The sequence below is a fragment of the Lepidochelys kempii genome, chromosome 14, assembly GCF_965140265.1.
Source record: "Lepidochelys kempii isolate rLepKem1 chromosome 14, rLepKem1.hap2, whole genome shotgun sequence".
In the NCBI taxonomy this organism is placed as follows: Eukaryota; Metazoa; Chordata; order Testudines; family Cheloniidae; genus Lepidochelys; species Lepidochelys kempii.
In genome coordinates this window covers 6,737,336-6,881,514 of record NC_133269.1, presented here as the reverse complement: position 1 = coordinate 6,881,514, position 144,179 = coordinate 6,737,336, and the positions used below count along the sequence as shown (strand labels likewise).

At 45.7% G+C, this 144,179-nt stretch overlaps 2 protein-coding genes across 7 annotated transcripts; one reads left to right on the top strand and one right to left on the bottom strand.

The window, feature by feature from the left end:
* Positions 1–26,791: 26,791 nt before the first annotated feature.
* RGS9 (regulator of G protein signaling 9) lies at positions 26,792–99,601 on the bottom strand. 5 transcript variants are annotated; one of them, XM_073310533.1, is made up of 21 exons: positions 99,492–99,601; positions 98,169–98,228; positions 95,335–95,439; positions 82,955–83,051; positions 75,125–75,175; positions 74,858–74,964; positions 73,331–73,382; positions 72,304–72,362; positions 70,948–71,024; positions 68,668–68,749; positions 66,868–66,930; positions 52,734–52,763; positions 51,982–52,043; positions 47,908–48,021; positions 45,481–45,596; positions 44,867–44,954; positions 43,999–44,137; positions 42,400–42,485; positions 38,663–38,780; positions 31,783–32,285; positions 26,792–28,136 (listed from the first exon to the last, which is right to left on the bottom strand). In XM_073310533.1, exons 3-21 carry the CDS (start codon positions 95,395–95,397, stop codon positions 27,980–27,982), a joined length of 2,064 nt encoding a protein of 687 aa, XP_073166634.1. In that variant the 5' UTR covers positions 95,398–95,439; positions 98,169–98,228; positions 99,492–99,601; the 3' UTR covers positions 26,792–27,979. The 5 variants fall into 5 exon arrangements, with proteins under 5 accessions (XP_073166634.1, XP_073166635.1, XP_073166636.1 ...); XM_073310534.1 differs by lacking the exon at positions 95,335–95,439; XM_073310535.1 differs by lacking the exons at positions 95,335–95,439; positions 98,169–98,228; positions 99,492–99,601 and adding an exon at positions 83,597–83,765.
* Positions 99,602–105,707: 6,106 nt separating this feature from the next.
* Positions 105,708–143,941, top strand: GNA13 (G protein subunit alpha 13). Of its 2 annotated transcripts, XM_073310538.1 has the most exons (4): positions 105,708–106,099; positions 110,736–110,962; positions 135,073–135,123; positions 142,312–143,941. In XM_073310538.1, the coding sequence occupies exons 1-4, from the start codon at positions 105,817–105,819 to the stop codon at positions 142,882–142,884; spliced, it is 1,134 nt and encodes a 377-aa protein (XP_073166639.1). In that variant the 5' UTR covers positions 105,708–105,816; the 3' UTR covers positions 142,885–143,941. The 2 variants fall into 2 exon arrangements, with proteins under 2 accessions (XP_073166639.1, XP_073166640.1); XM_073310539.1 differs by lacking the exon at positions 135,073–135,123.
* The last annotated feature ends 238 nt before the right edge of the window (positions 143,942–144,179 follow it).

Here is a 144,179-nt window from a genome sequence, read left to right as displayed (position 1 = left end):
CCACCCACACAGTAGTAGGATTCTCTGCTCTGGCTGCTGAAGCAGGGTTATGCTACTGGGTGAGAGGCAAAGCTGGTAGCTGATGAAATGCGAGGGGACAGCACGCTGAAGTTTATTACAGTCCCAGAGCCCGATCCTGAAGCCCAGTGACTAGTCCCGCTGGTTTCAGCATAAGGGCTGCAAGACGGGGCCCCTAACCATTAATCCTTGCCAGGTGCACAGCCAGCAGCTCCACACATGTGTGCCAGCAAAGACCTTCAGGGCTCAAAACAAAAGAAAAGGCAATTAAGTGGAGTTCACAGTGGAATTAGCCAGGAAAACTGTAAGTAACTGGGGGAAACACTGCATATCTGACCATGAGATCATTATATCACAGAAGCTTTCAACACTAGTTCATAAGGAGACACAGAAAAAGACCTGAACCTATTTCTAATAAAAGGCCTGGAAAAAAAGCAAACAAACCATACCTCTTAGCATGCTGTACTTTTAACCAAAAGGCTGAGCCTGCGTAGAGAACAGAGCTTTTCCTACTTAAATCCAGTCAGTGTTCTGCAAGATAGAAGGAAATATATCCAGGGTTTGAAGTCCAGCTGAGGGAACAAGAGGGGACAAAATAGGAACCCCATGTATCAGAGTATGGGGTATACCCGTTGTGCACACTAAGTCATGCTACCAGCTTTAAGTACAGCTACTGTTAGAGAAAAAGAGTAAGACACGGTCTCTAGACTTATTCACTGAAGGATTCCCAGAATTTGCTCACCTAGGGATAGATTGTGCCATAAGGCAAAAGCCCAAAGCAGTGGGCAAATGCATAGCTGCGCTGTTGCAGACACATCCTAGGGAAGGAATTGTGGCTCACGAATCACGATTTCTGCCCTGCTTGTAGAGGGTAGTTATTTAGTACTCTTCTAGACCAGCTGTATAGAAGAGCCCTTAGGGGTTCTGCTGTGTTGCCCAGTTTGCCCATTCTCCACCCACTCTCCGTCCACCCAAGGTCCTGGTATATCCCTAAGGGGGCTAAAGGGAGTTCTTAGTTCCCTGTAGAGATGTGTAGCCCAAGTCAAACTCTAGCCATCTAACAGTTACAAGGCCACATGATTTTTCCAATGGCCTGTGCCACCCGGGATCCGAAAAAAAATCAAGCCATGTTCTTTTCGCTTCTTTATTTACATCATCATTGCTGGTAATGAAGATTCTGCCTTGTGACTTTGATAGCCATCCGGTCCTTCACAGGGGCCTGCAACCCACTCCTGCATTATCACAATAAAACCTCTCTCTCTGGCAGTGAGATGACGAGAGGTCATTCAGAAACACCCGGGGAGCAGGCTTTTTGGGAGAATCATCAAGTCAGTTCCTAATAATGGTTGCAGACCTGGCAGTTAGAAGCATGTCACCCCTCTGGCCCAAGCGGTTAGCAGGGTTGTTTCCCTTAGGAGAAAGAATTGGTGACCTAAGATAGGTATATTCTTAGTGAAACCTTGCTTCATTACCCCAAAAATTGTACACAAAGTCCTGTTTTCTTAACCACAGTAGAAACACCCCTCCAGCACTTTCCTTTTTCTTTTCCTTGCTCAGAAACCCCCAAGGATTTCACTCGAGTAAGCTCTGTGCCCAAGAAGGGCGATCCTGGAAGGCTGGCATTCTAGCCTCAGCGGGGTTACCACCATTGAACTGCAAAAAAAAACAAAAAAAACAAAACAGCATGCACTCCACCCACAAGGCAACTCCACAACCCCCTCCCCCAACAGCCACTTATAGTATCTAGGGAGATGATAACATATAGATAAGATTGATAACATTGCATGTCTCTTCACCCTTGCATGACTCAAGCCTTCTCTCTCTCACAGAACACACAGTGCGCTTGCGTGTTGGTGGGCAGACAGCTGCTGTATTGTCAACAGTTTTGATCTGTGATTGCTTACATAAGTGGGAACACTGCCGCATCTTTAGCTGGACACAGAAACTTTTACCATTAGCTATCCCAGTGTACTGTGATAATAATGCAAATCTTTAGACCCATATTAAAACAAAAAACAAAAACACAGCAGACTAAATTATTTTTCTTGCAACCAGCAAGTCCATAAAAAAACCCAGACAGGCCAGTCAGACACCGGCCAGGTGGTAACCCTAAGTCTCAGGGGTGGAATTCCTGCCAAGCCTCCAAAATCTGTGCAGAACCCAGATGTGGCACCCTGTAGGCCTCAGAAGCCCCAGTCCTCTGTGGCCACATTGCATTCTCCCTGAACCTCTGGTATCGTATGTGGCCTCATAAGCCCATTCCCCCTCCAAACATTAGGGACAAAAATATCTAAGTCCAGCCTAAAGGAGGATCTGAACTTTGCAGGAGCCTTCCCCCTTGCCCATGAATGCTTTGGGTGTTTTAATTTGGAGTCTGGGACTCCCATGTTTCCATGGCAGGAAGGGGGCTGGGGCAGAAGGGTCTCATCTTTTAAGAAAAAATTAGTTTTAGCATTTCTGAATTTGGAACCAGGATTCAGAACATTATCCTCAGATAGCTAGAATATCAACTTGATAAATGATGGAGATAGCTATTATAGAGATGGGGCGTGCATGCACATGGGAAAATATAGAGAAACCAGTTTGTGACAGATGTGGCACTGCTGTGTAATAATCTAAGACTATGGAGATGAAGTAGTTTTATGAACACTGCAGTTTCCTGGTCAGTGAGGTGAAGTTATGGTAGAGCGGGTTATAAGACCTGCATGAATGTATTAGTGATGGGGTCTGCTCTACTCACCGCTCGGCAGCACTTCCTTGTGGCTCATCTGGGGAATTAGCTCTGCCAGCGGGTCTGAGGCCCCTCCCTGAAGTGACTCAGTCCATCATTCTACTCGCTTACTCCATGGCCTCTCCTTTGCCAGCAGCTGCCAGTTTACTCTTCATGGCTTAGCCCTCTGGCTAAGTCACATTAAGGTTCTCCTCCCATCCGGTTATCATCAAAGTCTGCTTCCAGCCATCCCCAAATGGGCTATCCCTAGTCTGTCACTCCAGCAGGGACTGGTATGGGAACCCAGCCCACCATCTGTGCTGGGTTCCAGTCCAGGGACCCTCTGCCCAGCAGTTCTGGGTTTTCACTCTCCTAACCCTGACTGCTCCCTATGCTGCCTTTACAGCATTCTGTTCTTCCCCCTGGGGGGTATGACTTCGGGTTTTACTCCCTGCAGCCTACCAGCTTCCTCTCTTTACAGAGCCTGCTCAGCTTCTCCCCCAGCCAGACTTCATCAGCAATTAGGTCCTAGCACGCCCTGGGTTTCCTCCAGGTGCAGCCTAAGGTTAATTGGCCTAATTCACGTCTTCAGGCCTTGTGTGGGGTGGCCAGCCCATCACAGTATTGATCTAGCTTTATAGGCTGTGGGAAAAATAAGCAGAAAAGCAAGACAGTGGCTCTAGAGAAGTAACCTCTGAAGCACTTGGGGAGAAATTACAGGACATTGGCCTGCTTCCAGGCTCCAGCCTGAAGTGACAGGGCTGTTTTGTCAATGCTGGGAACTAGCAAATCCAAGGACTCTTAAAAGGACCCACTCACTCCAAGTGCTGATACCTCTGGGAAGGAGGGTGACCAAACAGATGGAGCAGCTTTTAAAGGAGACTTTCCCTGAAGCAGGGGGAGAGAAATGGTTTGTGAAATAAAGGAACAGATTATGCCCCACTGGTCCTGTGGGAGTGTCTGAAGAAATTTAGACCTCCCCTGGCTCCTAGGGATGGCAAGCCTTACAGAGAGGCAGATATATGTGCGGTGTTTATTGTTTTGGGATCTGTTTACTATGAAATGCTTTTGTTCTAAGTAAATAATGCCTTGCATTGCGGAGGCTATCTGCCCACTGGTTCCCACCGTCATTGCTCCAGTATGGGACAGAACTGCCAGCACAGTACTGGAGATAAGTCAGGCCTGTTGAGGCAATCACAGCTGATGACAGAGGACTGCTGTGCAGGCTGGATCTGAGAGTGGGAGCATTGCGTGATTCCACCACAAGAGACATATGCCGGCTCGTGACCTGATAGCTGGGTGGGGGGCACTTAAAGAGACCAGGAGTCAGAGGTGAAGTTAGCTCAGTAAGTGTGCCACACAGTGGGCAAATATGTGGAAGGCATCAGCAGAGAGATGGCTGCACAGACTTCCCAACGGGTAGAGGAGAAGAACTGACACTCCATATCCAGAAAAAGAACCACATTTCTTTCTTCTTGCCTGCCTGTGTATCAACCCTCTGAATGGAAAGCACTGAGATACCTTTATCTTTGGGGCCTGCTACCAACCCCAGCGCCACACTGGGACTTGAGGGAATCACTCCCTGCTCCTGAGGGAGTGCCTATACAGTAGCGGTATCCACGGTAGGAAAATTAACAGGCTGTGTCTAGTTAGGGGTCCTCTACTATGAAACTCAACTATAATTCCTCTCAATAAAACGTCAACATTCCTAACAAAGCTAAAGCCGCTGCAACTTAATGAGACGGGGAAAGTACATCAAGCTCATAAAGTAATTATGAGGGAAAATCCCTGAAGCAGATGCCTGTGTTGCCTGAAGTGTAGCTTACTTTGAACTGGCAACTTTGAAAAGGATTCTGCTAGTAAAGCATTATTTGGTCCAAAACTCGCAGCAAACTCTTTCATTTGCTTTACCAGTGGGAGCTAGATGGGCAAACAGTGTGGACATGGGGGCTATTTCTTAGTGGTACAGATAAAAGAGAAGACTTGACCAGGAAACTGTGGCTGAAGTCCTGGCTCTGTGGAAGTCAATGGCAATATTCCCATAGACTTCAGTAAGATCAAGTTTTCACCCAATGTTCAGTGAGCTGCTATGATCTCAAGAATCAAACAAAGAATACCTTTGGAGAGGTCTGTATGTGTGTGAGAGATACTACAGACCCTTAAAAAAACAAGGAGTCCTGTGGCACCTTAAAGACTAGCAGATTTATTTGGGCATAAGCTTTGGTGGGTAAAAAAACCCCCTTCTTCAGATGCATGGAGTGAAAATTACAGCTGCAGGCATAAATATACTGACCCATGAAGAGAAGGGAGTTACCTTGCAGACCCTTGGAAGAAGGAACATGCTACACCTGTCCAGTATATTTCTTCTACCAATCCCATAGAAATGCTGTTCCTAGAGGCACAGGGCACTAGATGAGCCACATTCTCTTTCTTTCAATTTTTAAAATTAATTTTCATCTAATGCAAGGTCCTAGATGTGACCTGTGGAGAATGAAAAGCAACATAGGCCATGGAAGCGCAGACTCCCTTCTGCTCCCTGACCCCACTGCCCTCAACTAAATGTGCACCCCCCTTGGCCTAGAGGTATCAGCACTTGGAATGGGTGGGTCCTTCAAGGTCCACATCTTGCTCAGTACTTATCCTTGGTGCTGAGGCTGCCAGCAAAAGTCAGCTGTAATAGGGACTGGGGGGTGGTTAAGTCATAGTTACTTGTCCACTGGAAGCTGGGCTGAGATCATTAGCTTATTTCTTACAGCTAACTGAACAGTCATGGGATGGTACCAGGTGTCGGCCACCAACCAGTCTTAGCGATGACCTAGGGCTGAAAGCTTCATTCCCAGGTACCAGTTCTATGAGGCATCCAGCCCCCAGGTGCATGTGTTTTGTTCTTTCACACAACTCTGGCACACTTTGATCTAGTGTCTTTGGTCAAGCCAGGCTTTAGAAATTCATCCAGGGACAGGCAGATTTAATCAGTGGCAAGGCTGCCAAAGACTTCATGATCTCTGTGCCCATTGGGTACACAAAGGTTTGCAACTCATCCTTATCAGCCAACTGGGCCTTTCATTGGCTGTCTGGGCCTTTATTCTGAAATGACAGCCCCGCGCAGAGTGGTTCAATTGGTCGGAAGTATGATATTACCATTTGCTGACAAATTGAATTGAGCAGAAACATACTTTGCTATGCAGAAATATTTGCAAGAGCTGGGCTCACTTCAGTGAATACCAATTATATCTTCCTTCTCTAATTGCTGGCAACTGGCACTCAATCAGAAATAACACATGCAATGCGCCTTTGCTTTTCAGCTGTGGCCTCATGTTCAGGGAAGCAGAAAAGGAAACTGTCCATCAGAAAACCATGCCAGCATCAGGACAACTATTTATCAGTGACACCTAGGGATATGCCCAACACCCACCCACAAGATTCAGGGAGTGGTTCTGCCATCCTTTCTCGTGTTCGGTTGGACTTTCCTCCAGAAGGAGTCCTGTTAATTTCAATTGGATTCCTTGTGCATCCAATGGTATGACTCAGTGAGAGTAAAGGTGGCAAAAATTGACCTAAAATGTTTTATTTTAGTGATGGATGAACCTCAAATGGGTTGGACCAGGGATGGGCCAAGAAGGGGCTGTGTTTAGGGTTTTTTCCCCGCAAAAGTCATCATCCTTATGTTTAAAATGCCCAAAAGCATGCCAGGTGCCTCACAATAGACATAAAGAGACATAATCTTTGCTTTGAAGATCTTACAGACTAATTTTTCCAATATGATGCCATAAAGCAGTAGGGTAGGTATTAGGGAGGAGAGGCAGGGATAACACTAATAAAGATAGGGGGGTTACTCAGCAAGGACTACTGCATGCCATGCAGGATAAAGAACGTGTAGGTAAAAATTGAAAAAAAATAAGTCTCTTTCCAGGGAGAAGTTTTGCATTAGGACCACAGTGCAATGTCTTGGCAAAAAGGCCTAACGTGATCCTTAGCTGTATAAACAGGGGATCACGCGTAGGGAAGTGATATTGCCTCTGTATGTGGTACCGTTATTGGAAGAGCGTGTCCACTTGTGGCACCCTCACTTGAAAACAACGCTGAAAACTTGGAGAGGCTTCTGTGAAGAGCCACAAAAATGATGAGAACTTTGCAAGTGGACCCTCAGTTTATAATGGCCCATCTGAAACCAATCACCCTTGAAACTATGGAGTGACTGAGTCATATATTGCCACCTGAGCCCATCTTTACCATGCAGTAGTGTCTGTAGTAGGGGATATGTTACTGTAGCTACAAAGGACAATTGTTCAGACATCTTTGCTCCCAAATGGTCTAGGGAAATTTCTAAGTAAAATACCCCGTGTTTTCCATCCTCCTTCTACCTCAGCACGTCTCTAACCATGGGATCTTTGCTGTCCTGTGACTTCAGCATGGTAAAATTCAGAGGCAAATGCTGTTTGCTCAACAAACCTGTCGTTAGCTATTTTTTACAGCAATTCATGTTGTTGTTTTCCTTTTCATAGGTAGTTTGTGGAATTGCATGGTCAAGAAACCTCAGCTATTTTAAGGTCTTGTGAAACCCACACCCTTTGCTAGCTAGCTATCCCTCCACTTATTAGTAACATTATCAATAAGGAAGGTCATAAATCGCTCACTGAACAGGAACTCAAAGACCAAAGTCATGTAACTCAAAGAGGCTCAAAGCAAAGGGGTCCCTTTAGTGTCAGGGTGGTCTGTGTAAAGTTAGGAGACACCTGCTAGCAAGTCCTGAGACACTAGCATCTGTGTAAACTTGCCCCCTCCCTATACCCGCAATCCTTATAAGGTGTTGAATGAATCAGTTTCATGAAAAAGGCACTGTTTAGTGTAGGTCTAAAGCTTACATATACCTAAGTAAAACAGAGCCAGTGCTGTGCAGTCCTGGGATGAATTACCAGGGACCACAGGGAGGCCTATTAATTATTGTGACAGACTGATCTGCTCGCTGACTGGTGGATTGAGTTCCAGGGATGGTGTATTTTTTTTTTTTTTAATAACAGACCCCTCTGTGCAAAGTTTCAAGAAAGCGCAATACAGTTGAAAGGATTTGAGAAAACACAAGCACAAGATAAGAGTCCAAAACTAAATAATTCTTGACAAAATCCCAAGCTGAAAACTAACAAGATCAGCGCCATCTTAGCATTTCCCCAAATCTCATTGTCCAGTTTGATCTCATTCATGCTGGTGGGGGGGAGGGGGAGCTAATCTTGCATTTTAGGAAATTGGGTGCAGATTCTCTCCCATGTTGCAGAACTTTGCTGGAGGCAGATGGAGTGGGGGAGGGAAACAAAACTGCATCAGGTACTTTCGTTTGGTGGGCTAATCTGCCCGGCCCAAGCATCAGTTGGGGCAGCCTAGAATTAAAGCAGCAGAGATCCACCCCCACACTCTCATTGTTTCCCTCCTGACACACAGCCTGTGCTAGGTAGGGGTTGGAGCTACAGCCAACTATGCCAGTTTTATGCCCTGAGAGCTAAGGGAATTCTCAGCTGGCCAGCAATAGCCAAATCCTGGCTTCGTTGCACCACCACAAAGGAGCCAGATTGCCAAAGATGATCTGGTCCTTAAAGTTATCTAGGACCTGATCCTTCTCCCACTGAAATCAGTGGCAAGTGGGATTTGAGCTCTGAAAAGAGGCACCTGAAACCATAACAATCCTAGGCATGGGTCCTCAAATGTGTCTAATGAATTAAGCAGTAGAAGTATCCTGTGCATTAGCCCGGTGATGAGAATAAGAGCTGAAACCTGCAAACAGCAATTTTTCACCAAAGAATTTTTTTAAGAGACAAAAAAACGATGTATGTGATGCTAAAGCCTCTAGCTGTAGGTGAAAGCTTCTCATCACGGACTCTCGCTATAGCATACACTTCTCTTGGATATAGCATTCACTTTCTCCATTACTGACACTAGTCAGATTGTCAAACGACACTTTGTTGGAAACATTCAGACATGGAGGTCAGAGAGAACCCGGGCTTGAAAGTGGGAACACACATTCTTTTGTCTGAACAAAAGTGCACATTTGGAATTTCAAATGCAAATTCTTCGGGGGAAGAATCACTTTTCTGGCAGACAAGTGCAGACAGAGCATCTGAAAGCAGGTTTGGCTTTAATTTTTTGACAAGTGTTATGAATAGACACTATTCGCCACTATTAGAGGAAAGGGATTGAACTTTCTGAGCTGCTCCCCTGTAGTAGTAGAGGGAAGATAGCAGCACATGGGGCAGCCCCCAAAGGGGAGAAGAGGTTCTGGGAAGTACAAGTGAGAGTCCATCATTCCCATGCTGATCTGTTACATGTTTACGGAAAAATTCTCCCCTCACATCCACCTTGCAGATCGCTGTGGGCCACGGTCTAATGGCTAGGACACTGCTGTGGGAAACAGGAGACCTGGTTTCTATTCCTGGCACTGCCAGTGACCAGGTGGGTGACCTTGGCAAGCCAGTGCACCACTCTGTGCATCAGTTTCCCCTCCTCACCCCCCACCCCTTTAAAGTCTGTATGGTCTCTTTAGACTGTGAGCGCTTCTGGTCAGGGATTGTCTCTTGGTATGTGTTTGCTCAGCTCCTACCACACTGGGGACCCAAACTCAGTTGGACCCTCTCATTTGCAATGCAAACAATAACAATCATACTCTGTGCACAGGATTTACATTGATGTCAATGGAAGAAATAAGGGCACACTAGGCAATGGGGCTGGCTGGGTGCTTTGGTACCATGATGACAGACACCTTCGAAATGCCTTAGATGTAGAGCATTCATCTCTGGGTCACCAGTTCAACTCCAGCCCAGGTTGATAGTGACCAGATGGTGGCTTTTTAGTGGCCTACATGGAGTTTCATAGTCTCAAGCCCTTTCCCAGTGGGCAAAGGGGGCCGCATCATGAAACAAACCCACCGATTCAGCTGGCAGCACCAGAGAGCGGGGCACTGACAGCCATCAAAGGAAAGCAAAGAGGCACCTGCACCCCTTTCTTGTCTGAAACACAAAGCAGCTGCACTATTGGTCCTCTCCAAGCTTAGGAGGAGCTAGGCTGGGAGAGTATTTGCACTCTGACCCTTGTCAGCCCAGCCCACCCATGTGCCCACTGGAGATAGCTGGAGTTATCAGCCATCTGAGGGACAGAGGCCACAGGTAGGGCCACCACACGCCTTTTCCCCCCCCAAGGAATAAACAAGACCCAATGAACAAAAGAACACCTCTCGCTGAAATGAACTGGGCTAGCTCAGTAACTATGAATGAGGCTAAACTTCAACAGGGTTCCTAGCCTTTTCAACTGTCCACACTCAGAGCTTCGCTACATCTGTGGAAACCCAGTGGCTTGCATGAAAACAAATCAGGCAATGGCTGGTGCATACAATCTAGCTTCCATAATGCTCTCCACACTTCGCTTCTGGCGGGTCAGGCTCATCTCATTCTTCTGATTCATGTTTCCTCTTTAAGGGTGCCCAGGGCAAAGAGAGAAGTGGGGGTGGCGGGGAAAGAGGCTCAAAAATCTCTCTGACTCCGTTAGCTGAAACTACCAGATTCCACAGTGCGTGCTGGGATGATTTATTCAGGCAGCCTCGCACCCGAGGATGCACCCCCTTTTCCCTCCGCTGAGATGTTGTTGTGGGACATGCCCAGTTTTCCAACTGTGCCAAAAATTTCAGCAACACTTGATAAGCCAGAGGACTTTAAAGAGGATAGGAAGGAACCTTTCCTAGGTCCTGTGCCAGCTCAGTCCCTCCGAAGGTGTGTTAGATTACAGTCCAGTGTGCTACCCCTGCCTCAACAAGGCACACAGGTGCAAGTGAGAGCCTTGGGGCTACACAATACAGCATTTTCCCAAAGTATCACTGTTACAGGAAACTCTGTGCTGGGGCTGCTCCCGTTCATACTGTATTGTGCTGGGGGAAGCTACCTGACTAGCTACAGTGGGGACACTTCAAACGTTGCTTCCAGCTGGAAAGATTCTCCTGGTCTGAGGAAACTGGTGGAAGCAACAACATGCAGGAAGGGGACTTTCCAAGTGCCCCCCCCCCCGGTGCCCCTACATTACTCACCTGTGTAACAAACTGAACCAAACACAAATCACTTTGCTGCATGCTGACTTGAGTGTGGCCTTCCTCCATTACACTGATACTAAGCACTCGCCTGGTGTTATGTCATTTCAAAGCACTGTACAGATATTCCCCCATTTAATCCTTACAAGACATGAGGTAGGTACGTGTTATTGTTCCCATTTTACAGATGGGGAAATGGAGAAATGAAGAGATTGCCCAAGATCACACAGGTCCATCAGGGCAGAGCAAGCCACAGAACTCAGGAGTCCAGACTGGGTTTAGAATTTAGCTCAAGGTCCAAACGTGCCACCCAGTAGGCCGCACTGCCTCTCAGCATACAGGTGTACATAGAAGACACTCATTATGCAGGATAGTACCCATTGCTGTTTTTGGATCTCCTAGAAAAATTGAGAATGGCAGAATGTCCAGGGTCCCGCAGACATTCTCACTGGCAGAGACATGTTCTGGTCACCTAAGGTGTGATCAGGTGGACCATTGGTTTGGAGGGTATACTTCGAGGAAGAACATTATCTCCAAAGGCTAGACTCTGCAAGAGCACACCTAGCCAAATATCTCCCTCCCCTTTAGCTGGCAGGGGCCAGCATGTATGTGGTGCTGAAGATATGAAGACCTCATAGAACATCTCTGCTGATGTAATGAGGCAGTAGGTATAAAGGGGGAATGGTTCCTTTGAGAAGCAGGTGCACATTAGTAATAACACTTCATGCTTCTATAGTAACTTCCACCCAAGTCTCTCAAAGCCTCCCGCCATACGTGTAGGGGAGCTCAGTATTTTTATCCCTCACTGTGCAGGCAGGGAGAGTTTAAACTGAGGCACAGAGAGGTCACAGCCCATATCTCTAGTTTTCAGATGCCCAACTTGGGCTGCGATACTCGAGTGTTGGTTCCCAAAGGGAGGCACCTAAATCAAGGTTTTCAAAAATGACTGGCGCTTGGGGGGAGGGAGGGGAGGGCCTCAGTTATAGGTTGCTTGGCTTGAAACACCCTGAAAGGGCCCTCATTTTCAGAAAGTGCTGAGAACCTGCCCCCTGAAATTCAGGCCCCTCTCAGGTGGGCCCCCAAAATCCGAGTGACTTTTGAAGATATAAGTGACTTGCCCAGTGACAGAGACGGGAGCAGAACTCCAGTCACATCCTTTCCGTCTTCATCACAAGGCTGAGAAACAAGACCTGAGTTAAATAAGGCATATGCTGCAACTTAGCATCATCCCAAGTCCTGAAAACTCAGTCATATCATCTGCCAGTTTCACAATCAAAGGCTATTCCTCAAGCCCCTTTTTATAGCACCCTCCTCCTGGAGAGCTCCTCAGTGGGGATTTGAAAGTCGGGTGCAGCGTTGTTTTTATTTATAAATGGCATTATGACAAATGATGAGGGATGAAATTACACTTCAATCAAATCAAACCAAATCCAGCCGGGATCTAGGTCCCAATGGACAATATACACAGAGTTCCTTAGCTTCCTGATTTGAATCACTTTGTTCTTCCAGAGAGTGGTGGGGGTGGGGGGAAAGGGGGGGAGAGAAATGTGGCCTAAAATGAAACATTTTCCTTTTAAGTTGAACACTGGAAAATAGCTTGGAAGAAAGAGCTGAAATATTGTAACTGAGGAACAGCCCCGGACTTTGGTGTTTGAAACCAGAAGCCAGGGAGCGAGCGACGGTGTGAAAAAGGGTGTCCTACACAGGGCGAGTGTTTGCCGCCTCCCGTCTCTGGCAGTAACTGAAAACCCACTGCAAGGCACTCACTTAATTAGCTCTGCCAGGAGCTCCACTGTTACAAGGCAGTGGCCCTATTTATGGCTTTAGTAAAGACTACTGAGAGGCTCACTGTGTCTTGCACTACAATGACCATCAACAAAGTCGCTTCACTTTCTTTTGCCAGATCTTGCCACTGCTGGTACAAGAACCTTGTTCTCTGAAGCTCCCTCCAGTTATCCTCCTTTGCAGCTCATTGACTCTCCAGCACTTTCCAGCTCTCCTCTGAATACATCTCTGATCTGCACTGGCTGTACCTCTAATTGCTCTTCTTATTAACCTCATGACTCTCAGTGGCGCCATTATCTATCTATCTATCTTACACCACTGTGTTCTTCAAGTTGCGTCATGTGCCAATCGCTCTCTTGCAGAGCTAGTTTCTGTACACGTATTTGAGATGCCGTTCCCAAAACACCCCAGGGATGAAAGCCCAGTACCGTCAGTGGTGTTATATAAGGGATTGATTTGGCCCATGGGGTGTATGAAAGACGCTGTATAAAATCACGCTGTCTTGTATCATTCAGGATGGTGGAAATTTCATGAGACCAGGCGATTGCAAGACATTTCTGCTATAGGGGGCCAACATTTTCCAAACTGACAAGACTTGGGTGCTGTTAAAAAGGAACCCAAGTCCTAGCCCAGGTTTGGCTTTGAACTCAGACCCCCAAACTACAGTGTGCTGTGCTCCAAGCACTACCTCCTCAGCCCACCATTTCTAGTATTAAAACATTGGGTGTTTCATCGGCATGTTTTAAATAATCTTCTCACCCCCGCCGAATGCCTAGGTGCACATGCATGCGTGCACACAACCACACACACAGGATCATGCACACACGTATATGCCATCACATGCTCCCACATGCTATCAAGGGACATGCCCACACTTACAAACCTGCACATGTGAACACACAATCATCTGATTCCTATTTACACTAAGGCCAGTTTACACAACTCTGGCTGTCAGTTACATTTGCGCTCCCCTTATATCCTCTTTACACTTCCATGGTGAAATTCTGGCCCCACGGAAGCCAAAAGCAAAACTCTGATTGACTTCAGTAGGCCAGGGGTTCACCCTCAGCGTGGTGTAAAGTGGCCTTAGTGTAAATGCGAATGAGGCACACACACATAAATGGGCACACAACACACATACTCACAATCTAGCAATCAAGCGCTCATCCATTTCTGAAAATCTATTTGCTACAAGTTTCATCCCCAAAGCAATAGGCTTTGCAAAGTATTTTAAAGAATAATTTGAGCAATAATTCCCAGGAAAGCATTTGTTACCCACAGTTAATGTCCAATCCGTTCACATTACATCTCCACTTTCTGACACAGAAATCAAGGAGAACATTTACAAAAATCAGGGGCATTAGATCCAAATTGGTTCCGCCTCTGAGGATAATAAAGACTTAGAAAGATGTATAAATTTAAGTGGTTTTGAATAAAGACGGCATTTCAAAAGGCAGCAGAATTGTTACTTTGAAAGAAGCCATTATTTTCCACTTTTTAAACGCTAGCCTTTAATGGGGGATGAGGTCCAGACTGCAGAGAACCAAGGAGAATGTCTGATGCAAATGAAAGTTCAGGATTTGAGAGGCAGAGGTATATACCATAATGGGCACACACCGACTGTCGACCTGGGGGAGCAGGGGCTCAGAGCACTGCCTCACACATCTGCAGGGAGGGGGCAGGGGCAGAGATTAAAGTCCCCTCCCCGCCAAGCACTTTCTTCATGGGTTTTCACCTTGCGCTAGCAATGCTGACCTCAAACTACAACCCCAGTCTGAATGTCCCTGAGATCTGGGGGGTACCAATCTGAATTCAGATCCAGACCCACCCCAAGTGTAAATAAATCCACCAAGATGGCTGTTTTTGTTATCTGACTGCCCAGTGCCTCATGACTTGGGGTGGGATCCTGAGGGACCTGTGAGATTCCCTCATCCTCATGAGATCCCACTGCCCATACGTAATCTGCAGCTCACCGTCATGGTGCAGTGCTTGGTGGAGAGCTGCGTGGAGCCAAAGTGTCAGTGGTGTGGACCTGAGGGCTTCAGACCCCATTAGTCATATTTAGAGTCTTCACTCCAAAGCTTGCCCGTGGGTCACTCAGGCCTGGCACCAGCCAAATAGTTGCAAACCCTCAAGGCGGGGTAGAGAGCCACTCTAGGCTGGGATCTTCCCTGCTCCAGAGCAACCAGGGGGTGGGGCACCAGGTCCAAGCCTCTTTTCTCCTTCCTCTCTGACTCAAAGGGAGTAGAAAGTGGTCGTGGTATCCTTCTCCCACCCCCTGCCCTCATGTGAGCCAGGGCCTGTTTCTAGTTGCCGTGTTGTGAGTGTTTTATGGCTACCCAGGGTTTGGCCGAAGACAGCACGTTGCTACTGAGTATGAGAAGAAAGTGTTTTGCGGTGGTGGGGAATAATATATCCCATTACAGCCCACGCCTGGTCCGTAAAGGTGCTACATGAATATGTATTCTGCGGGGGCCAGGCCATGGAACAGCACTGCAACAGCACGGGGGATTCTCCTGAGCTAGGGAAGATAGTCTAAAGGTTGCACTTGTCTCCGTGACAGCTGTGCCCCCTTCACCCACTACAGCAGAACTTGATGGGTGGCTCTGCAACCATGGATCTGCAGCCATCATGGATCTTGCCCCAGCCCATCCCTTATCTCCCCCTCCCCCCGTGCATTAACAGTGGATGAAAGTGGCCCACAGTGCACTGCTTCTTGCCCTGCAGGGAACAATGACCCCGATGTACATGGGGCTCCCTGCATCCTGCCCCATTCCTTCACCCTCCCTAGGGGAGTGGAACTAACATAAGCGAATAGAAGCACATAGCAATACACACAGAAAACAGGAAGAACAGCAAATCCACGGGCCAGATGTTAGTCACATTGCACAGTGCACAACAGGAAGGTTGTCAGATACCAGGGTGATAAGGAGATGGAACAACCCCTGGAAAATGGAACCAAGTAAGTGTGATAGCATGGGGAAAAAACATAAAGCAGCCATTAAAAAAAAGGAGACAAAGACCTTTATCCAAAGAAAAAGGATAGTTAAAAATAAGAGAGGCTCTTTATAAGGGCCAGAACTAGGAGTGAAGGGCTTAGCCTAATTCATATACACCCACTTAACAAGAAAACTCATTGATAAGCAAACCACCTGATGCCTGTACAGCAGAAAAGAAAACACCTGGTTCTGCCTATGGGTTGATAAGCCAATATCTTTAATCTTGGTTTTTTTCCCTTGATGACTGAAGTACACACTCTGTGAGGCCTTATGCTCCAGCCACATTGGTAATAGTGACAAAGCTTTGATGTCCCCCTCATTCAACAGAATGTTGTTTAGTTCAAAGCGAAGAACAGAGGCGATTCTTTGCTTTTAAATTATTAGCTCCCTAAGTCTTCTGTAATGATATCGTTTGACTGAAGTGTACAGTTTATTAACTACATAAAGACGATATTATTAGAGCGGAGAAAGGCAGCAGAAAGTTTTGCCTTTCAGCTCAGCAGCAGGGGTTTTTGATACTTTGATCTCAATCAATGCTCAATGTCTTTGCAAGATAGAGGGAGCAGCAGAAGTTACCTTTGGCACCATGGCTACATCAATTATTTAGCGCTTTTTCGTATAAATTAAAGTCTTCTTCAACTTTTACCCCAATTTCTGCGTTTGTTTTTTTCCCAGTTGATGGCGGGGGGAGGAGGGGGAGGCTGACTAAAATGTCTGGCTGCGGACGCGAATAACAATCATACGGAGCTTTCCTACATCCCAGTCCTGAGCTCCCGTCTTAGATGAGCTTCTTCAGAGTTGGGGTAATGGGTTCTTGACTACAACAACGAAAGGGCGGTGCTGGTTGATTTGGTGTTTAACCACATGGTTCTGGGGGTTGTCAATTTCTTCCTGGGAATGTCCCAGTGCTGTTGATGGAGCTGATGTAGACCTTGGTAAACAGGCCAGCCCCTTGTCTCTGTGACAGCTCCAACCAGAGACACATAATGCAACAGCGGGGAATTTTCAGAACCAGGGTGACAGCTACCATCTTGGCTGACAAACTGAGGGTTGAACCAAGGACCTGTAGAAGTGAAAGCAGGAGCTGCTACTCCTTAAGCTAAAGAAGCAAGCTTCCTTAACGGGGGCTGTCACAGACTCAAACCTAAACCCAGGCAAAATGTTTCAGCCTCAGCTTCTCTTTTTCCTGAAAAATGCACATTTGGGTCAACCGAAAATTTTGCAAAGTCATGTCAAATTTACCGAATTGTAGAAAAAAAAAAAACCCAAACAGTGTCGAAATGAAACGTTTTGACTTTGAAGCAACTTTTAGTTTCAATTCTTACTTCAATTTTATTTTTCAAAACCATTTTAAACAATCAACGCTGAAATTAAACATTTTGGTTCAAACCAAATGTTCTGTCTGAACTGAAATAATTCCCCTTCCCCAACTCACACACACACACACACTTTCCCGGCTTGCCCAAAAACTCAACATATTTTTGTTTCTGGTCAAACTGAAACTAAAGATTGTTTTGATTTTGTGGGTTGGCCAATGAATAAAAAAATCAGTTATTTGCTGAGTGGACTAGCCATAGAGAGGACCTATAATAGGTCACACAAGCTAAGTAGACACAGCCCCTGTGTGCATTAGAGAAGCTGGGGAAATAGAACAGAATTATGTTGCCGAGTGATACTGTTCCCTTTCGCTTGCATTAATAATACTTTGCATTTCTGTACCCCCCTTTCATCCAAAGATCTGAAAATCCCTTAAATTGAACCCTCACTAGACCACACAAATTATTCTCTCCATTTAGGGGTTGAGCCAATGCCCGATGCATACAACAGGAAGCCTCCCACTGGCTTCAGTAGGCATTGAATTAGGTCTTTACACAGTTGCATGCTGAGGGATACAGTGACTAAGGGCAATTTTTCCAAATACACCTAAGTGATTTAGGAACCTAAGTCCCATTTTCCAAAGTCACTGAGATGTCAAATCCTATTGACTTTCAAGGAGACTTGGTTCCTAAGAGCCAGATTTGCAAAGGTATTTAGGCTCCTACAGATGCATAAAGGCACCTAGTGGGATTTTCAAAAGAGCATAAGCAGTTTAGGAGCCTAACACCCATTGGCAGTCAACAGGAGTTTGGCACCTAACTCCTCTGAGGCTTCTGCAAATCCAGGATGGGAACACAGTAAGAAATAGACATGAATAGCCATTTTTACTTCTGGTGCAGCATGGAGGAACTACATTGATTTCAGTGGGGAAGAATGAATATGGCCAGTTCCAGAGAATTGGCACTCTGATGGGTCTCCATAAATGATGCCATTGTAATGGGGGTGGGGCATGGGGCAGGGTGAGGGGTGTATCTCTGCTTGCCCTGGTTTGCAGACTAATCCAGAGAAGTTTTATCAATTGAAAATCTTGAAAGTGCAGCAGGTGAAAATGCAGATAAATTCTGGCCCCAAAACTGAACTTGGAAGAGGCAGTGTGGGGTAGCAAACTATGCAATGGACTTGGAGCCAGGGACTGCCGATCTCAGCCCTGCCACTGTCTCACTGTGTGGCCTTGGGAAAGTTACTTCACCTCTCTTTATGCCTCCGTTTTCTCAGTTGTGAAATAGGGGAGTGATACCAGTTTCTCCCCTCACAGGGGGGTTGGAAGAATATCAGGCATCGGTGCTGGATGTTGTTATGGGTAATCAAATGATTCAATTTATTTATTTTTTGCATCATTTAGTTTCTTATACGTCCAGGGAAGGATGCGGTTGGAGACTCCAAAATGGAGAATATACACACCAGTCCAGTGAGCCTTTTAAGCTGTGAGATACAGGGGACTGCATAGGAGGATGGGAGTTAGTGAGCCAGCTGCTAGTGTTGTGGATGCAAAATGTGAGAAAGGAAATTACACACATGCTCGTGTTCTGGATTGCTGAGATTCTTTTTCCTTCTATGCCCCGTTTCCCCCCGGAGGCTCCCCGCTTTGTACCGTCAAAGCCCTTCCTGTGACGGGGCTCTGGAAAAGATTCACCTCTCAAGCCCTTGGGTTTTCTATGTCTGAAAAGTCCGATGCACTCATCCCTTGGCCCCTGGGAACAGAGCCCGTCCGGGGTCGTGTGACATTCCACAATCTGTCAGGAAACACCTGGAACCAGATCCTCAGCTGGTGTAAATCAGAAGTCAGTGGCATCAATGGAACTACTCCGATTTACACCAACTGAGAATCTGGCCCTGATCCTTCAGACTGTACCCTGCAGCATTTTGGGGGGGTTGAAATTCTATCCCTCTGACTGTGACCTTTTTCTGAGGAGGAGATAACAGATCTTTGTGGAGAGCAAAAGCATGAACTCTGGGAGATTTAATACACACACACACAGAGCACTATGGAGAGAAACATAATTCTGTTTTCATGGTGATCAAAGTTTTGCAAGAATGAGAACATGAGGCACTGTACCAAGCTGCTATGGCAACATGAATTTTAAAAAGTAAATCGAATTACAAGAGCTTCCCTTTCCCTTTTTAGCGTGGCACGGAACAGCTCTGGGAACCAGGATTACTAGGAGGATCCCATCTAGCAATCACAGCTACTTCTGAGCCAGGCATCTTGCAAAATGCATAAACCATGTCACCAGGGAGCAAGGAGGAGATTCCACCAGTGACTGGATTCCCTGCCCTCTCCCCCCAGTCACACCCCTAATCTAGGCTCTATCCCTCCTTCAGGGTATCTTCACAATGTATTGGTCCTAATTCTAACTGGGTGGAATTCACCCCTGTGCAGAGGGCCAAAACAAGACCTATCCACCACTTAAGTCCCACGTATGCCCTATTTTGAGGGCATGAGTGGGGGTTAAGTGCTGCACATGCGTCTACACCAAAGTGAATTCCACCCAGAGAGCATGATTTCCAAGAGCATCATTAACCAGAGAGCTGCGCATGGGGGCTCTGTTTACTCTCCGCTTCCAAGCTGCAAAGGCAGCAGTGACAGGAAAGTTACTGATGGGATGCTGCAAGCAGCCAGCATGCTCTGCGTCAGCTAGTCTTCCTATTCTGGTCCTATTCTATACGGGTCCTTTTCCTGCAATCATCACTGTAGTTTGCAGATAGGAAGAGCTTGCACGCTGGCCAGAACTACTCAAACCAAATAGGTTGGCAAAACTGGGCCGGAAATCTCATGTGAGATATCTGGTACTTCCTGCTTCTGAGGTGCCAAGTGCTCTCTGCTCCTTTCAAAGTCAGTGGGCCTCGAGAGCAGAGCGCTCAGCAATGCCAAGCACCAGGCTTCTGACTAACAGGCTCACTTCCTGTATTTGGGCACTTTGGCTGCCGGTCCCAGCTGGAGAGAATGGGGTAAAAACAGCAATGGGAGGTGTCTAAAGATGTAGGTGCCCAGCGTCAGACACCCAGTATCCCAGTCGTGCCACATTGACGCGGCATGAGGCAAGCTTGCCCAGATGCTGCCTCTACCTTCTGGGCCAATCATGGATTTCAGCCTCCAGCGGTGTCAGGCTGGCCCCTTTCACCAGCATAATGCCCATGCACGTGAACTCCAGAAAACTTGGTTGTGTCTCAGCTCTGAGCCCATGTTTGGGTCCGTTTTTATTTTAGTCAGAACTAAATAAACCCAACCCGAGAACTTGACCCCCCACCTCCCCACTGCTCTGTGTGTGCCCCCGTCTGTCAGCTGGGAGTAGGTTGGGACTCACATTGTGAATCGAGTATCTTTCTCCTCCTGGCCACCCCCCAAAGGAATTCTTGTAAGTCCTTCCATTACCACCCCTGCCATGTAATGTCCGACAGCAAGAACCAGGAGCACAAGAGCCGAAATTCCCTGTGCCTACAAGTCAGAAGCAGCGCAGTAGCAGTAAACACTGCCTGTGGGAAAGGCACAGATGTCTGCTTTGCGGGGCTGAGGCGAACGGTAATAGGATCTGAGCGGCTGAGGCCACTTTATGGGCCTGTGCTGAACCGGGGATAAAATATCTTCCTCCCCCGCCACACACCCACCCCGTCAGCGGGGAGGCAGGTGCAGCAGAGACCTACTCGCACTAGGGCAAAGGTTCTCCTCTGCTGCCGCTGGATTCTTCTTTCTTCTGTCAGCCAAGCAGCAGGGAACTTTTGGAGACGCTGCCCACAGGGAGCGATCGCTTTTCCCAGTCATTAACCGTACACATCCTTCACGTTATCAGAATACTTCGGATGCCTACGTTGCTGCAGCGAGCTAATTCCTTCTCCAGGTGACTTCAGCCAGCTTTAAATGGGCCACCGCACAGCAAGGGGGACTTGAACAACCAGAGCCAAAAGCACGCCAGTCTCCCGCACGTCAGGCCTCCCACGCGGGGATGGGAGGGAGCATCGCCGGACGCCATTGTGCTAGCCGAGAGTAGTGACGCCGGCACGTCTCGGAGCTGTCTAGGGATCTGAGGCCTCCAGAGGCATAACTGACAAGGTCCCACCACCGGGTTGACCTCTCAAAGGTCTCACTATTACTACTGACTGTGGACACTGAAGACCCCTCTCTGGGTGCCCACTGAAATCCTGCCTACGCCCCATTTTGTGGGATTCAGTGGTGCAGAGAGCTGGCCCTTGGCACAGAGGCCAATTTCACCCTCTGTGCACAAAGCAGGGCCAGCAGGGGCAGCAGGCCAAGCTTCTCCTGTGCCACCTCCAGTTTGCCTTGACCCAAATCTGGAGGCCCCATTAGAACTGTACCGTCTCCAGCCCCATTCAGCCCCGGGCCTTGCCGCTGATATTACCAATAGCAGGGAAGATTGTTGCGTATCCACTAGGGACTGGAAGGAGTGTCCATGGGCCACTTAACGGTCACCACATGGCCGTAGCTTTTGGTCACGTCTGTGGGCATTATTGGAAAGCCGGTGCTGATCAGTGATCAGTCTATTGTCTGTCACACTCTTGGAAAAAAATCAAGTCAATTCTTTGTTCAACATACCTAGAAATAAGATGCTGATGTTGTCCATCAAAATTCACAGAAAGCAAAAATCTAGGCTGGGGATCCCAGTGCAAAGCCCTATTCCCCTTAGGAACTCTGAGCCTAGTTAGAACCCAAGAATTATTAGTTATTTGTATTGCCGTAGTACCTAGGAGCCTGGGTTATGGAGCAGGACTCCACTGTGCTAGGTGCTGTACAAACAATTCCACCCTGAAGGGGTCAGTGTTTGCAGAACCCACGGCTGCAATGAGGGATTTCCGGTCTTCTCTGGATTTGTTTGACCATAAGCCCTTTGGGGCAGGGATTGCCATGATTACTGTGTACGGTACAGCAATGAGCACACTGTTGGTGATACAAAAAAAAAAGAGAACAAGCTGTCAGGGATGGCCATGGAGAATCAATGCACCAACCAGTTGATCGCAACATGGTAAGCTCCTGGGGACAGGCCGCATGCCTTCCTCACGAAGCTCAGAGGATAATGTCAGAGCTCAACACATAATCAAATCCCTGTTCAGATACGGTGCAGGGAGAAACCCACTAAAGGTGGTTGCTGTCAGAGGTCATTGCTGGTGTGTCTAAGCACTCTGCACAGCCTTACGGATAGGAGGAAACCACACGGATACGGCTGGCTTCTAAATAACCATGATTACGAGTGACATACAAACCTACATATCCTAGCTACATGTATACACTGCTACTCCGTTAGGTTCTGGTAGCTTCTGCAATAGAAGAGGAAGGTGGCCCATTAGAGCGGGGGTTCTCAACCTTTTCCTTTCTGAGGGGCCCCCAACATGCGATAAAACCCCACGGCCCACCTGTGCCACAACAACTGGTTTTCTGCATATAAAAGCCAGGCCCGGGGTTAGGGGGTAGCAAGCAGGGCAGTTGCCTGGGGCCCCATGCCACAAGGGTTGCCACAAAGCAACATTGTTCAGGCTGCAGCTTCAGCCCCAGGTGGAGGGGTTCAGGGATCTGGGCTTCAGCCCCACACGACGGGGCTTTGGCTTTCTGCCCTGGGCCCCAGCGAGTCTAATGTGGGCCCTGCTTGGAGGCCCCCCGAAACCTGCTCGAGGCCCCCTAAGGGCCCAGGACCCCTGGTTGAGAACTGCTGCATTAGAGGGTTCCCCAACTATTTAAAGGGACACTCCCCAAACCCACTACACCACAAAGTTGCCCTAAAATTGTAAGTATTGGGTTCTAGATTACCACTGCGCAAAGCAAGTACAGCAGAGTAACTTGTAACACACACAGTGTTAATGATGGCAAATGACACCACATTTGTCACACTGAGATCAGAGATGACCATTGTCTGGAACTAAGAGCAGTGGAAGCAGAATCCTTCCAGTAAATAGAAGAGAATCAGGGAGAGAACATGTTTTCATTTCTCTTTTTAAATCTGGTGGTCTTGGAATATTTTCGTTTAAGGGGAAAGCTTAATCGCGAGGGGCTAATTTTCTCTGTTCAAAGTCTGGGCCAAATCCAAATCAAAACTCCCAAGGCAGGCAATGGGACTTTTGACTGCAAGGTCTGGCCTTTGTTATGTTATACTGAAGATATTTTTTCCAGGATAAAATAAATGTTGGATCATATTGCCAGTGGCTTGACACTTTGAACAGAAGGGATTGTCAATATGCTCAGCCTCTGGGAGAAGGGAATGAGAGGTGGGGTCAGACCAGGACATAACTCAGTGTTATAAACCTGCAGTTCTTCTTTGTAGATGAGTTTTGCACAATATTTTTTATCTCGTAATTAAAGGGTAAATGATGAAAGTTTTGCACAGGTCAGCAAGACGCCAGGTGTAAGCTGTGTTGCTGTTGGCTTAGGCTATTCGTTGCAACAATGATTGTGCTAACCTGAGTTTCAGACTGCAGGCAGAGTGGTACAAAACAGCTAAGAGCGGCTTCTGAACAGAGACGTGTGCCCAGCCGCTGACCAGACACTGCTGCACAATTCCCCTCTTCCCTTGGTGAAACTGTCTATACCTAAGAATAGCTAGAAAAGCCAAGTAGGTGTTTGTGGCTTTCCACTACCTAGCAGGGCACATGAGGAGTTGCTGATTGGCTCTGAACAAAGCCCTGTCCCTTTCCGGTACTCTTCAGTCACAGGGATAGTGGCCTTGAATGTAGGAGGCAGTTAAAGTAGGTCAAAATCTTGGAGGGTTCCAGACTCCAGCAGGGGTCTAGCTCCCCTCCTCACAAAGGGGTGAAAGAGAGGAGAAGTGGGAATGGGAGTTGCCAGAAGGATTCAGTATCACAGTGGGAGTCACCATAAATGATCGCAGCTGATTAAAAGGCAACACATCTAAAGCAGACAGAAGGGAATACATTTATATGCAATGTACCACAAACTTGCGGAACTCTCTGCTGTAGGATGTTGGGGAGGAAAACAGCTGTGGAAGTACTTCAAAAAGGTATATGAACATGAACATCTGCAGTGACACTTGCCAGGATAAAATGGTGTGGGAGTCATCAGCCATCACGCTTCAAGGCATAAACTCATGAACAATCAGTTTCAGCTAGAAAATTGGCACAGCGTTACTCATTGGGCACTGCCTGTTGTCGCAGGCCCCAGTTCAGGAAAGCACTTAACTTTAAGCATGTGCTTAAATCCTACTGAGACCACATGATTAAGTGCTTTGCTTAATTGGGGCCCAAGACCAGGATTCCAGAGTAGATGGACTATTGCTCAGCTCCTGTGTAACAATTCCTTTTTGGAAGGTTTCCTTCTCAAAGAAGCTATTTCGCAGCTAGTGCTAGGAAAGGTAGGGAGGGATGCTGCACCTCTGGGCTCCTGTCTGATTCCCTTCTGGTCTTTGGGACCCCTGAGCTGGACAAGGGTGTTTCTCTGCCAAAGCAGCTCCAACTCTAACAGGGCAGGGCCAGTTCAGAAACATCTCCAGCTGTGTCTGACCAATTGCCTAGGTCACCTCGTCCCCAAAACAGGTTGGGGAAGCTGGCCTCAGGATTCACAACATGACTCAGTGAGTATCAAACAGGCCAGGCCAGTAGCCTTGTGGGCTGTACTGCCAGGCAGGAGACCTGGTATCATTCTAACTCCCTCCTCCTGCTCCCTGGGCTGGCAGCAAGTATGCTCAGCCCTGGAGTTGGAGGAAGGTGTCTTGTTCTATCACGCCTTCCCTGGCTGATGAAGGAGCTGCATTGATGGGCTCCTCACCTCTCTCCTCAGCCAGAAGTGCGGCCCCCATCTTTGCCATACGCTGCTGTCTGTCAGGGTCCATAATTATACAGGGACATGAATACCCAGTACAGGAAGCTTCCCCCTCCTCTCTCCCCCCCCCCAGCTCTATTTCATACCTAAATTAAACATTGGAATTGGAACTGTCCCAATGAAATAGGGGCCAGGTGGCAAAGCCCAGCTGGAAGGCGGGCCACAGCAGCATGGTGCATGGGGGTGGAAAATTAAAGTGCAACAGCAAACAGGCCACATCGACGTGGTGTAAACTCAGATCAAGAGATCAGAATTAGCTGGGGGGGGGGGTGCGTGTGACATTAGCACTTTCAATATCCCTCTACATCTGACTAGCAAAGTGGGGCCTCCACAGCCCTTTGCCTCACAGAAAAGCTGAACAGGACCATACAGACTGGGACCTGGAGGACAAATTTTAAGGCTGAAGCCAATATATTACATAGGTACTCTCTGCTGTGCCCCATCTCTCTCTCTCTTTCTCACCCCCCCCCCCCACACACACTCATCTCTCTCTCACACACACACACACACAGACACACCTGTCAGTCTCTCCCTCACAGACCCATCTCTCCCTCACTCACACATACACACACACCCCCCTACCTCTCTCTCTCCTCCTCAAATATCAGTTTAAATTCAACAGTGAGCCTTGTAAGGCCCCATCATCTCAGAAGCTGGATGCGGTGAACCAAAGTCCCCAGCAGAGGGCAGCAACTCTTTAACAAAACCGGCCGGGACAGCGACTGGCCTGAGAGTCTTGGCCTGGCTGGAGCGAGTTTCTGTTTGTCACCCCGAGTTCTCTTAAAAAACGGGCGAACCCCCTGTGCAGACAGTGCCGCTTGCTCAGATTGTTCAGACCTCAGATAAGCGGAAACAAAAGTCAAAAGAAAAGGAGTACTTGTGGCACCTTAGAGACTAACCAATTTATTTGAGCATAAGCTTTCGTGAGCTACCGCTCACTTCATCGGATGCATCAAGTGAGCTGTAGCTCACGAAAGCTTATGCTCAAATAAATCTATAAGTCTCTAAGGTGCCACAAGTCCTCCTTTTCTTTTTGCGGATACATACTAACACGGCTGCTACTCTGGAAACAAAAGTGTCATTGCCGTACCTGTGCCCTGATGGGGAGAATTGGACTAGAACACTGGAGATAACCCCTGCACCCTCCCACCCAAAGGTGTATCCCCTCTGAAGCTCCTAACACGTCTTGTGACCCCATGAGAAGCTGTGGGAGCCCTTCTCATCCAGTTGTAAAGACAGGGAGGATCCTAGTGAGGCCCAGGCCGGGACCCCTGCATTAGAAAACTCCCTGCATATAATGCTGGGCAGCAGGTGCGTGGTTTGAGACCAGGCATGTTCGAAATCTGACAGAATTGCCCCGATGGGCCACGGTTTAGCCCATGCACAGGAAAGGGTGAGAGGGTGGTGCTGGGGGACTACGATTTAAATGAGGGGCCCAGTTCTCCTCCCACTTACACCAGTTTTGCACGGTGCCAACTTCAGCAAGGTCCCTCCTGGTTTTTACTGAGGTTATTGACAGGAGAATCTGTCTCTTTTTGTGGGCAGCCTGGCAACTCCCAAGACGGGGAGGGGAGTATCTCACATCTTACCTGACACAGGAGCAGGGTGGAAAAAGCCCTGGGAGAGCCACATCTAGCAAAGAGTGTGGGTCGCTATGACAGGACCATGCCAGGTGGGGGGGCACTGGGAGAGCTCCAGAGACACTCCCCCCTCCGTCTTCCCCTACCACCCTTAAAAACAAGCTCCCTAAGAGAAGATTAAAGAAGAGAGGTTGTCCTATTACAGCCTTGCCAAGCTGGGCTCCATTCAATGATTCTACTGGTGTCCCTCTGACGCACCCCAGCTTTCATATCTGTGTTAATCAAAAGCAAGTGGAGATGGGCCTGAGCCAGAACCATGAATCTGAACAGCCTGAGCTTTGTGCTGGGGGATGGGGAAGGAGGAATTCACACACCACACTTGCCTGTTGGAGCTTGGCCCCCCACTAAAGAGAAGGACTCGAAAGCAGATCTTCAGCTGAAACAGCCAATATAGTGAACTGTGTTGAGCTCAAACAAGTACAATGCGTTAAACAGCAGCTTTACTTCCAGCCACGGAAATCAGGTCCCTGTTATCACAGGCAGGAGAGGTTAAGACTTTAAATGCTGCAGTAGGAATCAGCGTGTTGAACCATTTCAAATCAACATGGACACGTCTCCACATACCATTAGAAAATACAAAATAACGCCAACACCTACAGTCGCAGGCCACGTGGCCTATTTACCAAACAACACCCAAGGTTAGTCATGTTGAGGGACTGCCACTGTACATGGACTGATTGGTAGAAACTGAAAAGAAGAGGACTCTCTTGATGTACTGACACCATACAAGGAAGGTGATGTTCTAACAGTCTTGGCAGAGATGCAGTTAAGGCGTGGGACCACATATCAATTTAATATTCAGATGGGCCCCATCTATCGAGTTTGGATCCAGAGCCAATCCCGATCTTCCCAAACTTTCAGAAGGGTGGTGGGATCCAGGGTGTCAAGGCCTGTCTTGGAGGTAAGTGGGAGATAAGAAGTCCTTTGTTCTTTGTTTTCTGTGGGGTTCACTTTTGTTGTCATGTAGTGGGTTATGCCAATCCATCTACCTTACTACTGCCCCATGAGGATGTCTGATCTTAGAATTCCCCCGCACCCCCAGCCATCAGACGCTTCCAAGTTACATTGCTTTAAAATTCAAAGCTGCTAATAATTAGAGATGGGCCTGAACTCAAACCCAGATTCCAAAGACTCCCAAACTTTGGAGATGCTTGAAGACTGAATTCCAGTCTTAGAGAGGCCTTCAAGACAGCTACGTTTCACCAGCACAGCACTTCGCGTGCAGGGCACCAACACCTCAGGCCCAAGAAACTACTTACATGTGAGAGAGTATCTCCTAGGACATATTTCTATCAGCTATAAGGCAGCAAATAAGGTTCATTTATCAAGAAGTCAGTAACAGATGAGTCTGACTTTCTAAAGATACGAATGAAAATAGGTCAGGAGACACTTAGAGTTCCCGAATTACACACAGATGTGCGCATCTGGGTCTATTACTCATAATCAGGGTGGTTTGCGCCTCCTTGACACTGAAGCATGACTCTAATGCACTTCTTTAGCAGTATGGTTCATATATTGATCTGTACTTGGTGAACCTTGCAGAGTCAGGGCCTGGAAAGAAAACATCCATTTATAAGTAGGTCACATCCTGTCTGCCTTAAAAGCTGCTTGTTATCCAGCTTTTCCTTGTTCTGTAAAGTTCTCCCAAGGGCAGATAACTTCCTTCACAGAGTCCTTACAGGCCCGGGGGCAGTCCTCCTCTTCCTCCTCAGAGTCTATTGGGTAGATTCTGCTCTCCAGAGGAATATCCACTTTTATCTGGAAGAAGCTGTGTTGCAAAATGAAAACGTGTCACACACAAGGCACTTTCTGACACAACGCGCAGCACAGAGTTTGGCTTTGAGTTTTTCTATTTCTCAGAGCATACTTTATGGACACAAGCCCACGTGACTTGAAGAGGGGAGAATATGCATACCAACCCCACTGAAGCAAAAGTGCTGAGTGCCACAGTTCCACAGCCAAGTGAATTAAGAGGTCTTGAATTTGTGGGTCTGTTTTTGCATTTTAGGCTCAGTTACCTGGTCAGGAGCAGAGATGGACCCAAAAGTGGGGGCGGGGGGAGGGTTTCCCATCTGGATTAATTTTAGGCTGGTGGAGAAACCAGGGCTAAGGCGGGAGGGTGATGGAATCTCCAGGCCAACACCTCTTGGGTCATCAGCTGGTGTTGTACTATTTTAACCCCAAATGGTGGGACTCTTGAGATCACCTCACGAGGTTCCCCCCATCTTGTTGTTTGTGCTTCCACCTCCGTGGGCCACATCTGAACCAGACCTGGGGAAAGACCCCTTCTGGGGTTGGAACCAAAGCCATAGGAGTGCATTTGGAAATTCAGTGGAGTCTGAGAAGCCGGATATGGGAGGCCTGCTTGCTAGACTTCTCTGACATTACCCACTAATGTGTTTTGAGGGCAACAACCAGTGCTGGATCTTTCCAGCAATGCTGCCACCCTCTCTGCCTATTATCAAGGTGGCCATTCAGCACAGGAACACAGCGCTCACACCAGGAAAGAGAGGCAGCATTTGAAGATCGACTGTGACTGGAGACAGGCAGCACAAAACCAAATAAGCTCTCCTGAGCTGTGGTTTTCAATTAGAGTGTAAAAAAATCCCTGTGGGGGCCTGAGTCCCAGTTCTTCTTGCAGGAAAACACATTAACTCAGAGAGATCTGCATGAGGTAAGATGACCGGGAAGGATACAGACTCCGAGGAGGCTCAGTGTGTGTCTGTCAGCAGCCTCCCGCCCTCAGCATCAGTCCCTGCGGCTCTATCTTACTTGTATCTGTGCATCTCACACTCTTTAATGTTTTGCTCTGTTGGAAGATTCTAATAGCTGCCACCAGTCACAGATCTGGGTGAAGTCTAAGCACCCATGTCCCTGATTAATGAAGGAGAAATTAAGTGTCCTTTGTTTAATGATAGCTGACACAGTAGAAGCCACCGCACAAGGCACAGACAAGCATGGCAAGGCTAAACCATGGGGGCTGAGGTGTTTCCCTGGAGACAGACTGCAAACACGGGGGCTGGAGCTATTAGTGGTTGGCAGCTGTGTGTGGGTGACAGGAACCCGAAAGCCAGGAGACAGTGTGAAAAGCAGTCATGAATGCAGCCCTGAGAGGGACCAGAGACAGAGCTTGGAAACTGTGAGCCAGGAAACTGCCCGCTGCTGTTTGTTTCTACTGTGTCCAGGGAAACAGGGCTGTGTAAATAAACAGGATTGCACCAAATACCTGACTCATAATCAATTTCTTCTCCTAATAGAAACAGCCCAATGGGCTACCCATTTGGGCCATGGGGAAACAGGATTTATCCTCACACAGGAAAGGAGGCAATATTATCCTGGTTTTACAGAGGGGGACAGATGTTAAGTGACTTGCCCAAGGTCATACAGGGAGTCTGTAGCGGAGCAGGGAATTGAAGCCAGATCTCCTAAATCCTAGGCTAAAGCCCTAACCACTGAGCCTGAGCCAAACTCCCCATCTCTTGTGCAGGCCCGGGCCGAGCAGAGGGTTAGAAGCTCCCCAGATACAGCTGTGTCCGAGGGAGGTGTGGAGGAGGAAAGATGAGGACACTGAAGTAGCAGTAGGGTATGTCATGCATGCTCAGGCACTGGGGTGCAGGGAGCCTCAGGATCACAATAACCCAGGCAGCTCGTTCCCACGGAGCATGGTGGACACAAATCCTGCCAAACCGAACTCCCACGTACTCCCTGCTGAATCCACGGGCAGGGCCGCCAGGGGGCAAAAGGAACCTTTTGACAGGGCCCCAAACCAAGTGGGCTTGAGACCTGCCAGGCGGGGACACAGCGCCCCTCACTAACATTTGCCCCAGAAGGACCTCTGTCACGACGGAGGGCAGTTGGCCCGAACCTGAATCGTGGCTCTGCGAGCCAGGTCTCAACACCCAGGGCAGGAGATGAGCCCAGCCCCACGGGACAGGAGCCAAAGCACCGCTACAGACACAGACTTACTCTCCAATACCCCCACTCCCCCAGGCCTCCCCTCAGTGGTAATTCTTTTCGAAGAGGCTGGTCTCCATTTCAGATTTGGTCCCTGCACCCCTACACACAAAAAAACCCCTCTGTGAAGCCCTGTCAACAGGGCACCCCAGGAGCATTGCAAGCAGCAGGCTGACACGGGGATTCATAGTCAGTGGGCACCGCAGCCCACGTAATGCGGGACAGGAGGGCACAGGGCAGTGAAAGTGAGCGACATTGCTGAGTTGGCCCCCTCCCTTGTGGAGCTAGAGGCCCCGGGCATTGGCTTACCGTGGGGCTGCTTCCCTGCAGGGATAGCTCTGAATCCAGACAGCTCCAGGGGAAGACAGCAGGGCCTGCAGGCGAGGCTCATCTGTAGCCTCCCGCACCAGCAGGCGGTGGCAGAAATGCTGTCCTGCAGACTCCCCATCCCTGGGCTGAAAGGGAAACTGGGGCTGCTCTGTTAACTAATGTGTGTTTTGTTTCTCTGGCTTACTGGCTGGTTCCTAGCTTGTCTCTACAGGGTTGGGGGGTGGCGGTGGTCGTCCCCATGCCCACCCCATCCACAAACTTCCTGCTGGCCCCAAGAGCAGAGGAGATGAATGGTTTCATGCACACAGTGGACTGGTGGAAAGGTAGAGGCACTAGCTGGCTGGGAGCAGGTATGAAACTGGTTTGGGCACAGCAGGCCAGGCCTGGCTATAGATGCTAAGCAAGAGCTGGGGGCTTGGGAGACACTGGGAGAGATCTCTGCCCTTCCTCCCACCGCCGAGCTTGGGGGTCTGCCACCCGCGGCTCAGCAGCTGCAGCCTCTGGTGATCGTCATCGCTGAGAGCCTGCCCCAAAGGCTGGTGGTGTTGTGGGAGGGAGCCTTTGCCTGCTGGGTATTTCCCTCTTTCCCTTCCCCTGTCTCCTAATTTGAAAATTCTGAAAAGTTGAAGAGCTTTTCAGAAGTTGTACGCATCTTGGCAAGACCCTCTGACTTCTCAGGGCTCTTCCACTTGTCGGTGAGAGACGGAGAGCACCCATCTCAGTGACTCTGCCCCTGCATTGAGGGCGGTGACGGAGGGGGTGGGTGGGGTGGTAAGCCACCTTTGCATGCCCCATATTCTGAACCTGTTCAATGCCCCTAGTGTAAGTTAGAGCCATCTCAGAGCTGTGCTTATACCCTACTTCTCGCAGTTCTCTGAGAGCAGAGCCGTAGCACTGTGAGCTCTGTCCGTGTCCCTCTCTGCACCTGGCCCATCCAGGCATTCTCAGGGGGCTGTGTCTTCCCCATGGGAGGCCCCTTCATGCTGCCAGAGTGCAACATATAATTAGGCGGAGAGACCATGGCTAGTGACGTAGAGACACCACTGCCTGGGAGTCCCTCTCATTCAGGCTGGCCGCGTGTAATCACTCAGAGCTGAGTTCCTTCACATACCACAGACAGGTGTACTTACTTGGTCATTTTTTTGGACTTCTGCTGCAGTTGTTGTTCCAGGTCATCCAGTGGCTGGACCTTTCCGTGGGTGATAGCCGGGCACTTTGGCGAGAGAGTGGCAAACATCGGTGAGTTTAAACATCCCCGTTTCAAGAACCTGCTGAAGGACAAGGTCGTCCGGGATTTGGGAGGCACCTTGGCTTCCATGTTCCCCGGCACCTGACTGTTGCAAGTGCCCGATTCAGAGTCCATGGAGATCTCAGTGCTCTCAGTGATAGAAGGAAAGTGGTTAGAGTTGGACCCATTGCCTTCCCACTTGCTCTCAAAGCAGGAGGTGCTGTCTAGGGCTATGCTAATGGGTGAGGGGCAGACAGTGCTGTTTGGCAGAGTGATGTGTCCAGGGGATTGGAAAGGCAGGTTGTTTGAGATGTGGCAGGAGGGGTGCGAGGTTGATGGAGATGAAGGAACAGAGGTACCGGTGTACACAGCCAGGTGAGGGACTGGAGCAGTGAACTGACACAACTGCAGAGAAGAAAAGGAGACATTTTAGAGCAGGAAAAGCTGCCTGCTAGTCACAGGATACACAACACCAAGCCCCAAAACTCTCCCTCTAGCTACCAATTGGAAATAATGCCCTTGGAGTAGGCAAGTGAAAGATTACGACCACTTTGGGGGATATATAGTTTACTGGAGCTCATAGATTTCAGCAATGTAGGGCAGGTAAATACCTCGATAGGTAGGTAGACAGACTATGTATATTAGAGACTGTGTGATGGTGCCCTCTAGTGACTGGCCCTGAGCTAGGCTAAGGGACCTACTACTGCTAGCTGCTGGAAGAGCTCTCTCTTAGCTCAGATGATAGAGCTTGTGTTCTTGGATCTCCAGGACCTGGCATCCCAGCAGGATGTACATAGTAATGGTTTCAGAGTAACAGTTGTCAGATCCATAACAAAAGGAACCTCTTTATCTGTCTGGCACGGAATTACCCCTGGCACATCTACCGTGCCATAGAAATGCTGAGGATTATTAATAACAACGCTCCAGAGAGCAAACACTCAGATGGTGAATCAGGTTGACAGCTTTTGGGCCATACTGTAGGTGAGGCTGATGAAAACTTAGGCTAGAATTTCCCAACATGGAGGGCCTCTGACTAGGCCATGGGTGAAGAGGAGAAGTGCTACCTGACCCCAGATGTGTCCCCTCAAAGAAAAGAGAGTCCTGTCTGCTCGTTCAAGCTGCTGTCTGCTCCTACAGCCACCAAGGGGCATCCCTAGCTGAGCAGCATGGAGCCCTGGGGCCGTGAGGGAACTGAGAAAGGGAGCAGCTAGAGGGCAGAGCAAAGGAAAGGAAAAATACAGGGAACAAAAGAGAGAGACTAGACAGAAAATTAAAAGGAGGGGAAATTACCCAGGAGAAAAGAAGGGAAGGGAGACGGGCAGAACAAAAGAGATGGTGGCAGCTGGGTCAAACCATCATGGTAGCTCCACCAAACCAACGCTGGAAACTGCTTCCACAGGAATGGCCCAAGCTCATTGCAACCCCAATGCATCCTGGAGGAATTTGGACCTGGATCAGAGCCTGCATTTCACAGGCCATTAATAATGGTCTGAGCCAAAATCCCACCAAGAACACACCGAACTTGGGGGAAGGTAGGAGGAATCCAGACCCAGACTTTGGAGCTTGAGCTCACCTCTAACAAGATGGGCCCAGACAGCAAGAAACGTATTCACATGTGGGTCTAAACACTCCAGTGCTGAGCTGGGAGATTTGCCTTGAGACCCATCTCTCATGGCCTTTTGCGGGGCTTTAGGGCAGCTAACTCAGCTCTGTTCTATCACTTTTCACCCCAAGATCACAAAGGGCTTCATGAAGGTAAGTGGGTATCATTATCCCCTTTATAGAACTGGGTAAAATGAGTCATAGAGATGTGACTTGCCCAGGATCAGAGCCTACATCTCCTGATTCCTAGTCACCTGTCCTACCCCTGGACCAGACCCCTAGATCGTTGCAATATTGTTGATACAAGTTGCCTTTGCTTGTCCTGTCAGCTTAGCCAAATCTTAGCTGCACAGGAGAGCTGCCAGCTCTTCTTCACTACAAACTCTGATTCCCCTCTCCAAAGGATACAATTTGGTGTTATCTTCAGGGCATCCTCCCGCAAAGCACTGTGCATTGGGGATAGGACAATCCCCGCCTGTCTGCCCCTGCATCAAAGAACCAGAGGGAAGCCAGATGCAGAGTTTTGTTCTGGCTTGTTGCCTGTGGTGGGCTTCCACACAATCAGATCAACTCTTTTTATTACCTTTTTTTAGGTTTGTAATATAAGAAAGAGCTGGCGAGAGAGAATAGGGATTGAACCTCCTTGAAGAACAAAGGACAGAGGCGCTCAAAAGAAAAGATACAATTCCCTGACTGCTTCCCTGCCACCGAATGCAGCACTTTTCAAACCTGATTGTCATGGGGAAACCTGACACATGAGACCCGGAGATGCGAGGGATTCTCCTCCTGTATTTGTGGCTGAGGTCGGTGGAATGCTTTGAGGGCTTTCTGACAAGCAGGAGCTGTCCCCTCCATGACCTCTCTCCTTCTGGCTCAGCCAGACTTTGGGGAACTCTAAACTTGTTGCTTTGAGCTGCGCTAAGAAGAGCTAGCACTATCCTAGCTATGCAGATGCTTCCATCCACCAAACTCCCTCCCATTGGCCTTGAAGATGGCAGATCTCCCGGGGAATGAGGCACTGAAGAATTTATCTCTTCTTTGTTTCTTTCCCTTACACGCTGATGTGGCCAACTGTAAGCATAGCTGGGATTGCACAGAATGGCCTGTGGCTGCACTTATAAGGACAATGCTCAGGCCGGAACGAGAATGAATGTTGGATTCATTTCATGCCACAGGACGGGCCTTAGGGACGGTGAGGCGTGGAGGTGCTCAGAGAATAAGAGCAGCAATAGGAAGTTCAGTGAGGGTGTAAAGGTCTGTCTCCATGAGCTAGCAGGAAGAATGGATGGGCCAGATGCTGGGGCTCCAGATCCCAATCTGCCTTTGGGAAATCATCGCTTTCCAGAGTCGGAATATCTCAGCATTTCTGCGACTTGGACAGAGTTACTCTGAAGCATGTACAGTGATGAACCAAAAGGGGGAGATAAAGGGCACCTGAGGCCTGATCGAACATCCACTGAAGTCACTGGAAAGATTCCTACTGGCTTCAGCAACCGCTGGATTGGGCCATGGTTACCAGGCGGATTGTTATAAGGGTGCTCATCTTACCTAATTCATTAAAGAGAGATTAGTTGTAAGCAGGAAGTTCAGGGAGACTATAAGGCTCTGCTAGTTACAACTGGGGAGCGTATCTAGTGACAACCCAGTTAGCCCCCGAATCTGTTACAACATGGTTAAAGCATGTAGCGAGGGCGGGACTTTGGTTATGGATGGCATAACCAGGATAAGATCTGACTTGAAGGTGTGTGTGTGACGGACGCCATCTTGGCTGACTCCTCAAGGACTGACCCAGGGACCTCTGGAACTAACAAGCACAAGCCTCAAGGCTGTCTAGCTGTGGCTGTAACAGTCTCGTGACCTCCTTGGGAGACCTAGTGCACACCCTCATCCGTGGGTTACACAAGCTCAGAGGGAGAATCTGCCAATGATCTAATCTTCGATTACGCATTTCAGGCTTCTCCAAGGCATGGCTTTTCCATAAGGTTCTAAATAAGTCTCTACCAACCGAAATAAAAATATGCTCAACTTTTTAAACAAAAATGTTAAAAGCAGCAGCACAAAAAATAAATACACACATGCAAAGAGACAACACAATGAAGGTCCAACACAATGGTCTTTTCCATTTTCTACATACACTTTTATTAGACAGGTGAGCTAACGCAAATAAAGCATGGACATGATGGATAAAAGTCAATGGAGATCCATTGGAATACAATGAAATCCAATGGACACGAAATCCAGTGGACGCAAACTATTTCTTGGCAGATACGGAGTGAAGTTCAATTCATAGCATGCTGAGGGGGATGGCCAATAAATAGTCCTACTCAGAGAAGATGAAGAGCAAGGGGTGAACACAGCCAGCTACAAATGGAATACACTGTGAGATAGGGCACCAAAAATGAGCTTCCTTCTAAGAGCGCTGGTATTTGGTCATGATCTTGCCAGTCCTGGGTAGATGTTTAACACTCATAGGGTCTGCCAACACTGCTTCTGAGGTGTGGCTGCACCACATATAGACGCAGTAAAGCTGCAGCAGCATGGGCTGGTCAGGCCCACCCAGGACCCTGGGTACATAATATGCAAGCAGCTAGCCCATGCTCCTGCGGCTTCCCTGCTGCTGTTGTCGGAGCTATCCGGGCTGCAGTCACGCCTCTGACTGCCGTACCAAACTGATGGCTGGGCAGCGTTGGGACTGAGATAAAATCTGGGGAAACCTATCAATGGAGATGAGACCTAAAATCGCATCATTAAGCCAACTGACTGGAACCTATTTTATTACTTGTGTTACGACAGCATCTACGAGCCCCAATCTGGCACAAGTGGGACTCTCGAGCTAGGATTTTTAAAGGAGCCTAATGGAGTCCTGTCATTAATAATGGGATTTGTGTGTCTAATTCCCCTAGGCTGATTGGAAAATCCCAGCCTAGAGTTGCAGCCTGGCTTTTCCTGGGAAGGTCAATGAGGTGCCTCCAAGGACAGGGTTTTCTATGCCCACTCAGACAACTGTTAGCCCCTGACTGCCGATGGGATTCCAGCCTCATTGGAGGCCTTCGTTTTTCTAACTCACTGGTGAGGGTATCTCTGTGGGCGGGAGAGTAATAGTAAAAGAAAGAAGCAGCCCAGAATAGAAGCAATGTGTGTGAGAGATGGAAGGACTTCCCTTCACCTCCTCCCTCCCCACACTGCCCAGGACATTAGGACTGGCTGCTGTTTTGGAGACATAAAGCCCTGGGTGGAACAAAGGTGCACCCGCTCCCATCAACTTGCAAGAGTTTACCCTGAGAAGGGACCGCATGAAGTGGCCCAAGGTGACAGCAGGGAATGTTGGAGGCTCCCCAGCTCCAAACCCTGACATGGTACGGATGGTGTCTCTCTGAAAAGCACCACCACACTGCATGGCGAGAGCCTGATGTGGATGCAGCGTGGAGCTCCTGAGCATCGGCTGCTGAGCCTGTGACCTTGACAAATGCTGTGGGAGCTGAACTGCACTGGCTACTGAACAACTGTGCAGCTGCAAGGCACTGGCTGTAGCTGGCATGGCTCTGCCCCCAGAGCAGAAAGGCCCTCGGGCTGAAACTCATGTCCAGATAAAGAGGAGAAACTACTTCTGAGATTCGACACCTCCACAGCACCTTAGCCCTGTTGCCAGCCACATCCTGCTCTCGCTGCCTCCAGTAAAATCATCCCAGCGAGAGCAGTGGATGAGCAAGACCAAAAGGATTAAAACATTTTCTGAGCCTCAACATTTGCCCATCCCCCAGCATCCCCTAAATTCTGAAGGAGGAGGAAGCTTCTTTACATTCCACCCCTGGGTTTTTCACAAATCCCATCGTGTCCTAGTGACCTTGGCTGGTCCAGCCCCGGGGGCTTCCCAGGCAGGTTTGGTATCTCCCTGAAATGTGCTTTGTACCTAACTGGAGGGTTTAGGTTTCAGGAAGTAATTTCCACTCCCCATTCCCTCCAAAAAGGAACAAGAGAGTATTCTATTACAATAGGGGCTGAATCAGCCCTTCGGACCTCTCCTGAACACAGCGGCTTCTGGGATACTGGGCTACAAGCCGGGATGACCACTGGAAGCCGAGGTTTGTTCATTTTTAACAAGGGGAAAGAGCATTGCAGGGCAAAGACAAGACAAGAGCGAGACAGGGTTTGCTAAAGGAAACCCATCCGGAGCGAGGCATTGCTCTTCTACCCATCTGTACTAGCAGGAGGCTGCTCTTCCCTCCAGGCCCGTGCATAACTCATTACATGGGTGAGTTCCTGAGGGACAAGGGGAAATCCCTTTCACTGACTGGAGGTCTCAGCTAATCACCTCTAGGCTGAGATCTTCAAAGCTGCCTAAGGAATATGGGGGCCCAATTACTTAAAATGACTCAGGCATCCAAACCACCTAGGTGCCTTTGGAAATGTTAACCTTGTTGCTCCCACCAGGAATTCCCCCCCTCCCCATCCTTCTGCACAGCTGCCGAGCACAACTGCAGCCTCCATGTGCTCCCTCCTATTGCCACATTGGTGCGAGACACCCGAAGTGGAGCCCTGGCAGAGCTGGCCAGCTGCCTAGAGCGGTGCTTGGGGTACTAGCAGTGGGCACGCTCCCACCACATGACTGAGAGTGCCAAGAGGTGATGGACCTTCTTGTGCTCCCGCTGGGGTGGGGTGGCTCTGCGCCACCTGACGCAGAGGACGGGGACAGGCGAAGGAGCTGCGTTCTATGCTGCCTTGTGCATCATAACTGAATCACTGTCCGAGTTCTCTGGGTCGCGGGCAGGGATTTAAGAGGCAGAGAGACCCAGATGGAGTTTTGGATCCTCCTGGGCAGGGTTTGGGGCAGTTACAAAACATCCCTTCCCTGACTTGTAAAAAGAGCCCATTGCACGGGACCCACAATGAGATTCGGACACAGCCGGCTTTCGGACTCTAGCAGCATTTCCGTGCTGTGACGTGACATCTGCTGCTTCAGATGCCATGGCAACCTGCAGGAACCAGGCTGCAGGGAGAACGGGGGCTGGAAAGGTAAAGCACCACTGACACCTGCAGGTGGGGGGCAGGAATCTCAGCACCAGCCTTGCCAGCAGCCCCTTGTCTTGTCTTTCCCCTGCTTTGTGCCCTAGACAAGGATCTGGAGCCTACTTAAGAGGCTCCTGCTTGAGCTGGCTCCTACGATCCAGCCTGCTCATAACCTGGGTAATGTCCACGTTTGTTGCTGCTTCTTTAGCCTTGGCCTCTTCTTCCTGCTGCCTCAGGATGACGGGGCTGGGGCTGGAGCGGAGGTGACGGCGTGCGAATGGGAAACTGGAACTAAGCAGAGAGAGATGCAGGGAGTTACTGGGGGACAGAGAGAGGCAAAACTGACCAGAAAATGGGTCCTTGTCACCAAAAGCCCAAGGAACCTGCTTGGAGGGAGGGGCGTTGTTAGTGTCCTCCATTTGGAGCAAACAACCTGCTTAACCAGGGTACAGAACATGCAGACTCACATTCCAGACATCTCAGCAGAACCCAGCCCAAAAGCCCGGCCCTGCCACAATTAATATCAATATCAGAACTCCCCAGAGCTTCTTCAGGAGCCAGACTGGGCCCCAGACTCAGTCCTCGATGCTGCAAATGTTTATGTCTGCATGTGACTATCGTCCCACTGCAGTTCAGCAGCAGGATGCACTGAGCAGACTTTTCCCATGGCATTTCCTGCAGATTCATCCTCCCAACCCATTTGCACACCACCCAGACGTTCCTTTGTTATGGGATTTCATACAAGCAGAAACTTGATGGTAAGACTGTGCAGGATTAAGACACTCTATATAAACCACTTAGCTGGGAAAGGCTCTACAGTGGCATGAAGACGTCATGAAAATGGGACCAGGTTTGAATCGGCCAAACTGCTCAAATGTCACGGATTTCAAATTGTGCTGGGAATATTTTGTCCATCTCTAGTCAATGAGGGCCCAGTTCTGCCACCCACAATCACTCTGAGTTCACACTGAAATCAGTGGAACTATCTGCATAGGAAGGTACGACTTATCATGAATAAAGGTGGCAGAATCTGGCCCTAACCAGGGAAAATAGCTGTAAAATAGTAGCAAGCCCCCTCTCCTGTCTCACTTAGAATCTCTTAGATAGGACATTGGATATAGAAACATCGAAATTCTGACACCACCCCAAATCCAACAATAACCCCCAAATTTCCCTTGGCTGGTGCCAATTATTCCAAAGTAAGAGACGGTTGTTTTCGACAGACAGCAAATAACACAGCAATTCGTTGAGCAAGAAGTGCCTGGCCTGAAATCTCTGAGCATCCAGATGGCCTCAGGTAGAGAAGAAATACCAATTACAGAAACAGCCTATTCAATTAAATCCCTGAGGCTCTGAGTGAGGTGTGCGTGTGGTCTCCTGTCACAGCGTCTGAACAAAGGCAGTGCATTATGAGATAACATATGATGCTGATCCTTGACACTTTGATCACATCTTTCAGCTAGAGATCTCAGGGCGCTTTCAAACAACAGCTGGTTATGAATTCCACCAGCCCTGGGAGACAGGTGACATAATACCCATTTCACAGGAGGATATGTTGAGATACAGAGAGACGGAGAGCCTGATTTGTAAACGTGCATTAGTGCACACGTCATTTCCACCACTGTGCCAATTAGGAAAATGCATGTGCAAAGTAAGAGGTTTATGGAGCATGCACATTTTAAAAGCAAACATGGTCTCAGTGAATGGACTGAAGCCACACAAATCAGTTGCAGAGCTGTCAGCAGAACAAAAGGGTCCTTGCTCCTAGTCCCAGATATGGGAGTAGCAAACTACCCCTCCATTATACACATTGGCAGGCAACTAACACTGAGCCTGAACCATTGAAGTCAATGGGAGTTGTGCCATTGACCTCAATGGGATTAGGATCGGGGCCGTTTTGTCCTTAATCATCAAACGTGCTAGAAGGGATGGGAATGATGGGTGAGATTTTTACAAGTGCTCCCTACATTGGCCTAACTGCTAGTGACGTCAACGGGCACTTTACCATTGACTTCAATGGGGCAATTAGACCAGTGTTTCTCAACAATCGGTCCGTGGACCGGCACTGGTCCCTGAGATCTCCCTGACACAGTTTAGGAAGGCAGCAAGCCAGCCCTAGTCTCAAGAAGGTTGAGAAACATCGTTAGACCAGTGCTCAAACCCTGCCCAAAACGCTTTCTTTAGTGAAATGCGCTGCCTGCTTGACTGCAAATTACTTCCCTCCCTTCATGAGGAGTTTCACCTTACACTATCCTGAGTGGACCTAGAGCAAGGCTCTTCTATAACCTCTACTTGCAAGGCATATCGTGCTGTGATGCCCCTCTCTGGCTGTTTAAACAGGAGCTTTCATGTCCTCTGTGACGTACAGATCTCTCTCTCTCTCTCTCCACTTCCTTTGCTTTTCCACGATGGAATCATTATCAACAACAATGAAAACAAGTATCAAATAGGCAGCCTTTGATGTGTTTTTCTCTCTCAGCATCTGCTGGATGCTGTCTGAAGTGTGAATATTACATCCCGGGAGCAGCTATCTGCAAACATTAATGCATATGCCGGGATTACAAGCGGCCTCTCCAGGATGTGCGGTAGGGCGGCAAGACCGTGGCGGCAGCTGAGGGTGTTACTGAGCTGCACATTGCATCTGCTGGGGGCAGGGGAGGGAGGAATCCTAATCAGTTATCATCTTCTATTGCAGTAGTGCCTGGAAGAGCCCTGGACCAGGGTTCCGCACCGCTTGGGAAGGAACAAGAACAAATCAAGAGCCGGTGGGGTCTCTGCAGAGGAGACACAATCTCCTGATAGGGATCCCAACGTGCCTGAAGCATGGGGTAAGTTGGCATCTGTAACTCCTCCTCAATGACCTTAACTCGACCGGCCATTGGAGTGGTGGCCCCCAGTAAGAACCTGATCCAAAGCCCACTGAAGTTAGCTGGAGTCTTTCCATTAACTTCAATGGGCTTTGGATCCGGCCCTATGAGAGCAGAGTTTGTGAGACCCTTACTCCTTACTTGCTGGGTTATGGGCTGTCAGGGGCACAGAGAAAGAGGAGCTCCCTGTCCCAGAGGCAGCAAGCCACCCCTTTTGGCTCTGACATGGCAAGTTCGGCCTGATGAGATGGCTGTACTTAAACCAGGCTGCCTGAAGTCACAGAATCATAGAAGATCAGGGTTGGAAGGGACATCAGGAGGGCATCTAGTCCAACCCCCTGCTTAAAGCAGGGCCAATCCCCAATTTTTTTTTGCTCCAGATCCCTAAGTGGCCCCCTCCAGGATTGAGCTCACAACCCTGCGTTTAGCAGGCCAATGCTCAAACCACTGAGCTAACCCTCCCCCCACAAAAGTCCCTGAAACTGCTGTGACAGCTGATGTGAGAAGCCAGCATTTGATCTGGAAACAGTCTTGTGGAGCCTGATTTTCCAGTGCCTTGCACCTTGTGCCCGCATTCCCACCAGCGCAAAAGGGAGTGTCAGACACTATTACTCTGCTCTGCTTTGCACTGGTGTAAATAGCTACCTGAGCGCAGGGCTGCGAGTGCTCACACCACACAAATGCCACGTGCCATGGAGGAGAACAGAGTTACCCCATCTTGTCTTAAAACCCAGAGGGCTTTGGATGGGATCACTTTAACCCTGCGTAGGTTCTCTCAGGCCTGATGTACAGCACCCTTCTGGGGGCGGGTAATGATTAGCTCAGCAGTCACAAAAAGGATTTAGCACTTGCCAGATAGGCTCTGACTGCACACAAGCCATTTCCACGGGGTTCACAAACAAACAGGGTAATCAGCAAGACTTAAATCCACTGTAATTAAACAAATGTCTAAATCACAGTCATTTTGCTGAAACTCAGGCTCTTTGTAGCCCCAGCACAATAAAAAAAGCACATAACCCACAATCACACCGCAATTTACTTGCCTTTTTTTCACTGTCTCTTGGGGCACAATGGCCTTGGCCAACATCTCCTTGTATATTGGAGACTTTAAATAGCGACCATAAGAGTCCTACTGGGGGGAAAAGGGAAACCAGTAGTTACGAATTGCAAACAGCCTAATTAAAATCATCTTGGAGTACAGTGCTCAGGAGCCAATGAGGCTGAGAAATTGGAAATCTCGCCCAACAGATCTCATTCATTAAAACTAACAGCTTCTCATGGGACGGGAAAGTCCCTGATGTAGAATTCAGAATGAAAAGGGGACTGATGAGCCTAGCTCAAGACTAAGGTCTTTTAGGCTACGTCTACACTGCAATAAAAAACCCACTCCCCAAGTCTCAGAGCCCAGGTCCACTGACGCAGGCTCACAGGGCTCGGGCTGCGGGGCTAAAAATAGACGTTCAGGCTTGGTCTGGAGCTGGGCTCTGAGTCCCACCCCTCTCGTGGTGTTTCAGAGACCAGGCTCCAACCCAAGCCCGAACGTCTACACTGCCATTTTTAGCCCTCCAGCCTGAACCCCGCCAGCCTGAGTCAGCTGAACCAGGCCAGCCAGGGGTCTTTTACTGTAGTGTAGATGGACCCTCACTGTCATCGCAGTCTGCGTCAAAATCTAGTGCTGGGCCATGTCCTCAGCTGGTGCAAAACAGCACAGCTCCGCTGACGGCAATGCCAATTCCCCCCAGATGCAGGTCTGGCCCCCAGTGCCCCTCTTTTCTAAGTGTCCTGTCTAGATCATACGTGAGGGGAGGTCCCAGCTGGGCCGTTATTTCTTGTTACCGTAGTCTAATGGACTACACTGCCTTGATCTAGCTGAGAGTCAACACAGCTCCAAACATCACATCTACAATAGGGTGCCTGCCTACGGACCAGGGGAAAGTGCATGTAAACACAGGACAAAAAGCTTACTTTTCAGGAGCAGCACCACAGCATATGTTCTTGGCACAAAAGTCACCTATTTGTACCCCAGTGTTATGAACCTTCCCTCAATTATCGCTGGAACACACTCTGCTAAAATGTGCATCCTACCACATGTTGACTTGATCTGGGATGCAAAATGATAGATGCCGAATAGGGTGGGCATCTATAACTCCACAAAACAATAATGACAATCAATGCTCATATAGCACCATAAAGTGCTGTACAAACATTGATTAATATAGCCTCACAACCCTAATTAATTCAGGGAAATTCTGTGGCCTGTGTTATACCAGAGATCAGACTAGATGATCATAATGGTCACTCCTAGCCTTATAATCTAGGACAGTTTTTTCATCCCCACTTGACAGATAGGAAAAATGAACCGTAGAGGAGCTAAGTGATTTGTCCAAGGCTCGGTGTGAGTCAGTGGCAGAGTTAAGGTTTGAAGTTGGAATTTCCTAGCTCACAGCCCTGAGTTCTATCTACTAACTAGAGCATGTTGCCTTACAATGGGATGGCATGAACCACTTCTTTCCCACTGCAGGGCAGCAAGTGGTCTCCTTTCAAATAGGGATCACTTGGGAGCAATGGCAGCTAGCATGCAGAGACACGGAAAGGCACAGACAAGCTGGGATGCCATCTGGATTTGTACGCAAATGACAAACCTTTTTCATGAGCATATAAATATGAGTCTGAGCAGCATCTAAAACGTAGCGATGAGGGTGCTTGAGACCTTTGACTGTGATGCCCATCGTTGTGCCATCAATGTTAATCCAGCGCCTTGCCCCTGGAGCGAGGAAGAGTCTGAAACCAGAAACAGTCAATTTCATGAGGTGAGAACTAACAGAGACTGTTCTGCTTCCACTAATGGAACGAAAAGTGCTTTCAACTGCGAGCCAGAATTCACCCCTGGTTCTTTTTCATACCGTAGGGTAGTAAACCTCCCTTTCGCCAGAATGACCACCTCATGCACCACCTACAATCACATGCTTTGATGCCACAATTTACAGTATTAACAATATTTTGCACTCAGGACCTACTCCAAAACCCAATGTGGGTCTTTCCAAAGACTTCCATGGGCTTTGGGTTAGCCCCTCATCCAGAAAGCTCCAAGCGCTTTCTTGAATATTAATTAATGAAGCCTCATAACACTAATGAGAAGTACGGACATAATACCATCCCCATTCTCCAGACTGGATAGAGGAGGCTGAACCTCACAGAATAAGACTTAGGCAGAACCCAGAGCTTTTGTCTCCCAGAAAGACTAACCCTCTCCCTTGTATGAATCGTGTAGGTGGAAAGGGGAGGGGGGAAAATTGCTTTATAATAAAACAACGTTTGTTTTCTTTATTTAAAGGGACTTCCTTCCTACAGTGGGACTATCCCACATGCATGCTTCATGCCGGCTCCCAAAGGAAATCCCGGCAGATACTCAGCAATACACTTTTCCTAGAGGAGAGCAACACAAGACAAGGATAGGGATGGCAACACATCAGGAAGGTGGACTGAAAACCAAGGCATCCTAACACTCACTTGTAAATTTCTTCTGCTTTTTCTTTGACCTTGGATTGGTCTCCATACTTCAGGTCCTCACAGGCTTCCCAGAACCCCAGGTTCTCTCCTGAACAATGAGGGATCAGTGACAAGGGTGGGAGAGGGACAAAGAAAATGATGGCTGAGTGAAATAAAAATCCACAACTGAATTCACTTGATTCAATATTTGTTGGCCAAGCTCCTGAAATTATGTCTCCGATTATGACAGTCACCCTGAGGCTTTCTGTTTGGCATAGGCTTTTTGATGGCTCTCTGCACAAGGATGAATTTCACCTTAAGTGCATATAAAATTGACATATGCAATTTCTTATTAGCATCAGTTGATTTGTAGGTGGTCTGGCAACAAACCAGCTCACTTTGCAGAGTGAGTTCTTTGCTATTGAATTTTATGTCCTCTGCCACTAGATGGCATTGCATGCACTGACTCTACAGCCTGTCTCCGCAAACGTCAACGTCACTTCTTAAGACTTCCCATTAATGTCTCAGATCACTGCCCCTATTATAATGGCTTTCTAAAAATACCACTTTGTGTTGTAAATATGCTGTAGTGATGCTGAGAGGGTGATGGGGGAGGGACAGGAACACAGACCCACCACTGAATTCTTTCTTCAGGAACAGCTGGAAGTTCTGGCGGCCTTTCGGGTCCCTCATCAGCTCGTTAAAATTAAAGGCCCATCGCTCCACGCGCATCTTGGTAGGGATTTCCACTCTGCAAAGGTTTCATAGAATCATAGAATATCAGGGTTGGAAGGGACCTCAGGAAGTCATCTAGTCCAACCCCCTGCTCAAAGCAGGAACAATCCCCAACTCAATCATCCCAGCTAGGGGTTTCTCAAGCCTGACCTTAAAAACTTCTAAGGAAGGAGATTCCACCACCTCCCTAGGTAACGCATTCCAGTGCTTCACTATCTTCCTAGTGAAAAAGTTTTTCCTAATATCCAACCTAAACCTCCCCCACTGCAACTTGAGACCATTACTCCTCGTTCTGTCATCTGCTACCACGGAGAACAGTCTAGATCCATCCTCTTTGGAACCCCCTTTCAGGTAGCTGAAAGAAGCTATCAAATCCCCCCTCATTCCGCAGACTAAAAATCCCAGTTCCCTCAGCCTCTCCTCATAAGTCATGTGTTCCAGTCCCCTAATCATTTTTGTTGCCCTCCGCTAGACGTTTTCCAATTTTTCCACCTCCTTCTTGTAGTGTGGGGCCCCAAACTGGACACAGTACTCCAGATGAGGCCTCACCAATGTCGAATAGAGGGGAACGATCACATCCCTCAATCTGCTGGCAATGCCCCTACTTATACAGCCCAAAATGCCATTGGCCTTCTTGGCAACAAGGGCACACTATTGATTCATATCTAGCTTCTCGTCCACTGTAACCCCTGGGTCCTTTTCTGCAGAACTGCTGCCTAGCTATTCGGTCCCTAGTCTATAGCGGCGCATGGGATTCTTCTGTCCTAAGTGCAGGACTCTGCACTTGTCCTTGTTGAACCTCATCAGATTTCTTTTAGCCCAATCCTTTAATTTGTCTAGGTCCCTCTGTATCTTATCCCTACCCTCCAGCGTATCTACGTCTCCTCCCAGTTTAGTGTCATCTGCAAACTTGCTGAGGGTGTAATCCACGCCATCCTCCAGATCATTAATGAAGATATTGAACAAAACCGGCCCCAGGACCGACCCTTGGGACACTCCACTTGATACTGGCTGCCAGCTGGACATGGAGCCATTGATCACTACCCGTTGAGCCCGACAATCTAGCCAGCTTTCTATCCACCTTATAGTCCATTCATCCAGCCCATACTTCTTTAACTTGCTGGCAAGAATACTGTGGGGGACGGTGTCAAAAATTTGCTAAAGTCAAGGAATAACAGTCCACTGCTTTCCCCTCATCCACAGAGCCAGTTATCTTGTCACAGAAGGCAATTATATTAGTCAGGCATGACTTGCCCTTGGTGAATCCATGCTGACTGTTCCTGATCACTTTCCTCTCCTCTAAGTGCTTCAGAATTGATTCCTTGAGGACCTGCTCCATGATTTTTCCAGGGACTGAGGTGAGGCTGACTGGCCTGTAGTTCCCCAGATCCTCATCCTTCCCTTTTTTAAAGATGGGCACTACATTGAGCACAAACACCACCGTTTCCCTCTGGAGTCAGGTCACTGCTCGCTGCGGGATTTGGCATATTAATTAAAAACAGAACGCCCTTCACTGGAGTGCAAAGAGATTTCCCAGCGCCGTCTGCTTTCCAGTCTGCTGTAATGAGCTCCTGAGGTCAGCCCACTAGGTAAGTGGTAATTAAACAACCTTCTGCACAGTGAGATCAGGAATGAGGGGCTGATTCTGCTCTGATTTACACCAGTTCTATACTGGTGCCACACCATTGGCTTGCTACTGCTGATTTACACTGGCGTGAGATTAGAATCCAACATAAAATATCTGTCTGGAGGCTGCAATGTGTGGGGGCATTGCATCCCTTCAGCATCACAACACAGCGGTGTACCCAGTTTAATTGACCAGTTCATGTGTGCACTTGCAATGGAATAGATCCCTTAGGGGACACACTGTATGGGTCTGATGCTTCAGTCCTTAGGCAGGGAAATCTCTTGGTGAAGTTTTGCCTGCCTAGGACCTCAGGACTGGGGTCCACACCTATAACTTAGGTAAGTAGGCTCCCTTGTTCATAATTGGCCACATTCTGCTCTCGGGTGAATGGGAACCCTTCACACTCATCCACGAGCAGAATTAGGTCTAGAGGCATGCTATGAATTTATGAACTCCCACACCATTAAGGAAGACTACACTTAAAGAGAAGGCAGATGATACTGCAAGTACAGGTATCAACACTGCCCAAGGACCACTGGCCTTTTCGCTGTTAAGCTACTTCACATGCTAAGAATAGGAAAGCATCGCCACTTATCACAGGAGAGTGGATATCATGATTAGGTCAATGCTGCTTTTTTTCCAATATCCTGCAATATAAAGGCTTTGTAAGCCACGAGTTGGTGGGAGAACAAATACATACAGCTTTGCATTGAGCTCCCAGAACTCAGAGTCATCAGTTATCCAGGGGTTGCTGGGGAGGCATCCAGACATGATGGGATCATTGGAGAGGAACTGTTCACAGTATTTCACAAGCCTGAAAATAATTGAGAATAAACCAAGATGATCGGCTGCAGGCAGCACTTCAACCAGTATGTTTATAAACCTAAGAAAATTATTACACAGAGCTTGGACCTCTTCCTAAGTGCATGCATAACGGGGCCTGGATCCTGAATGGGACCTCTGCAGTATGAATAATAATTAATAAGAACAATTAATCTTTTCCCATACAGCCACAACACGCAACAAAAACACCCACCAAATGTGGGCCTGTATGTTGTCTTTCAAAAGTGGCCAGTGATCTTGGGGGTGGTCCCAGTGTTTGGGAGCTGAACTTAAGACACACACCCACAGTGACTTGAGAAGCAGAGCGAGGAATAGAACCCAGGAATCGGGAGCTCAGATTCCCTCACAGAATGGTTTGCTGCTTTGATATGAAAGGAAGGGAGCAGACAGAAAGGAAAACGGATGTTGCAGGAACCTGAACTAGGATCCAGACAACCTGACTGATGGACGACGGGAACAACTTCTAGAAGGACCTTGAGCAGCTTCCTTACAAAAACAGCATCTTTTAAATTTTGCTGCAATGGGCTCCCTCCCAGGGGCTGTCCTGCCCAGCATCCTGTCTCAGGGAACCCTGGGTAGATGGGAGCTGGCTGAGCATGCCCCAGCTGGCTATCACATTCCTCTCCACAGCTTCTGTATAGCTCATTACTCTGCAGAGCACTTTGAGCTGCTTTACGAATGAAGCCAAAGTCTCTTCTGTTCTCGTTAGAGAAAAGCAGAGAAATATTTAACATCCCACCTCCAGGTGCTGGCCAGACTTGTAATTACACCCAATTTCATTAACACGCTGTGAAAGTTTTTTTCCCCTTCTTCACTTTTGAAAAATTTGTCTGGTTTCTGTGTTTAAAATTCAACCCAGGCTAAGCTGCTGTCACGGGTTCCCAGCTGGGTGCGTGCTGTCCACCGCAGTGATGCTAATAGATATTTTGGCACAGATCCTATAACTATACCCAAAGCATATTGGGGTTTGACACCAGCACACTTGATACTATCTTCTCAGTGGAAATGCCAAGGCATTCAGTGCTCGCATCATTCAGACCAATCCATATATTCTAATCGAGCTGCAAATCTAAACCCATCAGCCCAGGTTACATTGCACTGTCCCTCTAATGATCCAGGCTTTCCAGCTCCTCCTGGATCAATAAAGCACTCTGCTGTGTGCATACTGTCTGGAGACTGACCCTGCCCTAACAAATAAGGCCTGATCTCTGAGATTGGCTCAAGGGCTACATTTCCTCAAAGCTGAGGGAAGCTTAGCTCTAGAGACTGGGTTTGACCCAGTATAGAGACAGGGCTAGTCACTCTTGTGTGAAGTGTTTCATCAGCAACTGTTAGCTAATTAAGCATCACGGCACCCCTGGGAGGTAGGCAAGTGTCCTCAGCTCCAGTTCACAGACTGGAAAACTGAGGCACAGAGAGGTGTATGTGACCTGCCCAAGGCCACAGAGGGGAGACAGAAGCAGAGACAGGCACAGAACAAGAACTCCTGATTCCTTTTCCCCCGCTATAACCACTAGCCCACACTGCCTTCCTCCCAGGCCTTCCTCAATACTGTGACCATTTCACACCCACCTGGGGAAATCCGTTCCCAGGTACCATGGCTCAGTACCAGGTAGATTGCAGGGCCTGGGGGAAGGAATCCTCCCCAGGGGGCATGGAGCAGCAGCCCCACCAATGCATGGAGACTGCTTCAGCCGAAAGATAGGAATGGTGGCCTCCCCGTGTGATGGAGTTGGGGATAGGGCTCGGGGACCCTGCTGTCCTTCCCCGCCCTTTCTCCATAGCCACACAGTGCTGGGTAAGAGGTGCACAGCCTCCCAAATCCTCAGGGCTGTACCAGTCCCGTGACCTGAACGCTCTCTACACTCCCAGGAGAAGGCAGGGCTTGTCTGTGTGCAATTCCAAATATTATCCCACTATGACACATCACAGTCCCCTCGCACTTTCGGTTGATTGATTCTCTGGCCTGTGTTAGGCAGGAGGTCAGACTAGATGATCATAAATGGTCTCTTCTCCTTAAAAATCTATGAATCTCCCAGGCCCACAACTGCCCCTGTCCCAGCATTGCCAATCCCAAGCACTCAAAATTCCTGAGTGACGAGCCCCTGCCCCACATCATGAGATTGGTTTAAACTCATGAATGTTTAAATATCCTGTAATACACTTTGGGGGAAAGGGAGTTGCCTTCTGGGTTTTGAGTCTCTAGAGGTCACATTCTCAGGTTTTCCTCCACAATCACGAGGGACAGAAACTTGTGGGGGGGTTTTAAATGAAAACTGGGATCGTCTGATGTCATCACATGACTCCAAGAGCTGGGGCTTTAAGACAAAACACCAAATTTCATGAGACTTGCAGTAAAATCGCAAGAGAGGGTGGCACTATATGCAAAACAGCTGGCGGGGCTTGATGTGCCTGGACTGGACTCCAACGTAACTGCCCAGCACATGCAAACCTCTGCAAGAAAATAAGTGACCTATGTCTGAGGTTGGGCATTAATTTCATGGCAAATGCCAAAGGGATGTAACCTCTTTTTGCCAATCGAGCATTACCACATCAAATCTTGCTAGGTCCTTATGACGGTATGGCTGGATGTTCAGTCAGTGTCCATCACTGGCAATCTTCTGCCATCTAAGTTTCCAGCGCCCAGGTCACATAGCTGCAGTCCTTGGTAAACATGCTTTGTAATTCGTTAGTCTCCCATCCCAAGAGCCTTTCTGTTCTGAGAGCATGGCAGGTAATTGGCATGATATGAGATCTGTTTGGGAAAGACCCCAATGGGGAGTAGGGACAGGGGAGGAAGGGCAGCCCGTCACTCGGACTATCCTTCAGACACCACTTTGAACAACGTGGGACAACCAGGATATGTTTACACTGTCTGCGGCACCGAGCCACCCACCCCGAGTCAACAGGCTCTCGGGGCTCATGCTACCACGCCGAAAGAAGCCGTGTAGCCGTCGCGGCTCAGGCTCTGAAGCTCATTCCCCTCCTTAGGCTTCAAAGCCCGACCTCCAGCCTCAGCCTCTAAGTGCTGTCCACACAACTATTTTCAGAGAGCCAGTACAGGTCTGTGGGCCCGGGCTGGGAGGCTGGCTGCCACGGGCAGTGTAGACACGCCCCTCCGCCTCTCCCCCCCCAAGTGACTTCATTCACCGCATTCCGCAGAACACCCACATCAGGAACTAAAACACGGACACCCAGCGGATGGCGGCAAAGCGGGTTGTGGAGGGTGGGGAGGGGAAGTGTCCATCTCCATTGGTCACTCAGCCCACCACAGCCAACGGATGGGAGACAGAGACACAGCTGAATCACAGCAAAGCAGTTTGTGAAAAGCAGCTGTTGCATTCTGATACTGTACAGCTGGATTCCACCGCCCAGATACGTTATCTGTCTAACAAACTGGTAGATCAGGTGCTTTCCACTGCTGGAACCAGAAAGTTTTCTTTATTGATGGTGCTTTGTTCCACCCTGTTTTCCCAAATAATCTTTTTCTTTTAACCCAGAACCTGGGTTACATTCACAGCCCTTCAGGATACTGACTTTCTGTCAAAACAATGGTGGTGCTGATGAATATGATAGGGTACCTATACTCAGTCCCTGCTTAGTCAAAGTTCCTATTGGTTATAACCGGAATCTTAATGAAAGACCTGATCCTGTTTCCATTTCAGTTTATGGCTAAGCAGAACTGAGCCTTCATGCCAGGACTGGGACTCAGAGCCTTCTCTGCTTTATGGGTGATCTTGGTTTTACCACCACTTTCCAATCCAGTTATTACACAGCCTTGAGACACTGTGTGTAAAGAACACAGTGTGAGACCATGCAATGGATTGCCCTAGTCAGTCACCAGCTGCCAGAGTAAATAGGTTAATCATCTCATTAACGGAAGAGAATTTAAGACTAATTAATGTAGGGGCATAAGGGAATGAGAGCTTACCCTCCAAGGGAGACGGAAGACTTCACTGTGGACTTCATGAGGACCTGCTGATAGTACATGATCTAAGAGGCACAGATATGGTTTGTAGTTAGTAGAATTGCAGTCATGTGAGTGAAAGCTGGTCATCTACTTCTGCATCCCTTCTGCAAGATAGCGGGACAGTTACAATAGTTTCTGCATCACCCCTAACAAGTGGGTGTCCATGGAGTCCAGAATCCCTGAATGATTTTATCACCATGGTTATTTTCATGAGGGTTTTTCAAATGTCACGAGAATGTTCTATAATGTGCAAGTAATTAGCCGGAGTTCCCCATACTCTATCAGAATGGAATAATAGCTGCAACGGCACTTCTGTCTGCACAATGAGTCTGATCACCTCCAGATGCTCTGGAGCATTTAGGTGTGCAATTATCATTGCTACTTGGTTGTCTCTATGCTGGCAACTTTGGAGATATTTCCTATCATGGCTCTACCACAGGTGCAGCTCCATCAGCATTCAGCGATGGGGGGAGTGTTTTTACCACCACATTGTTTAATCCCACTCTGAGCTTTCCCACCATTGCTAGAAATGAGGGCAGTGCAATGCGGAGAGATTTCCTGAAAATGCATTAGACTGAAAGCTTTTGGAGGCAGGAACAACGTTGATCCGTGTGTATGAGAAGCACCTATCTTTGGGCACTAATGCAACACAAATTCCAACAATAATAATAGAAAAACACCTAATATTTGCGAAGAAGTGAAGGTCACATTACCTCTCTTCTGTAAACATCAATGGTTTTTTTCTGTAAAACAAAGAAGCAAAAGCATTAAAGTTGGGTGGGTACTCAAAACTACTCTTTAAAAGAAGAAAAAGATTCCCTATTGGGCACCTTTCTCCCGTTTAACCCTCATTACAATTGAAAACAAATACAGGTTAGCATCCAAGCAGCTCATCTAATCATAGTAACATCAATTCTTATTTAGTTTGCAGAAGAGTGAGGGGGGGATTTGATAGAAGCCTTCAACCACCTGCAGGGGGGTTCCAAAGTGGATGGATCTCGGCTGTTCTCAGTGGTGAGAGATGACAGAACAAGGAGCAATGGTCTCAAGTTGCAGTGGGGAAGGTTTAGGTTGGATATTAGGAAACACTGTTTCACTAGGAGGGTGGTGAAACACTGGAATGGTTACATGGGGAGGTGGTGGAATCTCCATCCTTAGTGGTTTTTAAGACCCGGCTTGACAAAGCCCTGGCTGGGATGATTTAGTTGGGGATTGGTCCTGCTTTGAGCAGGAGGTTGGACTAGATGACCTCCTGAGGTCTCTGCCAACCCCCATCTTGTATGATTCTAATGCTAAGTGCATCTACAGACCATATGTGGTTCCATTAAATGTATATATTGTACAGTGCTGCCTACTCCATTACAGCCCATGTGCATTCAATTACAGGGTTATTCTAATAGAGCTAAAATAGATGCATTTAGCAGACACAGATTAGATCATTCAATATTAGTTAAAGGAGACAGGAATCAACACGTTGCAAAATATAAACACCACAATTAAAAAGCCTCAGAAACAATATCTGCTGTGGAAAGGTGCTTAAATTGTGGTTGGAACAGCTCACACTATGTTATCTGTCATCCACAAATGAACAAGCATTGAAGGCAAGAAATTAACTGCAGGGTATTTATTCACACAGCTTCCTTTGAAGTGCAGCACAGTTATTTTGTCTTGAATAAACTGAAGGAGAGAGAAGGAAAGGTAGGTAAAGCCAGGGATCTTGCAGGCAAGCCTCTAAAACCTTGTGGAGGCTTTTTAGCCCCGTGTGTCCCATTAAAGTCATGCAGCTAATCTGCCATGTGTAATCTTTGGAGCTGCAGCCCAGAATTATCCCATCTAATTAACACTGTGGAAGAATCAGGGACATGGATTGCTTTGTGGGAGGCTAGCGCTTGTGAAAAGTGCTGGCTTGGCAGCCCTAGAGACCCAAGTCCTTTGTCCACTGAGCTAGTACAGGGTGGACAACAAGACCAGCAAATGTTACACTTACACACACACACACACACACACACACACACACACAGAGTCTCGCCAGTGAACCTCAGCCTTTACCTTGGCAGCTGCATCTGTATTGAGGCAAAACTCCCACTGCAGTTCACAGGAGTTTTGCCTGGAAAAGGGCTGAAGAATTGGGCCCTTAATTTAAAAATTTGGCAGCAATGTTGATGGGCTGCAGTAATACCATTTGGAAAGTTAAATTTGCAGACATGAGGGAGAGATGCTTCTCTTTAAAACAAAAGCTTAGATTATTCAGAATCTGTACATGCCATGTGGGTAGCAGAAATATGTCCAGCACATCAGATCCAGTCCCGGGACCAGGTGCTGGACACCTCTGACCCACCCCCCAAAAATAATTCATTACTTCTGCTTTCTCCCAATTGCTGCCTACTCCCCTCAGACCACCAGTGCCACGTTTGCTTGCTATGATCAGAGAGCTACCACTCTACAGCTTCACACACGCACCCCGTTACACATACGGAGGGAGAAAATGTGCATGCCCGGCTGTTTCTGACAGGATATACTCACCACCTCAGTGACAAGAGCAGGATATGCAGCAGAGCATCCAGTATGCACCATGCAAACACAAATCCAACCTGTGTGATGCTAACACAACCTATCCTGTGTGGTACTAACACAGATCTAACCTACATGACATAAGCAGGAGAAGGTCTTTTTCAGAGACGTCCATTGGAAAGATCATGAATAGCTCTGACCTGCTGCAGTGAAAGTGAGCTCAGCTGAAACAAACAAGCTAATAGGAAAAGCAAAAACAATTTCTGCACCAATGAGAGTGGTTCTCCACTAGATACATGCAGGACCTGATGTGAATGAGAGTGAGGCTTACACAAGAAGGGAAAAATGCAACCCCTCGGAGTACAATAAGATCTTTACACATGTGGGATCCAATGGCCTTAGTCTGCCTTTGGAGGACTTTGCATTTGATGGAGGACACAACTGACTTGCTTAGATGGAAGGGACTGATAAGTAGCAAGTGCTGGTGAAAGACAGGGAACGAGAGAGCTTATTAACAACAGGGGCATTGCTCCTGTTGCCTGTGTAGTGGCAGAACTCCTGTGGGTGTCTGTAGGATGCAAGGAATCAGGCTCGGAATGTAAATGGTACTGGAATACTTCAAGACAATGACAGGTTTCAGAGTAGCAGCCGTGTTAGTCTGCATTCGCAAAAAGAAAAGGAGGACTTGTGGCACCTTAGAGACTAATAAGTTGGTTAGTCTCTAAGGTGTCACAAGTCCTCCTTTTCTTTTTGAAGACAATGGGAATTCTGCTTGAGTCTGGGCTGCAGGCTCATTATTTGCAACAAGCCTGTTATTCTGCACATAGTTAAATTGGTAGTAGAAATTTGCACCCACTGTGTCTGTGACATTGGGCCAGATTCTGGGACCAGTGAAGTCAATGGGAAAACTTTTGTTTCTTTCAATGCAGCATCAGGTCCATTGTAAGTACTGTGAGAGCTGATAGCATACTACATACAGGGACTAAAGATCAGCCTGTGTTTGCACACATTTCCTGGTCTGAGTTGGTGCCGCTGGCTAACTAGCACCTATTATAGCCGTATAAAGATTCCTCACATTTCTACATGCGTTGTCTTTATTTCAGATCCAATTGCTGTAGCCATGGAGGGCAGAAAATCATCTGTTTCTACCCATTCCCATAGGACAGACTGAAACCCACTGCACTTCTACTACCTTAGAAAGCATCTTCTCTGGAGAACTACAGTTCTATTCCAACCAAGCTATTTCATGTATAATGGGAGTTCACTATCTTCCTGAGGAGCCCTGAGACATAATCAGAACCCTTCAGATTTACCAAGTGCTGGCTAAACTATTCTACTTGCTGAGGCATGAGGGTGGCTGGTGCGGTTAATTTTAGGAGACATCAATGGGTTAACTCCATTAGATCAGAAAGAAAAATTTTCTAAATGAAATAAAAGGCCCCCGCACCATGGGTGGTGGGTATCGTAGGCAGGCGTAGGCTGTGCCTCCCCAAACAGCCTCGTGTTGCCCCGTCCATGCTGCGCCCCCAGGCCAGGCCCTGTTCTGCAGTTCCCAGAGCTCTGCCCTAGCTGGCCCGGGCTGGCTGGCCTGCCTCCCGCAGGGACTCAGGGTGACCGGTGCTGGGGCCGTGCTGCTCGGAGCACTGGAACTGAGGGCACTGGGGCCGTGCCGCCTGGAGCACTGGGGCTGGGAACAGCCCGGCTGGCTCCCAAGCACCAGGGCTGGGGGCCTGCCACTCGGCGCACCTGGGCTGGCCATGCCGTCTGGAGCACCGGGGCCGACTGTGCCACCCGGCTGCCCAGAGCGCTGCTGCCCGGAGCACCAGGGATCGGGTGCTGCCGCCCAGTGCTCTGGGGCCGGCTGCCCGGAGCACCAGGACTGGAGCCTCGCCACCCAGTGCCAGAGGTGCTCTGGACTCCTGCAGGGGAGGGGCGCAAAAGTGGAGGGGGAGGGTAGAAGGGGAGGGGAGGGGCTTTGGGCACAAGGGGCGGGGCCGGGGCTAGCCTCCTCCAATGGCCGCCTATGCCCCCCCGCTGATCTTTATTATCCTGGATGGATATTTCTGACAGACACAGTGCAGCTGGATGAGGAGAGAGGAAAGGAGGATGCCCAGCAGAATGGGTGGAGACGGTTTTCATGGAAGTTAAGATGCTCTAGTCTTCTACAGCGCAACAGATCAAGGGCCTCAGAGGCCGGCAGACAGCCATGCCACACGCAGGAGAAACAAGTAACTGGTGGGAAAGAGAAAAAGGGGGAGGGGGGAGAGTAAATTAAATGTTACTTAGAACAATAAATCCGTGAATGAAATTGACATTGTTGCTCTTCAGAAAAAAATCAAAGCTCTTCTCCAAGCTGTCTGTGTTGTAATACCACTCATGTCCTACCTAAGCACCTGGCGGCATTCGTTTGGAAAGTATTCCTGAGTATTCAGTTTACATTCAGGGCTGGAACCTCCCCTCCCTGCATGCCCTTTGTATTGACTTCAGTGAGAGCTTTGGGTGTGCCAGGGATGCAGGAGAGCCAGCTTTTGACAAGACAAATGGGTTTGTTTCTGAAGCAGGAGGAGTGAGCTTACTTTGGAAATGAAGGCCCTGCAGCAAAAGGTAATGTGTCACCGCAATGAAGAGGCTGGCACAGTGAGCCCTCTGCGGGAGAGGTCAAAGTGCAGCCATCTACTCCATTCCCAATTTGAGGGTCACAAGCAGGTGTCAGGGGTCATGGCCCCTCCCCTTCCATATTGCTAAACTGGAAGGTGGTCCCAGCTAGATAGGAGGAGGCAGGGTCCAAATTAGATGGGTGGGGGTGCCAGGGGCATCACAGATCGGGGGGTCATGGCATGGTAGCTGAGCACACTGAATCTGGGATGAATTGAAAGATGAGCACAGTATGGAATACGTGATTCCCCATTCCCTCCCAAAGGCTGGTGGGAGTTTTGCTGGGTTTGCAGGATAATGCCCACTGTGCCCCTCTCTAGACGGTTGTTTTCTCCCCTTGCTTTCCCGAGTACTAAATTCACACAACCCTACACACAGGGATGGGAGCTGTGATTTAAACATACAGATTCTGAAACAGCAACTGGATCCCCCCAAAGGCATGAAACCATTAGGAAGTAACTTCCTTCTTGGTCACTTGGCTTTTTCCTGGAGTGGGGCCCCAAACATATCCCCCAAATCCACAACCTCTCCCGCCTGTTTTGTAGAAATGAATTGCTGATTCTCAGTCCAGTGTCCAAGCCTTCCTCCACGTCACCAGTCAACAGCATAATTACCCCCCTGGTTCAGAGTTTCAGGAGAAAGCGGTGGACTGGGCGGGCCATTGGGACTGGTCTCCCCTCTCACCACTAGAAATAACAGTGGAACATCGCTGGAGCAGGGAGATGAAACGTGCACTGCCAGGATCCGTGCTGCACCTGTCATGTGGGAGAGGGCTTCAGCCTCCAGAACTGTCAATCTGGCCGCGTTTTACAATCCTTAACTCCACACTGCGCATTTTAAGACAACAAAAGAAGGAATCCCAGCAGCCTCGCACCCACAGCTGCACTTAGCTCCCCTTAGCTTCCTCCCACAACATTCCCCGCCCCAGCATCTCTACTTTCACTGCTTCTGTCTCTGCTAGAAACCCATCCCAGCGACTGTAAACGCTCTAGGTTTAGGTTGGATATGAGGAAAAAACTTTTTCACTCGGAGGATGGCGAAGCACGGGAATGAGTTATCTAGGGAGGTGGTGGAATCTCCTTTCTTAGAGGTTTTTAAGGTCAGGCTTGACAAAGCCCTGGCTGGGGTGATTTAGTTGGGGATAGGTCCTGCTTTGAGCAGGGGGTTGGACTAGATGACCTCCTGAGGTCCCTTCCAACCCTGATCTTCTATGATTCTGTGCATCCTGGCTCTCCTCTGCCACCTACAGCTTGTCTACATGGCGATTTAGTGCCTGGCAAGCCAGAGTGTGAATCTACTGTGCATTCGCTTGCCATGCACTCACTGGCCACGTGGATCCTGCTGCCACACATTGAAAGTTTCCTCGTGTGCTCTGACGTACTGCTCCTTGGAACTGGAGTACGACAAAGTGCAGGAGGGAATTTTTAGTAAGTGGGCGCAGGGTCCACGTGGCCAATTACTGTGCAGCAGCTAATGCGTCATATCGATTCACACACCCCGACTTGCCGTGTGTGAACTCACCGCATAGGCAAGCCTTTAGGTTGAATTCAGAGACCCACTAAACATACCGCCACTTTTTCCCAACCCACTACACATTCATCCCCCCTTCCAACGCAAAATCACCCTCCCGACCTGCCGTGCACTATCTCCGACAAAGAGATAAATCCTACACTCGGATTTATACAGGAATATCATTCAGCGGCCAAGAGCCATTTACCATTTTCCCTTAATGAGTGTAAAACAGATTAAATTGAGTAATACCCATCAACCAGTGAATTATCACAATTATCCAGTGCAGAAGCTTAATGTCCCCCTAGGCTTAAATCAAAATGCCAATTAGTGAAAGGCTTCAGCCAGTCTCATCTGACCGTCACATGCTCTACAAAACGTTTTGCGTTGTGGGGTTTGTATCAGCATTCAAGGAGCATGCACGCAGCCCTGTCACTTGCGACAAAGTTCCAAAGGCAGCATGCTATGGGGCTGGTCATACCATACAGATACACAGCAACTGAAAGAGGAAAAGATGAGATGTACCAAAGCGTCTCCTAATCAAGAATCCTTTGTCTGGTCCAAACCTGGCGGGAGGAAGGGAGGAGCTCCTGGCACAACGCTGTGCCCTGGCTCTGAATACAAGCTGCCGAGGATTAACCCCTTTTGCTGGTGAATATCCTGGATTGTTGGGGCAAAATGCCCCCCGGGGGCTGTCCACGTGCTGCAGGTAGATCAGTTCCAAGTGGCACACAGAACATACCTGGGTGCACCAATAATCAGTGCAGAGCATATAAAGGACTAGTTTCTACAGCAACAGAGATGGGCCCAGGTGGTATTTGGATCTGGAGTTCTGGGTCAGGCCCACCTCTTCCTCTGCTACTCCACCATGGGAGTAAGTGGGGGTTGTAAGAGACATTTGAGGGTACTGTTGCCTGTTTTCACTGTGATACTGATTCCGAGTCGCTGCTGCCTGAAGGTAAAAGGCCAGATCCTCAGCGCAGCTGATCTGAGGATCTGGCCCCACTGGGGAGAAGATGCCACTGTTCAGCATACTGGCATGATTATAAAGTCTCATGGCATGTGTGTGTCACTTGTTACTACAGCACTAGTGATCCATTCAGGCATTCCACCGAAGATGCTTCTCGCAACCACTCCTTAAGGAGCCACTACACAGGACCAGCCATTGGTCATTCAGCTCCCTACAGAAAAGGGCAATGGGGGGTTAATATTCACCCGCAGCTCCCATGGGTGCAGCCAATTTCTGGAGCCTGCTTGCCCACCCTGCAGACTGGCCTGCATAGGGAGACGTGGCCTAGGCTTTAGGCATAAGTCAAGAGGCAGCATAAATCAAGAGGCCCTTGTTGGGGCCTCGCTCGACCAAGCCTTCTTCCCAGCACTGCTTGCCCCTTTCTGCTGTGCTCTGTCACCATCACCTTGAAAAAGAACAAGAGGGACCCAAGCCCCAACGTCTCCACAAAGACAAATGACCACACAGAAACGCAAAGCGCCTCCTCCTGTCTCTGAAATGCACCTTGTGGGTTACTGATGTCCATCTGGACCTCCACAAAACTTACTTCATGCAAGGTCATAGCCCAGACCCAAGCAGTCTGGGCTATGCAGTCTGGGCTCCTCTTTGCAGCCAGCTGTATCTCCTCAGAGTCGGAAGGTAAGAGCAGAAAATGTTTTCCATTCATGTAATTGTTGAGTCCCTTTCTGAGGATATGTAGGTGCTCAGGCAAACCCTGTTCCGTGTTTCCAACTGCAGGAGCATTCCTGCCCCCTGGGTTTCACTCTGAATTTCACGTAGTGCGAAGCCAAAACCTTCAGGTTTCATATCTAAACCATACGGAGCTGTGCGTTGAGCATGATTTTGATGTCAACACATAAATCATCCCAAGCACAGTTAAACATGGCCTAGGCACGCTCAGATCCTTTCAGTGACAGCAGTCCCGAGTTTCAAGTCTGCAACACACCCTGAAACCAGGGGGGTAGCGAGCATGCCCTGATTTCACTGCAAATGTTTTCTGCAGCTCTAGTGCTGACCTAAATATGTCAATCAACAACTAAGTCCCACCGGCTCACTCCTGAGTGGCTAAGAGATGTGTCCCTCTCCATGAGGTGGCCAATCACAGAGCAGAATGTTTAACTAGCACTTGCCTTTCCCACATCTCCTGGGCTGACCAAAGTACAAAGGAACACTGCCATGGGAGGAAGAGGAGCAGGAGTCTCAGAGTAAAGAAAGTGCTGTTCCTATGTAGTGCACTGAAGTGTCTTTAGGGTGACCAGATGACAAGAACAAAATATCAGGACATGGTGTTGGGGGGGGGGGGCAGCCACAGGCTCACACACACACCCCCCCTGCTAGGGCCGGCTCTAGGGTTTTTGCCGCCCCAAGCAAAAAAAAAAAAAAAAAAAAAAGCCGGAGTACCACCAAAGGAAAATATCAGGACAAATGGCGTCCCGACCATACATTGGTCAGGACAAGGGGGGCAAACAACTAAATATCAGGACAGTCCCGATTTTACCTGGACGTCTGGTCACCCTAAGTGCCTTTGATGTACAAAGCCCCACTGGCAAGGGCAAAGGAGAAGCACTGAAATGACAGGTGATTATTTCCAAGGCAGTGGGATTACTGTAACTATGCTTCTACTTGTGATAGCACTAGCTAGAAGCTGGGAGTGAGCAACGGGATGGATCACTTGACGATTCCCTGTTCTGGTCATTCCCTCTGGGGCACCTGGCATTGGCCGCTGTCGGAAGCCAGGATACTGGGCTAGATGGACCTTTGGTCTGACCCAATCTGGCCATTCTTATGTTCTGGTGTTTACAGGGTCTGGAAACAGGCAGATTACACCGACTTCTTCATGCACTCCAGGACGGCACTTGAAATTAAGAACCAGCCCATGAAATGAAGTGCCCACCCTGCGCCAATGCACTGAGCTCCACCTCTGGAAACTGCAGCCTCATTATCGAGCACTGTTAACAGCTCTCCTCTCTGCTGGGAGCTGCGCAGGGGGTTGTGAGACTGGAGCTGAGCGAGAGACGTGACCTGGGGGATCCTGGGCATGAAAAATGCCAGATTCCAGCTACGCATCCCGGACTCGCATCGCTGTGGCCACACAGCCCAGATCTCGCTTCCCTTCTCAGCCAGAACCATTCACTGGCAGAGTTGGATCTCAGGAAGAACCAACCGGGGAACCACAGGGTGGAGCACCTCTGCCATGCCCTGAAAAAGGTGGACTGCACAGTCCAGATCCTGTGGGCTTTGAGACCATCCTTGGCTTTAGAAGCCCAAAACCATAAGGGAAAATTTGAAGTCTCAGATAAGGCCCCTTTTGAAGATGCATCTCTTTGAAATGCATTGGTCACTCCATACCTACAAATCGGGTTTTGAATCCTTCCTACCACCGGCCTCTTTCACGGTTATGTATCTCAGTTAGTGCCTACAATATGCTCCTCCCCACTCCTTAACACTGGCCTTTGTATTACAGCGTTGCCATTCACTGCTTCTAAATATGAAGTAATTGCTCGTGTTGTCCCTGCTTGGGGAAAATCCCTCTCATAACCTTATAGCTGACTTCCTTGGCTATCTTAACCTAAACTGAAAAGTATTACCTTTCTCCAATTATTTTTACCCTTAATTTGCAGGATTTTCCAGTTTCTCTATCTTGCTTATTTGCTTTATTGTCCCATCTCCAAGACACTCATGAAAGGTGCAATAGAAACCGCGGAAGTTATATTAATATTAGTAACAAACGCTATCATTTCAATTAGCAATTGTGACTAACACGACATCTTTATCAGTAAGCTCTACTGCTATTCACAGATTTTAAGACCAGAAGGGCCTATTATGACCATCTAGTTGGACATGCTGCATAACACAGGCCTGAGAATTTTACCCTTTAATCCCTGCCTCAAACCCAGTAACCTGTGGTTGAAATACAGCCCCTCTTTTAGAGAGGTATCCATTCTTATTTTAAAAGAATGAAAGTGATGGAGAATCTATCACATGCCTTGGTAAGTTGTTCCAGCGGATGACTATGCCTTATTGCTGAAAATCTGCATCTCATTGGACTTCATCCAACCACAACCCACTAGGTAGCACTAAAAGCCACCTCAAAAGTGCCATGACTCAGCTGCTATTTATTCCAAAAAGACTCTAAAAAACATCTAGACAGTGAGCAGCTTGTATAGCAGCTAACTATCCCAGGCAAGAAGCAAGCACTTTGATACTGCTCATTCCAAAATCAGCTTCGAAGAAGTAATTTTGATATCTGAAATGAACTATCAATGAGAATATTTTCTCTTCAGCTAGTGATATAAAGGAAAACTAATTAGCAGACGAAGATGCAATAGCCTGGGCCCAAGCAGAGTCATGAATAAAGCAAACTGCAGTTGGATTAGTGCACATGTTTCTCCTGTTCTCATTGTTCCACATGTATTATAGCTAGATCTAGGTCCTATTGCAAACATTAGTAAAACTGCCATTGGCTTCAGTAGGAGCAGGATTTGACCATCAGGGCAAGATCCCCCAAAGAGCTGAGTGCTTGGTGAGAAGACTAAAAGTATCATTGTTCTGCTCAGTTCCTTGCAGATTGAGCCTCAGGAGTTTGGGAAAGCCACCAGTCTAGAGGGGCCAGAAAGTCTGGCATTTTTCAAGAAATGCAAGAAAAGCTGCTAGTCAGATGCTGGAAAAGTCTTGTGTTCCAGCCGATTATTTTAGTGCATTAGTTCCAATCAAACTTTGAAATGTAAAAAAAGAAACAGGAAGCATCCTATCCACTTTGCATGGAGAAGATTAACTTCCAGAGACAACCACCCAGAGGCGCAGCTTAGAGCCCCAAACCGCTAGAGCTGCTCAAAACAGTTTCATCCATGTTGGATTGATGGAAAATGGATTTTTAACTAAATAGAAATCTTCACTCAAAAACTTCCATTTGCATCTAAAATGTTTGGGTCTTTGTTGAAAAATTGAGACTGTGAAAAATTGAAAACGTTTGCTTTTTAGCAAAACCCCCCAAAATTGCAAAGATATCCCTCCCCCAGACACCCACTGCTCTGCGTAGCCACTTTTCTCTTTCCTATTCCCTCTCTCTTTCTGCCCCTTTTTCTTGTTTCACTCTTCTCTTCTTGCCTTCTCCTTTCTTTGTGCTGCTCTCAGTTACTAACAGCAACCTACCAAATCGTACTAATTTTCATTTATTTCTGTATTTACCTTCTTTAGATTTAGAATAAATAAAAAGAGCCCACAGACGCTGTTAACTATATAAAAATTACAAAAATTGAAAAGAACGAGGAGTACTTGTGGCACCTTAGAGACTAACACATTTATTTGGGCATAAGTTTTCGTGAGCTAAAGCCCACTTCATCAGATGCATGCAGTGGAAAATACAGTAGGATGGCTTTAGCCCACGAAAGCTTATGCTCAAATAAATTGGTTAGTCTCTAAGGTGCCACAAGTTCTCCTCATTCCTTCTGCTGATACAGACTAACACGGCTACCACTCTAAAAACTGAAAAGCAATACAATGAGTTCAACCCATCTACGAACACAAACACTATACTGCCCCCAGACATTGGTCTCTACTGCAATCCACCCGCCTCTTTCCAAAGGCCAGGGGAAATAAACAAGCCCTGCAGAGTGCTCTGAAAGCCAGCAGTCTGGACTAGATGTGGGAGGCCTTTACAGAGAATGCCTGCTGACCGCCCCCTCCCTATTATATCTAGGGGAATCTAACAGCAGTGCTTCCACTAACTTCAGCTACAGCAGTATATCCCAGGGAGAGAGGGAACACAAAGGGTCTGATTCTGATCTCCCACTGGTGTTAATCGGGAGTAACTCCACTAAACACAATGGTGTTACACTGGCATGAAGGAAAAGAATGGAGAATCCAGCTCGTAATGTGAACAGTGAGAGGCACAGTCCCCTTGCCCCTTGCACTAGCGTTCATTATTTGTCGCTTGTGTCCATGACATTCTCTAGGATTGCAGTATGCTAAAAGTGAATTTTGGATTTCTTTGTAGTTGCCTGTTATTACTGCCCCTGGGGCTTATTTTCTATCCCTAAACTAAAGTGTAAAATCTTTCCTGATAATCTGCAGATTTTGCAGTACAGAACGTGGGAACACTGGGTTGGGGTTTCAATCATAGACTTAATGTATCCGTGTGCGTTGGTGGAAAGGGCCCCCTGACGATCCAGAAGCCTGCAGTCCTCGTTTATCTACAGAGCAGGCACAGCAGGGGCACTAGGAGTATACTCTTCCCATCACCCTACCAATATACTTCAGCCTTCAGCCCAAAAGCTGAGAGGGTGTTAAGGTTCACATGGCCCATGCAGGGCCCAATCAAAGCCCATTGAAATCAATGGAAACTCTCACACTGACTTCAGTGGGCATGGCATCAGGCCTTCACTCCTTTGGCTCTCTGCTGAGATGCTAACAAGGGAGTCAACTGTGCTAGTGATTTGTTTCTTTTGTTGTGGGGGCTTTCTTCCGTCCAGTAGGAACTGAACTGAGAACCATTAACTCGTTTCACGTAAGCCACTGAATAGCCATCAGATGATTAATGACTTTTGAAAACATTTGCAAACCTAAAGACCTCTTTCCAGGATGCTAGCTATAATATTGTGCGGGGGAGTCTATCTTATTACTCTTTTCAGTCTCTGTTTGGATCCTCCAGCCCAACAGCAGCTCACATTTTTATTTCCTTTTAAAGCACATTTCAGTAGCTCCCACTTAGAGCAAAAAGAGAAAATACTAAACCCTAGCATTTTACTCTGCTTTTCAGTCGCCATGGCAACAGAACCCACTTGCCCAAAGCAATTATCTCCCTCTGACATTTAAGGGCTGCTATGAAAATGAAAAGTTTACTGGAGATAGGATAAGTTTCGTCAAAGCAACCATCGCCTTTGATCAATGAGAAATGTTCTGCCTTCGTTCACCAAGCACAGGCCAAGCATGTGCTGTCAGCTGCGGCCCTAGGTATGTAAATATGGGACCACTTGAAATAACTGACTCACGGTCTCCACTATTCACCTTCAGCAGAGCCATGGGTGAAAGATAAGGACAGTTCTAACTACCACCGCATACACTTAATCCTATAGATCAGTGGTTCTCAACCTTTCTAGACTACTGTACCCCTTTCCAGAGTCCGATTTGTCTTAATTACCCCAACTTTCACCTCACTTTAAAACTACTTGCTTACAAAATCAAACATAAAAATATAAAAGTGACAGAGCACACTATTACCGACAAAACTGCTTACTTTCTCATTTTTATGATATCGTTATAAAATAAACCAATTGGAATATAAATATTGTAGTCACGTTTCACTGTATAGTATATAGAGCAGTATAAACAAGTCATTGTATGAAAGTTTAGTTTGTCCTGACTTCACTAGTGCTTTATATGTAGCCTGTTGTAAAACTAGGCCAATATCTAGAGGATGATGTACCCCCCAGGGGTACTCATAGTCCTGCTTGAGAACCAGTGCTATAGACAAGTCTACGCCAGGGCTAGTCACTTACATTATTTACATTCTCAGATCAATAGCACTATTCTGTTTGATTTAACTAATGTGGCAAGAAACCACTGAAAAATTGATGAGCGAAGTGAAGCTGCCAGATTGTATTCCTAGGGCCAAATTCAGTTCTCTCTCACACCATACCAGCACAAATCCAGAGAAACTCCACTGCGCTCAGCAGAAGTGAAAATCAAATGGGTTTGACTTGACAGTTCTGGTATATTTCTACATGCCTATCAGTTGCTATTTGGCTTGATATGGCTCATTCAGACAGTTGCTATGCAACACTGGAGATTCATGGAGCGCCATTCACACACAATGAGTAGGTCTGCACTGCAATCAGAGATGTGACTGCAGCCAGCGTACGTATGCCCAAGGTACCTTTGATATAGTTACCTTGAGTATTAATAGCAGCGAAGCTGCAGCAACATGGACTGGATGGGTATGTACTCGGGCAACTAGCCCATGCTACCATGGCTTCACCGCTATTGTAATTTGAACAACCTAGATCAATGCTAGTTCAAGTATGTCTACACATACTGCAGAGGTGCAGTCCACACTTCTGATTACACTCAGAGGGTATATCTATGTGCTGCAATGTAGATCTACCTGCTGTCTATGTCCTCGTACAATCAGTAAGTTTGAAATCAAGCAGCCTTACCTAGTTTACCTTATTTTCATTTGGATCGGTTACTCGGTCTAGTCCATAGTCTAGGATGTCTTGCATGCCCGGCTGTTAGAAATGAGAAACAACAATACAGTTGTGTCTGCTTTTTCAAAACCATCTTAAGTTACATGAAGAAATCTGCTGTTAATGAATAATTCCTCCAGTTGGTGGAAAAAGGTAAAACATTGATTGATCTTCCCTGAGATGGCCGTAGGACTTCGCTGGGAGTGCATGGGAATGTATTTGGGACACTCAACAGAGCAAGAGACAGCTACAGAATGGATAACCAAGAAGCATCCAAGCAAAGGTGACACCAGGAGACAATCCAGGAGAGATTTAACAGGAGAGATCCAGAGACATCCAGTCATTGGAGAGCAAGGGTGATACAAGGGGCACATATATAGGGAAAACCATGCTCAATCCAGCAATAAATCTATATAGAAAGAAAAGGAGTACTTGTGGCACCTTAGAGACTAACCAGTTTATTTGAGCATGAGCTTTCGTGAGCTACAGCTCACTTCATCGGATGCATACTGTGGAAACTGCAGAAGACATTATATATACACAGAGACCATAAAACAATACCTCCTCCCACCCCACTCTCCTGCTGGTAATAGCTTATCCAAAGTGATCATCAAGTTGGGCCATTTCCAGCACAAATCCAGGAGATATATAGGGAAAACCAAAATCCAGGAGATTTGTGCTGGAAATGGCCCAACTTGATGATCACTTTGGATAAGCTATTACCAGCAGGAGAGTGGGGTGGGAGGAGGTATTGTTTTATGGTCTCTGTGTATATATAATGTCTTCTGCAGTTTCCACAGTATGCATCCGATGAAGTGAGCTGTAGCTCACGAAAGCTCATGCTCAAATAAACTGGTTAGTCTCTAAGGTGCCACAAGTACTCCTTTTCTTTTTGCGAATACAGACTAACTCGGCTGTTACTCTGAAACCAATCTATATAGAGGAGACAAACCTTGATATAGGCAATGAGAAGGGATAGGATGGCACCACTGTGATGTCTGCCTTGGGCACAAGTGACTTTTGAGTAGTTACCTGAGCTCCACCATAGTTAGATAATAGTCAATAATTAGATCTCGGTAGTGAGCTCTTATGGGGAAAATGGAGAAACAGACCAGGAAAAGAAGTACTTAGTCTAAGTCTAAAAGAACCAAATTCAGCCCTGGTTCATCGGGGATGCACTGGGGCCAAAGTATTTGAGTGGTGCAAAGAGTCTCCCACCAACCGCTTTATCTGTGAGCAAAGCTCTAATTACAGGCTGACATTTGCCTCAGGCTTGACGCACCCCTGTATGTTAATAGCTGGGTTCTCAACTGGCCACTTACTCAGCATACACAGTTAAGATGGCTCTTTGATTATGACTGGGATGAGGGAGTGTGGCTCCTGGGTACATGTCAGAGTCTGACAGCACACTGGGACCAGCCTGGCTTCATTCAGGAAACACCCTGGTGACATGTGCCTCCAAAATAACAGCCCCCGCAGGGGCAAAGGCAGTTAGGATTCTCTGTTCGCAGCATGGATGATGTGGTGAGTGGTTCCTTACTTCATCTTTAAAAAGCAAATCTCAGGGGTTCGGGAATTTGGTAGGCAGAGTGGATTAAAGTCTCTTTTCTGCATCTAAGTGCACCTCTGCATCTCTGGCAGCTGGCCAAGCACAACCTTGGAGGCAGTGCCCCCAAAGTTGCCTTCTTAAAGGTGCAGTAAGTTGCTCCTGGCTGAGCTCTCTGGACCCTATACCTCCAATATAGACTTTACAGCTGTGGAGGACGGTATTCTACTTACAGGTGCTCGATGCACTAGCCAATAGGCTTTCTCCTGACAATCCAGCGCGTACCTGTCTGCCTTTTTCCGTTCCTTTCCTGTCCTGCAAAGCAAAGAATAGGTTTGAATCCCATCAGAAGAATATGTGGGTTATTTCTCCCTTTTGATGACATTTTCTTGCATGTTAGCCACAGCTGCAGCTGATGGGGACAGCACCAAAGGAATTTGCACTGTTTTCCGTTAAAACTAGCAAGAGCGAGAACATGATGCTGTTCTGATCTTTCCTCAGCCTCCTGACCTACAGGCTCACAAGGTTAAATTCAGGTTTGAATGTGTGTTGCTTCTTCAAGCCACAACTGACCTTGCTCTTTCCTGACTGCACGTCATGCTGTCCTAACTTACAACTGATGATTGGTTGAACCCTACTGATATAAATGAGGGGTGCTCGCTTTTGAGTAATCAACCTCTTCCTGAGCTCAGCTGAGATTAGATGTATCCTCTTCTGTTTGGCCTGACAACAATTTGTTAGAATTCCTCCCTTTTACCTGCACTCAATTCTGACACCTCATGTATGTCTATTCCCTGTAACACTTCAGGTGCATACAGTGTCTGTGATGTCTCTGACACCCATTTGTTTGGGGAACGGGTGATTTTGATGGGAACTACCGTACACAGAAGTAACATAGCGCACACCATGTAGGCCTGGAAGGTAGGCAGTCCTAGGTCTAAACCTCTGACTTGGGGTCCTGGTTCCCAATGCATTCGCTGCATAGCGATGAACAAGTCACTTCCCCATCACTGTTTCAGTTGCCCCGTGTGAAATTTCACAGAGATGTTGGGAGGATCAGTGTTGGCTTTAAAAACCGCACTTTGGATCTCTTAGGCTATGTTCACACTGCAATCATGGAGTGTGACTGTCCGAGCTAGCTTCATAGAATCATAGAATATCAGGGCTGGAAGGGACCTCAGGAGATCATCTAGTCCAACCCCCTGCTCAAAGCAGGACCAATCCCCAATTTTTTTTGCCCCAGATCCCTAAATGGCCCCCTCAAGGATTGAACTCACACTCCTGGGTTTAGTAGGCCAATGCTCAAACCACTGAGCTATCCCTCCCCCACCTTAAATCTAGCTAGCTCGGGTCTTGGAGCACTGATGCCACGGTAGCATGCGTTTCAGCATGGGCTCTACAAGCCCGCCCAGAACCTGGGTAATTACCAGGGTGACTAGACCGCACTGAAGTCAACACTGCCCCAGAGCTCGACTGCTCCAGCACACTAACTAGCAAGATTAAAGCAAGCTCGGGTATGTCTCCATCAGCTGCAATCACACGCTGGGACTGCAGTGTCGACATCCCCTTAGCGTGAACCAGATCTGTTCCAAACAGTGTTAATTTGCAGCAACAAACAGGAATTGATGGCATGTTTCTATGAGGCAATCTGATACTTTCTGTTCTGACTTGCCTGATGCAATTGTAATGCGGTGCTGGGGTACCAGGGCAACATATTATATGCAAGGGCCTGGATGCCGAAAGGTTGAGACAGGAATCCAGGGTTAAGCCCCTAAATAAAAGTGGCCTGATTCAAAGTTCAAAGGGGCTGAGCACACACAACAGAGAAGATGGCACCACAGACCTCATGCTGGCTGTCAGCCAGGCCATTCAGATTGTGATTCAAAGAGAACCTTTTACAACTCCAAAGGGTCAAGGGCCTGATTTGGAAATCCCTACTCCAGCAAAACTGGTACTGAAGTTGCTGGAAGCTTTGCCTGAGTGAGGTCTTTTGTGCGGCAGGATCAGGCCCCTCATTTTCAACAGAAGTTGTAACAGATGTAAGTGCAAAAACCTACTTTTGCATGTGCAATGAAGCAATTGCAAAGAGGTATTTGTACACGCAAGGAGGGTATATGCACATCCACACATGTGCTTCTTTGCATATGTAAACCACACTGCAACTCCACATTGTGTATAAGCAAATTTAGTTATGCTTGTTTACAAGAGCAAATGCAGGTGCAATAGGAGAGTGTGAATTTGTGTAGGCCACTGCCCACTCCCTTGAAAACTTGGGCTAAAATTTCTCATTTGATAAGTGTCAAACGAATAGCAGGTCGTGTGTGGAGGAATACAGTTCATATGGAAACAGTTTTCCCCTTCACGTTCCCAAGGGACTGTTAATAAGCTGCTGTAAAATTGTAATTTAATATTTTTAATTTAACTCTATTATTTGATTGCACATCAAGTCAACACCCCATAGTCCCTCATGCCACCAAATAAAGAAACAGGTAACAGAACTGGAGAGAGCTCACCTATACTGCTCTTTGGCCTGCATAACAACAAAATCCCATTTGTAGTTTATTTTTTTATTTAACAAGTTGTAATGTTCCTGAAATTAAAAGAAACAAACCTGTTAGTACAAAATTATGAACAATTGTGACAGACCTGGCAATTTCCTGCAATATGATTGGAAGACTAAGTTTATGTATTATTGCAGGCCAGGATTGTATGTAACCTCTCTAGAGGACAGATGTGACAAATGTGAGACCTGGGAGTTCAAAAGACGATCCAGAAAATGTAGCAGACAAGTATGGGCTTCTGGGACAATTAGAGTGAAGTGTATTTCCTGAGGAATCCCAAGGGAGAAGTTAATGTGAATTCCCCAGCTCTGGTTATGCAAAAACCAGCCTTCTGAAACTGTGCCCTGAAGAGAAGGCCATCGTCTGCTGATTACCTGTTACAGAAGGCCAAGATCAAAGGTCCAAGTTGAATAAAAAAAATGGCTGTTCTGCGCAGACTTGGGGTCTCGTTTTGGGTCAAAGATGGATGAATTTGTGACCACAGGGAAAACAGCTGTACGTTTGGAAGGACTAAAACCTACCAGAGCCAAAGACTAGAATCAGGGGGTGATCTCTGGTAAGCTTTCTAGCATGCGTATAGGGTTTTTAAAAATTATTTTAGTAAGTTTTCTCTGTAATGCTTAAATGTGCTTGCTCAGAAGGAGCTGGGTGGTGACTTATAGCTGCAGGCAATACCCGGGTCATACCCCTCGGACAGGAAGCAAAACGCAGGCACAGGCCGTTTAGACAGTCTGGCTTGCTGGGGATATCACAGTGTAGGCAGGGACCTATGCAGCCTTAAAATCCCCAGTCAGGAGGGAGGGAGATGTGGGTCTCTGCCCAAGAGAGGAGACAGCTGGGAGCCAGAAGTCTAAAGTGGTGAACCAAAGAGGGTGAATACAGGTGCAATTGCTCTGAAACTGTGACAACAATATCATTCAGTCCAGAGCTTTTGGTTCTCAACATGAAGAACATGATAAAAAACATGCCCTCCTCTCTGAACTAAACAAGGGATAGGTTGGCAATTTGAGCTAGAAAAAATGGGTGGTTCTGAAATGAATTACTATGAACTCCGTTCACTCTGAATACTTCATTCCAGCATTCTGGAGAGGGTAACGGCCCTACTAATATGATCATTTACTTTAAACACTTTTGTACATCAGCAGCTATTTCACAAAACAGAGGTGCCCCTGGGGCGTGGTGCAAACAAAGTGGGGAGTGCATTGAAGGCTTTTTGTCACTTTCCACCCTCCAATCTCAAGAGCAGCTGGCTCAAGCTAAAACAGCCTCGGAGCTGGCAAAGGCACAAACAATAGAACGTCTTCCTACCTTTTCATACTCTTCCAGAATCCCTTTCCTCTTAATATTTTTCTTGGCTAGGTAGATTGCTGGGAGAAAAGCAAAAAGGTTCAGTCACTAGGCAGATCAATAAAGCTAATCCCTATAATTGGCACGCTGACCCCATGACAAAGGAGTGGACCATTGTCCATTGTGACATCTTTCCCAGACACAAGTTCCAATCTCACAGAAGCCCACTCAAGGAAGACGTCCTTAGTGGCTGCATTCTGTCAAGGATCCTCCATGCGTCGATTCAGAAGTGCAAGAATGGCTATCCTCCCTCACTCTTGAGCTTGATGTGGTTGATTATGCAGTTATAGGCCAACAAATTGTGCCTTCCTGAAAGCCTGGGCCAAAGTACATTGGAGTCAATGGAAGGGTTTCAATTTGTCTTCAGTGGGCACTGGATCAAACTCTTAAAAGGTTAGGAACGTTTTTTTTCCCAATTTGGGGGCAATTTTTTTTGTTTTTGTTCTAAAGCTTTTAAAAATATATTCTTTTAATGTTTAAAACCAAACTGGGTTATTTTCAGAAGGCGAGGCCTTCAGATTTCAGGACAAATATATAGGATAGCTCAGTGGTTTGAGCACTGGCCTGCTAAACCCAGGGTTGTGAGTTCAATCCTTGAGGGGGCCATTTAGGGATTTGGGGCAAAAATTGGGGATTGGTCCTGCTTTGAGCAGGGGGTTGGACTAGATGACCTCCTAAGGTCCCTTCCAATCCTGATATTCTATGAAGGTACAAAAGTATCAGGTAAATAAAAGCTGGTGACCCAGACGTCAGGAGTAACCCTGCAATGAACAAAGTAGTGTGTACCCTAAAGCCCATGAGCAGCCCTATAATAATAAACCAAGATGATCAGCCCAGTCTTCGTAAGTAGCCCTACATAGCCAGAACAGCAGCACCTGGAGAAAGCACTCAAGAGTATCATCAGCATCCACCTGATTATATGGGAGTGTGCTGTACATCCTCACGCTCCATTCAGCTTTCACAGAAAAGCTATAATGTTAACACTTACCATAGTCGGTATCATCTGCTGCCCACTGCTGGGTGGGCCAGAAATAGGGTGTCTGCAGAAAGAAGCCAAAAACAAGACCTCAGTTTTCATGTAGCCACCATCAGCTGCATCTGGCTCTTTACAATCATTACATTTTGTTGGTATCATACTGTATTGTTGTATTTTTGGGTAAACAGAAGAAGGAGGGAGTCACCTGCTTTGCAAATATGCTACAAAAAGAAGCTTATCATTTCCATACTTCTACCATTTAAAGGGCTGAATCAACACACCCACAAAATATCCATCTTCTTAGCTCAGCATAAGCAGTTAGGAGGATAAGACAAGGTTATTTTTGTTGTTGTTATTAAATCAGGTTTAATGGAGTCAATTACATATCCACTTCCTCTGCTTTGACAATCAGTTATTGTTAACAAGGTGAGACTTTCAAAACCATGCAAGCTTTCAGAACAGCAAAGTACATGCTTATCATTCCAATGTTCTCCTTGATATTGTAAAGATGTTGGAGCATGGATTGGGGAACATGAAGGGAACCAGACGACTGGTATTAATAACCTCATTTGAAAACTATATGATAGTGCCCTAATCCGGGGTGGGCAAACTTTTTGGCCCGAGGGCCACATCGGGTTTCCAAAACTGTATGGAAGGCCAGGTAGGGAAGGTTGTGCTTCCTCAAACAGCCTGGCCCCCACCCCCTATCTGCCCCCTCTCACTTCCTGCCCTGACTGCCCCCCTCAAAACCCTCCACCCATCCAACCTCCCCGCTCCCTGTCCCCTGACTGCCCCGAGCCCTATCCACACCCCCACCCCCTGACAGGCCCCCCAGGACTCCCACACCTATCCAACCCCCCCTGTTCCCCATCCCCTGACCGCCCCCCCCAGAACCTCCACCCCATCCAACCGCCCCCTGCTCCCTGTCCCCTGACTGCACCCCAGGATCCCCTGCCCCTTATTCAACCCCTCCGCTCCCCGCCCCCTTACCATGCCGCTCAGAGCAGCAGGAATGGCAGCCCTGCCGCCCGGCCGGAGCCAACCATGCCGCTGCGCTGCCCGCAGCGCAGCCCCGCCGCCCAGAGCACGGGTGGCACAGCAAGCTGAGGCTGCAGGGGAGGGGGAGCAGCAAGGGAGGGGCCGGGGGCTAGTCTCCCCGGCCGAGTGCTCAAGGGTCAGGCAGGATGGTCCTGCAGGCCAGACATGGCCCACGGGCTGTAGTTTGCCCACCTCTGCCCTAATCTTTTCTTGTATGTGGAGGCAATTCCAGCCATGAACCATGATCCCAATTTCTTATCACATCCTGTTACTACAGTGTATTCTATTTGCTCATTATACTGTCTCCTGAAATTGTTCCAATGATTTTATTTGCTAGTGTACAAGCTGCAAGGGAAAATACATTCAGAAGGAACCACTGGCATTTCAAAGCTACAAGGAAAAGTAATTTAATTAAACAGAAGCACAGAAGCCTCCGATTCTAAGCCAAGATGTAGAATACATTATGTCCAGCCTGTGTTCTGTGTCTAAGATATAACTTGCCTGAAATCTGTAGAGGCTGCTATCTGTTTTGAGGGTGAGGTTTTTTGGCTCCTGCAGAGGGTAGATGTATCCATACTTGACAATTAGATTCCCCAAGTTGAGTGCCTCTAAAAAAAGAGAAGTCAGATATATTGATGATACAAAGAGACTGCAGCAGAATTCAGAAGCAACCCACTACCCAGGAGAAAAGAATTTAGGTTGCATCTAACAATTAATTATAGTCTCACGATTCAAAGCTATAAAAGCATTAGATGGTTACACTCCTACCTTCCTCAGTGATTTTCAGATGCTGGATAATCCACTGCAGTATATCACTACCTACAAGGCAAAGAAAATACCAGACACTATAAATCAGAAGTGGTGTACAGCCCACAGAGTCCTGCAATGGGGACCAGTACACTCATTATGTCCAGTATGGAGATGGAGCCTGTGAGGACTATAGGTCCCAGCATGCCAAGCCCTATTTTAAGCCAGGCAACCCGCACATATTAAAAATTAAGGCAACTACACTGCACTCCCATTTATTCAAAGCAGGTGTGACCCACAGGCTTCTGGTTAATTGCCAGTCCAGCTCTTGGTCGGGCAGTAAACATACAGTCAAACCCATGCGGTAAAGAGGGATCCTCCAGACTACAGCAGGCCCTTCTCAGTTATCACACTGTCCCTGGATGATGGTACTTGATCTGATGTTTCCCCCTTGTCAGACAGGTCTCACCCATTGGCTTCTCAGCATTTCCTGTGTCACGCAACTAATTCGGAAGGACCTCACAGCTAACTGGAAAGCACAGCACACTCTGAAATGACTGAGCACAGCGCCACTGGAAAGTAAATTTGCCATGCTTGGGGCAGTGGAGGAGACTAGTGCAGAGGAGCCCAGTGACTGTATCTCCTCTGCTCTACGCTCCTACAGCCCCGCAGAGATGGAAACTCATGAAGCCACCAAAGAGGGGCTGCTGCAACTCAGAGGCACCAGAACGGGGAGGGGAGGGCCAGAGGGCCATGGCCCCCCACTTTTAATCGTCCCAAAGGACAAGTGACGGGGGGAAGGGAGTGGGGTCTTAGGGAGAAGAGGCTGTGTGGGTACAGGGTCTCGGGGGAAATGAAGGGGCAGAGGTTCAGGGGGAAGGGGCAGAACAAGGGCTGGGACCACAGTTCAGGCACCGGTGGCCCCCCCACTGTTAGGAACCTTCTGCCACCCCTGCTGCAAGTGGGGTAAGAGCCACCCCTCTGAAAAGGGATGACGCCAGGGCTATGCACTATTTAAGCCCTCAAAGTAGAGATTTAGTGGGACTTCAGCGATCCATAGGCCTCTTGCGCTGGGCCTCTGAATAGGAATGAATTTCACCCAAGGGAGAGCATGCCACAGAGGCAAAATACCCACAGCCTTCTGTAGGTCTAGCCTTTTCTGCTCATGTATGCAGAGAGGAACATGAGGCCCCTAATCTCCCTGTGGCGTAGTTGCTCCATGTGTACATGACCGATACGCACCGGTTTCCTTCATTCATGGAGCGGTGAAATTCACCCCAGTGCAGAAGGCCAATGAAAGGCAAGCACAGTAAAGTCCCACTTAAACCCTAAATGGTGCATTATGACAGGGTGTACCAGGCCTCCTCTACCCCGATGAAGGCATCGCCACTGTGACACACCCGCCCAATGGAAGAACGTCACTTGGGAAAGAGGGGCAGTGAGTTTAGTCCTCCAAGCACTGCCTAGAGATGCCACTCAGGCTCTAGTACCAGCAGAACCAACAAGATGTGATTCCCTCCCCAGCAGCTAGACGGGAGAGACAGAGGCAGCAGCCAATCAGGACCCATCAGGCGAGATAAGAAGGCTTGCCTGCTTCTTCACTGGGTGGGTGTTGGTTGAATTCGGGGCAGAAGAGGAGCTCCCTGGTTCTAACCCAAAACTCCCATGCCTGGGTCAGGGCCTAGCAATCCGACTGCACCTTCAGCTGAAGCGGGCAATGAACTGTTTATTTTCTGTCATGGAGTTGACTTGCCCGGATGGTCATTTTCAGCTGAATTTCAATTCACTGCTAGACTAGCAAGGGGCTTGCTGTTTGGGAGGCCTTGCTCCTAGACAGCTTTGACATGCACAGGCCATGTCTGGGCTCAAGTGGGACTTGACGCATAGTCCTTTCCTTAGAGGGAGGATGAAGTTCAGCCTAATGTCTGCAAAGTGCTTTGAGATCCTGAGATAGAAGCACAATGGAAGGGAAAAGTATTATCACTACTTAGATTGCAAGCTCTCTGGGACAGGGGCTGTCTCTTTTGTTCTGTGTTTGTACAGCACCTAACACAATGGGGGTCCTGTCCATGACTAGAGCTCCTAGGCGCTATGGCAATACAAACAACAAATAATAGTAATTGCCCATTATGTGAGACACCCAGCCAGTCCCTGCACAGGGTATTTTTAAACATCTTTTAGCTGCTGCTATTGTGCCTTTAGATATCTACAAACACCTTCATTTTAAAATTCATATCTCTGCTAGTTTTTAATGAATATCTTTCTGCAATAACCAAACAAAATCTTTTATAAAGACGAACAATTTTCAGTGTTGCTAGTGAGACTCCACATCAAAACTCAACATAACTGGAAATGTGAAGTGGATGTGTTCTTTGTAAAGGTGAACTCATAGGGAACGTTTTATTGCCAGCATGAAAAGGAAGGGAATGCTCATCAGGAATCACACAACTCAATTAGAATCCTTACTCTCAAATTAAATTGAAGCATAAAGAAACAATTCAGGTTTCAAAGGCTGAAAATGTATAACTCAGTGATATAAAAAGCATTCATGAATCCAGCTTGAAAGGGGATTTATCGTTTGAATAGAAATACATTCAGTAGGCAGAGGAGCTAGAAGTCTTGGGGAATTGGTAATGGGAAACAAAGTAGAGCTGGTTAAAAAATGTCTTTCTACAGGAAGTTTTGGGAAACAAAAATCTGTTTTGCAAAATTTTCCATGAGAATTTTTTATTTTCAGAAACAGAACATTTTCACTGAAAATGTTTTTTAAAAACTAAAAATCGTTTTAAGTGTCTTTAAATCATTTTTTTAATTTAAATGTTTGGGTTTTAAAAACAAAAAGCCAGAAGTTTTTCCTGAAAACTGAACCAAAAAAGGAAAATGTTAAAAACTGTAAGATTTTGGTTATCAAAATATTTTCAGTTTCCATTTTTTTTAGACAAAATTTTAAAAAATTGAAAAATTTCAGCCAAAATTAAATTTTAAAACTTTCACTTTGGTCAAAAAGCTATTTTGTCAACAATATATTTTGATTAAAAACCATCAACCAGGACTAATACAGAGCCCCTCATTTTTAGGTCATTGTAGGTTCAAATCTAAGACTTGTTACCATCTGCTGGCTATGTGACATGAGTTTTGTGGGCCTCTGTCCAGACATCTCCATCATAAAAAATGCCATCTGGACTGACACGAAGTGGCCAATCCTATGCAAAGCCAAGTATGGAATGGGTCATGGAAACGGAACTACCCTCTCACAGCATTGGATGACAACATCAGCACCGCTGCTCTCTTATCATGATGGTCAGGGAGTGGTAGTGATGGACCTTGAACAGGACCCAGCTCAGTCATCCTGGGCCAGGAGGCTGGTGGCTGTAACAGGGACCTCAGAGGTGTGGGGCATTAAGGAAAGAAATGGGGGAGAGGGATCTTCAGGGCTCCAATATTTACAAGAAGAATCCCTTCTCCCTAGAAGAAAATGTGCCCAAAAGGAAGTTGGTGAGGAGGTGCTTATAGGGGCATGTGATGGGTCAGGGTGGCTGTGTTAGGTATTTCGGTTTTAAAACCTCACAGGGGGGTGAAATCACCTCTGCACAGAGGGGCCACATGAGGTCTGGGAATCATTTAAACCCCAGTGATCTGGCTTACACAACGTCAGCCATCAGCCTCCACTAGAGCCTTTTCATTATCTTCTGGGGAGCAAACAAAACTGTGACGCTCTCGCCATTTAAACAAGGCCAGGCTAAATTGCATTCAGTCCCTGATCAATTACTAACCTTTCCCTTCAAATGTCACCTACAGTTGCAGATTGAAGTGCTGACCTTTCCTGACATTATACTGATTACTTAGCCTTGCACTAGGAGCCTGGAGCTTTTATCCCACTGACTGCTTCCTTAAATAGATCAAATTAAAAGATTATTCTGTCACTCATACCTAGAGAGCTCTGACTGTAAGTGCTCTCCCTAAAAGAAGCAAATTAAACATGGGAACTATCTGCCCCCTGCAAAGAAATTCTGAAACTTTTTAGGGATTTGGCATGCACCTACGTAGTTTCCTGAACACAAAGAGCCAAGTTCTCTGCATTGCCTTCAGTGGAGTTGTGCCCATTTATACCACACACTCTAGGCCCCCGCACTACCTACACGTTGATCTGTTTGGAAACACTCAGTATTCGGCCAATGGATATGCAATCCAGGCAGCACTACGAATATCACAGCCCAGGAAACAACAGTGATTAGAGTGCAGGAGACCAGAAGTCAGATTTCCTCAGCTGGCAGGATTTATGACCTTATGGAAGAGGGCACTTAGTGCAGGAATTACAGAACCGGAGTAAAAGCAGACAGCAACCACCAGGCTATGGCCACCCAGAGGTGTTTTCCCTTCCCATCATTTAACCATTGATTATTTTTTAATCACGGTTGTACTTTATAATGCATCATTATCGCAATTCGTATTTGCTTTCATCATATTTTCACAAATGTAATGGGGCCGCTTGGTTATCTCCAGTATAACAAGAACTTCCCAGCTCCACAGTGCTGTCTTAAAACATCGTAATAGCGCTATTGGAAGATGTAGGGCCGGAGCCTCTGCTGCTATATATCACTTCACTGACTTTGTGCTACACCTGTTTAAGCAAACAAAGGGTCTGCCCCATAGTGTGTAGAAGGATAGAAGGCATGGTCTGAGAATAAGATTGATGGTCAGAACTTCCCAAGTTCTGCCAGCTACTCCCTGCCCTGACACCAATTCCCATCATGCCGTCTAGCAAGTTACTTAACATATCTACCTAGAGTGAGGAGGGATTTGACAGCAGCCTTCAACTACCTGAAGGGGGGTTCCAAAGAGGATGAAGCTCAGCTCTTCTCAGTGGTGGCAGATGATAGAACAAGAAGCAATGGTCTCAAGTTGCAGTGGGGGAGGTCTAGGTTGGATATTAGGAAACACTATTTCACTAGGAGGGTGGTAAAACACTGGAATGGCTTACCTAGGGAGGTGGTGGAATCTCCATCCTTAGAGATTTTTAAGGCCCAGCTTGACAAAGCCCTGGCTGGGATGATTTAGTTGGTGTTGGTCCTACTTTGAGCAGGGGGTTGGACTAGATGGCCTCTTAATATTCTTTGATTCTATTATTCTACCTCAGTTTCCCCATCCAGAAAATGGAGAAAGCAATATTCCCCTACAGTTCTTCAGGACCAAATCCTCCTCTCAGTGACCCCTGTGCAGCCCCAGGACATCACTGGAGAGGACGATTTGGCCGAGAGGAACAGTAGGATCTTCTGCACTCCTGGGTTCCCCAGGGCTGCAGAAGGGGCAAAACGAGAGCAGAATTTGGTACAAGGTGTGTGAAACAGCAGGTATTTATAGTGTAATATTCTTTTGATGGTTTCTAGGAGAGGGAAGTAAAGGTGTTGATAGTGTATTTCCAGCACCATGTGAAAGGAGCTCGCACACACAAAAGGAGAGTGTGTTAGCAGCTGATGGCAATGACAAACTTGGCACATCAAAACACAGCTACCTGTCTGTTTCTTCTTCAACCTATTCAAATGAGGAAAAGCTGTAATTTAGAGGCATAGAAGTGGGTTGAATATTTTGCTCCTCTCCAGCGAATTCAAGAAAAATGATTATTACCAGAAAATGCTCAAAGGGGAGATTAATTGATTGCTATTCATTTCTAAAGTTCCATATTACAGTCTGGTATCGCTCTGCCCATTTAATTATTTCTGGAAATGTATATCCAGATGTGATGGGGCACACTCTCATCGCCTGCTAGACATGGAGTTAAGAGCCAGTGAGTGCACCTATGACTGATTCATTGCCTCCTGCCCAGGGGGGGTGGAAGTAGGTAAGGATCATTAGGTACCTGGCCCTCACAAGGAACTGGAGAGAACTTGGCACGGGGAGACTGCAGAGGGGACATGATTCTTCTGTGGAGAGAAACCCCCAGAGAGCAGGTCAGGCTCCTGTCAGAGGGGAGCCCTGAGTTAGGGTCAGTAAAAGCACTTCAGTGGAAGCTGAGAGGGGTGGAAGGATGGTTCTTCCAGCAGAGAAAGGAGGAGCTAGAAGGACCTGGGGAGAATCCAGAGGCCTGGGAACCAAAGGAAGGCTGCGTTAGGCACAAGCTGCAGGAAAGCAACACGCGGGAGATCAGAGGAAGGAAGCAGCCCAGGGAAACAGCAGCAAGTCTGAAGAAGTCGACCTGCCTGCCCAATACAGGGTTCTTGGGCCAGAACCTGGAGTCGGCAGTGGGCCTGGGTTCCCCCACCAGTCCCTCAGGAAGGATCATGCAAGCCCACTGGAAGCAATAGTGAGCTCAAGGTGAGGCTGATGACTGACCCCAAAGAATGGGACGGAGGCTCTTTTGTATTGGGATTTCTTGTGAACTTTCAGTTGGACCTTCTTGTTACCCTGGAAGGGGACTGAACTTAGTGACTTGACCAGAGAGCTGAGCCACGGAAGACCCAGCAAGAGACAGACGGCCTGCAGGAGATGCCAGGGACCAGGACCCCTTGCAGCATTATACCCTGACACTAGGGAATGCTACAGGAGCAGAGTACACTACCTTACGCCATAGCTATTGAAGATCTCTCCGAAGTAGGTACGTCACAGAGGTGGAGAGGGGAACAGCTCTTCAGTTCAGACACAGTATGACTTGTTAAGGCTGTATGGGCAATCATTTGTTCTTAACTAGTAATGACCTTCCTATCTTCTGCTTTAAGAGCTGGAGCGAAATCCTGTGCCCATTTAAGTCAACAGGAATTTTGCCATTGACACAGTGAGCCAGGATTTCAGCCCAGATTTCCAAAGATGGGTGCGTGAAACAACAGGCCTATATTTGAAGACACTTCTCATAAGTGGGCAAAATGTCTGATGTGCATGCAGAAATCAGGTATTTGCATAGGCACATGGCCCATTTTAGGCTCCTAACTGGCATACACTGCCTTGTCTATCCTAGAGGGTTAGAACATTAGTTAGAAATTATTAGTAATACACTTTTAAGCCAGCATGGCTATGGAGTTTTTGCCCAGCCTACCCAGAGTTAATCCCCCCCACTCAGGGGGGTTAATTGTATATTAAATGCTCATTTGCGCTGTACTTGTTTAATAGAATTCTCAGCATTCTTTATACCTACAGATCCAGCCTTTAACCAAGGAACAATATTCCTCCCCAGTGATGGTAAATGGAGAAAGGGTCTTGATTTTTATCCCTAACAAACAGTGGCCTCATGCCAGATGATAAATAGCTGTGTATCACAGAGTCATAAAATAAGGAGGGTGGGGGAAGGGCATAAGCCCACTTTTTTTCTTTTTTGCCTGAAACTACCAGCATACACGGCAGGGGCGTAGCCACGGGTGGGCCTTGGCCCACTCACTTCCATCCAGGCCCCTCCCAAATTGTGCCCGGACTGTGCTCCCCGGCGGGAGTGCCAGACTGGCAGGCGGATTGGGGCAAGCCCCAGTGCCTGGACCCCGCTCCCTTGCGGGAGCGCCCAGTAGGCGGGCAGAGCAAGGCAAGCCCCCATGCCCTGACCCCATTTCCATGGCAGGGGCACACAGGGACTGCAGTCAGAAGGGGTGGGAGGGACCCCCAGTTGTCCTGGCCCAGGCCCCACAAAACCATAATCCCTGTAGGTGGAGGTGGCCCCCCCGTCATTGCCAGTCCACCCAAAAGCAGGGCTCACCCACTTTTCCTAGCCTAGCTATGCCACTGATACATGGTGATGGGAGCCATATACATGCTTGTAAATAGAATAATAGTAAGAGAAGCCAGTTTGGGGTTTATTACCATTTGTACAAAGAAACAGGCTCTTCTCCAGAGGCTCAGAAAAATAGCAGGGTAGTGCCATTGGCATCTTACCTGTCATAGCATGTGGGATATTTGTGATCATCACCCTCTGAGTGTGCATTTTGATGCCAGTGTCTGGATTCTGCATCTCCATGAGGAGGGCTTCAATCTGCAAAGCATGATGGGTACAAGCAGTTTTGTGAGAACAAACAGGAGGGCAAAACAAGAGCACAGCCTGACCTGGACCATTTTGTAAAGGCAACTAATCCAGACTAGCACAAGGGGAGAGAATTAAGGGGCTGGGCTCACCCCCCTCCCCTCCCTCTTTCACAGAAGCTGCTTATGTGAACATGCTACTTGTACAAACATGCTAACCCCAATGGGCAATCCCTTCTCCAAGTGCCATCTTGCAATCACTCCCTGCTAGGCTACCCCACAGGAGAGGCACGCCCCTGTGATTAGTTTACCGGGCCACTGGATGTAGCTGTTGCACACAAATTCGGCTGAGAGAGAATTCAGCTTGGCTTTTTCAGGAGAGACAGGGGCCAACTGACAAACTACAAACATGGGTTCCTTTTTGTTCTCCTAGCAATTTGCTGGGGCATCAAGAGAACTGTTGCAATACCAGTGGGGTTGAATAATACCCAGGCAGCTAGCTCCATTGCATACCTATCCCCTTTTGCTTAAAGACTAACTTGAGAGTGCATCACTCACGGGTTGAATTAGCAAAGGTGTCCACACAAGTGTTGCATCCGATGAATTGAGCTGTAGCTCACGAAAGCTTATGCTCAAATAAACTTGTTAGTCTCTAAGGTGCCACAAGTCCTCCTTTTCTTCACACAGACTGGGTGAAAGCCAAATCCAAGACAGTCTGTTTCAGGGCCTGCAGAGAATAGCTGGGGTGGATTTTTAAAACACAAGAGCAGCAAAAGTACGTTCCACCGCTAATGGGCTGTGCAAAAAGTGCAAGTCAGTTGGAGCCCGACGGCAAAGAGAGCTCAGGGCAGCCAGCACCTCTCAGGCAGCACTCAGCATCCAGCCGGTTAGGAAGATAGCTAAGGCACCCTCCTTTTCTTGACTACTTTAGGGATCATCCATGACAAAAGAAATAGAAATAAAACACAGCTCTTAGCAAAGAGGCAGCTTTGGGGTTCTTCATCTCTTCTTGTGGACCACGGAACACCACTGGGCCTGATTCACCTCTCACAATGGTGAGATCACCAACAACCCCACTGAAGCAAGTGGAGTAACAACAGTGTAAAGTGCCTATAAGTGAGGGGAGAAACAATTGTGCTGCTATTCTTGAGCTCTTGCTCACGCCTGCCCTAACACTTAGGCCCAGATCCTCAAGAGTATTTAAACACCTACCTCCCACTGATTTCAATGGGAGCTGAAAACAATGGGAGTTATGTGACTAAACACCTTTGAGGTTCTGGGCCCTCGGGTATGATTTTTAAAGGTCAGTGAGGCACCTAAAGATACAGATAAGCTCCCAGGTGCCTATCTGCATTTTCAGCCATCTAAATACCTTTGAAATTGTCCTCTCAGCCCTTTTTAAAAGAATACAAAATAACTTTTTTCCCTTTCAAGATTTTATTTCCTGTTAGCTACCAGACTTTGCTCTGAAGATGGAGGAAGACAGAACAGTTGCTCTGAGGAGAGTAAAGATGGTCCCGTGCTTAGGGCATTAGCCTGTGACTTGGGAGACCTGGATTCAATTCCTTGTTCTGTCACAGACTTCCCGTGTGATGTTGGGTGAGTCATTTAGCCCCTCTGTGCTTCTGTTTCCCACCTGTAAATGGGGATAACAGCATCGCCCTACCTTCCAGAGGTGTTGTGAAGAAAAATACACTAAAGATGGTGAAGTCCTCTGATAATGTAGCAATGGGGTTGTAGAAGTATTGAAGAGAGCAGGTGTGCAGAAATCTAAAGGTGCAATGCACAGAAAACAAGACCATGGTAGATAAGTTACAGAGCTACATACACCACAGTTCTGACCGCTGCGAGCCCCAGAAGCTTCAGTGGGAGCCGTGCCTTTCCAGGCCTGGTCTTTTGAGCCAGCTTGTTATCTAGCCCATGTTCCATTTTGACCCCTCGTGTCTGGAGTGGTTGTACAGGGCTCTCAGCATCTCCCTGCTGGGCCTTTACTAGTCAAAAGCCAATAGTTAGTTCATAAAACCCACTCAGTCTTCTGGTGCAGGATGTTCTCTTTTCCTAATGAGCAAATAACTCCGGAGACTTGTAGCTTTCCTACCCCTGCTGAGCACCCTCTGGTCATTTAAGAAATAACATATATCAAAGAAAACAAGCGAGACAAGCTAGGGAGCTACCATCGGGTGGTGCCTGCTGATTCGGCTGCAAACTACGCACTTTGCTGATCAAAACTCAGCAGGTCTTTTCCTCTTCTCCTAAGGGAACCGGCTGCTTATTAGGGATTCCTAGAGATTAGAAGTTGCCATCAGCACCAGCTTGTCAGCAGGAGCCAAGAAGAGCTGTTTAAAATACAATGACAGGTTTCAGAGGAACAGCCGTGTAAGCTATTACCAGCAGGACAGTGGGGTGGGAGGAGGTATTGTTTCATGATTTCTGTGTGTATATAAAGTCTGCTGCAGTTTCCACGGTAAACATCTGATGAAGTGAGCTGTAGCTCACGAAAGCTCATGCTCAAATAAATTGGTTAGTCTCTAAGGTGCCACAAGTACTCCTTTTCTTTTTTTAAAATACAATGAGGACATCTGCTTTCCTTTCTGCAGCTTTGTCACATTTTGTAACATGATTTTGCCCAGGAGAGCTCTCTAGCTGGTTTTCATTTTGTACATATTGAAGCCACGTCTTGGCCTTGGTCCACGGTGGGAGGCTGCAACAGAGATCAATTCACACCAGGTGAAATTTACCACAGCGCAAAGAGCCAGCACAAAGCATAAGGACCACTGAAGACCCACATCAGTCCTATTTTGAGCAGATCAGTGGTTCCTAAGATCTCTGCATAGGGGGTGAATTTCATCTCTGGCAAAGTCTCCCTGGTCTGTACTTGGGAGGCCATCAACTGTGGAGAGGAAAAGCAGAATCCTGAACTCAGTACTCGCGGAAGAAGTTTATTGTTTGTTTTATGGTAACAGCTAGGAATCCCAGTCCAGGGTCAGGAACCCATGATCCTAGGCACTCTACAGACAAAGAACAAAGCAAACAGTCCCTGCCCAGAGACCGTACAGTCTAAATGCAGGAGGCAGCAGGTGGGAGGAGGAGGTAGCACAGTGAACAGAATTTTGAGTGTCAGCTATTTAATCCTCCAATCCTCCTGCTTTGCTTTTTCCCCTTGCTTGGAAATCCCTATAAGGAGAGGCTTCTGCAAACCAAAGCAGCCTCCAAGTGCTAAACAAGCAAGTGTCTCTGGAGCTATCTCCTTCATTGCTGCATATCATGAGTCACCAGCCCAGCCCCATTGACATCTGGCTGCAGCACTCAGGTTTGGTCCTTGGGGGCATCCCCCAATACAAATGATTAAACTCAGAATTTCTGCACTGCACATTCAGTACAGTCACTATGTAAAACCCTCTGGCTCAGTGAGGTTTTATAGCTCATTGTTGTGGCTAAGCGGTTGAGGCAGTAGCTTATCCAAATGCTTTAGGGCACAACTGCCTTTGTAGGCAGGTTAGTTCTTGTTTCATGACATAGGCCACAGCTTTCATTATGGGGTTGAGGTTTGGGGCCGTTTTGTTTTTACTCCTCAGTGGGTTCCAACTGTTCTGGGAAATCAAAAAGGGATACAGAAAACAAATGCGTTTAAAGGAGTCTCCTAGGTTATCTGGACCAGGAAACCTCCAAGATAGCTCTAGTGGGCGTGAGAAGTCTTCTCCAACATGATCTCCTCTGAATGCTCCTTTTCTTCCATCTGGCATTTGTGTTTCCTTGAGAGTGGCGTGTTTCTACAATAATATAGCATAAGAACCCCCTGCAGATAGCCAAAGGAAATAGAGAAGCATGTTCCCTTTATGGAGGCAGAGGCGTTAATGCTGCTTCAAAATGTGGGTTTGTTTCCTTGCAGAAAAATAGCCTTATTGGAAGGCAATGTATGGAAATGGGTTTATTTCCCCCGTAGGATTGTCAGTTGTATTTCAAATGCTCACCTCCTGCTTCAACTCTTGTATTGTTTGTATTACAATAGCACCTCTAGGACTCCACCAAGATCAGGGCTGCTTTGAAGTAGTCACTGAACAAACACATAATAAGAGACAGCTCCTGCCCTGAAGATCTTACAGTCTAAATAGGCAAGACAGGCTTTAAGGGTGGGAGGAGATACAGGGCACGGAGAGGCCAAGGTCACACAGCAGGTCAGTGGCTGACTGGGAGTGGAACCTAAGTCTACACACTCCCTGCCCAGTACCCTAGCCACTACACCACACCGCCTGTCCTACCATGGTCATTATAAAACTATAATCTCGTCCCTTAACAGTTTTCCCTCCCCACACCCATTCCCTTTCAATTCTTCAGAAGGGTTTACAGCAGAACCCCAGAGTTACAAACACCAGTTACAAACTGATTAGTCAACCACACACCTCATTGAAACCAGAAGTACACAATCAGGCAACAGCAGAGACCAAAAAGGCAAATACAGTACAGTACTGTGTTAAATGTAAACTACTAAAAAGAATAAAGGGAAAGTTTAAAAAAAAATATTTGACAGCTAAGGTAAGGAAACTGTTCCAGTGTTTTTTTCATTTAAACTAAGAAAATATAAAAGCAGCATTTTTCTTCTGCGTAGCAAAGTTTCAAAGCTGTATTAAGTCAATTAAGTCAAGATCAATTGTAAACTTTTGAAAAAACAACCATCACGTTTTGCACAAAGTTACGTGCATTTCAGAGTTACAAACAACCTCTAATCCCTAGATGTTTGTAACTTGGAGGTTCTACTGTAGTTTAATAAATGAAACGTAGTAGAGAGGTGTCATACAGAGGGTGCTGGGAGAAAAGGGCAATGGAAACTGTATTAAGCTAATGCAGAATAAGGACCTCTTATTCCAGAATAAGTATGTCCACACACATGGAGTTAATTAGGAAGAGTTAATCAGGAATAGCTATTTCTGAATAACTTCCTGTATAAATAAGCACTTAATGTCAGAGGCTGCTAACACCTCATGGAGATGTTTAGCTCAGGGCCTGTGTATCTGGAGCAGAAGGATCTGTGTTCCACCATCCCTGCTGTCCCCAGGATATTTCAAGTGGCTGCACTGCAGCGACAGGCCAGAAGTTCCAGGTGGCCAAGGATTTTGCCCCTGGTTCGTTACACAGATGAGTTGAGAAAACAGTTCCCTGCTCCTCTCAGATACACTTCAATATACTACGAAACATGAGTTATGCCCATGCAGCAGCCTGAAAGAACAGACCATGATCAATTATACATTTTTGATGCTGGAAAATGAACTCTCGGGATATATCCACTATACTGATCCCTTCCTCTTAAAAGGCATAAAGTGGATGGATTACTGCCACTGGATTACTGCGCTGTTTGCCATTGTGTACTCCCTGCTCTGTGCCTAATTGACCTTTGCTTATGCAAACAGGATGGACTTTAAAGCCATGCGGAGACAGGTTTAGGGATTACACAGCAGTTCCCCTCAGAGCAGACAGTTCCAAATTCCAACACCTTAACCCAGGAGTCAAATGGTGTTTGTGGAGCGTTTTGCCTGTGATGGCAAGGCATTCAGAGTTGAAGGGGTTTAACCACATTCTAACACAAAGCCACTCGACACATTCTCCCAGTAGACTCTCTATGATGCCAGCACCAACTCACAGTGCTCTAATTAAACATCTGCCATTTACTCCATCATAAATGCTTGCCCGGTTCTGCTCCCTCACCCAGCCTTCCCTGCTCCTATTTGTAAAGGACACACTCCCAGCTCCAATTTTCGAGGCGGTAAAGCACCCTTTCATCTTAATCCCAGCATCATCCTGCTCATTTTATTCTTTTCTAGACCTGGAATTAATAGTCATGTATCGAGACAGGGTCACAAAGTGCTTTTACAAACATTAAAGAGCTTGTTAACCAACTGAAACGCTATTTAAAAAAAAAAGAAAAGTGCAGATGGAAAGTGTGTTTCCCTGAAGTCCACTCACACCTGCCCACTGCACACTATCGCTCTTTAGCTACAAAAATCCTACCCACAAATGCTAACCAGCCTGGAAATTAACAGCTAAGGGCGATTCCCCTCTGCCACAGAACCCTTCTTTGCCCAGTGTTACCCCACACCACTGTAACTATGCCTCCTCATGAAATTTACAAGGATATATGCAAAAGTCAAAATAACATTAAGGACTAGCCCTGTTCATCAGCAGAACTCAAAGCACTTTATTAAGGAGGTCAGTAATATTATCCTGTCTTCTGAGGCAGAGCGCAGGGAAGTGACTTGCTCGAAGTCATCCAGCAAGCCAGTAAAATAGCTGGGAATAGAACCAAGGTGTTCCAAGTTCCAGTCCTTTATGCTATCCTCTTAGGGTTACCATATTTGAACATTCAAAAAAGGGGACACTCCACGGGGTAAGGGGTATTTGCTCGCGGCCCCCCCGCCCCTGGTCCCACCCCAACTTCACCCCTTCCCTGCCCCCATTCCAACCCCTTCCCCAAAATCCCCACTCCAACTCCGACCCCTCCCTGCCCCATTGGACCCCGTCCCAGCCCCGCCTTCTCCCCTGAGCGTGCCGCGTTCCCCCTCCTCCCCGCTCCCTCCCCGCCACTCGAAACAGCTGTTTCGCGACACAAGCGCTGGGAGCTAGGGGGGAAAAGCAGGCACCCCGCTCCAAAAGGACGATTTGAGGGCAAAAGGCTGAGGAGAGAGTTTGAGCTAAAGGAATTAATACCAAAGCTGGAGCTGGATTGAAACTTCCAGTTCTGAGCTCAGGATCCAGGAGTCAGGCCTGTTTCTAACTAAACCATACTTCCAGAAGACACTAGAAGGGGCTTGAGAGACCAGCTTGAAAGTGAAGCAGAGGGAACAGGCAGGCCCCATCCTTCAGCCCTACCTGCGTGATATGAGTCATGATGCAGCTAGCACAGACCCGAAGGGAAAGGTGCATATCCACCACCAGCCCTGAGGCGAGCCCCTGCACAATGGCGGGCCAGGTCCTCAGCGGGTGTAAATCACTGAACTGTGCCAATTTACACCCACTGAGGGTATGACCCAAAGCATGTGTAACTTGGAGGGTTTATTTCTTAAGCTTGCCTCACTGCCTGACGGGCTTTCCTGCCACAGCGCTTCTCAGATGGTTTGAGAGAAAAAACACATAAATAAAAGAACCCAAGCAGCTGTTGCAGGTGCTTCCCATCACCAGACCGTGCTTTAAAACAGGCAGCAGGTGCCAAACTGACTGCCTTGCCTTCTCCAAGAGCAATGCCTGCCATACTCCATCCGCACACGTGTGTCTTGCTGAAGGCTGGGCTGAGCTGGTGTTAGAAACACCTGTTACCAGGTGCTGGCTTACGGGCAGAGGGGCCTACAGAATCCTCCCCAAGGATCATCGCCGAGGTCTTTGCTGTCCTTCGGAATCCCCCATGCGCCTTTCGCATTAAGCTTCTTATATACCAACTTTTGTCACCACCTGCCTTTGGGCCTGACTCTGATCCCACTGACACTGGGGTAAAGCAGGAGTAACGCCAAGAGACAGACACGAGAGTAAGAGGATCCAGATCAGGCCCCTTTTTTTCTCTTCTTCCCCTTCTTAGTCCCTTATTATCTTCCCTACCACTTCACTTCCAGCTCTTTTGGGATTTTGGTTCTCAGCACGAACCATCTACTGCAGTTCCTCACTACAGACGACCCACTACTCTCACACCCACATCCCTCCACTGGCTTTTGTAGCCTCCCATTTCTTCTCTTTTCCTCTCTTCTTTAACTTACCCTCCATTTTTCTCACTTTTATTGTTCACGGATGGTAACCTCTCCGCTGGCTCTATACCAGTAATGTGATGAACTAGCACTGCTCTCTGCTGGATGGAATCAGAACTGCTCGACTGTGTGTCATAGACCCGATAGTGCCATCAGCGAATAGAGATTCACCTTAACCTCAACTAGGAGAGGCCTGTGCTTTTTGGAGCAGGAAGGGCTGAGTTCTATCCCCACTGTCACCCTGAATTTCTGAATGACCACAGCATGTAAGGAGGCACAAAACAGAAAAGGCTAAGAGGACACCACACAGAGTGGAGAGCATCAGAATGTAAATACCTAGGGAAGGGATTTAACAGCATCTTTTTAACCCACCACTTAAAACCCGATTGTAAACACCACAGCAGGTGCTTGGCACAGCCAGCCCCCTTTAATACGGCAAAGGAAGCTCTCAAAGCTTGATTGTTTCATGCTTTACACTTCCAGCCACCTTTTGCCTGAGGCGCTCCAAGCACTTTACAAGGTGGCTAAATATTATGCCCACTTCACAGAGTGGGGAACTGAGGCACAGAGAGATTCTGGCTCACGTTTTCCAGACTAGACTCTATAATTTTTTGGCAGGTCTGATTCTGGGTGCCCAAGTTTAGACACCACCCAAAACCCGAGGCTCCCATAATTAGAAGATGCTTTAGAGATTGTGGGGCATAGTGACTTCCTCTCCCCACACCACATGGGGGGAGGGGAAATGGGGTACTGCTCTCTCAACTTCCCTCATCCTCTTCTAACCAGGCAACATCAGCAGCCAAACCATTTGGTAGCAATCCCTGAGGTCAGGTTACTGTGCTGGCTGTTGGGAATCTGGGATGGCTTATAAATTAGATCAGAAATGAAAGTGAGTTTGTTGCTCAAAGCCAATTGCCCAGTGAACATTTGTTCATGTTCCAGGCCCAGAACTAGACCCACAGGACATTTCTATCCTAAAACACCAAGCAGGAGGATAAAAGCAACTAAACCCAAAAATCATTCAGTCCAATAAAAGGCACAAACCCTTTTATTGGCTGCTTTAATTGGTGCTGCTGGAGATTCCTTTAGAAAGCTGTTTGCCCTCAGTTTTAGCTGAGCTGTTGTGGTTACTCACAGCACAAGCAGCAGCTGCTACCTGCATTTGCTTTCTGGGTGCATTGCTACAGCATGTTGCTATACACCCCTAAGCCTGGAGCATGACAGCCCAGCTCCCTTGCACACAGTTAGCTCAGTGGTGCCATTTAATTCACAACCAACCGTGTGCAGCGTGAAGCCATTTCAGATGAGCATCAGTTGCATGGAGAAGCTACAAAGCTCATGCGTGGGGGAAGAGAATCCGTTGTCACATGCACCCCACATTGTGTATGCCAGTATCAAGCTGACAGGCAGCCCACACGGGCACCGTCAAAGGCACTAGGATTGCAACTCCCACACTGCTACCAGGACCAACAGCATTGTGACGTCAGCAGAAAAGCCCATACGCCTAGCTAGCACAAACACACACTTGGAGAATATGTGATTGTTGTGGGTGCCAACTGATGGCAAGGCGTTTGCACAGACTTGAGCAATTAATGAAGACTTTATGCGGTATCTCAGCTTCCTACGGGCTTGATCCTGCAAGGTGTTGAGCAGACACTTACCACGTATCCTCAAGTCCCGCTGTCCGTGAGGTTAAAGGTGCTGAGCACGTGGGCAGAGACTGGGGGGGCATGGGAGGGGGCATTGCCCCCCCAAAAAAACTGTATACCAGTACTGGTGCAGGAAGCAGAGGCTCATGCTGACTGCAGAGCGCCCTTTCTGCACCAGGGCTGCAATGAGTGTCAGAGCCCTGGTCAACTGACTTGGGCTCACAATACAGGGCTAAAAATAGCAGTGTAGATGTTCTTGCTTGGGCTGGAGCCTGGGCTCTGGGACCCTCTGTCCCCCGCAAGGTTTCAGAGACTGGATTCCAGCCCGAGTGGGAATGTCTCCACCGCTGTTTTTAACCCTGGAGAGCGAGCCCAAGTCGGTTGACCCTCACTGCCGCAGGGATTTTCTTGCAACACCCTGACGTACCCCGAGAGTCTTTCCATTGATTTCAAAAGGTTTTGGATCAGCCCCACATAAGCTGAATGGGAGCGTCCTCCAGCGGAACTGCCAGAAGCTGGGCTCAATATGTCTCAGATACGTATCACTGTGTTTTAAAAGAGCTAGCAGCATTTGCCAGGATAGCTGTAGATGAGTGTGTACTTGTAAAGCTAGGCATATAAGCCTCTGTACGAAGCTTCCAGGAAACTTCACTGTCAACTCTATATTGGTACAATAGTGGTCTGATTCAGACTGGTGCTGAGCAACCTCACCTCCCAGTGAAGCCAATAACACTACTCTGTACGTGCAGGATGGAACCACTGATAACAAGCTTTCCAAACACTGAAACAGCTAACACGAAAGGTCCATCTTACTTCATTTAAAAATGTGTCCTCCGTATTCGGACCCCATGTGATAATAAAGGGCCAGATTCTGCCGCTGTTGTTCACGTTGCATAGCACTATACGTCATGACTAGCCTCATGGATAGTGATGTACAGCTGTACATAGCCCAATATAATAATACAGTATACTCCTACTCATCCAAAACCCTGTTATGCAAACCTCTGCAGTATCCAAATCCCTTCTTTCTCCCCCACGCAGCTTATGCTGGGGGACAAGGAAGTGATTTGGATAATGCAGTGCCTTGGATATAGAGCGGAGAACCCCAGCCAGGAGTGCGAGGAGGAGGAGGAGGAGCCCCTGGCCAGAGAGGAGGCCACCCTGCTGCTGAATGGTTCCTGCAGCACAGTGAGCCGCCTGCAGCCCCGTTGTCACAGGAGTGAGTGAGCAGAGCAGAGCAAAGACCCCTGGCCAGGACCGCCAGGAGGAGGAGGAGGAGGAGGAGGACCACGCTGCAGGGGAAGTCACCCCGCTGCTGAATGGCTCCTGCCCTCTTGATTATCCAAACTTCCAATTATCTGAACAAAATCCATATCCCCACTGCTAACCAGATAATCCGGAGTGTACTGGCATTCACTGCACCTACACACTCTTCCATTTTAGAATCTCAATGCACTTTGCAAAGGTTGATACGCAGCACCACTCCCATTTTACAGCTAGGTAACTGAATGCTGCGCATTTGGTTTTGTTTTCATATAGAGGCCAATGCTCTGGACCTTCCCATCACAGTAAGTAGAATTTCACAGAGTACAAACCAACCCCAAATTTGGCCCACTATTTTTTCTTCTTGACAGGACAGAGCTTCTCTGCCAAAGCCACGAGAAACAAACAGCCCCACAGGAAGTATTGTGTGTGCCTCCTTCAGCATGCAAAGTGCAAGTGTTTGTTGCTATAGGACTCACATTGTCAGACTGAATAAATTCACACTCCATCTCATCTCACCTTTAGATTTGTGTACCCACCACCTCCTCCTGTTGGGGTGTTTACATACATGCTCTGCCAAAAGAGTGGATGTGTGTACTTTTTTTAATTTTTTTGTTGCCCCTGATTGTTTTGGAGAGTTCTCTATATCGCAAACCCGAACCAGGCAGCTGTACTTGTCACTGAAAATTCAGCTAATTCCATTCAACAGGATAAGCCATAGACAAGAAAGACAGACTACTCATGGGAGAAAAGCTGGATTAATACCTATCCTGTTTAAAATCTTTTCAAATACTGGTTATATTAAAATGCTTCTAAATGGACGTTGAAAAAAAACAGAAACACTTTACAAAATTATACATTTCATCCAAACCGTAGTTTTTCATCGTCATGCTCTGTAAACGTCTAACAATTATAAATACACACGCCCCTTCCAAAATGCTGTAGAGCAGCCAGACTGCAAACCTTTTGGCATGATGTACCCCTTGAAAATGTACATGAGCTGTATGTCATATGTAGCAAAGAGTGACTCCTGGGAAAGAAAATAAACCAGATTATGTCTCAAAGCAGAATTAGGGAATCGAACTTTTGGGATGATGATTTTTGTCCCAATGAATGATACAGTTAGAGCGGCCCTCAGGGGAAAAAAATTAGAAAAACTTTCCAATAGGAGGCATAGTATAAAATTGCATGATTAGAGGAATTAATGTTTTTTGTGGCTGTTTTGAATATACATCTTAAACACCTCCCCCCCCACCCAGCTCAGTTTTTATCACAATGCCTCTACAACTCCCATGATGCAAACAGTACCATGTAACAGGTTGCCCTCCTCTGGAGCCTGCAGAAAACGAGGACACTTGCCTTGAATCCTTCAGTAACAACAGAGCAGGAAAAAGAGAAGTAAAAAGGATTTTGAAACACTTAATAACTGAGAAGTCACACAAGTGCCCTTGAAGACGTTCAATTCAGCAAACGGTCATAAATAATACGTAATAACAAAATGCCTGTTGACGCCCTGCCCGTCAAACTGCCCCCTTGATTAGCCATACAGGCGGCAAACATTTTACAGATGTGTCTAGGGGTCCTAAATAGGGATCTGCAATAGATGTTGATGGTCACGCTATCAGGTAGAATTACTATTATATTTTCAGGACCATGTTACCTTTTTCAGAAAAGCCATTCTTGGCCTGTAATGCTGCCCTTGGTCCATCCGTTTCACAGTCATCGTGCCCCACTTAGTCAAGGCAACAGCCCCCAAGAAAGCAAACTAAAAACAACAACAAAACAATTAGAAGCCAGGTTTCTACTCCTCAATTGCAGGGCTGCTGCGGCGGCGGCTGCTGCTGCTGGAGACTGGAGCACTCCCCAGTCTAGAGACTAAGGACAGCGGTGAGCAAACACTGCTCCGTCACAGCCAATCAACAAGCAGCTCCGAGGACCTGATTTGCATGGCCGACCGGCCTCCGCGCTTCCCGCCTCTCAGCGCTAGGGGGAGCTCGCCTGCACACACAGGGAAAAGAAAGGCTCAGGAGTGGGGGGGAGAGGGCGTGCCTTCAGCCAATCGGGTCTTTCCAGAGTCTCAACGTTCCAAACCCTAGACGTTGTTACATGCTCTGGAATGCCAACTAGTCCCCTCCAGTTTTCTGAGGATATTTAAAAGGATTTTTTAACTTTCCACCATGTAAAAGAGATTTAATTAACAATGTCTTTAAATCAACATATTTTGCTGATTTATATTGATAAGCAGTTGCCTTAAAATTCAGTGTTTCGGCTGGTGCTTTAGAAAACTGTCTAAAAAAATAAATATTTCTGCCAGTGGTTAACATTTCGTTTCTAAAAATTAAATCAGCACTTTCAGTTGTTTAATAAAAAGTGCCTTTGCCAACATTTCTGCAAAAGTGTAATAGGAAAGTATTTTTAAATCAACATTCCTAATGGTGTTTAAATGTAGTAAGTTGTGAAAAAGTCAACATTCTGACTGTTTACTGGAAAACATTTAAAAATATTTTTCTTTGTTTAATAAAATGTTTTACTGCTAATAACAAAATGACACTTTGTATTTAGATTATTTTTCTTATTATTCATGTAGTACTTCTATATAGGTTTCAGAGGAACAGCCGTGTTAGTCTGTATTCGCAAAAAGAAAAGGAGTACTTGTGGCACCTTAGAGACTAACCAATTTATTTGAGCATGAGCTTTCGTGAGCTACAGCTCACTTCATCACATCACATCATCACATCACATCATCGTGAGCTGTAGCTCACGAAAGCTCATGCTCAAATAAATTGGTTAGTCTCTAAGGTGCCACAAGTACTCCTTTTCTTTTTACTTCTATATAAACACCAGTCCACAGAAAACAAAAAAGACATGGCCTTGCCTTAAAGAGTTCCCAGTCAAAGGGCCCAATCTGGCTCCAACTGAAGACAGTGGCCAAAGGAGCAAGGTAGGGTCCTAAATCAGCCACATACAGGGGGCAACAGTTAGGTTCTAAGGCAGAGATCCACATCCGGCCTGGAGGACCCTCCTGCCCAGCCCCTGAGCTCCTGGCCCGGGAGGCTCGCCCCCAGCCCCGCCCCTGCTGTTCCCCCTCCCCCGCAGCCTGAGCTCACTGCGCTGCCGGCGCAATGCTTTGGGTGATGGGGCTGCAGAGCCAGCCTGACCCGATGCGCTGCGCTGCACGGTGGCGTGGCTGGCTCCAGCTGACCGGCGCGGCTGCTTGTCCCGGTGCTTTGCGTGGTGCTCCAGGCAGCGCGGTAAGGGAGCAGGGAGTGTTGGATAGAGGACAGGAGAGTTCGGGGAGGTGGTCAGGGGCCAGGGGTGGGGATGGGGTCGGGGCAGTCAGAAAGTGGGGAACAGGGGGGTTGAATGGGGGCAGGAGTCCCCGGGGGGCAGTCAGGAAGGAGAGGGGGAGATGAATGGAGCGGCGGGGGGCAGTCAGGGGCAGGGGTTTCAGAAGCAGTCATGGGAAAGGGAGAAGGGGTGGTCTGATGGGGCAGGGGTCCTGGGGGGGCAGTTAGGAATGAGAGGAGGGGTTGGATGGGGCGGTGGGGGGCAGTCAGGGGCGGGGGTTCCGTGGGTGGTCAGGGGACAGGGAGCAGGAAGATGGATGGGGTAGGGGTCCCGGAGGGGCCATCAAGGAACAGGGGGGGTTGGATGGGGCAGGAGTCCCGGGGGGGGGCATCAGGGGGCGAGAAGCAGGGGGAGTCGGATAGGGGGCGGGGACCGGGCCATGCCTGGCTATTTGGGGAGGCACAGCCTCCCCTAACTGGCCCTCCATACAATTTCCAAAACCCGATGCAGCCCTTAGGCCAAAAAGTTTGCCCGCCCCTGTTCTAAGGGCTGCAGCCTCGCAAACACTTAAGCATGTGAGTAACTTTACTCATGTGAGTAGTCTCATTGAGGTCAAGAGATCTAATGCTGTGAGTAAAGTTACTCATGTTTAGAAGACTGGAGCATAAAATCATGAAGGGATAATGCTAGTGAAATCAACACGTTTCTAGAGGGCCTGATCCTGTTAAGATGCTGCATGTTTTCAATGCCACGGAAGTTAACAGGGGTTGATAGAAAGTGATCCTTGTAGGATCAGGCTCTTAGGGCTGTGTCTTAGCTGACCTCAGTAGTGGTTGTGCCTCAGGAGAGGGGAGGGAAGGGAAGGAAAGGGACCCAAAGAAGATGGTGGCCAGCTGAGTACTTAGAACAAAAGAAAAAGTGCAGAGCAGTGGAGTCATAGGGACAAAACATGGGGACCCCAGGCAAAGCCCATTCCGAGATCATGGCAAGGGAGTCAGCGGATGCCACCAAGGGAATTCTGTCCAATGCATGCATGCATAAGCACTCCAAAAAAGGCCCTACAATCACAGAGTCTCCTCATGATTGAGCTGCCTCCTCAGGGACTGATGAATGGGTGAATGGTGTCTGACTGACAGCATTGCAGACTAAAATCCTTCATTTATCCAGGCAGGCACAATGGAGCAATAGTCATGCAGACTTCCTCACCTCTCCCGAGTGACGCACTTCAGCCCGAGTGATGCACCTTCAGATCAGGAGGGACAGCATCTGCGGGTGAGACAGAGGTGAGACCTTGGTGCTACACGAAAACAATAATTGTACCAGGTTTCATATCTAATACATTTCACAGAAACGCCTGCCATCCATGAGGCCATACACCCCAATACAAGCCACACACACACTCACCACTCACATGTGCACTCATCCATACATATAACACATACACCAAGCACATGTACCTGTATACACTCACCATAGACACAATCACTCACACCACGCCATGTGTGCATACACCCACATACACACTGCAAAAGCATGTACATATACGCACAGGAATGAATACACTATGCACACACACCTTTGCATGCACTCACAGACATAGTGCACCCCCACACACATATCATATATGCAGGTGCCCACACACCATACATGTGGATGCATCTACAAAGAGACCAAGCACATGCATACACTATACACACATCACATGCACACCAAACAGATGCGCATATACACTACGCTACAGTCAAACACATCTCGGTGACACATTTTCATGGCACTTTCAACATTACACATTTTTGTGATTTGCAGGACATCACGGCTCCTATGCTTCAGTAAAGTACATTGGCTCTGAACTCATTGCAATGTTGTCTCTCCATTAATAGCCTAAAGGCATTAATGACCTCCTCAGTTGCATTGCAGCTCTTCGGAAGCATCTGAACGAGCAGGCTTTCTTCCATATCCTGTCTCTACTCATGAAGATTACCACATGAATTGCCTCCCTTTTGCGTGTCTCCCAACCACATGACAGTCAACACCCTTGCTTTACAGGAGGTTTTCTTCTGGAATTCTCTGCTTCCTGCTGCTGCATGATTTAATGATTATCAATGACATCTGTAGTTCTGCCTGCGAATGCCAGGGGTAATAGATCTCTGGCTTCAGGGCATTAGCTGATTGTCACGGGGTTCAGGAGGGATTTTTTTCATCCATTTTCATCCTCTCACAATTGAATTGTCTCGTTGTTTTTCCGAAAGGAGTTCATCCAACTGGCGATCCTCAGGAGTTGACAAAGGTAATGACAGAAAATCTAGCAGCACAGAAATCTCCTGAGGGCAATCAGCAGGAGAAGGAAAGGACTTTGAGTAGACTCATGCCTGGTCTACACCTAAAACTTAAATCAACCCAGCCACACTGTGAAATTTCACACCCTGTGTGATATAATTAGGTCGACCTAACCCCCGGTGTAGACGCAGCTAGGGCAATGGAAGAATTCTTCTGCCAATCAAGCTACAGCCTTTCGGAGAGGTGGATTACCTGCATGGATGCAAAAACTCCTTCCGTGGATGTAGGAAGCATCTACATGACAGCTCTACTGCTGCAGGGCCATGCCTGTGCCACTCCAGCCGCTCTAGTGTAGACATGCCCTAGATGAAATGGAAGAATAGTTGTCTAGTTATTTCAAGGACTATAGTTAATGGAAATGATCTGGTTTCCTCTACAGGAAGGGAGATACTTCAGGCGTGTTCTGTGCCCGTACATACGTAAATAGATAGAGCTAGAGCCACAAAGGAACATAGCTGCTGCAGCACACAACTTTTAGGTGTGGAGTCCACAGCCCCAAGCTAGGCACCCAGGCTCCCTATACCCTGCATGGAGAGAACTAGGAGCCTAAGAATGTGCTTCACAAAAGCCAGTGTGCTTGCTGAGTGGGGAGCTGCCAAGGCTAGCCAGAAGGAAATGCCAAGGAGAGCGGTGTTGCCTTCTGTGACGTAGGTGCCTACTTCCGTTCCAGAGGAAGGCATCGGTCTCTGTTTGGGATTCTGAGCTGTGAACCCTCTTCTGGGGTTGGGCACCTAAGCTGCTAGTTCCCCTCTTCTAATGTTTAGCCCCGTGGCTAGAGAACTTACCCAGGATTTGGAAGACTGGGGTTTAATTCCCCCTCTGCTTCACGCGGAGAAGAGATTTGAAACTTGGGTCTCTCTCTTCCCACGTGAGCGTCCTAACAACTAAGCTATGGGGTATTCTGGGCCATGTCTCTTTCAGTATCCTGTTGAAGCTTTTCAACTGTAGATAAACAATTGCATGTTAATTGGCACAGAAGAACTGGAACCTCCCCCCTTTTCTCCCTGCCCTGGTGAGTCCACTAAGAGCAGGACAAGAAATAATCAGTTTAGTTTGCAGCAAGGGAGATTTACGCAGCATATTAGGAAAAACTGTCTAACTCTACAGATAGTTCAGCTCTGGAACAGGCTATGTAGGGAGCTTGTGGAATCCCCATCACTGGAGATTTTTAAGAACAGACTAGCAGGGATGGTCTAACGTGTGAATTTAAACTGATATGGTCATACAACCCCCCTTGTAAACACTTTCATTCCAGTTTGAGAGACAGTGAGAGAGAGAGAGAGAGTGTGTGTGTGTGTGTGTAATATCTCTATTCGTATAATGGTACAATTGGTAAAACTTTCCCATAGACAAGATCTAAGGCTTTGTTTCAAGGAGACAGAGAAGCAAACAAGCTGGTGGGAGAGTTGTTATGCCAAATGGTGTAGGACGAAACTTGAGTAGCTAGGGAGTTTTCATCCCTGGTATTAAAAACAATGGTCCAGTTAAAGTCCTCTGAACAAAAAATAAAACCTTAGAATGTACTTATCATGCACGCTCCTCTGAAGTGCAACAGCAGCTAGGAGTTTTTGGAACATGACACTAGAATGAGGAATCCAAGGAGATTCAGGCTTCCGCTGTGATGTTTACACAAGGATGGGGATGGGAGGGAAACAAAGAGGAAATGGAACATTTCGTTCTTTATTAGCATTTTATCAAAAATGGAGAAAGGGCTTTAACATCTTTAAGACTTGGTTATTAGCTCACATTACTGGAATGGTCCCCATTTATGGATGGAAACCCTACAACTGCTAGGTGGAGTGGTTAGTATAGACTCAAGGGAGTGCAGAGTTTGCAATCACATATTTGATCTGCCTCAGCTTTGGTCATGGTCATTTTTCTTGATCATCTGTGCATCACAATGGGAATTTAAGCTAACCTACCAACATATGGCCAGTTCCTCAAGTGGTGCTACTATTCAATTGACTTGGAGGGAGGTATAACAGCTTTACACCAGCTGAAGATCTGGCCCAAAAGGTTAACGGGCAAAAAGGTCAGTCATCTTTTTCTTACAGGTTTCAGAGTAGCAACCGTGTTAGTCTATATCCGCAAAAAGAAAAGGAGTACTTGTGGCACCTTAGAGACTAACAAATTTATTTGAGCATAAGCTTTCGTGAGCTACAGCTCACTTCATCGGATGCATTCAGATGCATTCATCGGATAGCCCACCTTGATTATCACTACAAAAGGTTCCCCACCCCACTCTCCTGCTGGTAATAGCTCACCTTACCTGATCAATCTCCTTACAGTGTGTATGGAAATACCCATTGTTTCATGTTGTCTGTATTTTCCACTGAATGCATCCGATGAAGTGAGCTGTAGCTCACGAAAGCTTATGCTCAAATAAATTGGTTAGTCTCTAAGGTGCCACAAGTACTCCTGTTCTTTTTCTTACAGTTTCACTAGTGGCATATTTTGGGTCGTATTGCTCAAACATATACACAAAAATAATATTGTTCAAATGCATGCACACACTGGTCAATCACACACAAACAAAACAAAAACTGAGCTACATGGTGCCATTTTTACAGTTACTTGTCATTTTTGGATCAGTCATATTCCTTAAAGGCACACACACAAAGAAAACTCATATCACAGTAAAACAAACAGAGATGCATGGGTCGTCTAACTCAGATACATGCAAGTGCACATCCATACACACCTCACATCACTCAGACATGGTTATATACAGGTCATTTTACAGAAACCCACTCACTGATTATATCAACCATTCCTTTTCTCTATCCTTTCCCCATCCCCTCATCCCTAACTTGGGCATCCAGCACTTTTTCCTCTTTCAATACTTTTCTGCCTTTTGTTCTCTTGATAATATTTTAGGTTCGAAAAAGAAAAAAAAAGGGAGGCGGGGGGAGAAACGGTTGTGGAATTGTGACTGAGATTTCATGTAGGGGAACTTTGGCAGTTTATTGGAAAAACTATTTCCTTTAAATCAATACTTAAAAGTATCAAAGTTCACATTCCAGAATACTGGGTATGGGCTGCCCGGAAGTCTTGCAGTAAGTTTATCAGTGTTAGATTCCGTAAATACTAAGGATTAGATTTTATCAGTAAATGTCAGTAAACATTGTCCGAAGAGCCATGAATTTTGGGTGCCTAGTTTTCTGAGTGCTCCTTTTGAGCCTGCTGGTAAACAGCACAGAGACAAGGAAGGCGTACATGGTTGTTTAGTAGAACAAGATAACAAAAAACCCATTCCAGAGAAAGGGAAATGAGTATAAGGCACTATGCTCAAAAGAAGTTAGGCTTCTAACTTCCACTGAAATCTTTGGAGGATTCAGCCCTTCCTGCCTGTCAAGCAAGCTATTCACCTGCACTTAAAAATCTTGCATTCATTTTTAAATGAAGATGGTTGAGCCAGAGTCCCTAGTTCTGAAAGTCACAACTGCCACCACGTATCCCCTGCACTTGTAATAGCAATATCATTCTCCCAATCTGATTTTCCCCTCGCCAGAATGGATTACCATCTCACAGAAGACAATTTACTCGGAGGGGAAATAGAAATAGTTGTTTTAACAATAAAACTAGCAATTCAACCCTGCTCCCCAACTCCATCAGAGAGAAGAACCAGGCCTCTGCACTGCCCTTCCAGGGGGATCTCACAGACTGTTTCACTCTCTGTCTAGTTCTCCATGGTTCTGTTGGTCTCATCATTTTCCTTCCTCTCTCGCTTTGCACCACTTCACTTTCCCATCCCTGACCCTGTGTTCATCTCACAGTTAGTCCTGCAGCCTATTGGCTGTTCCTCGCTGCCTGTTCCCCAACTCCCTGTCCTGCTCCAGGGGGTCAAACTGCTGAAACGACACTTCTTTCAGGCTCCGTCTCTCTCCAGCTGCCCTCTCTCAGCTGTCCAGTTCTGACTGTCACCATCCAAGTGTCCATTTCCAGCAGTCACTCTCAGCTCCCCAGACCCTACTCACATTCCCAATCCCAACTGTCAGGCACTCTACATTTCCAGCTGTCACTCCTCAACTGCCAGGAAAGCCTCCAAAGCCTTCTAACCACAATGTTACTTACCCCTCTTCTTTTATTAAAGTGACTGTCACAGACAGACAATATCCTGGAATATTGCGGACAAAGCTGAGTTTGGCCCCCAGTGTTTTGAAATCATGCTCCTTCAAACCATCACAGACTAAGAGCTGCCCGGCATATTGTGTTTAAATGCTCAAGAGAGATTTGCATTTACAGATACAAATAAACCCCTGAACTGTTCCATCATACGTTTGATGTACACACTTCCATAGGTGCTGGAACTAGGGATTCTGGCGCAACCCCTGGCTTGAAGTGGTTTCCCTCATATACAGGGTTTACAGTTTGGTTCAATGGCTCTCAACACCCTTACTATATAAATTGTTCCAGCACCCCTACACATTTCTGATTCTAATTATCCCCATTCCCTAATTAATTCCCTATTTATGAGTGACACCACCTGCTCCATTATGCCTAAGCAAACACACTGAGCAAGATTCCCTGGACCATTATGTTCCCTTTGTTCTGGCCTGGGGGAGTGAAAACTAATTGTATCTCCCCAGCAGGAATAGAGTTGATGTAGTGGCTCCTACACCGTCCCCTTCATGTGTAAGGTCAGAGCATGTTTTGCTATGAGTATCCTGAGCTGGTGGATAGTGCCACCCAAGATGCTGTAACCTTTAGCAAGACCAGACCTGGGGGAAAGGAAAGCTGGGCAAAGTAACTTGCTCCCTGGTAGCATTTCTTCTGCTGTATCAACTGCATCTCAGCTGCAAAAGAAAATCTGCCACTTATTTTAATGTAGCAGTTATTATCAGAAAAGTGACTGTAAAAACAGCATCTTCTTACTCCACAGATCTGCTGTCTCTATCCTAATCTGCAAAAAGAAAAGGAGTACTTGTGGCACCTTAGAGACTAACCAATTTATTTGAGCATGAGCTTTCGTGAACTACAGCTCACTTCATCAGATGTTTACCGTGGAAACTGCAGCAGACTTTATATACACACAGAAATCATGAAACAATACCTCCTCCCACCCCACTGTCCTGCTGGTAATAGCTTATCTAAAGTGATCAACAGGTGGGCCATTTCCAGCACAAATCCAGGTTTTCTCACCCTCCACCCCCCCACACAAATTCACTCTCCTGCTGGTGCTAGCCCATCCAAAGTGACAACTCTGCTTACTTTACTGAGTTGATTCATGTTTAGTCCTATAAGATGTGTTAGATCTGAAGCACTAAAGGGGAACTAGTATACATTTTGGTCTGGCTAATGTAACTGCAACAGAATTGCCAGATAAAATGTATTTGCAAAATATTACTGAAACGTGTGGACAGAACCCATTTTGACATTCTGATCCCAAACTGAGTTTGCAGTACTGGATGTTACAAAAAAAATCTTACTTGTAAATTGAAGATGTTTAATATGGAATCATAGAGACACCAAAAACAAAAGTAAACAGGAAAAAAAATGGAGCCACATGATACCATTTTCCCAATGACTTGTCTCTATTTGGTTCAAAACGTTAGAAACTTTCCCACCCCACAAAAAGTCCATTTCTGAGTCTTTCCAAGTCCCAAATGACGCTGTTACTACAGCAGCAAAATTAACCTGAAAGGGCAGCAGAATCCAGCAAAACAAGAGAAGGGTGAATATGCAGGCAGGCCTTTGGAGAGAAATGTGGGGCTCCACGTCACAGGAGCCCCATGCCCTCCCAGTTACAGACACAGCGGAAGTCCCCACGAGCTCCGCTGCTGGTACAATTGTCCCCTCTTCGTTCCTCACCCCCCATCAGCCCTCTGCACACCTGTATACATGCACGAATGCCCGTGTGTGCAAATCTACATGGGCGTGAGCGAACGGGTGTGTTTGCACACATGCACGCGCACCTGGTGAGGTCAGTCTGGGTGCCACACAGGGGCACGTACACGTAGCAGCCCCGCCGCGGCCTGCCTGTGCAGGGGGCCCACGCTGCCCGTACGCTGCGCGTGCTGCGGCACGATGGGCGCGAGCAGCCACGGTGCACGCGCCACCGGAGAGCGCATGCGCAGACAGAGGCGCGCGGCCGGCCGCTGTTTAAGGCCGAGTCGCCCCCCGCCCCAAATACCCTGGATTTCGCGACGTCCCCCCATAGCTCCTGCAAATGGCGGAGCCGGCCCGGAAGTTCCGGCAGCCCCACGCCCCGCGCAGTAGGTCCCTCAACCCCGCCCAGGTGCGCACACAGCCGAGATCCAATCGCCGGCTGTCACGTGATAGGGCTGGGTCGCGGGGACGGGGGGCGGGAAGGCTACGCACGTGACGTCGGGCCGTCGGCGGACAGGGCAGCACCGTCACGTGACGGGTGCGAGCGACGGCCCTCCCGCCCCTCGCGGTCACGTGTCTCGTGGTGGGCGGCGGCCTGTGAGGCGCATGTGCAGCCGTCCGCGCCGAGGGGGCCGCTTGGGCTGCAGCTGCGGCGCGGGGCGGCCGCTCCCTGGCAGTGTTTGCTAAGATGGCGGACTTCCTGCCGTCGCGCTCCGCGCTGTCGGGCTGCTTCCCCGGCTGCCTGCTGACCAGCACCGAGGCCGAGCAGCAGCGCAAGTCCAAGGAGATCGACAAGTGCCTGAACCGCGAGAAGACCTACGTGAAGCGCCTCGTCAAGATCCTGCTGCTGGGCGCGGGCGAGAGCGGCAAGTCCACCTTCCTGAAGCAGATGCGGATCATCCACGGGCAGGACTGGGACCGGGCGGCCCGCGAGGAGTTCCGCGCCACCATCTACAGCAACGTGATCAAAGGTGGGCGCGGGGCCGGGCTGCGGGGCCGGGCGCCGCGGCCGCTGGGCCGGGAGAGGGGGCGGGGCGAGGCCGGGGACCGGCGAGTGGCCCCCCGGGGACGCTGGCCTGGTGTGGACAGTAGTGGCCGGTGGCGGGAGGGGGGCGGTCTGAGGGGCGGCCGAGAGAGAGAGCGGGCGAGCGCGCGCGCTGGGGCATGGTCTTGGGGGAGGGGGTGTATGGCCCCCAGGGGAAGGAGGAGTAGGCGAGAGAGTGAGGACGGAGGGCTGGGCGGGGGGGGGAGGGACGAGCCGGGAAAGGGGGGGGGTGAAGTAATTGGTCCCCAGGTGTGGGGGTGAGAGCGCGCGCGCGCGGGGCTGTGCCGGGGGCGTGGGGTGGCGGGGAAGGGGGCAGAGAAAGCCTGGTCCGCTATGGCCCTCTGGGGGAGGGCGGTGGGGGTAAGAGAAGAGTGTGGGGAGGCATGCCCCCAGGGAGGGGGCCTAGAAAGCACGGGGTGTTGGTGGGACAAGAGAGCATGGACTGTCGGGGACATAGTTCTGAGGGAATGAGAGAGCATTGGAGTGGGGGGGCACAGGCACCCCACCTTCTCTGGGGGTCGTGAAGAGCCTTTACTAGACTATTACCTTCCTCAGACTTGTCCAAGAAGCAGCCCTGTTTCTTACTATGTAATTAATCATTTGCTGCCTGATCAGCGTGGTTATTTCAGTCACTTCACACTTTTATACAACCCAGCGCTAGTTTAGGCAATAACCACTGAGGAGAGAGTCTCTTGGCTGGCGGGCCACCCTACAGGAAGTAGAGGTAGCCTGGTCTGTAACCAGTGATGTACAGTGTTCTCTTCTGTAAGGCTCAGTATTGAGGGACTTCAATTTATTGTGGAGCATTTTCCTAGCTTTATTTCCTAGCTTTATTCACATATACAAAAACTTCATTCCGTCAGGCTTCAGCACTTCATAGTAAGGTGTCCAATGTGTGAAATAATGGAAGGGAGGAAACAGTGCACTTGAAAGTGTATGTATATGGAAGAGAAGTGTCCTGTGTTTGCGGAGAGGGATTTGCATATCAAATTGATTTAGTAGAGGCAGCATTGCAGTAAATGTGGAAACTTAGACTGACCTAGTTGTTAAGAGAAGCGCACATATTCATCCTGTTCTGTGCCCCCTTCAGAGCCAGAGTGCCATAACTGAGATGTGCATGTGGCTTAAATGAGTGTATCTGATGACTGTTGTCATCCTTTTATTTTTTCTTACCCCAGCCCCTCTACATTGTTATCTTCACTTCTGAATTTCCGATTAGACTGTAAAGTTTTCAAGGCAGACAACAGGGATAAGATTTTCAAAATATATGTGATTTAGGAGCCTTAAGTCCCATTTTCAAAGTGTGCCTGTGATTTAGGAATTAAGTTCCATTGACTTTCAGTAGAACTAGACTATAAGCCTAAAAGTCACTTTTGAAAAAGGGACCTAAACTCCTAAATTAATTACTCAATTGAAAATTTTACCTCTTGTCTTTGTTCCATCATGTGCCTAATATGTGTTCAGGAGCTGAAAAAACTAAGTAATTCTTTCCCTTACCCTGAGCAAATATGTATTGGGCAAATGCTCAAGGCAGAGTTCTGTTTGTAAATTAAGGTGGTTCTACTGCTGTAAAACAGTATGCAAATAAGGATTGCAGATTAATCTTCTCATACTTTCATTTTCTTTCCGTTTGCCAGTCTGGAAGGTATAGTTAAGTGTTACCTGAAGAGAACAGACATTTTAATTTTATCATGAGGGTGATATACAGACATTTTTCTTATAAAAGTGGTTCTCACATCAAGATATTTTTGATCCCATGTGCCTGTCCTGTACTTGCGTCACCATGCTGATTTCCTCTTTTCAGATTTTCTCCTATCAGTAAATCTAGTGGTAGCATTAATCTCTCAATCATGTTGTTTTTTACTGATACTGCCTAGATGGATTTTAAAAGGTCAAATATTAAACTAGTAAAAGGTAAGAGTAGGGAAGTAGCGTGTGCATAATGGCACTAACCATGATTAGTTATTGTGTAGATTTAATCAAAGCAGAGTATCTTTAAGCACAGAAATCTACATTTTATGAAGTGTTGATTAATGTCACATTTGTAAACGTGTTGACCAATGTTATCCCTGAAATCTATAATTTCAGTGTTGCTGCTGTCTTTAGGCATAGCTAAGGGAGGTTTTGGAACAAATTGATACATTAAACTGTAATAAGTCACCAGGACCAAATGGTATTCACCCAAGAGTTCTGAAGGCACTCAAATGTGAAATTATAAACTACTAATTGTGGTATATATTGTTTACCTATCCTCCAGTCATCTGAGGCTGATGTAATGTAATACCAATTTTTAAAAAAGGCTCCAGAGGTGATCCTGGTAATTAAAGGCCTGTAAACCTAACATCAGTACCAGGCATATTGGCTGAAACTATAGTAAAGAGGAGAATTATCAGATCTATAGATGACACTTCCTCAACATACTGTGTTCATCACAGCTCTTGTAAAGGGAAACCATGCCTTGCCAATCTATTAGAATTCTTGAAGGGAGTCAAAAAGCATATGGACAAGGGTGATCAAGTTGATATAATGTCCTTGGACTTTTCAGGAAGCCTTTGTTCCATACCAAAGGCTCTCGAGCAAAGTAAGCTGTCATGAGATGAGGGAAGGTCCTCTCAGGATCAATAATTGGTTAAAAGATAGGAAACAAAGGGTAGGTATAAATGGTCAGTTTTCACAAGGACATAGGTAAATAGCAGGGACCCGCAAGGATCTGTACTATTCAGTGCTGTTCAACATATTCATAAATTATCTGGAGAAGGGAGTGAGCAGTGAGGTGGCAAAATTTGCAGATGATACAAATTTACTCAAGATAGTTATGCGCAGAGCTGACTGCAGAGAGTTACAAAGCAATCTCATTAAACTGTGTAACTGGGCAAGAAAGTGGCAGATGAAATTGTGTTGAGTACAAAGTAATGCATATTGGAAAACATAATCCCAATTATATGTAGAAAATGATGGGATCCATCTTAGCTGTTATCACTCAAGGAAGAGATCTTGGAGTCCTCATGGTTAGGTCTCTGAAAGCATCTGTACAGCAGCAATTGAAAAAGCTAACAATGTTAGGAACCATTAGGAAAGAGATAAGACACACAATATCAGAATGCCACTGTATAAATCCATGGTACCCTGACACCTTGAATACCGCATGCAGTTCTGGTTGCCCCATCTCAAAAAATTTATTGGAACTGGGAAAAGTACACAGAAGGGCAACAGAAATTATTAGGGCGATGGCACAGCTTCCATATTAGGAGAAATTTAAAAAAAATGGGACTTTTCAGTTTGGAAAAGTGCCAACCGAGGAGGGATGTGATAGAGGTCTATAAAATCATGAATGGTGTGGAGAAAATGAATAAGGATATGTTTTACCTCTTCACATAACACAAGAACCAAGGGTCGTCCAGTGAAATTAATGGTCAGCAGGTTTAAAACAAAGATAAGGAAGTACTCCTTCACACAGCCCACAGTCAACCTGTAGAATTCTTTTCCAATGAATGTTGTGAAGGCCAAAAGTATAACTGGGTACAAAAAAAATTAGATAAATTTATGGAGGATTGGCCCATCAATGGCTGTTAGCTAAGATGATGAGCGATACAACCCCATGCTCTGGGTGTCCCTAACCCTCTGACCTCCAGAATCTCGGGCTGGATGACAGAGAGTGGATTATTGTTCTGTTTCTTCTGATGATTGTTCTGTTCTGTTCCCTCCGAAGTGCCTGGCATTTGCCACTGTTACAAGACAAGATATTGGCCTTTATGGGCAATTGGTCTGATCTGGTATGGCCGATCTTATCTACCAAGTGTATTACAATATATGGAAACAAGGAGATGCTTTAAAGCAGGATACTAGAGACTTCACTGTATTCTGAAATGGTGCTCAGCATAACTAATTTATAGGCCTGAAATCTTGGGCTCTTGCCAGGTAAAGTCAACTGCCATAAACTGGGTTTAGAGTTTTGACAAGTGACAAATAGGCCTTGTAAAGTGACAAAGTCAGTGAAGTAATATCTTTTATTGGACCAACTTCTGTTGGTGAGAGACACAAGCTTTCAAACTTATACAGAGCTCTTCTTCAGGTCTGGAAAACTAATTCAGTGTCCCTTGTCTGTCTGTCTGACGGAAGTTGGTCCAGTAAAAATGTTACCTCATCCAAGTTGTCTCTTAATATCCTGGGACCAACATGGCTACAACACTGCATACAAATAGGCCTTGTGACATTTTTCATTTACCAACTTAGATTGCTTACTCTGTCCTTTAGAATATTCTTTACGATCCAGACTAATCATAATACAAGATAAAAAAAATCCTTGTAATATGGACCTTACAATATTCCTGGTTCTGTTCTTCATAAAGATCTTAGTGTTCTGATTGCAGATATTGACAGCTTTCATATTACCCTGAGATACAGAGCATTAATAGCTAGGATCCCAGCCCTGCAAATACTTACAACATAATGCATACGGTTACATATTTTTTAAGTCTTTGCAAGTTCAGGGCCTAGTGTAATAACTAGACATGGCAGCTCTTGGAAGTATCTAATCACGGCACTTTTCCATTTTTTTCAAGGTGTGAGAGTCCTCGTAGATGCTCGAGAGAAACTTCATATTCCCTGGGGAGATCCTGCCAACCAGAATAATGGGGATAAGATGATGGCTTTTGATACTCGGTCAACAATGGTGGCACAAGGGATGGTGGAGACTCAGGTTTTTTTACAGTACCTTCCAGCAATAAAATCACTGTGGGCAGATAATGGAATCCAGCATGCCTATGACAGACGCAGAGAATTCCAACTGGTAAGCTGTGGCTTTCTTAATATTGTCAATGAAATCTGTATGATGCATTGTTCCTGTATCACTTTTCAGTAAACACTAATTTAAATCTGCCTCCTTCAGACTGTTATCGTTGATGTATATTATGAGGCCTACCTAAAATACTAGCCCATGGAACTGCAGATTAGTTATCTTTTACTTTTAACCAAGAAAGATAGATCGAGCTGAAACAAAACATAAGGAAGTATTAGTCCCCACTTTGCGGATCAGAGAGGTGAAGCTCAGTAAGGTTGACTTGCCTGTTGGTCATGCTCTGAGTCTGTAGCAGACTTAGAAATTGAATCTGAACGGTTTGTCTCATTCTAGTGCCTTAACTGCAAGACCATTGTTCCTCTTTGGTGTATTGAAACTTTTTAGAAATGATGTGGAGGAGAGAATTAATACCTAGTATTTTATGTGATTATTCTCCCTTTTAAAAAAAAGTGCTGTTATACACTTGATTTTATTAGAAAAAGGGTTTTTAAAACTCTCTTCTCTATTCCAGTCTGAAAAATCGTGCAAGAATTCCCTCTATACGTTTCCTGATTAATTTCATGAGTGTGTTGTTTTCATGTGATTAACTATTTTGTTTTGTTGAAGTTCAGTTGGAGATATGGACTTCTAGTTGAATAGATTGATTCTAGGATGGGTAGGTGTTTGTGTGGGATGGCAAAAGACACAGGGTGTTAACCCATTGGAAGTTACTTTTTTTTTTAATGTAAGTGATATGGAAAAGAGATACAAAAAATTGTCATGTCTTTAAATGAGGAAAAGCCCGGTCCTGATTGAAAATCAAACTCTGTCATAGAATGACATTAAGGTGATTTTCCTAAATAGTGTAAGTTCTGATAAAACTTACAAATTCACAGTTTTTATTTGTAACCTTGATCTCTTCTAAAATACTTTTTAGAATGCATGTGAATTTATCTAGTGTTGCATGCTTGGTAACAATGGGCTTCCATGTCTTCACTTGCTAAGTAATAACTGTGTAGTTGAGATTGCATTGTGTATCCCATGTAATTCTCTGCTTAGTTTTGCAGTTCTCAAACTCTGGATTTATCTCCAGAGATAACATGCTTGTTAACAGCAAAAATGTTTTAAATAAATATATAGAGGTGAGAAATAATAGACCTCAACCCTGTTGTTCCTCTGCAAATTTGTGTACACAGTCAATCCCTTACCTCTCTAAAAGTGCAAAGTTTCAAAAAGTTCAATGAACAGAAGATTGTTGGGTGTGAAATAGATCTGGACAAGGAGAAAAAGTCTGGAGATAAATTTGAGAAGGGGAGGGACAGGCAGTAGAAACAAAAGTGAAACTGTTTGAGGAACATATTCCAGAAATCTTGAGGTCTTTCTGAGTGTAGCCTTCACTGATTTGAGATCTACCATACCATTCTCTCACTAGAAGGGAAATCCTATAATGGCAGCATGACCATAAGAGACCCAGTTTGGGAATATTTTAATGAGGTTCCTCTATCTGTGAAGAATATGTATTAAGGTTATAACAACCAACAAGAATGCATTTTTATGTAGAAATCCATGATTAAATAGTCTTCCTAACTAGTGATTTAAATCAAATCCACCCTGGTTGTGACATGTGCACAGTTTTGTTTTGAGTAGGAGCTAGAGTGGTGCACTCTTCTAAAATTCACCAGAAAGACTGATTAAACCGTCCCCAAATTAGAATCTGTATGAATGTTCATCTGTTAAAGAGGCTACATTTCTGGCCTAACAATCTGTATTTTTAAAAGTAAGTTATAGCAACTGCCTTGACTGAATTAAGACTTCAAACTTTTGTTTATACTTGTATTGCTTATTGCCAAAGTTATTTAGAAAAATCTTGTTCCAATGTGTGTATGCCAAGTTGTAAACGTGAACCTAGCTAAATATCACAATATTGAGTGCAGTGTGTATGGTCATGGTATGCAATCGTATAAGGAGACATGGTTCTTGCCTCAGGATCAAGATCAGCTCTGTCATGTGCCAATGGATGATATGCCATCTTGGTAAATTACAGATTTTTGCTGTGTCATTGCTGAAAGGCTTTGTAGAGGTCTTTTTAGTGGGTTTGATTGAAGAGGAAGGTTGTTCAAGCATGTGGCATGGTGTGGGAGGAAGATATGGAAGGGTTGTGTAGGAGGGTGTCTCAGGAGTAACTTAAGGCAGTGAGAGGGAGAATGTGAAGACATGAGTAGAGAGGTAGACAGATGAGTTTTACAAGGCCTTGGAAGTAAGGACTAGAAACTTGAACTTGATGGGAGTGTGGGATGAAATGCATACAAGAAACATTGGCACTTGTCAAATTGTGAGGTGAAAAAGGCATGGGCAAAGGCTGTTGTGAGGGGGTGAGATGACAGCGCTGGAAAAGTTGGATTTTTGGAGATGTAGAGGTAATGACAGGATTTGGTGAAAGTGGAGGAGAAAGGAGTGGAATATGACAGTTTGAGGTACTGTAGTGAAAGTTTAAAGGTCGTGAACAAAGTTTTCAAGAGAAGATGGGGGTTCAGTTTTCATTGCCCTGAATTTCAGGTGGTATAGGAACAACAGTCAGGTGGAGATATTGCAGGTGTCACTATGAGACTGGACAGAAGGAAAAGGGTTAGTGAATAAGAATGGAGTCATCCATGTGGACGTGGTAAGCTGGAACTATGGGAGTGGATGAAATTTGTGTGCATGAAGGCAGAAGAAACAGACTGAGAGCAGAGCAGTGAATGAGAGCAGTGAAGATTGCCCAGAGAAAAGGGTGGAGGGGAGATATCAACTGATTTAAGTGACAGAATGTGGAGAGTGAGTACTGAGAAGAAAGGCAGGTTGAGAATGTCGTCAGAGGTACACCTCAAACTAGTTTACAACAGTAGAAGAGCTCTTATGAGAGAACATTGAGTTTGTCCTTATAACAAATTGATGAAACATGGCATTGAAGAATCAACTTAACCTTACTTATAGCAGTGCTGGTGGGATGCTAAAACTCAGTTGCAGCTTCTTAATAAGAGGCCGGGTTACTCTGTGGAATTGATGACTTCTAATCCCTGCTCTGCCACTAATTGGTGTGGTCTTGAGCAAACCCTTAACTGGGGTTTCTCAAGCTGCAAAATGGGGCTGTTACTTGCCTACTTCACAGAGGTGCTTATCAGTTAACATTTGTACGGTGCTTTGAAGATGGAAAGAGCTATGTAATACTTAGCACTTTTAGAATGACTATAATCCTTCAAGCAAAAAAACTTCATTTAAAAAACAATTCAGGCTGTTCAAATGATTAATCCACTAACACAGTTTATAAAGCCAGGAAATTCCTAGTTAACTTCTCAGCCATTCCTTGCCTTCATCACATTCCCTTCCCACATCCACCACACTCATGCCACCTCCTCCCTCTGCTCAAACCATGCAATGGTAACTGACCGAAATCATTGGTTGTTGAGAAAACCCACAACATCCCACATTTCTATCACCTAATAAATATTACAAACTTCTGAGCCAATACATTCTATTATAAACTGTTCCCTCTGCCTTCCATGACTCAGGTAAACATAACCAGCTAAAATCTGCCATATACACGAACAGTCTCCTTCAATGCAATACCAAGTCAACATTCCAGTCAGTTACAAAACCTTCCTTTAACCACTCCACCTGGAGGGAGTGAAATTTGCAATGTTTTGTGTGGAGGTGGAGGGAGGAAGCATGTGTTCTTGTGGGTGATAGATGTGGAAGAGGTAATGTGGAGAAAGTGAAATTATAGTTCTAGATTGCAAGTGGTGGCTGACACTTTAACTAGGGATTTCCTGGCTTTTATGCTTGTGTTGGTGGAATATTTGCTTGTTCAATTTAAACTGTTTGCTCTTTTCTTTGGGGCTCTCTTTAAAGTTACTGGCAGTTGAAGAGGAAATGTCTTGTGTTGTCTTGCTTTTATTACTAACAAAGGTGCTTCTGTGCAAGAACACAGGTGGGAGAGAAGGAGCGAGTACATGCTAGTAGAAGGATCCCAGGGCAGGTTAAGGGAAAAGCAAGCTCCTAGCATGGTGACGGAAGTACTCTGGTAGGAATATCTCCAGGCAGGATTTCCTTCTAGGATTTTCCCAGTTTTTTTGCGAGATAGGCAGGACCAAGCTGAAAACTCAACTTTTCAGTCCTGTCATTATGTTAACTCAGATCTAAAGGATTTCCATCAGGTGAAGAAATTTTGAGCTGGATTTAGACTTTTGGTATTTCAGCACTTAGTGACGTATCCTTTCCCCATTTTGCATACTTTGAGTGACTATTCACCAACATATCCCTTAATCTGGAGAGGTGATATTTTTGCCCTACTTGTGAGTTATAGGGATTGGCAGTGTGAGGGCTAAACAGTTTTAAATGCATGGATACAGTAATTCCACCTTGGTCTGTGGAATCACCATTTTCAGCTAATATCTGTGTTGAAACAGGATGGAAACAACTGGACGTGCATTTTACCCCCAGATTCCTGTTTACTTGTGGCATTGCCTCTAAAGGAGATCAGATTATAGAAAACAGGAAAAGGCGTGTTCAGTTAGAATCTTTCTTGCTAGTTTTGCTACAGTTTCTCTGTAGCATTACATGCTACAAAGGAGAGGGGAAATTCTTATGGGATATTATCCACACTGAGTTCTCTGCCTGATTCAGTTTATTATGAGGAGATAAAATGTTACAAGTAATCCTGATTCCTGATAGGAGTGTTTCCCTAAATGGCCTGCTGAGAGGAGTGATCAGAACTTACTGTAATTAGTTTTTATGGGACTGGGTTGCTGAAGAGAGTGGTAGTGAGATAAATAACTTCTCTCCTCAAGGTCACTGGCTTGGAAGTTGGTCCAGTAAAAGTTATTACCTCACTCTCCTTGTCCCTCTAATATCCTGGGTCCAGGATACACTACACTACAGGTTGACATTTATGCTACCCGTTTGTGGGGTGGGGGTGGCAGTAAAGATTACATTGACTATAATTCTGGGAGGTGGGGGAGACAATCCACTTCCAAATTGTCTTTCACAATGTCCTTCAGATCTTCAGAAGGGTTTTAAAGTTCTTGAGAATTTGCTACCTATTCTTCCTCTTTTAAAAATAAATTCTGTTGACTTTAAAATATCTCAATTTGATTTTGATTACAGGACTTCACATTTGGGTGAAGTCTAGTTTTAAACAATGTGAAGAGGCCTGAATTTCCATATTAGAGTATTTTGGGCCTCTGGCCAAAAATGCTTGCAATTCTGCAGCCCCTTAATTTCTATGGGTATGTCTACACCACGATATCTGTAGTGCTGCAATTACACCGCGATGGTGTAGCCCCTTACTATAGTAACAAGGTTTTTTCCATCGCTGTAGTAAATCCACCTTCTTGAGGTGGTAGCTAGATTGATGCAATAATTCTTTTGTCGACCTAGTGATGTCTACAGTGGGTGTTAAATCGACATAACTGTATCACACAGTGTGAAATTTTTCACAGCCCTGAGTGACATAACCAGGTCAACTAAGTTTTAGGTGTAGACTAGGCTTATGCAAACAACTAGATACTGATTTTTTTATAACACTTTTATTGATCTGAATAATCTTCATTCTAGTAATACTTCATGCTAATTTAAGTGCCAGCTTTCCTCATTTTTTAGAATGGGGCTAGTTTCCCTTACAGCCATATAAATTCTGCAATAACTCCATTCTGCCACTGCATTCCTCCCTTATCCAACATTCTTTCCTCCTAGTCCAGTGACTTGTTTCTACTTAGCGACAAAATTTAAAGTAATTGCAGAACCCTGGTGTGGTATAGCGCATTTATCATAATGAGAGTTGGTTTTGTTTGCATTGTAGAGCAGTTTATTCTGCAACACATTTCCCGAACACATAGAAAATAAATTTCATGCTGCAAGTTGGTATGTTGTGTTCTCAGCAAGCAGTCATATGCTCCTGGTGGCCTTGTTCATCTTGCACGCTGCCTCTTGTGGTTGCAGTTCTGTACCTAGCTGGTGATGCAACATCTGTTCAGTGTGGTATGTATTTACACCTAGTAGTTCAGTTTCCTTCTGATACATCTGTTCCTTTTGTAAAGGACAGCTGATAAAATGGTTCACATGGAGTTTGGGATTTATTAAATATGGACTATATTTTTGTAGGTATGGACTGGGTATCCAGAATGTTGCAGTTGGCATGCCTCTTCTACACTTGGGGGACACAAGCTCTTTCCAGTCGAGAACACCACTGGCAGCTTGCTAGGGACCTGGGGCACACATTTAATTAGCATATGTGGACTACTTTGTAGGGCATGGTAAACTTCATGGCGAGACGGATGGCCCAGTTGTTGGGGCACTGGCCTGGGATGTGGGGAGACCCAGGTTTAATTCCCTGCTCTGCCACAAACTTTCTGCATCACCAGAGACAAGTCACTTAGCCTCTTTGTGCCTCAGTTCCCCTTCTGTAAAATGGGGGTTCCGGAGAGGAGACAGGCTCCACCAAGATAAAATCCCCAGCCATTGGAACAGCCTGAAAATGACACTCCTTAGTCCAAGTCAGTCATGGATACATTTCCTACAACCTCTTTAATCCAAAAGATATATAACCAATATTTTTTTGCTTTATTAATAAATTCAAAAATGTCATAGTAGCCCAACGATATGAGACCAGGTGCCATTGATAAGTAGTGTGCTTCTGGGCAAGTCACTTGATCAGTTTTTTTAGATTCTCTTAGCATTTTGTCACATAGAAGTGAGAAGCACCAAAAAGTTAACTTGTTATCAAGTCATCCTTGCTAAATCTGGTTATAGAAATGAAATTTGACTGCCCTCTTGATTCTGTGTATATCTGTGCAATGGTCAAAGAGCTTGATCTGAAAGGAAAGGGTTTTTTTAATATCTGCTGGTTAAAGGGATTCTGATGTATTTTCCAGAGCTACCAGTTTACTTGCAGTGGTCATAGTTCAAGGTGTCTCTGCTGTTGATTTCTGCAATAATTATTTCTGCGACCTGTGAAAGCCTGTTGGAGCAGCCTTTTCCACACTCTGCTTGCTGTGCAGTGTTTGAGATGTTGGCATAATAATTCATTGAGAGCTGACTTTCTTATTGGCTACTAAACTTGAAAGTAGAACATGTTGGTACAGGTACCCTGTCTTGTTGGATCACATTGCAGTGGCCAGGGGACTAGATAGTTTGGGGATTTCTAATTGGATAGAGAGCTATATATCTCTAAGTTGTCAGCTGAAATCTAACCCAAAATGGTAACAAAGCTCACTATTGCGCTGGAATAAATTTGGTCTCTGCAGAGTTCTAGTCATTCATGTCAAACAATACCTCACTTGGGAACAAGGTTGTCATTTTCAGCCGAGACCAAGGAATGAAAGGCTGTGGAGAGTGAACCTCCTTTGCATCTGTATAATGATTTCCTTGAGGATTGAGGCAAACCAGCAGGGTCATGTTGGGTTAGCTTGTGCTGCTATTGCCCATGTTGTACCTACTCCATGGATAAATAGGATTCAGGTACTCAAGGCTGTCAAGCTTGCACCTTCTCATGAGCATTGAATTCACAGCGACTACGCTGTCTTACACCTTTGTTGTACACCCAGACTCTACCAGATTCTGTTAGTTTTATTTAAAATGTTCCGTGTTCAGTCAATAACCCTTCTACGAACTTAACATAGCAATAGGAAGTTCTAACTTTGAGCATCTTCCCCAACCCACAAAGCAAGTGTGAGGAAAACATAAGCATGGCTGACCTTACTGCATTATCTAGAAGGAAAGCAGTAGAACAGTTGAAGTGTTGCTGTTGGTTATGGCAGCAAAGTAGCTGCTGCATTTGTTACTAAATAGTTTAATTTACCTAAGCAAACTCTTCTGCTAATTAAGTTTGCATTTGCTGGTCTGTTTACTGATACATTGTGAAATGGCTGAGCATTGGACCCCAGGCACGCTGGAAATACAGAAAGCACTGATCCAGAGCTTGTACTTTTACCAGATTAGTATTACTTGTAACAGTACTGTTAATTTAATACTCAGTATCCAGGGACAAGTTACAACAAAGTCTTACATTATTCTAACAGTAGGCCTCGGTTTACTCTAGATTTGTTTGTCATTAATATGGAGTAATGAGAGGGAAGGATGGGAGAAAAGGATCATGGAACACACACTTCTGCACTGAATGCAAGCAGCTTTGTCAAGTATACGATTGCCAAAATATCATTATTAATGAACATTTGAAGTTAGGAATCTATTCTCCCTACTAAACTAAATTTACCACATTGATAAATGATAAAGCAAACCTTAATTACAGTTGCTGACCGTCCCCTGTGGATGCAGAAAGACCAGGGGTCGGGGGCTTGGCAACTGGAGAAAAGGCCTACGCTATGCAGAAAAGTATTTATCCCTGGAGGTATTGGAACTTATGCCTCTATTGATGACAAATGTTACATGCATCTAAAAAGGGCAAGGAATTTTGAAAGCTAAAGAATTCAAGGTATTTTCTAAAATCTCTTGAAATATCTCATAACCCCTTTGTCCTCTCAGAATCCTGAGCCCATTATAGATTTGGATATTTCAAAGCGAGCAGTCTTGGACTCTAATAAATAGTGAACCCATCCAAATAAAACATGCACTTTCACAGCCTCTTAACCCAGTGCACCATACTTTCTTCAAATTTTTTCCTCTGAATTCATCTGTGGCTGAGACTAAGCATGATAAATTTCAATGGAAAAGGAATTATTTGAGGAAATTATAAGGGAGTGAGCAAAATGGAGCTGGAAACATCACTTAACTAAGGCATCACTAAGGAACTGGAAAGACTCAAATCTCCTTAATGGGCTGCTACAGAATCAGAAATGATATACAGCAAAGTGATAGTCTAATTGTATTGGCATAAACACACCTGAACTTCTGTATTGTATCCCTTCCCTAGTAGTGCCACAGCAATAGTTTGAAGAAAGTGACTAGAATCTTAGCTGTTTGAAATTTGATTAGGAAAACACTGCTTGTCAGAGCACAGATATAATCCTCTACAACTGACTGCTGAGGGGGAGTGGATGCAGAAATTCCAGGAAAGAAAGTGAGAAGCCCTCTGGCAAACTTAATTTAACATCAGATAAAACATGAACAGAATTATGCTCTATTTGACTATCTTACACTGGGTTTCAGATTTTTAATAACGATTGTTTGAACCTCTCTTTCCAAAAGCACAGCTGAATTCTTGTCCTAATACAATGGTTCTCAACCAGGCGTCTGCAGAAGTCTTCCAGGGGGTACATCAACTCATCTAAATATTTGCCTTGTTTTACAACTGGTTACATAAAAAGCACTAGCAAAGTCAGTACAAACTAAAATTTCACAGGCAATGACTTGTTTATACTGCTTTATATACTATACACAGAAATGTAAGTACAATATCTATAGTACGAAATCCAGGTGATTTATAATTGTATGGTAAAAAATGAGAAAGTAAGCAATTTTTCAGTAATAGTGTGCGTGTGCCAATTTTATATTTTCAGTGTCTGACTTTGTAAGCAAGTAGTTAAGTGAGGTGAAACTTGAGGGTATGCAAGACAAATCAGAGTCCTGAAAAGGGTACAGTAGTCTAGAAAGGTTGAGAGCCACTGCCCTAGTATATTAATTTGTTATGAAATCCCATATCTAATGTGAAATGTTGGTTGTCTTATGTGACATGTGGGGGCTATGCATAGGATTTTCTGAACGTTTTGACTTTGATATTTAGCTTTTTATTTCAAGGATTTTGTAGTCACAGCTCTTATGTCGATTTTTAAATGGTTACTACACAATTATAGTGATTTATGTAGTGCATTTTGCAAGCCGTAGTGATTTCACATCCTTACATATAATCAAAAGGTTCATGACAAGTCAATACACTTATGTCGCACACAATGTTCGTTGTTTAATTACTTTGGTTTAAGATTGTCTTTGAACAAAGAAAATAGAACTTTCCCTTATTCAGTTCAGATAGATTCTGCTAGATGTAGTCAGTGACTGACTAGGAGGAGCTGAAAAGTATTTGGTCTGCTTTTTTTCTCGTAAGAAACTGAAGGGGGGAGTGAATTCATGCTATAAAATAGATTCCTCATAAGGGATACTTACCCCAAGTGCACGAGTAGGTCCATATTCTTCTCTCCTTTCCTAGTGCAGTTGTTGTCTGCTGCATAGCATACACACCACTAAATGTAACAATTTCTAGTTTAAGATTGGCAGTTCCTAATATGGGGAGGTGATTTAACACACTATTACTGTTCTAGCCTTTGTAACTCGTATTCTGATGCAACACACTAGAGTGCTAACATGTTTCCATATGTCAGATTAGTGCTTCTCATGCTTTTGGTACACTTGAAAGAGTCTGCCAAGATCTGCAAACTAGCTGCTTTTGGAAAGTAGCATAGGTCTAAATGATGAGCAACAGACTTGCAGACTCACTGCTGCTTCAGGGTTAGATTAAAAGCAGTTTTGAGTTGCAAATACATGAAGTCATGGAGCCACTGGGTCAGTGCACTGAGGGAAGAAAAAATGTTTACAGTCTGGTTCCAGTCTGTTTTGCCCATAAAACATCCGAAGTTTATAGATGCTTCCAGAGTATAAATAGTAATTGGGAGGTGGCAGTTTCGTCTTGGATAGTACATGCTCCCTGGTCAGTACATATTCCCAGTTGATTTCTGTAGTAGTTAGATGGATGCCCTGGCCTGAAATTTGTCTCCTCATTGTAGAATGGGATTCCGGATAGCAGTCATAGTTCAAAGTACCTGTGTGCCATGCCCCATCCTCCCACCCGCTGCAAGCACTTCCATAAATGGCACTGAGATTTTATATGGAGGGAGATGAAGAAACTTCTGCACTAAGGAAGTGCAATAGTAATCATTTGGACAGAACATCCCATTTCTTTACTTTCATGGGCTAGTTTCTGTTCTGGATCTGGCAAACTAAAACAGCTGAGTGCTTAGTATAGAGCATATGGTATCCTGGCACTTGCAAGTCCTTCACACCCAGCATATTTCCCCCCTTTTTTTTTCTTTTCTCCGTATTCCTTGGGCTGACTTAAACCTCTGTGGAAGAGATTGGAATGATTTTAAGGAGGTCATCCTCACAGTTTGAAGCATTGCTGTGGCAAAACTGTGAGAAAAGGATGTAGGACACCACTATAAGTAAGTTTTTTGTCAGAGTTAAAAATTTGCTCCTGGCTCAGACATTGGGCTTTGGGTTTTGTCCTCAAACTATATGCATGGACAAATCTCTTTGCAGTTCAGAGCTGTTTAACTTTTGTTGAAGCCTTGGATTGGTTGGGTGATTCTAATGCGATATAATGCATCTTGCTGTTTGGGTCTCTGGTTTGAAAGTACAGGTTGAACCTCTCTAATCTGGCACTCCCTGGTCCGGCAACATCCGGCGTCTGGCATAGGCGTCGACTCCATAGGTGCTCTAGGGCTGGAGCACTCACGGAGAAAAATTAGTGGATGCAGAGCATCCACCAGGACCAACCTCCCCCCTCCTCCCTGACAGCACTTCTGGAGTGCCGGGAACAGCTGATTCTCAGCATTCAAGCTCCGGGAGGGAGGGGGAGGACCTGGGGCTGGCAGTTGGGATCCAAGGCGAGGGGCTGATAGCTGTTACCTGGGGCCAGCTTTGGAGCCACCCGGGCAGGGAGCCATGCTCGGTACAAAGTCAAGGGGTGCTGCAGCACCCCCTACACCCTTGCTTCTTGTGCCTATGGAGACCCACTGGCACTCTGCATTGACCTCCCATGATTTGGCAAATTCTCTGGTTCGGCACCAGTCAAGTCCCAAGGGTGCCGGGCTTGAGAGGTTCAACCTGTATACCCAGTTGTTAGTGACTGAAAGCTGATTGTTCGCAAAACAAGCTGGAGTTTTGCATCTGGTTCATAGGAAAATTGTGCTTGTTCTCACTGTGAAGCAGTAGTGAGTTTGCAAGTTTTGTTCCCTTTCCCTCCCCTCTTACCCACCTCTCCCTGCCAAAGTGTACACAAACCCAGCTTGTTTGTACACTGCCTGACAGGTTTCTTTGTGCTTTTTAGAGAAAATGTAAAACCCTTATTGATTCTCTGTTGGGGAGAGGATAATTCAAAACTGGAACATCTTGCTTTATTGTAAACTGAGCTGGGGCTATGGTGTCTCTGGTACTTAAAACCTTAACTTGATCATATTTCTTTGAACAGAGTTATATGGGGTTAATTAGGATAGTTAGTATTCAGTGAACTCTGAAATAATAAAAGTGTTAATTGGAGCAAATCTGAGACTAATTACAGGGATGTTCACTAAATTCAAATTAGTGAGTTGTTTTGAATGACCAGTGCAAAATCAGTTTTAGGATTTAAAATAACAAAAGTATTTGGTGTATTTTTGGTATCTTTTACGTAGAGTAAAAGAGAGAATAGAACTGCATTTGTTCTCCATGGGACGGTGGTTTGGGAACCCCTAGATTAATCTGATTTCTCAGTAAATGGGAGATTAAACAGATATTACTGGTTTACAACGTCCTTTTTAAAAACTTCTTTCCCCTTGCTTCTATTAACATGGTTAAGTGTTCAAACTGAAAATGTTAATTTTTCACCAATGACTTGTTGATGCCTTTGTTTTCCTTGTCAGTTGCATTTTAATGTTCAGTCTCACTTTTTAGTTTTCATGTTATATCAAGTTAGTGTAATGGTTGGATCACAAATCCTGCAGGGGTCTTTTAAATAGATCCAAATTACAGTTTGACTCTTGGAAAACAGTACAATTGTTTATTTCTTGTGAAATCCTTTTAACAAATAATAAATGCGAGGCATAATCTACATGATACAGTCTCTTTAACGGTAGAGTTGATTCCTTTCTGCTGACTGGACAGTGAGCAGTAACAAGCAAAACATGCACATTTCATTCTGTTTTGAGTCTAAAGTTTGCCGTATTCTTTCAGGGCGGATACTGAGATAAGAGTTGTGTTAAAGCAGTCTAGAAGTGAAGCCTTCTCTTCCATGATGGAGTTCTGATTGGGGTGTGGCTTTTCTCGAAGCATCTAATGTTGTGCACAGAAAGTGCTTAAAAAAAAAAAGGAAATAAGATAATGTTTTGAGCAGATGTGGGATGAGCTGTGATGTGCTTGTCAGTAACATGCTTACCCCAGGAAAAGTATTTTGGTGGTCTCTGAAAACAGATTCAGTCTGTGACTGAAATTCTCCTATCTGTCTAGGGAGCTATAACCAGTCTAACACTTAGTCAAAAATCAGAATTCACCTTAAACTGCATATAACAGACTTAAAAACTATCATACTAATGTATTCAGTGAACTGTGACAAGTGATGTATTGTTTCTTGTATCTGATCTCTATATACAGTATCAGTGCTTTAGCTACTTCTAAATTACGTTAGACAAAGATTTTTTTTTACAGTTTTAGGCCCTGACAGTGCTACATTTAAAACTGTACAAGTAGTAACCATGTTTTGACACACTGTATTCTTGGATGGCTTTCACGCTATTTTGATAACCAGATGTGACTGGAGCTTTTACTAACACAACTCTTTGATTAGCACTTTTTTTCTAACTGATTTTTTTAAAAAAATCAGTGTTTAAAGAGACAGCCTCTTCAGAGGCTAGAGGATAATAATGGTAATTGGGACACAAGTTGTTTCCCTTCGGCAACTGACTTGTGTGATGTTGGGCAAGTTGCTTAACCTTTAAGTGTCTCAGTTTCCCTATCTGTAAAACAGGAAATATTCACCTGAGGCCCTGAGTTCCTTGGATGAAAGGCACTTCTAGCAGTCCTCACATGGGAAGCACTCCAAGTTTAATAAAAATGGGCAAAGATTGCATACATTAGAGGAACCCACTACTGTACTGTGGAGAGGTGGGAGGAATGAATAGAGTGAGAAAGTAGTTGAATCTGAGGTGAGGGAGGGATTACTTCACACAATCCCTGAAAACCCAGGGAACAGTTAATAGATTTTTGGATGAACTGGGAAGCCAGTGAGTGAGTGACTGTGGTGATGGTCCTACCAATGTCTGCAGAGTAGCCTACCTATGATGTTATAAACATTCTAAAGTTCACATGGCTTCAGGAGGCAATGAGGCTGGAACTGGCAGAGCTGTGGCCGTATATGAATGTGGCTTTCAGTGGATGCAGGATCAGGAGTTCAAGGGCAAACTCTCACTCAGTCTTGATGATTCAATTAAGGACAATGGTATCAGGGTCACAGCTGGGACAAAGGACTTTATTCTGGCCTAGTTTTATTGGTCTAACAAACGTAAAACCGAGGAACTATATTTATTGCTAAGATTCCAAAATACTGCAAATGTTACTTTGATGGCAGCAGTGTTGTTTCACGATGAACCCACTTTGAAATGAGTTGTATGAGTTTGGGGAAATGAAAACTAAAGGCTCCTTGCTTTGCAAAACCCACACACATCTGCTATGTATTTGGATAAAACAGTAACCAAAAGCCGGTACACTTAAACCATAGTTTTGAGGTTTATTAAGGTGTTGGCATGCTACAGAATTAAGGATCCTGACTAACTTCCCCCCAGCCCTGTTTTCATAACCAGGCTACCTCCATTTGCCCTTGTTAGTTTTCATGGTTTGTGCACAATCTGTTCCCCATCCCCAGACACTCCCTCCTCTAGTATCAACATTGTGATCACCTCTTGCTCTTAGCACTGGCCAGGGGTTCTGACTACTTACTTAGCCTTTTCTCCTCTTCAAAGTGCAAATAATATAGGGGAACAGGAAACCTTGATAGTGAAGAAATTGGTACTGAGTGGGTTCCTTAAATCCCAGACCACTTGCAATTAGAAATGTCCTTGATTTCTCTTTCTTGCCGTACCCAAGGATAATCTGGATCCTTGGGGGAAACCTGCAGGTTTCCTCTTCCAAATGTTTAAAGTAGACTTATCAGTCCAATGTTGTTCTGTTGGATCTGCATCCAAACTGGGACAGGTGAATAAAAATGTGAACACTTTGGTTATATCTACACTACGTACCTTCTAGCAACTACTGTGCTGCTACAGTCACACCGCTAAAAGGCACACGGTGTAGCCGCTGTTTGTCTGCTGGGGAGAGCTCTCCTGCCCACAAAAATGCATGCCTCTCCCCCCCCCCCCCCAATGAGTGAGTGTCCTGTAGCTTTGTGGGCAGGAGAGCTCTCCTGCTGACAAAGTCCTGCTCACACCTGCACTTTTCGTCAGCAAAACTTTTGTCATTCCAGGGAGAGGCTTCACACCTCTGAAGGACAAAACTTTTGTCCTTCAGGTTCCAGTGCAGACAAAGCCTCTGGGTTTGTCTACACTGGCACTTTACAGCGCTGCAACTTTCTCGCTTAGGGGTGTGAAAAAAACACACCCCTGAGCGCTGCAAATTTCAGCACTGTAAAGTGGCAGTGTAGACAGTGCACCAGTGCTGGGAGCCATTTCCCTCGTGGCAGCACTTGAAGGGCATGTCTTCACTGGCAACGTTAGTCTACAAGTTATTTCAAAGTCTTAGGACGTTGCTATCCCGAAATGCTATCCCTGTTGAACAAATAGCAAAACACACATGCTCTACTAAAGTCTTTTAAAATTTAATTGTGAGAACAGCTTGGCCTGGTTTAAATTTTGTTTACTTGGCTTGCATGTAAATTAACTCACTTTGTTTTTGTCAGTCAATTGGTGCCACTCAGTAACTATTTTGGTTTAAAGGGAGCATTCATTCATTTGCTGTGTTTCAGCTAGTCAATCTTTTTTGTCTTGTGGTTTTTTTTTAAATGTTACTGTCCTTTAAATGCTAGCAGTATACTTGAACCGTGGGTTGTTTGCTTGTGGTTGAAGGGAACTCTTCTTAAAAGCTAAAACTAAGAAGTATATTGGACTTTGGGAGCCTGCTAATAGTTTTTATAACCCACTAGTCTCTCATGTAAGAAGAATGACAGAAAGCACATCTAGTTATTGCTGCTGTCTTTTGGTGAAGAAAAATTGTACTGCGCATCTATGACTTAGTTTTTACAAATCCTGCGTGTTTCTACCTTGTACAACACTGAAAGGAAAGCTGCTGGTTAGAACGTCTGTCTGTCTTAAGGACATATTAGGTGTTTTTCCTCATTTGTTTGAAACATGACTTGTGTGATCACACTAAAAATAGTTTGCTTTGACTTTCTTCAGTAGAGATCACAAGACTCCACAAGCTGTCTGAATCAAACCTTTCTGAAAATGGAATACTTGACACTTATGAATCAAGTTATTTAACAGTGAGCTTCCTGTGGTTTACACAGACTTCTGAATCAGAGGGAGGATTGAGGTCTGCAGCTGAGCTGAGCCCTGGACAACTTTGATTCCAGTTAAACAAACGAACACATCTATGAGCATTCAAAGCAATTGGCTGAAATCCGAGAGAATGATAGAGGTCTATTTTAGTTTTGTACCAAAGCTGCAAAGGCTGATGTTCGAACAGAGGAAGATCTTGTTAAGACTACCCTGCAAACCTAATCTCCAGAAAGCCATGCATCTTGCTGTATCATAGTGAGTGTATTTTAAAATACTGCTTTATCACACCACTTGTTGCTTAAGCACATTTGTCACCAAAGTGAAACACTTCAGCATATAAATTGTCACGTAGAATTCTGTCCTTGGATCAAGTTGTTTTACCTCTTCACTGATAGTAGCATCTTCATGTTTATGCTTACCCATTCCCTCACTATGTGAGATCCTTGAACTGTGAAAATAAAGCTTAACAGCATCTTTCAAGCAAAGTATACATGCTACTCTGACAGTGATTATTTTTTATGTAAACCACACTTTTGGAGAACACTTCTTGAAACTGCCATATTTTCAAATGTCAGAACTAAGTAAAGGGAAATCATGCCTCACCAATATATTAGAATTAGAATTCTTTGAGGGGGTCAGCAAATGTGGACCCAAGGGGTTCCAGTGGATATAGTATACTTAGATTTTCAGAAAGACTTTGACAAGGTCCCTTGCCAAAAGTTCTTATGCAAAGTAAGCTGCCATGGGATAAGAGAGAAGGGGCTCATGGATCGGTAACTGGTTAAAAGATAGGAAACAAAGGGTACATATAAATGTTCAGTTTTCAGAATGGAGAGCGGTAAATGGTGGTGTCCCCCAGGGATCTGTTCTAGGACCAGTCCTATTAAACATTCATAAATGATCTGGAAAAAGGGGCAACAGTAGGGTGGCAAAATTTGCAGATGATACAAAACTAAACAAGATAGTTAAGTCCCAAGCAGTCTGAGAGGAGCTACAAAAGGATCTCTCAAAACTGGGTGACTGGGCCACAAAATGGCAGATGAAATTTAATGTTGATAAATGCAAAGTAATGCACATTGGAAAGCATAATCCCAAATATAAATTTAAAATGATGGGGTCTAAATTAGCTGTTTCCACTCAAAGAGATCTTGGAGTCATTGTGGATAGTTCTCTGAAAACATCCACTCAGTGTACAGTGGCAGTCAAAGTAAACAGAATGCTGGGAATAATTAAGAAAGGGATAAATACTAGGACAGAAAATATCATATTGCCTCTTTATAAATCCATGATATGCCCACATCTTGAACACTGTCTGAGGTGTGGTCGCCCCATCTCAAAAAAAGATGTATTGGAGTTGGAAAAGGTTCAGAAAAGGGCAACAAAAATTATTAGGGATGTGGAATGGCTTCCATATAAAAAGAGATTAATAAAACTGGGACTTTTCAGATTGGAAAAGAGACAGCTAAGGAGGATACGATTTGAGGTCTATAAAATCATGATTGGTGTAGAGAAAGTAGATAAGTGTTATTTACTACTTCTCATAACACAAGAACTAGCGGTCACCCGACCCCCAATTTCGAGAACCCCTGCTGTAATCAATCATTTAAATCACTTTCTGTACCAAATGACTGGAGGATAACTAATTTGATGCCAATTTTTAAAAAGGGCTCCAAAGGTGATCCTGGCAATTACAGGCCGGGTAAGCCTGATTTCAGTATTGGGCAAACTGGTTGAAACTATAGTAAAGAACGAAATTGTCAGACACAGTGATGGACATAATTTCTCAACATGAAGAGTCAACATGCTTTTTGTAAAGGGAAAATCATGTCTCACCAATCTACCAAAATTCTTTGAGGGGGTCAACAAACACACTGACAAGGGGGATCCAGTGGATATAGTATACTTAGATTTTCAGAAAGCCTTTGACAAGGTCCCTCACCAAAGGCTCTTAAGCAAAGTAAGAGGGAAGGTGCTCTCATGGATTGATAACTGATAATTGGTAAATAGTGGTGTCCCCCAGGGGTCTGAACTGGGACCAGTCCAAGTCAACATACTCATAAATGATCTGGAAAAAAGGGTAAACAGTGAGGTGGCAAAATTTGCAGATGATACAAAACTACTCAAGATAGTGAAGTCCCAGGCAAACTGCAAAGAACTATAAAAGAATCTCTCAAAACTAGGTGACTGGTCAGCAAAATGGCAGATGACATTCAGTGTTGATAAATGCAAAGTAATGCACATTGGAAAGCATAATCCCAACTATACATATAAAATGATGGGGTCTGAATTAGCTGTTACCACTCAAGAGATCTTGGAGTCATTCTGGATAGATCTCTGGAAACATCAACTCAATGTACAGTGGCAGTCAAAAAAGCCAACAGCATCATTAAGAAAGGGATATACTGTATAATAAGACAAAATATCATATAGCCTCTTTATAAATCCATGCTTTGCCCACATCTTAAATACTGCATGCAGATGTGGGTGCCCCATCTCAAAAGGGATGTATTGGAATTAGAAAAGGTTCAGAAAAGGGCAACAAATTATTAGGGGTATGGAATGGCTGCTATATGAGGAGATATTAATAAGACTGGGACTTTTCAGCTTGGAAAGGAGATGACTAAGGGGGGATATGATAGAGGTCTATAAAATCATGATTGGTGTGGAGAAAGTAAATAAGGAAGTGTTATTTTCTCCTCAGAACACAAGAACTAGGTGTCACCAAATTTAATAGGCAGCAAGTTTAAAACAAAAGAACGTATTTCTTCACACAACGCACGGTCAACCTGTGGAACTCTTTGCCAGAGGATGTTGTGAAGGCCAAGACTGTAACAGGGTTCAAAAAAGAACTAGATAAATTCATGGAGGATAGGTGGGCAGGGATGGTGTCCCTATGCTCTGTTTGCCAGAAGGTGGGAATGGGTGACAGGGGATGGATCACTTGATGATTACCTGTTCTGTTCATTACCTCTGGGGCACCTGTCATTGGCCACTGTCAGCAGACAGGATACTGGGCTAGATGGACCTTTGGTCTGACCCATTAGGGCTGTTATGTTCTTAATAGCTTTCACTTCAATTTCAAGTACATTGAGGCTTCTGCTTTAGCCATGCTATAATGTTTTGATTTTGCTTGCATGTGTGTGACCAAACCAATGCCTAGTTTACACTTAAAATTTGAGTTGACATAGCTACATCAGTCGGGGGTTTGAAAAATCCGCACCATTGAGTAACCAACCTATGCTGACATAACCCCCAGTTATAGACGCAGCTAGGTCAACAAAATGCTTCTGTAGACCGAACTACCATTACTCAGGGAAGTGGTGTTCCTATACTGACAGGAAAAACCCCTTCCATTGGTATAGGCTGTGTCTGCACTATGAGGTTATGCCAGCATAGCTACAGTGCCTTGGTGTAGACATTTCCCAATTTAAGGGAACCGTGCTAGAATGCGAATCTTCCAACTCATTACTTCCCTGATTCTACAAAGTTGATCCCTACCTCCAGTTTTGTAACATAGTTCCCTGAAGCAAAACTTTAAAAATTTGGTTTGTGTTGGTGTTATGGGTTTTTTGGGGTTTGTTTTTTCAACTTTGATTTAAAGTAAGTCCTGAAAGTTTGTGTTAACCTTAAAAAATATCAGAAATCCAAGTCTTGTCTTCACTGACTCTTGCTCATGGACTTGTTGGTAGGATCTCAAGATACATATTATGAGCTTTCCGCTTAGTTTAGGATGTAGAGGTGTTGAGTTTTTAACGAAGGTTTCCTGTCTCAAGTGCTCAGTAGGCACTAGAGTTTAAATGAGTGTTAAATTGGAGTTTAAAAATGTCTGTCCCGCTTTCAGTCACTTGGATTTGTCTTCCATGATGACACTTCACTAGTTTTCCAGCCACCATAGACTTGGTATGCCTTCTACTTTGTTCTCATTTTCCCACTCTTACTATCGCTGGTGCAGCTCTAGCAATATTGAGCGCACTCTCTTGGATGGGGCTACTCTTATTCTTACATCATGTCATTTAGATCTACTCTGAGCAGCAGTCAGAAAAAAGATTGTTTGGGATCTTTAGATTCAAACTTGTATAAATACTAAAGTTCTCTCAAATGCAAACTAAACTGGAGTGGGAGGGGGGGAGGAATTCCTAATCTTTCACTTAGCCATCTTGGGTATTACAAGTGACAATAGTAGGTTTAAAGGGGAAAAAAAAACTAAGATGTCTGTCTTCCTTTAAATAGAATTGTAACAGTTGCTGTCTTAGTCCTCTTAAATAAGGACACACTTGTCCTTTATCCACATAATATGCATAAGACTCTTCTGTCCTCTGTATTTAAAAAAGAAAAAGTTGTATTAGTGAAGGATTTTCTTATTTTTGTCACTAGGTCTCATCATATCCAGTTACACACTCTCTCGATAGATACACGCACACACAAGGGTATCCCTATTAAATCTGTCTGACTGGGCATGTGCCTTGTTGTTGTTGTATCTCACCTCTACATCCCAAGTGCTCTTTGGGGACTGGACAGTCTTCTTCTCCCCCCCCATGAAAGTGATATTTATTGGCTTTGCATCTTGCCCTTCACTCAGCTGAAGTATTTATAGAGTTGTAACTTTTAAGGCATGAAAATTTGCCTAGAATATGCAGTTTTCTGAATTCCATCCCCACCTGATTGGGAATAGTGTTTGAGCAATTCTTAAGTCTTACACAAACTCTTTCTTATTAGACGTATTCAGCATGGGCAGCTAAGTGAACAAAAGTGGGGCTGTAGTCAAGACAGTGCTTAGTCCAGTAAAATTGAAAGGGTGCAAGTGAGGCTGAAAGTGATCAGTAGTCAAGACTCTAACTTTGAGCTGTGTGAGGTACAGAAATGACCTGGGTAAGGAGAAAAGGCTCCAAGGCTAGAGAGACAAGGGGAAAATGTGAATTAAAGTCCACGAGAAATGAAAGACTCTTACCTTCTTAAAGGTAATATAAGGTTGAAGCATATTGTCAGGAAGTTTGTCCATTGCTGTCACACTGGTTGTGTGAATGGACTTAGGTAGATAGGGTGGCTGTCATTCCAGCCCAGAGAATGGACCCTCAAGACACATCTTCGCTTGCAGCGCTAAAGCGCTGAACGTGGCTTGTTTAGTTTTTTTAAAAAAAAAAAACAACCCCACCTCCACAAGGGGAATAGCTACTAGTGCTGGGAGCACTAGGGCAGTGTCTACACTGGCACTTTACAGCACTGAATCTTGCAGTGCTTGGGGTGTTTTTTCATACCGCTGAGCGAGAAAGTTGCAGCTCTGTAAAGTGCCAGTGTAGACAAGCCCTCAGGGTAAAGGAGTGCAGGAGGAAAATCTAAACTTTTATATAAAAGCATCCTTGTAACTGGAATATTTCTTTGTTTTTTTTTTCCTAGCTTTTTCTGACTCTTAAAATGGCCATCTTGATATCTGTCCAGCACACATCTTCTGACACAGCAGCAAACAAGCTAAAAACCCAAGTAGAAGTAGTTTTCTCAATGCAGCTGTTGAAGCTTTTGAGCTTTAGTTTGTAAACTTACTGTGAAATGCTTCGCTATAGAGCATTGCCATTGCTGTGTGCTGATGTATTTTGCATTCATGTTATCAGGAAATCCCCTCTTCTGGAAAGCAGCTTTTGGTGCTGCTTTATGACCTTTATATGTTGTGGTTTAGGTTGTATGCTTTAACAGAATAATCACTAGTGTGGCAATAAGCTCTCAGGACTTAAATGAAAGGTAGTAACAAGTGCATTTAAATGCAGAAGAGTTAAGGCCTCATTAGAGCCATGTAGATTCCTTAAACAGAATAGTGCTGTCTGGTTTAAAAGTTCTTAGTCCAATGTTGTCCTAAGAACCTTCAATCTAAATCCATATTTAGGTACCTAAATTGTCTGGTTTTTTTTCAAAGATGTTGAGCACCCAACAGCTCCCATAAGTTCCTAAATCCTTATTTAGGCTCTAAACTTTAAACATGCTTTTAAAAAAAATCTTGTCCTAAATCTTTCAGGTAGAAAAGGTGCTTTGGATTAAGAAAAGATGGAGTCAGGAGACCTGGCATTTCCTGGCTCTGCTGCAAACTTTCTGTGTTTGAGCAAGTCACTTTCCTGTATCTGTTTCCTCATCTGTCTAATAGGAATGCCCACCTGCCTCTTCCTCACAGAGGTGAGGTTGTATCTGTAATTTATGAAGCACTGTGATCTTCTGTAGTAGATGACATTGCAAGTGTGAAGTCATGTAGTCATATTGAACAACCACTACCTTCCTCCAGCAAAATTTGAAATCTGTTACTGTTTTCCAATACCGTAGTTTGTCAGTTTATGAAAAGTATGTGACATTAAACCAGATACAATATAATATGTGATAGTGGTTCTTTAAATACTCGCCTCAGGGTCTGTCCCTTTAAGTATGTCAAGCACAGGATGACTCACTCCAAAGACCCAACCTTGTCTAATTAAAGGCTTGCATTAAAACTGCAGTTTTAAAACCTGAGTATGGTGTATACTTGCACCAGGTGACCTCTCCACCTACAAATGAAAAAGCTGGCAAAGGTATTTAACTTCTAAGCCTGTCACAACTAGCCAGAAGTTTCTGGCATCTTGGTTACTTTAATATCCTAATGCCTACTCAGACCTCACATTTTAATAAAAAGAAAAGGAGGACTTGTGGCACCTTAGAGACTAACCAATTTATTTGAGCATGAGCTTTCGTGAGCTACAGCTCACTTCATCAGATGATTTTAATAGTGTCTCTGGAAAGGACTGACCTTCTTGATCATTTTTTAAATATTCATTCTTAAGCGAGGGACCTTATCAGAGATGTAATTCTGCCCCCTTATCTTTCGTTCTTTTATGACTCAATGTAGTACCTCCTAATCTTGAATATTTTATGTAATTTAAAGTCTCTTGATGCACAAATTCATTTTATGTACTGCAAAATTAGTTGACTTCCTGTGCTTACCTTTACTGGCAAAATAGTATAGACCGCTCTCTATTTGAATTGATGGCCAAGTAAGCCCCATTTTGATTGCTTTGTAGTTAAGAATTGGTGGACTGTAACTTACAACTTTGCCCTCTGGTTATGACACTGAATATCTCAACAAGGCATTTCAGTTATAACGCTCTAAGTTTTTCATTTGGCATCAACCAAAAATAGAATTATTCAAGCTTCTGTAAATTTTAGTTTTTGCATCTGAGAGGGTGTTCAGAATTGCAGTTGCCACATGCAAGGGTTGGTATTGTATTGAATTCGAAAGATAATCTGTTCAGTAAAGGAAATATTATATAGAATTGCAGACTGGAGCATTATTCATAACTTCCTAAACAAGGTGTGCTTATCGAGGGTGGTCTTTGGCAAGAAGGCTTATTCAAATGTGTTAGATTCATCCGTTCATTATGGTTTTACCTTTCCGTCTACTGCTGCTTGCTATGCTCAATAGCTAGTGGGGCCTGTAGAAATGGGAGCTGACTTCATTGTGCAGTTTAAATGAACTTTTCTCAGTTGGCCTGTATGTCCCCATGCACCTATATACAAACTACTCAGGAATAGCAAAAAAAAAAAAATTAAATGCAATATTTTATACCGAAGTTGAGTCTGAGGTTTGTACGGTGATTGCCCAAATGAACAGCACTAAAAAATTTGACAATCTTAAACTTTAAAATAGTTTTTAACTGCTACAAATTAGACTGTCCCTGCTTTTTTTTACATGGCTGAATATTAATCTCCATGAGTGTCAAGCTCACTAAACTTCTTTACATACAACTGCATACAGAATTTATAGAAGTCGGTGACTAAAACTTTTATACCAAGTATGTTTGGTTTCAGTAACTGGACTTCAGATTGTAAACTACTGTGACTAAGTCTGCCATCTGTGAAAAACTCTGATCGGTTCATTTTGTTTTTTAGGGGGAATCTGTAAAATATTTCCTGGACAACTTGGATAAACTTGGAGAATCGGTAAGTTTAATTTAGTTGGGAAGTTTAAATCAAGTTAGTCTTGGATATCATAGGGATTTTGTTGATTCAGTTTAAATATGTAACTTATATGTAGTAACTGGGGAATAGTGCTTTCATCTTGTTTTAGTAATTTACATGAACCTACAGGTTGACTGGTTAAAACATCTAAACATGGGTGGCTTCAGGTCTGGATCAGTCCATTTTGGTCAACTTCACCATCATAGGATTTTAAAAATCCTAAATTTCATGGTGGTGTAATTCTATTGGTCCTCACCCAAAAAGGAGGGTTTTTTGGGGGGGGGGGAATGCTATTGTAGGGGGTGTTGCAGTACTGCTACCCTTACTTCTGTGCTGCTGCTGGTGGCGTCGCTTCCTTCAGAGCTGGGCAGTAGAGCCACTGCCAGAAGCAGCGCAGACGTAAGGATGTCATGGTATGGTATGGCCACCCTTACTTCTGTGCTGCTGCTGGCCAGGCATCCAGCTCTGAAGGCAGCACCCCACCAGCAGCAGCGCAGAAGTAAGGGTGGCGATACTGCGACACCCCTAAAATAATCTTCACACACACACACCCCTCCCTGTTGTGTCAGGACCCTCAATTTGAGAAACACTGTCTTCCCCGTGAAATCTGTATAGTGCGGGGTAAAAGCACACAAGACCAGATTTCATGATCCATGACATGTTTTTCATTGCTGTGAAATTGGTAGGGCCCTAGGTATAGAGTAAAATAGGGTCATTGTTCTGTATGGCAAAACACTTAGAAAACAGTCTGACAGTGGCCAGGAGAAGTCTGTGGACACAAATTGTAGAATCTAGCAATCACCACTGAACTCTGCAGAATATATGAAGTCAGTAATTTTTCCATAGAAAGCACATGGTGCTGCTGTGTTCTGAAAACGTCTGCGAAAATAGCACTGTTTCCCTATTTGTTGTATTTAATTTGAAAATCAGATGTGCTCTTTTTACAAATAAAAAATATGGCTTTTTCTAACAAGCTCCCACTGGGATCTAAAAGTCAAGCTGGATTTACTGGGTTCACATATCACTTTCAATAAAGATTCTAACGTTAGAGAGTATTCTGATGATGCATGAGCCATGTTTAAATCCAGCTCAGCTTATTCTAACACTGCTAACAGGATTGAGAAGCGGTAAGCTTATGTCCATGCACACCTGGAGCAGATCTGTTAAATAGGGTGGTTTTATTTTTAGTAATTCTTATGACCATAAATGTACATTAAAGAAAAATGTTTACAAAGTGGTTATCTGGATTGTGTATTTTGCTGTCCTGAATTTGCTAGTAACACTGTACATCCATTGATCTGGATGGCTCTGGGACAGTACAGATCTAATTATTGATACTCAAAGATGCCTCTTGCTAGAAAACTTTTTGTGCTTATGTAAGAAACCTCTAGAACGAGAAATTAAGTGATTGTACAGATCACTGTTACGTTTTGTAATGTGCCTGGCATATAACACAGTTAAAGATTTCATCCCGTATTAAATTTATATTGTGTCTGTGCTGGAAAACGTTTCAACAGTCCATTTTCCATGGGATTGTATTGCCTCCTATTAATGATAGCCATTTTGGTTGTAATTTTTGCCTCATGGGCTTGTGTGTATATTCAGTTTGTATATTCATGTCCAGCAGTCTTGTATTGCAGAACTTATGCATGAAAATTGGCCTTACAATGGGAAGCTAACATCAAACCTAACTGCGGAGACACTGCATCTCTGTTATATTCCCAGCCATAGGTGCCAACTCCAGGGGTGCTCTGGTGCTGGAGCGCCACACCCCGAGGGGGAAAAAAGGGTGCTCAGCATCCACCAGCCACAGCTGTTCGGCAGCGGCACTGATCAGCTGTTTGGCATCTCGGGAGGAGGCTTGCAGGAGGGCGGAGAGCTGTGGGCAGGCTCGGAACTCTGGGAGGGGGCGGACTGGGGGCAGGAAGAGGCAGAGTGAGGGTGGGGCATTGGGGGAAGGGGTAGAGTGAGGGTGGGCCTTGGTGCAGCACCCACAGGGAAAAATAAAGTCAGCACCTATATTCTCAACAAATGCTTTGAAGCCTAATAATACCCAATACTTAGAACATAAGAGTGGCCCTACTGGGTCAGAATGATGGTTCATCTAGTCCAGTATCCTGTCTTCCAGTAGTGGCCGGTGTCAGGTGCTTTGGGAGGAGTGGGGGGTTTGAACAGAATGGAATGAACAGAACAGGCAATCACTGAGTGATCCATCCCCTGTGTGTTCCCAGGCCCTGACAGTCAGAGGCTAGGGACACCCAGAGCATTGGGTTACATCCCTGACCATCTTGACTAATGGCCATCGATGGTCCTGTCCTCCATGAACTTATCTAATTCTTTTTTGAACCCTGTGATAGTTTTAGCCTTCACAACATCCCCTGGCAACAAGTTCCACCAATTGACTTTGCACTGTATGAAGAAGTATTTCCTTTTTGTTTGTTTTTAAACCTGCTGCCTGTTAATTTCATTGGGTGACCCCAGGTTCTTGTGTTGTGATTAAGTAAATAACATTTCCCTGTTCACTTCCTCCACACTGTTCATGATTTTATAGACCTCTATCATTTCCCCTTCTTTAGTCCTCTCTCTCTGAAGCTGAACCAGTCCCAGTCTTTTTAATTTCTCCTCATACAGAAGCTGTTCCATACCTCAGTCATTTTTGTTGCCTTTCTCTGTATCTTTTACAACTCTAATATATCTTTTTTTCAGATGGGGAGGCCAGAACAGCATGCACCTAATTCTTTATTTTCTTTTTTTGCAGTGATTTTGATTGAGGAGAATCTAAGCTATCATCTAAACTTAAACTATATGTAGAACCAAAACAAAACCTTTCCTAACTTGATTATCAGGTTAGATCTCACATAACACTTACGGAGTCTCATTTAGAAGTTTCAACATCAGTGCTGTTTGCCTTTTGCCTTATGGCATCTGTCTGAAGCAATAACAGGAGTACGGATTGTCTCTCGTAGTCACCCAGATGGCGCTTTTAACTTTCTGTCCAGATTTTTCACACCCATTGTTATGCCTGTCCACGGATTAAATTTAAAACAATCACTTTGGGGCCGGGCCTGCTTCTGTTTTGCAGCCACCTTAAAGTTCTTAATCAGAACTATGAAAAGGAATTATGGCAATATCGGAAATTCCAGTTAACTATGCCTGAAAGAGTTATACAATAAATGACTGCATTTCTTTAGCAATTGCATTTTGAAGCAAAATGATTTTAGTCACTTATTAAAATGGTGAGTTTTAAAGATTGACTTTTAAAGTTGGATAATCGTATTTAATCTAATTGTAAATCACAAACATTAAGATGTGTAGTTTTCTTCAAAATCATCTTTTAACGGAAATGACTAGATATTTTCAGGCAAACGCTAGGTAATTTTGTTACGAAAGTGTAAATATAGCTTTGGGTAAAGCTCTCTTGGTTTATTCCTTCTCATTTGTATGATTAGAGCACAGCTTTTTGCTGGCGGTTAAAGATTATTGTTGTGCTTTGGAACTGTAGCAGTTTATGGGTAGAAGCACTCCCTGTTCCTGTCTCATGCAAACAGACTGATTTGAAATTACATTGGTAATGAACAGACAGGACTATGGTCTTTTCTCCTTTAACATAAGGAAGCTAGAGAGATCAGCATGTCTAAAACCTACTCGTTCAGATTGCTTGACCAAGTCAACAGAATAAGGAAATCGGTTCATTTACATATATGATTATAACATATATGTTTATTTCAAAGCTGAATTGTAAATTTCTCTATTTTTCCATATCTTTTTCTCACTATTGGTCAAGTAAATATTAATTGTAAACATTTTATATAGGACCTTAGCTTTGCACGGCATGTTAGATTACAGCTATGTCAGCACCACAGGAGAGGTAGGAGTCCCCTGCTCCTGTACACACACACACACGTAGCAGCTTGATGAGAACTAGTGCAAGTATAAATAGCAGTGTAGTCAGGTAGCACCGGCAACGGCAGCAGAGGCACAGCCAAGATGGGCAGGTACATACTTGGCACAGCTCAGTCGTGTCTCTGCTTCCTGTGTTACCCCAGCTATACTGCTATTTGCACTCATTCTAGCTCTCATTGATCTGTCGCGAACATGTACATGGGCAGGGGAATCCTATTCCTACCTCAGCGTGGACATATCCTCGGAGACCTGGTCTCTTCCTTGAACGGATTCCAATCCAGATTAGGCAGACAAAGTGAGTCACACTAGCAAGTGACACGTTCTGATATTTCTAAGTAGGTTGGGAGAGCAGACAGTGCAGGAGTGGAAGTAGAGGGTGGAAAATAAGGCCAAAGTGGTGGATTTTGAGGAGGCATTTGGAGGAGTTGAAGATGCTTGGCTCCTTGGAATAGTAACATCTTCATTCCTACCTTGCTTGTTTTGTCTGTAAGGAGAAAAGGAAATGGCAAAGCTGAAAAAGGGGGTGGAGTCCTAGGGACAAGGTTGAGAGTGACAAGAAGTGAGATGCAGACTGATGGACATGGGATGTTTCAGGGAGGCCAGTGATGGAGATGTCATTTGTACTGGCTATAAGAACAATAGCGTGATCCAGAACGTTGGCAGTGAGGATTGAAAGGAGGGGATGACTTAAGAAATTATACAGGAGCAAGAAGGCCTCAAGTCTAAATATGAAATAGAAAGGAAGGAATTGGTGCCCTGTGGTTGCACGTATGACAGGGAAGAGTGGATCAGACTGTGGGGATGGAGAAATGAATTGGAACGAGGTGAAATTTAGTTTTTTTCCATGCTTAGGCATTGGGAAACCTATGAGGAGATGGGAATTGATGGGAATCTTATCAGTCAGTGGTGCCTTCAACTGTGCACAGACTGCTTGACATTCACAATGCCCTTTACAGACTGTGTACAGTTACTTCACATTTGGCTACATTTAATTAAAATGTGGTGGCTTTTATGTGCCAGTAACAGTAAACGGTCTTTAAGAGGGGAAGTGAAACACTTTTTCATTGAAATTTAAGCCGAACGTTAATGCCCAGTTGTGAGCTTAACCCAGATGTCCTGGTCACTGATGGTGCTCTTGCAGGCATGTGTATCTTGGGAGCTCTAATAGGAGGTCAGGGTCTTGCATTTTATCTGCTGGAAAGGAATTGTAGAAATATGCTTTGTGCCCTGTTTTGTGTATTTGAAATGTGTTTAAAAAGTTTGCTTGTCTTTTACCTTTAGAAATATCAGGAATGTCTGGTCCCTGGCTTTGATGGAGGACCTCTTTGAGAGGGAGTTGATCTCAGGAATGTGTTTGATCTTTTGCTCCTTTACAGAAAGGGTGGTGGTGGTCACTTTTTTCCATGGGTCACTTTTAAGACAGTAGGTGAAGTTCTAAAGTCTTCGGCTTTCCTTCTGAGAAACTAGGTGGCAACATCATGAGTGTACGTCAGTACCCTAAAGATGAGAGCAAAGAGGGGAGCCTTGTGGTGGCTCAGAAAGTTTCTTGGTAACTGTTTTTTATCAGAATCACCCAAACATCTCAGTTGAGGCCAGCTTGAAATAAAAGAATCAGGAGTTTAGACAAAACGGTTGCTGTTCCCTCATTAGTTTCACTTTCTGGTTTTCATGCATTAAAACAAAGTGCTCCTTAAAATCTTGCTTTTGTTTTAAATTCAGCTTAAACCCTTTTAAAAATTAATTTTAACAGATGTCTATTAAAATAGAATCCCATAATTCCCTGTCTGTAAAAGCTTGCAGTGATATTAATATTGTCTTGTTAATTGTTTTTAAACAGTTTGTCTGAAATTTTATAACAATCCCTGATTGAAACGAATTAAACATTCAGGTTTTGTATAGCTTTAATTTAAAGCAAAACAGGCATATTTAGGCATTTCAAAATCCAAACTGTACTACTGTTAAATTCTAGTTTTGTTTGTTTAACTGTTTTTATTTAGGGGTTTTTTTCTAACCCAGTAGAAGTTGGTTGAATCAGTTCTCTTGACCTTACTTCACAAGTGTTCCCAAGGCCTCATGTTGAGCCGGGAGCCCTTCATTGACTGGGATTATCAGGAAAAGATCTCTGAATAGATTTTTAAGTGAAGAGAGACTTGATTTTAAACTTCTATGTTTGAAACCTAGAGCTTGTTTTCTAAAACTGCCATGAATACCAAAGCATGACATGTCTGAACAGTGAAGTATAACAAAGGATTTATATATACCTGGAGAACAAATCTGTGAACATAAAATTTAGCAAACTGGCTGCTCAGAGGTAAATGCACAAATCAGCAAAATTACTCCTGTGAAAATGGAGAAGCCAAAAATGCATTAGCTTTCTTTAGGGATCAGATCCCACAACTTTGGTCTTTTGGATTCATCTGTTTAAATTCCTACACTTTGGAGAAACAACTCTTAACTTGTACGGAGTATTTCCATTCCATGGGATGTAGCTACTCATAATGGAACGCCTAGAAACTCATGTTGCCTGTTTCCCATGAGAGAGAAAGACAGTAAGGTTGCTGTGCAGGCATTAAGGAGTTCCTTGTGTTTCCGGCTTCTTTGTGATGGCATCTATGGATTCAATAAAAACTTAGGTAGTCTTAATACCTTGTCAAACAGTGGTTCTGTTCTTTAATTAATCATGATCAGCTGAGCAATATGCCAAAGAGGGGAAAGCTAGTGAGTGAGTGCTTACTGTTTGTTAGAATTGGTAGAATCGTTCTAATGCAGCCCTCTGGGGTAGAGGGTGAGCCAACAAATGCACATTGTATAACAGATGGGGGAAGGAGACTTCTTACAAAAGAATCTGTAGTGAGGGAATAAAAGAAGCTGGTGGCATGAGGAACGGGTAATGCTTCTTCCAATATTGTTTACCAAGGTCACTTGATATGTAGCAAAGGGAAAGTTTCAGTTCTCTAAAGCAGTGTTTCTCAACCTTTTTGATACCAAGGACCAGCTTGCTGCTGCCTTAAACTGTATCGGGGAGATCTCAGGGACTGATGCCAGTCCATGGACTGGTCATTGAGAAACACTGCTCTAGAGGGATTCTCATTTTAGGATTGGGTGTGTTAATCCCAGTTTTAGAGACTGAGAACTTTTTAAAATGGAATAGTGCATGAAGACTCTTCAAAAATAAATTTCCTTCCAACTTTTCTGGGTCAGAAGTCTGCTAAAGCCACTATGGTCATTATTGTTCCCTAACCAGCAAACTTTGCTTTATTTTTTTAGGATTATCTTCCATCGCAGCAAGATATTCTGCTGGCACGAAGACCCACGAAAGGGATTCACGAGTACGACTTCGAAATTAAAAATGTTCCCTTCAAGATGGTTGATGTAGGTGGCCAAAGATCAGAAAGGAAACGTTGGTTCGAGTGCTTCGACAGTGTCACATCGATACTTTTCCTGGTCTCCTCAAGTGAATTTGACCAGGTGCTCATGGAGGATCGGCTAACAAATCGCCTTACAGAATCACTGAACATTTTTGAAACAATAGTCAACAACCGGGTTTTCAGCAATGTCTCCATCATTCTATTTCTAAATAAGACAGACTTGCTTGAGGAAAAAGTACAAAAAGTGAGCATCAAAAACTATTTCCCAGAGTTCGAAGGGGATCCCCACTGCTTAATAGACGTCCAAAAATTCCTGGTGGATTGTTTTCGTACCAAACGCCGGGACCAACAGCAGAAGCCCCTATACCACCACTTCACCACTGCTATTAACACAGAAAACATCCGGCTGGTTTTCCGTGACGTCAAGGATACCATCCTTCATGACAACCTCAAGCAGCTTATGCTACAGTGATGTGCAAAAAGACATTTTTATTTGAATACCTTTTGTGTTTTTAAAATTGTGGTTTACAACGGGAGTAGAAAAATCCAGGTCCTGTCAGACTTCTTGATGTGTGGCTGAAAGCTGCTGCTGAACACATTATTGCCAATTTCTGCTGAAATTGAGGCTTTAATCTCTTCCACTGTAGCTTTGAGTTGACTCAGTTATAATTTTATAGCAAACCTAAGTCCAAATAACCTGTAAAGTGACTAAACTTGACCTCCAGTGCTTTTATGTTGCAAAAAGTATATCTAGAAAACACAGTCCACTGTCAAAGTTCCACGTCCAGACTTGTGTACATTCATCAGAATTACATTAGACTTGTAGTAGTGATTTTTGAAAACTGTTCCTTTTCACCTCCTCCTTAATTCTATAATGAAGACTGTGATAATATAGCTGACTTTGATTTCTCAGGTCCTTCATTGGTAGATATTCCATAAATTTCTTGTTGGAGTCATGTAGAAGCTAGGATACTTGACAATAATGCCTTTCCTACCTTAAATATAAAGTTTTGCATGGGTTTTTGGGTAGGGTATGCTTTAGGTCAGGGAATACAAAAAAGTTGGGAACTGTCAGCATTAATACCTTCTGCCAGAATTGTCTATAAAGACTAAGATGATCAAGAACTAGTAAATGGCACAGTTCACTCTAAACTTCATTTTCTATTGCATATTTTAAGTATTCTGCTTCTTAGAGCTATAACAAAGCACAGAGCACTGTGATCTGAAATTTTGATGTGGGAAGGAGACGCAAACTTAGCTTTAGAATTTGTCACTGTGCTGAATAGCTTACATCTAGGTACCTTGCCCCAGAGTTTAGGCCGATTTGAAGTGCTTTTGTATCTTTTCACCATAACTTTACAGTGTGCCTAGTCCTACATCAACAAGCATTCACTAATGCACAGAAGTATTCGCAAACATAAGTGCCTCCTGTCTTCTTTCCTTCTGCAGTGGCCTTATATGAAGACAAATTCCCACAGTGTGGCCTTATGCAGATATGGGTAAATAGGCCAAACACCACTAGGCCAAAAGTCTATGCAGAAAGATGAGTATAACATGTCACAATAGTAAATGCTAAAGTCTGCAGACTTCAGAGAGTCTGTCAGAATCAGGTCTAGAAATCCCTAGAACTATAAGAATGGCCATACTCGGTCAGACCAATTGTCCATCTAGCCCAGTATCCAGTCTTTTGACAGTGGCCAGTACCAGATCTTCATAGGGAATGAACAGAGAAGGGCAATTTATTGAGCGATTTATCCGCTGTTGTCC

What these genes read in the sequence shown, in the direction of transcription:
- RGS9 (XM_073310533.1), bottom strand. Translation starts at nt 95,397, where the DNA reads ATGACTGTGAAACGGATGGACCAAGGGCAGCATTACAGGCCAAGAATG. An exon ending in TATCCCACATGCTATGACAG is followed by an intron (nt 75,176 to 82,954) that starts GTAAGATGCCAA and finishes TTTGCCTTGTAG; the next exon opens with GTAGTGATATACTGCAGTGG. An exon ending in TTGATGTTTACAGAAGAGAG is followed by an intron (nt 52,044 to 52,733) that starts GTAATGTGACCT and finishes TGTGCCTCTTAG; the next exon opens with ATCATGTACTATCAGCAGGT.
- GNA13 (XM_073310538.1), top strand. Translation starts at nt 105,817, where the DNA reads ATGGCGGACTTCCTGCCGTCGCGCTCCGCGCTGTCGGGCTGCTTCCCC. An exon ending in GACGCAGAGAATTCCAACTG is followed by an intron (nt 110,963 to 135,072) that starts GTAAGCTGTGGC and finishes TTTGTTTTTTAG; the next exon opens with GGGGAATCTGTAAAATATTT. An exon ending in TGGATAAACTTGGAGAATCG is followed by an intron (nt 135,124 to 142,311) that starts GTAAGTTTAATT and finishes TTATTTTTTTAG; the next exon opens with GATTATCTTCCATCGCAGCA.